Source organism: Myotis yumanensis, unplaced genomic scaffold (assembly GCF_028538775.1).
Source record: "Myotis yumanensis isolate MYYU_CA2020_CCGP unplaced genomic scaffold, mMyoYum1.0.hap1 SCAF_5, whole genome shotgun sequence".
Classification (NCBI taxonomy): domain Eukaryota; kingdom Metazoa; phylum Chordata; class Mammalia; order Chiroptera; family Vespertilionidae; genus Myotis; species Myotis yumanensis.
The window spans coordinates 103,590,678-103,732,425 of record NW_027223756.1 but is presented as its reverse complement, the minus strand read 5'-3'; the positions used below and the strand labels follow the sequence as shown (position 1 = coordinate 103,732,425).

Genomic DNA, 141,748 nt, shown 5'->3' with positions numbered 1-141,748 from the left:
CTCTGCTCCCCGAACGTTGGTTCCATCTGCTCCCCGAAAGGATGGCCTGGCGGGTTGGGTTTCGCTGTGAGCCCAGTCCCGAGGGGGCCGAACAGAGTCACGGAGCCACATCCGCGTCACACTAGGGACCCGTGGGCCCAAACATCGCGTCGCCTCCTCGGTCAACACCGTCCGGCCCAGCATCAGACAGAACACTGAGGGGACGGACAGATGCCTCTGAACCCCTGCAAACCCCGACGACACTCAACACAGAAAAGAGTTACACCAATTCCTTCCGGAAAAAGCGGGTGAGAGAGAGAGTCAAGCATCAGTCACGGACGAACTCTATCTCACGGCGACACTCAGCCAGCGCCTGCGGCCTAAGGTCTCCATCCACCAGAGGGAAGGCCTCACGGGGCCAGGGCAGGCGTGCGACCTGCAGGGAGCAGCTGGGACCTAAATGCATGGTGTCAGGTTCCTCAAGACGGGACGGTAATTCTTTTTTTCTTCTTGTTCTATTTTATATATTTTTTTATTGATCTCAGAGAGGAAGGGAGAGGGGGAGAGAGAGAGAAACATCAACGATGAGAGAGAATCGTGGATGGGCTGCCTCCTGCTCACTCCCTACTGGGATCGAGCCCACAACCTGGGCCTGTGCCCTGACCAGGAATCGAACCCGGGACCCTTCAGTCCACAGGCTGACGCTCTATCCACTGAGCCACACCACCTAGGGCCCCTCCTTTTTTTCTTTATTGTTGAAGGTGTTACCGATGTCCCCTTTGATTGTTTGTTTTTTCCCATTTACCCCCTTCCACCCTGCACCCCCCTCCCAGGCCTTTACCACTCGATTGTCAGTGTCCGTATCTATATATATGAAAAGCCAGCAGCCAGAACACCGTAAAGACCGATAACTATGACACCCACTGCAGCCAGCGAACCGGCCTGTTGGGGGTGGAGGGGGAGGGTGGCCAGCCAACCTCCTGCAGCCCCTCCCCCCAGCCAGCCCCGCCCTGATCGCCCCCCCACACCCCAATAGGGGGCGGGGCTGGCCGGCAACCTCCTGCAGCCCCTCCCCCTGGCCACCTGGCTCTGATCTGGCTCTAATCAGGGCGGACCGGCCGGGCCCCACCTGTGCAGGAATTCGACCATAACGACTGAACAGCAGAACAACTGTCCGGACGACCTTCCAGACAACGACGCTATGACATGCACGGGCGCCAGACCACCCAAGAGGGGTGTGATGCAATTGGTCAGGGCCCACCATCACCCCATGATCACCCCACAGAGGGAGGCCCAGGCCACCGGCCAGCGGGGCAATTGATGGGAGGTGGGTGCTCCGTGATCGCCCCAAAGAGGGAGGCCCAGAAAAAGGTATAATCTTTCCCTCCAACCTGTACCTTATAGCCGCTACCTCCACCGTACACACCTACCTGCCCCTCCCTCCACCGTACACACCTACCTGCCCCTCCCTCCACCGTACACACCTACCTGCCCTACCTCCACCGTACACACCTACCTGCCCCTCCCTCCACCGTACACACCTACCTGCCCTACCTCCACCTGACACAACTACCTGCCCTACCTCCACTGTACACACCTACCTGCCCCTACCTCCACCGTACACACCTACCTGCCCCTCCCTCCACCGTACACACCTACCTGCCCTACCTCCACCTGACACAACTACCTGCCCTACCTCCACCTGACACAACTACCTGCCCTACCTCCACTGTACACACCTACCTGCCCCTACCTCCACCGTATACACCTACCTGCCCTACCTCCACCGTACACACCTACCTGCCCCTACCTCCACCGTACACACCTACCTGCCCCTCCCTCCACCGTACACACCTACCTGCCCCTCCCTCCACCGTACACACCTACCTGCCCTACCTCCACCTGACACAACTACCTGCCCTACCTCCACCTGACACAACTACCTGCCCTACCTCCACTGTACACACCTACCTGCCCCTCCCTCCACCGGACACACCTACCTGCCCTACCTCCACCGGACACACCTACCTGCCCTACCTCCACTGTACACACCTACCTGACCTACCTCCACCGGACACACCTATCTGCCCCTCCCTCCACCGGACACACCTACCTGCCCCTACCTCCACCGTACACACCTACCTGCCCCTACCTCCACCATACACACCTACCTGCCCTACCTCCACCGGACACACCTACCTGCCCTACCTCCACTGTACACACCTACCTGACCTACCTCCACTGTACACACCTACCTGACCTACCTCCACCGGACACACCTACCTGCCCCTCCCTCCACCGTACACACCTACCTGCCCCTACCTCCACTGTACACACCTACCTGACCTACCTCCACCGGACACACCTACCTGCCCCTCCCTCCACCGTACACACCTACCTGCCCTACCTCCACCTGACACAACTACCTGCCCTACCTCCACCTGACACAACTACCTGCCCTACCTCCACTGTACACACCTACCTGCCCCTCCCTCCACCGGACACACCTACCTGCCCTACCTCCACCGGACACACCTACCTGCCCTACCTCCACTGTACACACCTACCTGACCTACCTCCACCGGACACACCTACCTGCCCCTCCCTCCACCATACACACCTACCTGCCCCTACCTCCACCGTACACACCTACCTGCCCCTACCTCCACCGTACACACCTACCTGCCCTACCTCCACCGGACACACCTACCTGCCCTACCTCCACTGTACACACCTACCTGACCTACCTCCACTGTACACACCTACCTGACCTACCTCCACCGGACACACCTACCTGCCCCTCCCTCCACCGTACACACCTACCTGCCCCTACCTCCACCGTACACACCTACCTGCCCTACCTCCACTGTACACACCTACCTGACCTACCTCCACCGGACACACCTACCTGCCCCTCCCTCCACCGTACACACCTACCTGCCCTACCTCCACTGTACACACCTACCTGCCCCTCCCTCCACCGGACACACCTACCTGCCCTACCTCCACTGTACACACCTACCTGCCCCTCCCTCCACCGGACACACCTACCTGCCCTACCTCCACTGTACACACCTACCTGCCCCTACCTCCACCGGACACACCTACCTGCCCTACCTCCACCGTACACACCTACCTGCCCCTCCCTCCACCGGACACACCTACCTGCCCTACCTCCACCGTACACACCTACCTGCCCCTACCTCCATCATACACACCTACCTGCCCCTCCCTCCACTGTACACACCTACCTGCCCCTACCTCCATCCTTCACACCTACCTGCCCCTAACACCACCGTACACACCTACCTGCCCCTACCTCCACCGTACACACCTACCTGCCCCTACCTCCACCGTACACACCTACCTGCCCCTACCTCCACTGAAGACACCTACCTGCCTCTACCTCCACCGTACACACCTACCTGCCCCTACCTCCACCCTACACACCTACCTGCCCCTACCTCCACCGTACACACCTACCTGCCCCTACCTCCACCGTACACACCTACCTGCCCTACCTCCACGTACACACCTACCTGCCCCTACGTCCACCCTACACACCTACCTGCCCCTACCTCCACTGTACACCCCTACCTGCCCCTACCTCCACTGTACACCCCTACCTGCCCCTCCCTCTACCCTACACACTTACCTGCCCCTACTTCCACTGTACACACCCACCTTCCCTTACCTCCACCGTACACACCTACCTGCCCTACCTCCACCGGACACACCTACCTGCCTCTACCTGCACCGTACACACCTACCTGCCCCTACCTCCACCGTACACACCTACCTGCCCTACCTCCACCGTACACACCTACCTGCCTCTACCTGCACCATACACACCCACCTGCCCCTACCTCCACCGTACACACCTACCTGCCCCTACCTCCACTGTACACCCCTACCTGCCCCTACCTCCACTGTACACCCCTACCTGCCCTACCTCCACTGTACACACCTACCTGCGCTACCTCCACCGTACACACCTACCTGCCCTACCTCCACTGTACACACCTACCTGCCCCTCCCTCTACCCTACACACTTACCTGCCCCTACTTCCACCGTACACACCCACCTGCCCCTACCTCCACCGTACACACCTACCTGCCCCTCCCTCTACCCTACACACTTACCTGCCCCTACTTCCACTGTACACACCCACCTTCCCTTACCTCCACCGTACACACCTACCTGCCCTACCTCCACCGTACACACCTACCTGCCTCTACCTGCACCATACACACCTACCTGCCCTACCTCCACCGTACACACCTACCTGCCCCTACCTCTACCGTACACACCTACCTGCCCTACCTCCACCGTACATACCTACCTGCCTCTACCTGCACCATACACACCTACCTGCCCCTACCTCCACCGTACACACCTACCTGCCCCTACTTCCACTGTACACCCCTACCTGCCCTTCCTTCACTGTACACACCCACCTTCCCTTACCTCCACCGTACACACCTACCTGCCCTACCTCCACCGTACACACCTACCTGCCTCTACCTGCACCGTACACACCTACCTGCCTCTACCTGCACCGTACACACCTACCTGCCCCTACCTCCACTGTACACACCTACCTGCCCTACCTCCACTGTAGACACCTACCTGCCTCTACCTCCACCGTACACACCTACCTGCCTCTACCTGCCATAACCTATGACTTTGCCCCTTTAATGCCAGGAACCAAGGTCACGGAGAAGGACACTGTACTTGCGACCTCACGGACGCAGCAATCCCCCTAATTAGCTAAAATCTGCAGGCGAGCGAGGCTGTGCAGGCCCCTGAGATCCCTGGTCCGACAGCTCGGGCTCCTAGAAAGGATCCCGGCGTCCAGCGCCAAACTGCAGCTCGACCCCATCTGGGAGGTTCAGGCCAATTCTTTTCCTGAGATGAACGTTCACCACACACAGATGTTTCTAGAGTTTCGCTCCATCTAATCCAGACTCCTGCCCCTTCCTTCCAGCTATGAGTCCCCAGGACAGGGACCTGCAGGCAACGGACTGCGTTACCCACTCCCGCCACGAGGGGGCGCCCACGCCCAGAGCAGGGGCGCAGGGACTCAGTTCCCACACTGCCCCCCTCCGTTTTGAGTTACTGAACAACACAGAGCACAGGTTGGCGTCAAACATCTAGCAAATCTCACTCGTGGCTTCATTTTATCCTTCTCCATCTGCATACGTTTATTTTTTTAAATATATTTTATTGATTTTTTTTTTACAGAGAGGAAGGGAGAGGGACAGAGAGTTAGAAACATCGATGAGAGAGAAACATCGATCAGCCGCCTCCTGCACACCCCCCACTGGGGATGTGCCCGCAACCCAGGTACATGCCCTTGACCGGAACCGAACCTGGGACCCTTCAGTCGCAGGCCGACGCTCTATCCACTGAGCCGCACCAGCCAGGGCATCTGTATACGTTTAAACTGCCTGTTAACAGTGCCGTGAGGTCACAGTTGACAGGAACGTCGGCCATGGGCTGGGGGACCTGGACCGGGTGGCCTTCCCCGTGGCACGCCCAGAGTCAGCCCCAGCTCTGCTCGCCCAGCGCCCGGCCTTTAAGTCCTCGGAATCTGGCGGCTCCGCCACCAGCTCGGACTCTGCTCACAGCCAGGGTGGCCCCGGCTCAGCCCTGAACTCGTTCACCGGCTGCAGGGCCCCGGACAGGAGCCTGCTGAGGCCGGAGGGGCTGCCAGCCGGTGGCTCGGAGCCTTCGCATTGGAGTTGAAACAGGAAGTGTTCTGTGGGCGGGGATGTCAGGGACACGGCGAGGGAGCCGGCTGGGGTCGGGTCCGAGGACAGGAGGCCGGGGAAGGGACCGTGAGGAGGGCCTAGCGCTGCAGCACCTACCTGCCCTACCTCCACCGTGTACAGTGGAGTAGGGGAGGTAGGTGTGTACAGTGGAGGTAGGGCAGGTAGGTGTGTACGGTGGAGGTAGGGCAGGTAGGTGTGTACGGTGGAGGTAGGGCAGGTAGGTGTGTACGGTGGAGGTAGGGCAGGTAGGTGTGTACGGTGGAGGTAGGGCAGGTAGGTGTGTACGGTGGAGATGCACCCTACACACACACACGCGAGCACCACCACACACACACACCTACCTGCCCCTCCTATTTCCACTGAAGCCTTTTAACCAGGGAACTGGGTGAGAGGTTTCACATGAAGCAGCCAGAAATCCCACCACAGGCACCACACCAACAACAGGGCCACACACGGACCCAACGCGGCCACGGCTGACGGCTCCCTCTGCTCCCAACCACAGAGGAGACGGCCCGGCGTGGGGAGGACACGGGCGCCCCAGGCCCGCCCTGCAGCTGCCGCCAGGGAAGGGACTCTGCGGACACCAGAGTCAGACACCCAGACACCGGGGGTCGGTCACCTGGAGTCGGTCAGATGCAGGCTGAGCAGTGACAGCCTGACCAGGGGACAGACAGGAAGCCAAGGATGCCTCGCTCTCGCTCTCGGACACCCGTCCCCACCCAGTGCCCAGGGTCAGCCCCAGCTCTGCTCGCCCTCCTGCGCGCCCACCTCCCCCAGCCCCCTACCCCCCACCCCCCCACCCCTGTCCCCAGGAGATGCCGCCAGGAGCCGGCCCGTGCCTGCAAGGACAGGACAGGAAGAGCTGTCGCATCCCGGATGCCAAACGCTAGGGCAGGCGGCCATACCCGGGGCCCAGTGCCCGGCCTTTAAATCCTCGGAATCTGGCGGCTCCGCCACCAGCTCAGGCTCTGCTCACAGCCAGGGCGGCCCCGGCTCAGCCGTGAACTCGTTCACCGGCTGCAGGGCCCCGGACAGGAGCCTGCTGAGGCCGGAGGGGCTGCCAGCCGGTGGCTCGGAGCCTTCGAATTGGAGTTGAAGCAGGAAGTGTTCTGTGGGCGGGAATGTCAGGGACACAGCGAGGGAGCCGGCTGGGGTCGGGTCCGAGGACAGGAGGCCGGGGAAGGGACCGTGAGGAGGGCCCAGCGCTGCAGCCCTGGGCAGCGGAGGGTTCCTCAGCCCCTCCTGGGGGCAGGGGGGCGTGTGCTCTGCGGGTTGACGATGGCTCTTTGAAATCCTTCCGGTGGGTCGATGGCCCCAAAGCCAAGGCTTCTCCTGCCCGCGCGGACCCCACACCCAGCACCTGCCCCCGTTATAGACGCAGAGATCCACGTGGGAGAAGCACCCCCTCGTTCACGCACCCGCCCACTGAGCTCCGTGTGGGCTCCGTCCTGTTCGATGGCTGGGGTCATCCTGCGTCTCACCCTCCGGGCGTGGGGTCCGCACGCTGCATGCGGGGTGGCCAGTGGGCACCAGCGCCGGGGAGACGGCCCGGGGGCAGCACAGCCTCGCCCCTCCTCTCAGCAGCGGGCATCTGTCCCACCCCTGCCTTCACATCTCCGGCGTGTCCTCGGTGACCTTGAACAAGCCGGTCCCCCACGGCCTCCCCCCCTTTTCCTGCAGCCCAGGCCCCTCCTCCTTCAGAGCAGGCGCGGCTCCAGGCCTCCCCTGGACTGAGCTCACCTGTGGGGTTTGCAGGGACCTGGGTGGTGCAGGCGGCGGAAAGGGCTTTAGAGAAATCTCCAGGCCCGAGGACGCGTGCACCACCACACACACACACTTACACATCACACTCACACTCTTGCACACACATGTACACACACAAACACACACACGGCAAAACCAGCACAGCACAAAGTGGACCTGCCCCCCGTGGGGAGCTGCCGTCTGGGGCTCCATCCTCTCTGAGAGACCACAGCACCTGGGATGAGGGGGCGGGGGGGTACCGAAGGCTTCGCGACCACTCACCCTCCTACGACTCTCCCCTCGCCTGGGGCTGCCCCCATGGCCGCCTCCCATAACAGAAGGCGTCCCTCCGGAGCGGCCAGCCCCTCCCACCTAGACATGCGCAGGTGCTCGCTCGCTCACTAATGACCTGTGGATCTTTCTCACGCGTGGTCACAGGTGATAAAAAAGCTCGGTTTTGGACACTATTTTTGAGTTCCTGAGTCAAAAACAATAGAAGGAAATAACATGTTGGGAGGTGCCTACCGTTGAATCACCCTGAAATGAACCCCTTTCAGAGGCCAGGGTGCATCTCCATGTCAAAACCTGCTCCCTGCCCGGGCCGGTGTGGCTCAGTGGACAGAGCATCGGCCTGTGGACTGAAGGGTCCCAGGTTGGATTCCCGGTCAGGGCACATGCTCAGGTTGCGGGCTCGATCCCTAGCGTGGGGCGCGCAGGAGACAGCTGATCGGTGATTGTCTCTCATCATTGATGTCTCTATCTCTCTCCCTCTCCCTTCCTCTCTCTGAAATCAATAAATATATATATATATTTTAAACCTGCTTCCTGTTCTGGCCAGTGTGCTCAGTGGATAGAGCATCGACCCGCAGACTGAAGGGCCCCGGGTTCGATTCCCGTCAAGGGCATGTACCTCAGTGGCAGGCTCGATCCCCGGCCCTGGTCGGGGCGTGTGCGGGAGGCAGCCAATCGACGAGTCTCTCTCACATCAATGCTTCTCTCTGTCTCTCCCCCTCCCTCCCACTCGCTCTAAAAATCAATGAAAAAAAATATCCTCGGGTGAAGATGAGCAACAACAACAAACCTCGCTTCCTTGTTCCCCGGCCCCCCGGGACCCCTCGGCGCATCCCCAGAAAGCACTGCTGCGGCCGCTTCTGATCCAGCGGCTATTGAGCAGCAGCCCGTCCGTTCCGGCTCCGCGGGCGGGGACAGCTGACCGGACGCCCGAGAGCACACAGCCCTGCTTTGCCCTACATTTTCTGAATGTAGCATTTTCTCCCCATTCCAAAGTTTATTTGGCCCATAAACAACTGCTTGCCATGAATATTCAAGGGTCTGGCCTGAGCCGGTGTGGCTCAGTGGATAGAGCGACAGCCTGTGGACTGAAGGGTCCCGGGTTCGATTCCCGGGTCAGGGCACAGGCCCAGGTTGTGGGCTCAATCCCCAGTAGGGGGCGTGCAGGAGGCAGCCGATCCTCGATTCTCTCTCATTATTGGTGTTTCTCTCTCCCTCTCCCTTCCTCTCTGAAATCAATAAAAATATATTTTAAAAAATATTTATGGATCTGTTTTGATCCCTACGTGCGAACTCACTCACTCAAGACTGCTTTTCCCACAGAAACTTGAGCTTCTCACCGGCACGTCACCGGGACATCGCAGGCGGCTTCGCACGGGGTGGCCCGCGAGCCGTGCACGGCCTTAAAGGGGGACTGAGGTCAGGCCTTGCTGATTTCCTTCCTGGATTTTCTTTTTTTGTATTTTTTTCCAGTTGCAGGTGACATGCAATTTTATACCAGTTTCAGGGGCACAACTCAGAGGTCAGACATATAGATGCCTCTGACACGATCACCCCGATATTCCCAGTGTCCGCCTGGCCCGGTCGGAGCGCCTGTAAGGACGCTGGCTGTGCTCCCGGCGCCTGCGAACATCCCATGACCGTTCTGTAACCGCCAACCTGTCCCCCTCCATTCTCCCTCCTTCCCACACCCCGCCCCCCACCACTCTGTTCTCCGTGTCTGTGAGTCCGTCCACGTACTTTGCCTTTTAGAGTCCACGGAAGCGGCGTCGTACGGAGAATGCCTTTATTTACTTATTTTTAATTTATTTATTTTTAAAATTTTTACTTTACTGATTTTTTACAGAGAGGAAGGGAGAGGGATAGAGAGTTAGAAACGTCGACCAGCTGCACACCCCCCACTGGGGATGTGCCCGCAACCCAGGTACGTGCCCTTGACCGGAATCGAACCTGGGACCCTTCAGTCCGCAGGCTGACGCTCTATCCACTGAGCCAAACCGGTTATGGCGAGGATGCCTTTATTTAAAGGCCTATCTGTACATGATGGGACTGCGAGGCGCTGAGCTGTCTGCGGTGCCTGCACCCAGTCAGCCCGCGCCTCTAGGAAGCCTGGCGCGGTTCAGAGAGTTCTCTAGCCTGGTCCTCCCAGCCGCTCTGCCTCAGGCCCTGCACCACCCACGGGCCACCCGTGGCCACCATCCTCAGGGCTCAGCCAGGCAAGTCCTGTGAGACACGGCCTTGCAGCCCCAGGTAGAGGAGAGGGCACAGGAGCCAGGGCTGAGCTGAGAGGACTCCCTCCTACGGGGGCTTCAGGCAGAGACAAAGCAGCCGGGACACACGGAGGCTCCGGGCCAGGAACCAGCGGCTGGGCTGGCCTCTGGGTCCGGGCGCTGGTCACTCGCATCCCTCAGGGGCCCCGCCTCCACGTCTGAACCTCCCAGGAAATAAAACACAACAAACAAAACCTCGCCTCCTGGTCCCCCGCAGCCGATCACAGAGCAACATCAGCCTGTCCGACGGTCCCACTTGAGATGTAACTTCTCGTTTGAAAATCAGCCCACTCCTCTGTGCGGCGCTTTCACTACAACCTGCTCCCCCTCCTCCCCCACCTTCATCCTCCCAACGAAAGGCCTTCTCGCAGCCAGGCCTGGGGCCTCAGAGATTATTTCTTTTTTAAAAATATGTTTTTATTGATTTCACAGAGGAAGGGCGAGGGAGAGAGAGAAACATCAGTGAGGAGAGAGAATCACGGATCAGCTGACCCCGGCACGCCCCACATGGGGGATCGAGCCCGCAACCCAGGCAGGTGCCCGACGGGGAATCGAACCCGGGACCCCTCAGTCCGCAGGCCGACGCTCTATCCACTGAGCCACACCGGCCGGGCTCCACGTCTACTTCTGCCTGGAGCACATTGGCTCTGTAAAACCCACTGTGACCCTGCCTGCTCCTCTCTAACAGCGATTACGTGGTGAAAGCTTCGTAAACAGGCCCCTTTGGTGGCGTCCGGCTGCTGAGTAAACACTGGTTGGGGCTGGGTGTCCCTTACCCACTGGGGCTGCCAGAGGGCACTCAATGTCCAGGCCACCCACCTCTAACCCCTACGAGCTCCGGGAGCAGCTGGAGGGGGCCTCTCCCAGAAGTGAGTGTGACAGCTCTCCCCACACCTGGCAGCCAACGCAGCCCCCGGGGTGCGGGGCCCTGGCCCCATCGGCGCTCAGTGCACACAAAGGAGCAAATGTCCAGATGACCCACCTGCAGGCCAGCCCTTCCCGAGGCAGAGGGGCTAACCCTGTGCTCGGATGGTCCCCCACACGGCCGCCCCGGCCTCAGAGCCCCCCTCACACAGAGCATCGCTCCTGCGGCTGCTCCGGGCGGCTGGCAGCCCCCACGGCTGCCCACGGCCCTCTGCCTCAATGCCTGTGTCACAAGGGCGGCTGCAAAGCCAGAAATTAGGGACCTGCCGTCGGCACCGACCACAGAGCAGATTCAGTCCGTCCAACGGTCAGCCCTCGACAGGTCACTTCTTGTTGGAAAAATCAGTCCACTCCCCCGTGTGCTGCTCCCCCCACCACCTGCTGCCCCCACCCTCCCCCACCTCCATCCTCCCAACAAAAGGCCTTCACGCGGCCAAACCGGCCATTTTCACATGCAAATACCCCGCTGTTTACCACCCTGCACGTGTGAATGTGGTTTTTACACTGAAAGTCGGGGGGGGGGGGGGGGGGGGCAGGCTTTAGCCCCCCTCACCCCCCACCCCCGCCTGGGGTCCCCGAGATTAAGATTTCGCTTCTAATTATCATTTCCTTTTGGTGCTAATGTGTTTGTTCCTAATTAGTGCCACTTGCTGGCCCGGTGTAAGCCGGATTAAAAGACATTCCTTTGATTCTCCTGGTTTCAAAGACACAAAGAATTTCTCGCTTTGAAAGTCCCCTGGGAGCTCTGGGTGAGGAATGCATGGCCTGGGGGCTGCAGCCCCCTGGGAGCCGCTCCTGGGGCTCCGGCGGAGGAGCTCTGGGGACTGCCTTCGGGGCATCCTCTGTGCTGAACCGCACACGCCCTGCCGCCCACGGAGGGTGATACACTGTGGACTGGGTCGTGGGCCCCGCCGCGGCTCACAGCCGGCTGCCTGAGGCATTTGCCGAGAAATAAAACGCAACCGCGTCCCTGAGCTGCACCAGGCCTTCACTGTGAGTGTGGGCACCATGTCAACAAAGGCGGCACTGAAAGCCACCGAGAGTTACAGGAATGAGTGCCTTCCCCTAGACACAGGGCCAGGCGCCTGTCCCATTTTGGCCCCTCTTCAGAGACACCATGGTATTCAGCCGTGGAGCCCCCGCGAGGTGGGAGCTCAGCCCGGTCTCTCCTACGGAAACCCCCGCCCTCACCCGGGAACTGAGCCGCAGGGAGGCCGGGACCCGCCGCCTGGCGTCCACTCAGCCTCCCCCACGACTCACATAATGTCCTTTTATCTGAATCACAGGCAAGAGCCAAAAAGCCAGTTTCAGCTGAAGTCAAACACAACAACGGGCTTTAGAAATATATTTGGAAAAACAAAAACAAAAACCCACAGATGTTGACCTGCGAAAGAGAGAGGGAAAGACAGAGAGAAACATGATGTGAGAGAAACACGTTGATGGGTTGCCTCCTGCACAAGCCCCCACGAAGGCCCAGGCCCGGGAGGAGCCTGCAACCGAGGTCCACATGCCCTTGACCGCAATCGAACCCGGGACCCTTTGGTCTGCAGGCCGGCGCTCTGCCCACTGAGCCACACCAGCCAGGGCTTGGTGCATTTTGTGGATCAACAAAAGCTGGCCACACAGGCCTCCTCACTGTTACCCCAAATGTGTGGCACCTTCCCCAAGAACTTCCGACGTCGCAGCCACTGCCAAATGAAAAGCCAGTGGATTCCTTTGAACAGCGGACGTGAGGAGTGGGGGCGGGGTAAGCGGACAGGGTTTATGCCGTCTGCAAACAGCAAATGTCTTCTCGCTTTCACAGAAGAATTCCTGTCTGACGCACGTGTGTCGTGACCCGCACGACAGGTGAATGTCGGTAAATTTTGTAAGAATCGGGGGGAGTCATGAAGGAGGGGAAAGGCAGGTCCCTTTGGCCACCGACTTACGAATAAAGTAAAACAATGAGCTCACCGGACCGTGGAGGTCCCACTCCAGCCCGGAGAAATGGTGTGGCCACGGGGGACACAGTGACCCCGCCCGTCGCCAGAGAGGGACGGACGGATGGACGCCCGCGCACGGAGCCCGAGCGGCCTCACAGACCAGGAGGGGGAAGCCCTCGAAGCGCATGGGTGACAAGGTCAGGGACACGTGTTCATCCCGTGACGTGTGTTTTGACCATCAGATCGTCCAAGAAAAAAACGAGTGAGTCCTGGCCGGTGTGGCTCAGTGGATGGAGCGCCGGCCTGCAGACCAAAGGGTCCCGGGTTCGATTCCAGTCAAGGGCACGGACCTCGTTGCAGGCTCCTCCCCGGCCCGGGCCCTGCTCAGGGCTCGTGCAGGAGGCGACCCATGGATGTGTCTCTCTCACGTCGATGCTTCTCTGTCGCGGGCTCTGCAGGCAGATGTGTGAGCTGTGCCCTGACTGTGGGGACAACAGTGCAACCCAGTCCCGTCCTGGCTCTCGTCCTGAGCATGAAAAAGTGGGAGCGAGGGAGACACCCCGAAAAGCAGAACGAGCCCCTAAAGGCCGCTCTCTGGAGCCGGTGAGCAGCTACTGTGTTTGTGCTGTTTTATCCCAGACGTTCCGTGGGAAACAGAAGACACTGAGCCACACGCCATGTGAGTGGCAGTCGTGTGACAGCCGAGCGCGCACGAAGGGGCCTGTCTCCGTGGGCAGAGCCGCGACGGCCCGCGCTTCCCTTTCCAGGCCGGTGGGGACCCGCTAGGAGGCCACACTGTGCTGACAGGAGCACTTCCCTCCGTAAACGCGTTTGCAGAGCTGACAGGCAGTGGGGAGACACAGTGTGTAACACACAACGCGGGCCCTGGGAGTCACTGCCCTTCCCAGTCCTGTCCCCGCGGCACCGCCAGGCCCCCTCCACCCAGACCCCCTCCACCCAGACCCCCTCCACCCAGACCCCCTCCAGCCAGACCCCCTCCACCCAGACCCCCTCCAGCCAGACCCCCTCCAGCCAGACCCCCTCCACCCAGGCCCCCTCCACCCAGACCCCCTCCACCCAGGCCCCCTCCACCCAGACCCCCTCCACCCAGGCCCCCTCCACCCAGACCCCCTCCACCCAGATCCCCTCCAGCCAGGCCCCCTCCACCCAGACCCCCTCCACCCAGAACCCCTCCAGCCAGACCCCCTCCAGCCAGACCCCCTCCACCCAGGCCCCCTCCACCCAGACCCCCTCCACCCAGATCCCCTCCAGCCAGGCCCCCTCCACCCAGGCCCCCTCCACCCAGACCCCCTCCACCCAGAACCCCTCCACCCAGGCCCCCTCCACCCAGACCCCCTCCACCCAGATCCCCTCCAGCCAGACCCCCTCCACCCAGACCCCCTCCACCCAGACCCCCTCCAGCCAGACCCCCTCCACCCAGACCCCCTCCAGCCAGACCCCCTCCACCCAGACCCCCTCCACCCAGACCCCCTCCAGCCAGACCCCCTCCAGCCAGACCCCCTCCACCCAGGCCCCCTCCACCCAGATCCCCTCCACCCAGACCCCCTCCACCCAGAACCCCTCCAGCCAGACCCCCTCCACCCAGACCCCCTCCACCCAGACCCCCTCCACCCAGATCCCCTCCAGCCAGACCCCCTCCACCCAGACCCCCTCCACCCAGACCCCCTCCAGCCAGACCCCCTCCACCCAGACCCCCTCCACCCAGACCCCCTCCAGCCAGACCCCCTCCACCCAGACCCCCTCCACCCAGATCCCCTCCAGCCAGGCCCCCTCCACCCAGGCCCCCTCCACCCAGATCCCCTCCACCCAGACCCCCTCCACCCAGACCCCCTCCAGCCAGACCCCCTCCACCCAGACCCCCTCCACCCAGACCCCCTCCAGCCAGACCCCCTCCACCCAGACCCCCTCCACCCAGATCCCCTCCAGCCAGGCCCCCTCCACCCAGGCCCCCTCCACCCAGATCCCCTCCACCCAGACCCCCTCCACCCAGAACCCCTCCAGCCAGACCCCCTCCACCCAGACCCCCTCCACCCAGACCCCCTCCACCCAGGCCCCCTCCAGCCAGACCCCCTCCACCCAGACCCCCTCCACCCAGACCCCCTCCAGCCAGACCCCCTCCACCCAGACCCCCTCCAGCCAGACCCCCTCCACCCAGGCCCCCTCCACCCAGATCCCCTCCAGCCAGATCCCCTCCAGCCAGACCCCCTCCACCCAGGCCCCCTCCACCCAGAACCCCTCCAGCCAGACCCCCTCCAGCCAGACCCCCTCCACCCAGGCCCCCTCCACCCAGAACCCCTCCAGCCAGACCCCCTCCAGCCAGACCCCCTCCACCCAGACCCCCTCCAGCCAGACCCCCTCCACCCAGGCCCCCTCCACCCAGACCCCCTCCACCCAGATCCCCTCCAGCCAGGCCCCCTCCACCCAGGCCCCCTCCACCCAGACCCCCTCCACCCAGATCCCCTCCAGCCAGGCCCCCTCCACCCAGGCCCCCTCCACCCAGACCCCCTCCACCCAGAACCCCTCCACCCAGATCCCCTCCAGCCAGGCCCCCTCCACCCAGATCCCCTCCACCCAGACCCCCTCCACCCAGAACCCCTCCAGCCAGACCCCCTCCACCCAGGCCCCCTCCACCCAGACCCCCTCCACCCAGACCCCCTCCACCCAGGCCCCCTCCACCCAGATCCCCTCCACCCAGACCCCCTCCAGCCAGACCCCCTCCAGCCAGACCCCCTCCAGCCAGACCCCCTCCAGCCAGACCCCCTCCAGCCAGGCCCCCTCCACCCAGATCCCCTCCACCCAGACCCCCTCCACCCAGACCCCCTCCACCCAGATCCCCTCCAGCCAGGCCCCCTCCACCCAGGCCCCCTCCACCCAGATCCCCTCCACCCAGATCCCCTCCAGCCAGGCCCCCTCCACCCAGATCCCCTCCACCCAGACCCCCTCCACCCAGAACCCCTCCAGCCAGACCCCCTCCACCCAGGCCCCCTCCACCCAGATCCCCTCCACCCAGATCCCCTCCAGCCAGGCCCCCTCCACCCAGATCCCCTCCACCCAGACCCCCTCCACCCAGAACCCCTCCAGCCAGACCCCCTCCACCCAGAACCCCTCCAGCCAGACCCCCTCCACCCAGGCCCCCTCCACCCAGATCCCCTCCAGCCAGACCCCCTCCACCCAGGCCCCCTCCACCCAGACCCCCTCCACCCAGACCCCCTCCAGCCAGACCCCCTCCAGCCAGACCCCCTCCACCCAGACCCCCTCCAGCCAGACCCCCTCCAGCCAGACCCCCTCCACCCAGATCCCCTCCACCCAGACCCCCTCCACCCAGACCCCCTCCACCCAGATCCCCTCCAGCCAGGCCCCCTCCACCCAGGCCCCCTCCACCCAGATCCCCTCCACCCAGACCCCCTCCACCCAGAACCCCTCCAGCCAGACCCCCTCCACCCAGGCCCCCTCCACCCAGACCCCCTCCACCCAGACCCCCTCCAGCCAGACCCCCTCCAGCCAGACCCCCTCCACCCAGACCCCCTCCAGCCAGACCCCCTCCACCCAGGCCCCCTCCACCCAGATCCCCTCCAGCCAGACCCCCTCCACCCAGACCCCCTCCACCCAGATCCCCTCCAGCCAGATCCCCTCCACCCAGACCCCCTCCACCCAGGCCCCCTCCACCCAGACCCCCTCCACCCAGACCCCCTCCACCCAGACCCCCTCCACCCAGGCCCCCTCCACCCAGACCCCCTCCAGCCAGACCCCCTCCAGCCAGACCCCCTCCACCCAGACCCCCTCACCCCAGGCCCCCTCGGGCCAGGCCCCCACTCGCTCTAGCCATGTCCCCTCCACCAGGTCCCCCTCCAGAGCTGCCGGCCCCGCCTCTCCGGACTCAGGGGATGGGGATCAGGACGGAAAGCCCCCAGATCTGCTATGGACTCCGTGGTGTGACTTTGGGGCATCTGGCATTTCGTTTGGGGGATTTTTACTCAACTTTAGTTTTACTTTGTTTTTCTTCAAACAAAGAAAATCTGGTTGTGTCGCCCGCTCCAGGCACACAGGTCACCACTGTCCACGGCGGGAGCCAGTCTTCCCATCACGGCAGACAGGCCTAGCCAGCCTCATCTGGGCCTCTGCTCAGCCTGCACCCCACACACACTCACACACACTCACTCACACTCACTCACACACACTCACACTCACTACCACACTCACTCACACTCACATTCACTCACACTCTCACACTCATTCACACACACTCACATATATGCACACACTCATACTCTCGCCCACACACACTCACACTTGGTGCAAAGTCCGCTGAGGCTGCAGGGCGCCCCCCCCCCCCCCCCCGCCTTCTCACGAGCCCTCCCCACACGTGTGCTGTTGTCCCACTGTCTTTGGCCTAAATGCTCATTCCCTGATAGGTTCCTCTGAGCAGTACCCTGTCAGCGAGGTGGCCAAGTGTTTACCGGGAACCCTGTTGTGTCACCACCACTCGTCTCGGTAAGGACAAGGCTTCGGGAGGGCTTTTCCCTCCGCTGACTGTCGCGGTGGTTAAGCCAGCATTTCCCAGCAAGAACAACGACATCCGAGTGGAATGAAACGAAAAGGTTTCATATAAAAGTGTTTCCAGAACAAACCCGACTCTGAGTCTCTGAGAACAGCTGTGGGGGCCCAGCCCTGCAAAGGGGCCGCTCCCCGGGGAGGCCGGGCAGCTGTCCGTGAGCGTGGGGCTAGGGAGGGCGGCCAGGCGCGGGAACAGGGCGCTTCTGGGAAGAGGGGGCTCCTGGTCAGAGGGGAGCTGACCACAGACAGGCCTGAGCTCGCCCTGGGGGAGGCAGCGCGGCCGGCCGGGGGCAGGGCAGGAGGGAGCGGGGATCAGCCGGACCCCGATGCCCGTTTGTTCGAGCTTTCCCTGCGTTATCCTCCCTCCTCTGAACCTGGACCACAAACCCTTTTAAAATAAACAAATAAAAACAAAAGGAGCAGGTTGGGGTGAATGTTTGGAAGAGTCGCGGGAAAGCCCAGCCTGAGGCCTGGGGTTTTATTTAAGGAGGTTTTCCCGGAGACCAGCGCCCTGGCCTTCTCTGAGCGAAGGGCTGGGCGTCCACCCTCGGTGTCACAGAGGACAAGGGAAGCCAAGGATGCCAGTGGGGGGCAGGGATGCCAGGGAGAGGGGGGGGGCGGGGACAGTGGGCCTTAAGTTGGGGATGAGACAAAGGCCTGATCCTGGCCTGGGGCCCTCGAGGGCTCAGCGGGTGCCTGGGGAGGGGCAGAGGCAGCCCCCCTCCCCTTTGGCCGGGAAGGGGAGGCTCAGATCCAAACAAAGGGACTTGGAAGAGAAGCCAGGACTGCTGCCGGGCCCTTCAGGGGCAGCGCAGGGGCCGGAGCCTGGTGAGGAATGTGGACTTTACCCCAAAGGCAGGACGCCTTTCAGACTCAGAGATAACAGAGGAGACAACAGGATCAAAGCTGAGACTCACAGAGACCGGCCGCTGAGCAAGGCCACTCCCCGCGGCCCAGGGAGGCAGAGGGGACGGATGAGCGGTGCCCTGACGCCCCCCCCTGCCCCCCCCAACACACACACACACAGCACACACACACACACACACACACACACGGGAGGAGGTCCTGAGGGGGCCTGGACGCTGAGGCCTCACTTCCTACAGGAACATCCTATTGAAAGGCTCACTCTCCGCTCTAAACAGCAACCTGCTCAGCAAAGCGGCCGAGCGTCCAGCGCCCGGGAGGGGAGGTTGTTGTCCCACAAACAGACCAGCAGAGACCTGCCTTTCCCTCCGTACGTCCCGTGGGGGACGCGCTAAGAGGACGTATGAGAGATAACAACGCAGTAAACAAACAAAGGGTACATCACCCCTGGGTCTCGGGGTGCCCCCCCGCACCCCCTCCCCAGCCCCAGGTCTGACCGCTTTCCCGACAGACCCAGTGTCCCCAGCATTCCCCGTCCCGCCGGCGCCTCGACGCTCCCTGGGCACTGGGTTCTAATTCAGGCGAACTGGGAGGCCCTGGGAGGAAGGAAACGCAGAAACCACTGAAGACAAAGCTCGGCCTGAAGCGCACCTGAGCTTCCGGGTCCGGAGAGAACCCCCCACGCTGTGTGGCGACCGTCAGGGGAGGTCGGAAGTGCCTGCCCGCCCGCCCGCCCCGCCCATCCGTCCCTCTGTCCGTCCCAAAGAAAACACACGGCCGCGCGAGCACACAGAACGGAGGGGGAGGCTGTCCTCCTGACGCACCTCACCCCGCACGTCCACATCATCCTTCACCGTGAACAGCATGTTAGGGGTCGGGTCACACGCGTGCACACAGATACTCGTGTGTCTGGTCACCAGGACCCATGTCGCTCCAGGGAGGGGCCTGGGCGTCGGCAGTGGGAGCTGAGGGCGGGGGTTGGGTACACAGGAAGCTGTGGGTCCCCCCGGTTTCTGGATGAAGACGGTGCACCTGACGCAGGCCCCTGACTTCCTGTCCCTCTGTCGGCGAAGCTGGACGAGCGCTCGGGGGCTCAGGTGGCTGTACCCTGGGCCCGCCTTTCCCCTTAAACGGCTGAGAACTCCAGTTACTATTTATTTTCAAATATATTTTATTGATTTCAGAGAGGAAGGGAGAGGGAGGAGAGAGAGAAACGTCAACGAGGAGAGGGAATCATGGATCGGCTGCCTCCTGCTCGCCCCACACTGGGGATCAAGCCCGCAACCCGGGCCTGTGCCCCAACGGGGAATCGAACCCAGGACCCTTCCGTCCGCAGGCCGATGCTCTATCCACTGAACCACACCGGCCAGGGCCCCGATTTCTTTCCCCCTCCGACATAGGTGACCTGTGCCCATCGTGTGAACCTTGCTGAGTGACCTGGATTGTTGAACAGGTTCGAAGAAAATGTCATGGATTCCTCCCACAGGAGCCTGATTTGAGCTGCAAGCCGGGTGCACCGGTGAGCAGACGGAGCAGGCGTCGCACTGGTAAAGTGGTTTGCACAGGCCCGTGAGCGGCTGGTCTCACGGCTCGCTGGGTCCTGGGGAGAACGGGACTCGGGGCTCCGTCCGGGGTGCGCTGCGGACGGGGGTGCTGGGCCCCAGGGCGCCAGCCTACGGGAGGCTCTCACGCCCGGACGGGGTGTTGGATACCAGCGAACCCACCCTCTTCCTTCCTCCCCGGTGAGGCGGGAGCCGCGGGTGCCCCTCAGATGCGGAGGGGCCAGTTCTCTGGGGCCCACACCGCGGCCCCCCTGTCTGCTGGGGGTGGAGACTGCGGGGTGAGCTCAAGGCTGGAGCTGGCCTTTGGGGTGTACATTCAAGCTGGTTCCTAAGAAGCAACAGACTCAGAAAGAACCTGGGACCCTCCCCCTTCCCGGCCCAGACTCAGGGGAACCGGAGCAGGAAGGAGGCGGAGGGGGCAGCCTGGGCCTCGGCCTCATTAGGACGCAGTGTGGCCACCAGATGGCTCAGGCGGAGAGGGCCTGGGGAGCTGGAGCCTGGGGGTTGGGGCCTGGGGCGGGGCCGGGAGTGGGGGGCCTGGGGCTGGGTGCCCCCTGGGTCCCAGAGGGGGGTTCCTGCTACACCCCGCTTCTTCAACCGCCTGTGAATCACCCGTTCTCACCTCTGCGATCTCCACCCCACCCCCTTCCTCTCTCCCTTTTGTCCCAAATGTCTCACATCGCCAGCCGTGTGGCCTCCTGTCTTGGGAATTTTCTTGGGTTTATCCTCCTGTGCGGCCGGCCGCCTGTGAAGGGCTGACTGAGGAGGTGGGAGGAGGAGGTCAATACCCTCTCGCCCCGCACTGTGCATGCCACCATCACACAGGCAGACGGCCTCTGGTTCTGGGACGCTCACAGACATTTTCAGAATAACTACCTGCATGACGGGGGGGGGGGGGGGGGGGGGGGGGGGGGCGGGCGGAGCACGTGCCCTCCCCGCCAAGCCCTCCCCCGGCCCCGTGAACATGCAGCCCATCGTCTGCCCGCTAACGCCGCTCCACCTCCGATTCTCTCGCCTCCGCCCGTCAGCCTCCCCGATCCTCCCGGGGAGAGTGGCCGCTGTGGCCGCACGGAGGCCTCCGAGGGGAGCGGGGTTCTTCAAGACAGCGATGTTCGATGTCATAGCCGCCGGCTGGGTGCACCCACCTGCTTCCCTGAGCGTCTCGGTCCCCGGCCGCCGACCTGGGGAGGTGATTTCCAGGGGAGACACGGGCTCGGAGGGGAATGAGATGACGTGGATGTGACCTGCTCTCTCCCCATCACACAGATGCCTGGCTGGGGGGGGGGTGGGGTTTCTTTCGATCCACGAACACGTGTGGGTGTGACAGCCTAGGACAGCATCCTCACAGCAAGCATCGGCTGCGCACACAGCTGCCGCACGTGACACTCCAGGCCCATCGTGAGCGGCAGCCGGGTCCGCACAGACTCTGGGAGCAGTGCTCTCGGCGAGCGGCCCCAGCAAAGCACAGACGTGCCCTCTCATTTCCCAGCCTCCTCACCTACTTCACAGAAGGGAGTTCGCAACGTCAGCTTCATTTCTGACTCTCAGGAGACAGACATACCGTTCATTGTGGGACTTGAAATTTGGGGGCAAATGTTCCTTAGGAGAAGGCGAGACGGGGAGACATGGGGGGGCCGTGCTGAGTCCAGCTAAGGGGCTGCCTGCACCCCCATCACCTACAGCGGGTCTGAGAGTGGGACCCCATTCCCTGCAGCGGGTCCGAGAGTGGTCACGTGTGGGACTCAGGTCGATGGAACCACCTGCTTCCGGACGATGGCCCCGCTGGCCTCATAGAGAATCTCAGTGCCCCGCGAATTCCGCCAGGAAACATGACCCGCCCGCCCCACGCTCAGCGCCCACGCTGCCTCCTGGCCTCCCCGGCGCGGAGCTCAGGGCGCCAGCCCCACTGTCTCCTCCTCCGTTCACTTGCCAGCGCAGCTCTTCCCCGGCCCCTGCTTCCCAGATGCCAGGCCTCTGCTGGCTGCCCCTCCCCGGAGAGGGCGTCTGGGCCGCAAGAGGGAAGCCAGCAAGCCACACACGCCCCCTCCATGCTCCCACCCCTGCCCTGGCCTAGCCTTCTCCTCGCCCTGATCACTCACTTATACTTTCAAACTGTGGAAAAACAAACAGAACAGCCGGCCAGTGTGGCTCCATGGTTGAGCGTCGACCTATGAACCAGGAGGTCGGGGTTCGATTCCCGGTCAGGGCACAGGCTCGGGTTGTGGGCTCCATCCCCAGTGTGGGGCGTGCAAGAGGCAGCCGATCAATGATTCTCTCTCATCACTGATGTTTCTCTCTCTCTCTCTCTCTCTCCCCCCCTTCCTCTCTGAAATCAATAATTTAAAAAATAATAAATAAATTCAATTTTTCTTAAATCGCCGTCTTCTGTGGCTCTTTAGCTGCCCGGCACCACCACTCACCCACCTACTGGAACATAAGCTCCGTGAAGCAAGGACTTCCTTCGTCACCTTTGTGTCCCCAAAATCCCGCCCCAGACAGGCGCCCAGCAGATACCGCGGGACAAGCTGCGGATGCCACCGCGTAGAGACTTCTCCGATCCCAGCAGAACGGTCATGCGAATGGGAACGATCAGAAGCCGTTACTGTAGGAATTATTACGCCAGCGACCTGCCAATTATTACACGCGACTCCCTTCGGACTCTGCGTGTACAACGTGACCCTGGTCTCCGTGGCGACATGTGAACCCGTTAACCCAGACGTGAGTTCCGTGCCGTGGTGCATACAGCACGTCAGCTGAGGAAGAACATCCTCCGCACGCAGTCTCAGCCTCTGTCCAGGCCTCGCATGCTGGTCCCGTGCTCACCGTCGAACCCGCGTCCTGAACACCCTGAGACCACACTGCGTTGGTCACCACGGCAACATCAGCCACCAAGCTTCCAGCCTTCACAGGGACACCTCAACACGAAAAACGACTGTCCCTGCGCTGAGCTGGGTAACGTGAAGGTCAGTTCAGTCTGACCTGGACGCTGAGTTCCAGCTCGAAGGGGTAGGAGGCAGTGCTGGCTGCCCGAGGCCTCTCCCAACCCCTCCCACCACCTTGGTTAGCGGACAACCACCAGGCCCAGCACACCCTGCTCTTCACCCCGGGTGGGGGAGGGGGGCTCTCCAGGAGGCACGTGACCCAGTTCTAACGACGACATGACAGGAGGCTTTTGCAATGGAGTCTCAGAAGAATTTTCCTCCTGAGGACAGAAGGGGCCACATGCTGACCTGACAAGCTCAGGGGAGGCCTGCATGGCCGTCTTGCAAACTCAGAGACCTGAAGTCACCACCAAGGATGGTCTGAAATTAAACTTTAACTAAAAGCAGTGATGGTGGGCAGTTACATCCTAGGCCAGTATCTTCCCTGACAAGGTCAACCTTTACCTTAACCGAGCCTGTCTGTCTTTTTGCATCTATGGTAACAGACCCTTGAAATGTCTGGGTAACTTGTGACTTCCCTTCTTCTGGAAATTGGGGCACAGCCTAATGTGCTGGGCGCCAGGACAGAGACCACAAATTCCTTCATTATCATGTTAATTGATCCTGCGCCCACCTAAGCATGTGTCCATCATTTTACTTTTCATCCAATCCCAGGGGTTCCCCTCCCCCTTTGCTTTCTCCCTCCTCTCTAGTCCATCACCAATGGATTTCATGTAACCCACCTACATCCCTTTCCTTTGATCACAATGTATAAATATAAATGTAGCCAACCAATCTCTGGAGCATTATCTCAGTTCGTTGAGGTTCTGCTTCCCGGCAGATGTCGACAGTTTGGCTCAAATAAACTCACAAAAATTCTTCACAGGTTTCCATGGCTTTTTACATTAACACTCCTGATAAAGAGGAAAGGCCTGCCCCCCCACCCCCGGCCACCCTCCCCCAACCTCGCTCTCTGCTCTGGACAACATTTCCATGAAGACGTGATGGTCAGGGCCATGGCAGCCACCTTGTGACCACGAGGGAGGACAGCAAAGCAGGAGGATCCTGGAAGCTTCAGTCCCTGAGCCATGGAGCCCACAGCCCTGGACCACTCCCTCTGGCCTCCGTGCTGGGTAAACATGTGTCTTTAAGACTCAAGCATTTGCCTGGCTGGTGTGGCTCCGTGGTTGAGCGTTGACCTGTGAACCAGGAGGTCACGGTTCAGTTCCAGGCAAGGGCACAGGCCCAGGTTGTGGGCTCCATCCTCAGTGTGGGGCGTGCAGGAGGCAGCCCATCCATGATCCTCTCTCACCATTGATGTTTCTGTCTCTCTCTCCCTCTCCCTTCCTCTCTGAAATCAATAAATAGATTTATATAAAGACTCAATCACTTGAAAAACAGCCTAAGTGGTGTGTGTGTGTGAGTGTGTGTGTGTGTGAGTGTGCATGCGTGTGTGCGAGTGTTGTGCAAGTGTGTGTGTGTGTGCGAGTGAGTGTGTGTATGAGTGTGTTTGAGTGTGAGTGTGTGTGTGTGTGTGTATGAGTGTGTGTGAGTGTGAATGTGTGTGTGTGTGCGCGAGTGTGTGTGAGTGTGAGTGCGTGTGCGTGTGTGCGAGTGTGTGTGCGCGCATGTGTGCGAGTGTGTGCATGTGTGCGAATGAGTGTGTGTGTGTGAGTGTGTGTGTATGAGTGTGTGTGTGAGTGTGAATGTGTGTGTGAGTGTGAGTGTGTGTCGGGGGGAGAGTTCCATTAAAGACAGTGATTCTGGGCCATACGTTCACCCTGTCGACAGAGATGAGAGCGAGCGAGCACTGTGACCCGTTGGGGGGCAGGAAGCTAGTGGAACCAGCCTGACCCGTGGAGTAAAGTAACCTGGTGACATTAAAGCCAAGACCGAGCTGGGGAGGGAGAGGCAGCGTCCGTGGAGCTGGGGGAGGGCTTCTGTCTGTTCCTTAAGCCCAGCGTGCAGCCCAGGCAGACAGGCCGGCCCAGCCAGTGCCTCCCGGCTCCTCGGGCGGAAGGCGTGGCCCTCCCACACTCACCACCAGGAGCGGAACCGCTAATGGGTTTGAAGGAGACTGCATTCCCAGGCCCGGCTTTTAGCGCCGGAGGCCGGCAGCTCGTCCATTACGGCCTGATGCATGGAGACTAACAGCGGCGCGGACGGGAGGAGCGTCTGAGAGCTGTGGCCGCTTCAGGGCCGTGAGCGAGGGCTCGGGAACACAGCTGTGGTCAGAGCCGTGTGGGGAACAAAGACTAATTCCACGAAAAGGGGAGACAGCCCCCGAGCAGCACTCGCTGGTGGGTCTGATCGAGTCACCGAATCGATATATACCCTCCCCTGGGGCTGACCTTCAGGCCACTTCACAACGGACATTCCCTTTCGCTTGGACCACATGCCACTCGCTAAGACCTTTAATCCACCCCCCGCCCCACCCCCCCACATCCCAGGATGGGACCCGCCCAGAGAACGCTTTGCCCAGAAAAAGCCGCCCGAGTCCTTTAAAATATCCGACTCCTGCCCGAGCCGCTGTGGCTCCGTGGATAGAGCGTCAGCCTACGGACTGAAGGGTCCTGGGTTTGTTTTTGTGTTTTTATTGATTTCAGAGCGAAAAGGAGAGGGGGAGAGAGATAGAAACATCAATGATGAGAGAGAATCACTGATTGGCTGCCTCCTGCATGCCAATCAAACCTGGGACCCTTCAGTCCGCAGGCTGACGCTCTAGCCACTGAGCCAAACCGGCTAGGGCAAGGGTCCAGGGTTCGATTCCGGGTCAGGACACAAGCCTGGGTTGCGGGCTTGACCCCCAGGAGGGGGCGTGCAGAAGGCAGCCAAGCAATGATTCTCTCTCATCATTGATGTTTCTCTCTCTCTCCCTCTCCCTTCCTCTCTGAAATCAATTATATATATATATTTAAAATAATTAATTGATTTAAAAAAAATAAAATCTCTGCCTCCCGTCCCTGGGTGCTGGTGCCATTCAGGGCTCAGCCCGTCTGGCCTCCGGATGACCTAACGCATTCCTCATCCCTCACCACGTCGGCCTCGTGCGTTTCCTCAGGGCTCTTGCCCTGCTAACCTCGCTGGGGGCAGGGGGGTGGGGAGCCCAGCCTCAGCCACAGGACAGCGCCCTGGTTCCTCCTGGGCTCCCACCCCAACGGGGCACCCCCAGAGCTCACGCCCGTCACCGTGACGCAGGAAGGACCGGCGATCTGTCTCCGGCCCAGAGGGTGAGTTCTCAGCCTGAATCTAATCAAGAAGGACCAGTGCATTGACCTGTGAAACGCCCCCCCTCACCCACAGCCCAGAGCTCGCCCAGGTGCCCGTGGCTGGACGCACACCTGGGTCAGGCGTGGTCAGGTCACGGAGGTGGAGGCTCGGAAATGATGGAAACCCCGCAAGTCAGACGATAAGACTCCCTACAGTCCATGGCACTTCCTCAACTTTACACTTAAGTGCATTTAAATCAGTGATTTTGCAATGAAATCACATGGGCACGACATCAGATCCACATGCCAATAAGCGGATGGCCCGGAACAGGAAGCCGTCCACCAGGCACAGCCGACGGGGAAGACGGGGATCAGACGGGACCGGCTGCCTCGGGGAGAAAGGAAAGACACGGGATTCACCCCCAAACCCCAGGGCAAGGCTATGCTGGAGTTATTGTATCTTTAATTTTTTTAAATTTGTTTTTATTGATTTCAGAGAGGGAGAGGGTGAAGGAGAGAGTGAGGGAGAGAGAGATAGAAACATCAATGATGAGAATCGTGGATCGGCTGCCTCCTTCCCGCCCCCCACTGGGGATGAAGCCCGAAACCCGGGCATGTGCCCTGACTGGGAATTGAACCTTGACCTCCTGCTTCATAGCTCAACACTCAACCACGGAGCCACGCCGGCCGGGCTGGAGTTACTGAACCTTGAAATGCATGCAACCGTCACCCTTTATTGCCTCCCATTATTCCCTCGTCGGGGGGGGGGGGGGGGGGGGCGCGTTTCACAGGTCAGCGCCCTGGTCCTTCTTGATTAGATTCAGGCCGAGAACGCCCACTCTGGACAGTAGACAGATCGCCGGTCCTTCCTCCGTCACGGTGCCGGGCGTGAGGCTGGGGGTGCCCGGCTGGGGGGGAGCCCGGGAGGAAGCCAGGGCGCTGTCCTGTGTGACCTTCACAACGTCCTGAAGGAGAGCTGCTCCCACGCGTTGTCGCAAGAAGAGACCTGGTCTAACCCCGGATATGAGTCCCGACTCGGGCGCCGAAGGAGCCAGGCCGCTGGGCCATCTCCATCCCAGCATCCCTTTGCTCTGCGGGCATTTGCTCAAAGGCTCTCAGTGAGCTGTCGTCTTAGACCGTTTCTTGCGCAGCCTCAGCAATAAATTATTCCTCAACTGAAATCCCTCCAGGCAGCCCGGCCCGGAATTTTTCTATGTGGAGGCCCCGGGGCACCCGCAGGGCACGGAAGGGTGTGTGTGCAGAGCAAACATGCCAGGTTTCTTAGATTTTACAAAGTTGATGGAAATAGTAGTGTTGCCTAAAGTTACTTTAAAAAAAATTATTATTATTATTTTTTTATTTCAGAGAGGAAAGGAGAGGGAGGAAGAGATAGAAACATCAATGACAATTGAGAGAATCATGGATCGGCTGCCTCCTGCACCCCGGGCACCTCCAGCCCAGGTCACCTCCAGCCCAGATCACCTCCAGCCCAGGTCACCTCCTGTCCAGATCACCTCCAGCCCAGGTCACCTCCAGCCCAGATCACCTCCAGCCCAGGTCACCTCCAGCCCAGATCACCTCCAGCCCAGATCACCTCCTGCCCAGATCACCTCCAGCCCAGGTCACCTCCAGCCCAGGTCACCTCCAGCCCAGATCACCTCCAGCCCAGGTCACCTCCTGCCCAGATCACCTCCAGCCCAGATCACCTCCAGCCCAGATCACCTCCAGCCCAGGTCACCTCCTGTCCAGATCACCTCCAGCCCAGGTCACCTCCAGCCCAGATCACCTCCAGCCCAGATCACCTCCTGCCCAGATCACCTCCTGCCCAGGTCACCTCCAGCCCAGGTCACCTCCAGCCCAGATCACCCCCAGCCCAGGTCACCCCCAGCCCAGGTCACCTCCAGCCCAGGTCACCTCCAGCCCAGATCACCTCCTGCCTGTATCACCCCCAGCCGGTCCCTTGCTGACCCCCAGTCCTCACCAGGCAAACTTACATTCACGAGCAAAGCACACGCCCATCGTTGGAGCTGCTGTCTGAGGTGATTGGGGTCATTGCAGCTCCTGGGACTGTCTGACACGTCCTTGCCACACCAGCCAGGTCTGACCGCTGAAAGCCAGGCCACAGGTGCCCCAGGCACAGGTCACTGCTCCCTCCGGGCTGCACCCCGCCCCCCCCGCACCCCTCGTGGGAGGAAGTGATGGAACAGGCCCTGCCGGTCCTCCGGAGCCGAGGGAAGGAGCTGAGGCCCCGTTTGCTCCCCCCTCATGCCCAGGCCCAGCGCAGCCGGCGAGAAACTGTGTTGAAAGCCGTGGCACCGGCGCGCGTGGGGCAGGGGCGCGTGGGGCACGATCCTGTCTCTCTCCACGTGTCTTCTTGGTTTCCTTGGACACATTCCACTTTCACAAACGGCTCCGACCCTGGACTGGAGGCCTCGCCTCCGCCTCTGCATGGTGTTTAGACTGGGAATTCGGTAAATATTTTTTAAGCAAAGCCAAAGGCATGTTACTATCATTAAAGCTGCCTTGAAACCTACATGACACACAGACTCTCCTAAAACCTGAAAAACCCCAAATCCCTCACTCCAGAGGACAGAGCCCAGAAGTGAACTCGTGCCAACATGCCCATTGGTCTTTCCCCATTGATCTCTGAATAAAGAGTCAAACACAGGTTAACCGGCCAAGCAGAGCGACTTCCAACAAAGCGTGTCTACACCACAAATACCGACTCAAAACGGGTGATTGGAACGTAAAATGTCAAAGCGACAAAACGTTTAAAAGAAAACACGGGAAGCAGTGGCTCTGGGCTCAGGGAAACCGCCGTGAATATAACAACAGCACGACCTATAACAGAAGCCAAACTGGTAACTGGCCTTGATCGAAAGGAACCCAGTCGGACACTGTAAGGAGACCGAACAAGAAGTGGACTAGAGAACGTATTTTCCAATCACACCTAACAAAGAGCCTGCCTCCGGACTGTACACACAACGCTCTGAACTCAACAACAGAGCACAGCAATCCGATTTAAACGGTGGCCAAAACAGCCCGGCCGGCGAGGCTCAGGTCGACCTATGAACCAGGAGGTCACGGTTCAACTCCTGGAGGTCAGGGTACGCGCCCAGGTTGCGGGCTCCATCCCCAGTGTGGGGTGCGCAGGAGGCAGCCGATCAGTGAGTCTCTCTCATCATGGGTGTTTCTATCTCCCTCTCCCTTCCTCTCTGAAATCAACAAAAACACATTTTTAAAAATAAATACATAAATAAAAGATGGACAAAATATTGGGGCACGTGAACAAGGAACATGTAAGGATGGCAAATCAGCCCACGAAACGTGTTTGCCGTCACTGTTTATGGGAGAAAAACAAATTGAAAACCCAGGGAGATACCTCTGCACACCTGTGAGCACTGAAACCATAGCAACCACCACAACAGCAAGAGCAGGCGAGGGACCGCTCAGGCGCTGCCGGGAGGGTGAGCATCTCGCGCACGCACCTGTGCCCGGCACCCCATGCCCAGGGACACTCCCCAGAGAAATGAAAGCCCCCGTCCACCCAAAACCTGCAGCAGGTGTTCAACAGCAGCCGTGGCCACATGGCCCCAGCCTGGGATCGCCCAGGCGGCCCTGGTCTGACCCGCTAAGCAGGGGTCTGTCCGCCCCGTGACCACACGGCTCACACAGGAGGGACGACACCCTGGCACGCAGGAATTAGAAGGACGCTGACGGCATTCTGCTGAGTGAAAACAGTCTACTTCCAAGGGTTGTATTCTGGCCCCGACGGGTGTGGCTCCGTGGACACAGAGTTGGCCTGCGAGCTGAAGGGTCCTGGGTTCGATTCCCGGTCAGAGCACATGCCCCGGGTTGCAGGAGGCAGCCCAGCAATGATTCCCCCCAATGCATTAGCCCTGGGTGTTTGGGGAGGGAGGGATGGGGTGAAGGGTGGTGTTTGGGGAGGGAGGGAGGGATGGGGTGAAGGGGGGTGTCTGGGGAGGGAGGGATGGGGTGAAGGGGGGTGTTTAGGGGGGAGGGAGGGATGGGGTGAAGGGGGGTGTCTGGGGAGGGAGGGATGGTGTGAAGGGGGGTGTTTGGGGAGGGAGGGATGGGGTGAAGGGGGGTGTCTGGGGAGGGAGGGATGGGGTGAAGGGGGGTATCTGGGGAGGGAGGGATGGGGTGAAGGGGGTGTCTGGGGAGAGAGGGATGGGTGAAGGGTGGTGTTTGGGGAGGGAGGGAGGGAGGGATGGGGTGAAGGGGGGTTTCTGGGGAGGGAGGGATGGGGTGAAGGGGGGTGTCTGGGGAGGGAGGGATGGGTAAAGGGGGGTGTTTGGGGAGGGACTGCTCAGTGCCCCGACTGTGGTGGCAGAAGCACAGGATTTGTCAGTGAATTTTACTGTCTGTAAACTAAACAACAATTTAAAAAATCTAAACCAACTATGCCGATGCACCGTTACATCCATTTATTGCCTTTTTCACCCATCCCTTTACTGTCTGAGTAAATTATCCTCTTTTTTTCTATTTCAAAGAGGGAGAGGGAGAGAGAGATAGAAACATCAGTGATGAGAGAGAGTCATGGATCGGCCGGCTCCTGCAGGCCCCCCACTGGGGATCGAGCCCACACCTGGGCCTGTGTCCTGACCAGGAACCGAACCATGACCTCCTGGTTCCTAGGTCGACGCTCAACCCCTGAGCCACGCTGGCCACACGCCGGCCACACGCCGGCCGGGCAGAACTGCCATTTCTTAACATTTCCTTTCACAAAGTCAGACAATGAAGAAGCACAGGCCAAAACCCTAAAAATTTGCCTTTCTACTTCGGGAACTGGTTTGACTTAAATGTTTAAAAATGTCAGCAAAACTTCTGGACCTTCATCATCTTTTTTTAGAAAACAAAGAAATACACCTTTTCTTAAAAAAGAGTTGGAGACCTCGGTGTCAGCCACACTGTGGGCCTGGACTATGTACGCATGTGAAGCTGTATTACCAGCATTTCCCAAAAGCTCACTAAAAAAAATCTCTGTCCAAAAGACCTAGCTGTGAAAATAATATGTGGAGTTTGTGATATGTATTCTAATAATATATTAGGTAATTAAAATGTTTCGGATATATCAGAAACATATCAAACAGACGCAACCATAAATTCAGTCACACCGTGACTTTAGGTCTGTGCAAACTTAGGCATTCTTTTCAGGCTCATTGTTAGAGGAATAATCAAAACACAATGCTGGAAAGTAAAGGCTGTGGGGAGAATAATGTGGAAAGGACCCTACAATTCAAACTTCAGATACTTTACTACTTGTCATCATTAAAAATACCTACCCTGCTCAGGGGTAAGATTTTTACCCACTTCCTTTCTTTGCTTTAGGGCATGAAACATTACTTTATGCTGAGTAAATGACTCTTCACACAGCGTCTTTTCATGAAAATTAGCAGTCAAATATACTAATTTACCAACTAATTATATTTATGGTACCCAAAAGCCTTTCTAATATTTTTATTCCCAAATTTCCATATATAGCCCTAGTGGTTTGGCTCAGTGGATAGAGCATCGGCCCTCGGACTGAAGGGTCGTGGGTTCAATCCTCGGTTGCAGGCTCGATCCCTGTCCTATCAGGACACGTGTGGGAGGCAACCAATCGATGTGACTCTCTCACATCAATGTCTCTCTCTCTCTCTCTCCCTCTCTCTCTCTCTCTGTCTCTTTCTCCTTACCTTCCACTCTGTCTAAAAATTAATGGAAAAAATATCCTCAGGTGAGGATTAACAAAAAAATAAAGAATTTCCACACAGAATTAAAATTATGACCAATAAACGTTTCTGTTGTTAAAAATCCATGCAATGTCTTTAGTTAAAATCTTCCCCTCCTCCGGACCTGCGCTTTTTCAATTATACTTTTTCTCTCGACCATTTTTTACCAAGAAAAGTAAACAACCAATTCTGGTTTTAATCCAATTCTGATTCAATCCAGAATTGACTTGAAAAGGTTATGAATAAAGAACCGGAGAAACACGTCCGGGAAACAGCGATCCCTTTAAAATACACAGTGACCGGGGCCTAAATATTTCACCACTTCACTCTTATCCCTTTTTTTTTTTTTTTCTTTCACTTCTGATTGACTCAAAATCACTTGCAGGCAAGGTGCGTTGTCAGTGCTCTGGGCCCCTGCCTGGATGAACGGGGCTGACCAGCGTGACCAGCGATCCCAGCAACCTCTCCCACATCCCATGCTAATCGATGCGCCAGGCCCTGCCCGGGAGGCCCTGGAAGGTCGCACACATCCCGTCTGAATCGCGGACACGGTCACGTTGGACGCTTCTATTTCTGCGGGCCTTTAAATAGCACCCACTCGGCACAGCAACATGACCTTCCCTGCAAACATTTTCTAGTAACTGATTTCACACCGCCTGCTGCTGAGATCAATGGACGCGTCTAAATATAGAATGAGGTGTCTCGGGTGTGTGTGTGAGTGCATGTATTCTATTTAAATCCGCATCGTTTCATTGACCTCTTCCACGCTCCTGTAAGTACACATACACACATACATAGCCAATTAGATAGAAAAATGATTTTTTTTTTGCACAGGATGTGATTTCTCTTATATTGTCAATAGCAATAATCTCACCTTCGTTCTCAGGTGCATAAATATCACAGACACAGACTGAATGGTGCCTCTACCACCCTGGTTCAGGGGGAAACAGCTCCGAGTGCAACAACTAAAAATGCATTGTCATGGAATCAGTCCCGGGTCTGATAAGGAATTAAAATCCTAACCCATTTCTTTGGGGCACAAAGTGCCATGATTTTTAGGTGCACACTCGTGTACAATCTGCATAAAAAACGCCAGTCGGCCGAGGCTGTCCCTGGAACAAGCGCGGCCTGTGCACATCGCAGCCCGTGTGTGGCAGAGACCTGGCTGCGCGTCCCCACACCCCCCGGTCCCGTGTTCACGAATCCCGAGCCCCTGGGATTCCCGCGCGCAGAGAGCGCGGCCACCCTGCCCGCCGCACTGTCCCCGCCCCAGGGTTCGCCCACCCGCGCCGGTGCCCGCGGGGAGCCCACGCTCCGAGGGCGCCGCCCCTCCGGCCGGTCCTGGCGCAGGGCCCCCTCCGCCACCCGCAGGGCCGCGAGCCTGCGCCCAGGGGGACCCTCCTCGCCACGGCGGCGGTTCCTCGCGGCGGCGGCCGGGTCGGACTCACCGAACCACAGCCCTGCGCGCGGGGTCTCCGCTGCGGTCACGTCACCCCGAGAAACAGGGCGGATCCCAGCCAAACCCCGCGCCTCGCAGCGCGCACGTCCCCGCAGAGGCGGCCGCGGTGGGCGCGGCTGGGTCCCGAGGTCCCCTCCCCCGCGGGTGGGGGGGTGATGCTGCCGGGGCCCTCCACGCCCTGGGGGGGGACTGGGTCTGGGGTGCGTGTCCCCCAGGACCCCCTGGGCTCCCGGGGACAGAGCCTCTCACGGTGTCACGTGACAGCGGGTGTGCACCTGGCGCGCCGCGAACGTGTGTCCCTGGGTGTGACCGCGCGCGCGCGGGCGCGCGTGTGTGTGTGTGTGTGAGTGTGAGTGTGTGTGTGTGTGTGTGAGTGTGAGTGTGTGCCTGAGCCTGTGTGCACGCGTGGGTCCGGTGAGCGTGAGCTCCCGCCTCAGGCTCGGCTCGGGTCTGTCCCCGCGGCCGCACTGCGCACCCACCTGACGCATCCGCGGGGGGCTCGGCGGGGTGCGGGCCGGGCCCGGGGGCGACGCCATCCCGCTGCGCCCCTCCTCCTGCGCCGCGGGGCGGGCGGCTGGGGTCCCGCGAAGCTCCCGGCGCCCCTCCTCCTGCGCGGAGCCTCCGAGGACCTCGGCGCTGTGGTCCGGACGCGAGCGGCGGGGAGGCAGCTCTCGGTGCTGCCCCGCCCGGGACGCCGCGCACCGACCGCTCCGGGCGCGCCCGCGGGGAGGGGCTCCGCGCACCCGCAACGCACTCGCTCCGCGCAGTCTCCTCCGTGCACACGCATCCCTCCGGTCACACTCACTCCTCCACCACACACAGTCCTGTGCACGCTCACCCCCATGCAGACTCGCTCTTGTGAACACTACTCCATCCATGCTCACTCCTCCATCTACACTCACTCCTGTGCACACTCACCCCTCCATGCACACTCTCTCCTCCATGCACACTCTCTCCTGTGCACACTCACTCCTCTATGCACACTCACCCCTGCACCTACGCTCACTCCTCCAGGCACACCCTTCAGCGGGCACCCTGGGAATCTGTTATTGGGTGAATGTGGGGTGAACTGCAGGGGGACCGAGGCCTGTCCAACTGGCCTGTCTGTGGCTTTGGTGCCTGGGGAGCCCCCTCCCACCCGCTGCTTGTGACACAGGGGAGAGGCCTGTCCTCCCTGGCGGTGTCCTCTGGCCCCCAGGAGCACTTCAGGGCGAGGAGTCAGGCCTTGCCACCCAGGTCTGTGTGAGGCGCCGCTAGGTCTCTGGGATGCAGGTAGAGAGACCGCGGCTGGGTGCAGAGAGGAAGGGAGAGGGAGAGAGAGAAATCAATGATGAGAGAGAATCATCGATCGGCTGCACCATCAGGGTTCCGGGCATGTGCCCTGACCGAGAATCGAACTGTGACCTCCTGGTTCATAGGTCGATGCTCAACCACTGAGCCACACCAGCCGGGCCTCGGGGATAGTCTTAATCTTGGCTTGTTCTCATAACTCACTTTTGATCCTAGAGCAAGTCCTGTTGGCTCCACCTTCCTCCAGAATCCAGCCACTTGGCGGTTCATTCCTGTTCCTCAGCCCAAGCCGCCCCCTCCATCCCCCCCGCCCCCCCACACCTGCCTGAGCGTGAGCCTTCCCCCTCCTGCTCCCGAGGAGGGTCAGGCCTTTCCCTGTGACCGAAGCCCATGTGGCCATGCAGGTCTCCTTGCAGGCCCTGGCACCGGGGCCCCCACTGCCCCCCACCCCACCCCGTGCACCTGACTGGGTCACCCCCTCACCTCCTCAGGCTTCTGTGCCCATCACCTTTTCAGGGAGGCCTCCCTGAGCACCTGTGTTATGGGGAGAACCGTGTCCCCCAAATTCCTACGTTGAGCCCTGTCCCCCAGCGCCTCAGAAGGGGACCTGATTGGAAACAGTGTCCATGTGACACTTTCTATGGAGGCCTTATCCCTGGAGGTTGGGATGGAGGGGGTGTGGCAGGGAGGTTGGGGGGGCAGGGTGGTGGCAGGGAGTTCGGATGGTGGCCATGGCCAGGGAGGTTGTGTTGGTGACGTCAGTGGCTGCCTGGCGAGCCATTCACCTTCTATGCCAGCGGTTCTCAACCTGTGGGTCGCGACCCCGTTGGCGGTCGAACGACCCTTTCACAGGGGTCGTCTAAGACCATCCTGCATATCAGAGATTTACATGACGATTCATAACAGCAGCAACATGACAGTTATGAAGTAGCAACGAAAATAATTTTGTGGTTGGGTCACAACATGAGGAGCTGCATTGAAAGGACCGGAAGGTTGAGAACCGCTGGTCTGTGCTTTTGTTCTCTGGTCCGTGGGATGGAAACCATGACAGCGGTTACTTCCCAGGGTCTGAGTGACCGTGAGGTGAGGTCAGGCCCAGCGCCCTGCACACACTCAGCCCGCGGCCAGGCTCCCGCATCTGCGAGGACAGCCACTGAGCAGCAGGAGGTGGACGGCTGCTCGGCCCTTGGTCTGAAGAGCCAGGGGAGCCGCTGCTCTGTGTCCACAGGAACCCAAACCGCAGGCTCCAGCTCCACGGCCTCTGAGCTCTTCATTCAAACAAACACCATGAACAGATGGATCAATCAATTAGGTTTTACGCTGACGGACAGGTCCTCCTGCCAGTGAGGCGCGACCACTCTCCACTCGCTTAAACCCTGGCGTCCTGGCCACGGGCCCAGCCGTGGAGGGGGCGCCGCGGGTGAGCGAAGGCTCCCCCCAGCGCCCAGGGAGGTGGTCCAGCCCCAGCACAGCCCTGTCTCCCTGTCCGTCCATCCATCACACAGGCGCTCACACCCTGGTCCCTCCTCCTCACTCACACGGGTGTGTCTGACCTCGCCACGCCCCCAGCCCTGGAACCGCTGCTATGGCAACGGCCACGCCTGCTTTTCCATCTCAGACGCCCTGGAGCTGCAGGTCCCTAGTGACCCCAGTGTGTCCCCCCGACCCCCGCCGGCCCCCCAGCTGCCTGCGGGTTCAGCCAGAGGCCCGCCCCGAAGAGGAGAGAACGGGTCCTTTCCGTGGCCCCAAGGCTCTCGCTGCCTGAGGACAAGAGCCGCACTCCTGTGCCTGCTAATATCCTACATATATTCTGACTTCAGAGAGGAAGGGAGAGGGCCAGAAACATCAGTGATGAGAGGGAATCATGGATCAGCTGCCTCCTGCACGCCCCGCACTGGGGATGGAGCCCACAACCCGGGCCTGTGCCCTGACCGGGAATCGAACCCGGGACCCTTCAGTCCGCAGGCCGGCACTCTGCCCACTGAGCCACACCGGCCAGGGCTTACTTCCTCCTTGTGCTGAGGAAAATGTTCTTCAGGCCGACGGCTATGAAAGGATAAACGAGGAAAAGGCCCATTGGTTGTTCTAAGTATAATTTTACATTAAAACCTCATTCTGTTATAATAGGGAGATGGAAATGTTATACACACGTGTGCGCGTGTTTACATTTGTGAGTGTTAACAGAAAATAATTGAAAGCTAAATGGCTCCCCGAGCTGGCCTGGCTCAGTGGTTGAGCATCGACCTAGGAACCAGGAGGTCACGGTTCGATTCCTGGTCGGGGCACGTGCCCGGGTTGCGGGCTCCATCCCCAGTGTGGGGCGTGCAGGAGGCAGCCGATCCATGATGTTTCTCTCCCATTGATTTTATCTCTCTATCCCTCTCCCTCCCTCTCTCTCTAAAAAATCAATAAAAACATATTTTTTTTTAAATGGCGAGGACCTGTGTGCACTTGGCCCAGGGCCCAGGTGACCTTCCCAAGCCGAAGGACCAATTCGGACACAACCCACCCCTTCAGCCGCCCGTGTGCACTGTGCTCTCCTGTGTGTCGTGCGTGAGGGCGTGCGTGTGTGTGTGTGATTGTTCTACACGCTCTCACCATGTGGGTCCCACCACCACAGGCAGGACAGGGCGCAGCCCCGACCCCAGGCCCTCCAGGCGGCCTGTGGTCACACCTCAGCGCCTGGGACCCCGGTCTGTCCCGTGTTGCTAAAAAGTGTCTGACCCGCCCCTGCGCAGAGCGGCCACAGGGCCTGCCCGAGAGGTGGACCAGTCACATGTCCTGTGAAAATTAAAATAAGGAAGAAGTTCTATAAAAGGGATCCTACGCAGGCCACCTTTAGGCTGACATTTTTGCTCCCAGAAACTCCTGGCGATTCGCCAAGTAGGGGCATGCTTCCTCCAAGCCTTTTGCTAGGGGTGTCAGGCGGAATCTTAAAGCCATAAACAGCCCGGCGGTGTCACCAGACACCATGGCACTCTGGGAGGTCAAATGCCACCTGCTCCGAAGGTCAAGGCTGTGAAGTGAGGGTGGCCCAGCCTTGGCTCCAGGAGTGTGAGCGTAACTTTAGGAAAACAGTGAGTGAGGCCCAGCAGCTTCCCAGAGAAAATGAATGAAGTTAGAAAACACCGCGACGTTGGTGCGTATTTTTAAATATATTTTTATTGATTTCAGAGAGGAAGGGAGAAGGAGAGAGAGAGAAACATCAATGATGAGAGAGAATCATGGATCGGCTGCCTCCTGCACGCCCCCTGCTGGGGATCGAGCTGGCAACCCGGGCCTGTACCCTGACCAGGAATTGAACCCTGACCTCCTGGTTCATAGGTCAACACTCAACCACGGAACCACGCCAGCCGGGCCAGATGTTTTCACATTAATAAAAATAGATAGTTCCAACCCAAAGAATTAAAATAATCATAATTATTGTTACATTTATTATGTCTTTTACTGCGAATTCATCTGTGAACAGAGACACCCACTGTGCCTGCCTTAGGGATGGTTTTAGAGATGAAAAAAGGTGACGTGTGCAAAGATCAGAACCATCGGCCAGTAGGGGCCAGTGGGTGTGAGCCATTGTAATCACAGCTTCAGGGAACACTGGCCGGTCAGCTCACGCGTCCTCGGGGCACCTGGAGGGACCTGTGAGGTCCAGAGAAGGAAAGCAACTTCCTGAGGTCACAGCTGATGGTGGCCGGACCACATACAGCACGGACACGGACCACACACAGCACGGACACGGACCACATACAGCACGGACACGGACCGCATACAGCACGGACACGGACCACATACAGCACGGACATGGACCGCATACAGCACGGACATGGACCGCATACAACACGGACACGGACCGCATACAGCACGGACACGGACCGCATACAGCACGGACACGGACCGCATACAGCACGGACATGGACCGCATACAACACGGACACGGACCACATACAACATGGACACGGACCACATATAGCACAGACACGGACTACACACAGCACGGACACGGGCCACATACAGCACAGACACGCACCACATACAGCATGGACACAGACCACATACAACACGGACACGGACCACATATAGCACAGACACGGACCACACACAGCACGGACATAGACCACATACAGCACGGACATGGACCGAGCCAGGGTCTCAGCTCTGGGCCTCTCCACTGTGCAGAGAACAGGATGGTCATAAAGGAACTGGAACCGATGAGCAAGGAGGAAAATTCAAATCCCCCATCAGCTGGCTCTGACCTGTGCACATCTAGGTTTAGTTTTCCAAGTATTTTTTAATTTTTAAAAAATATGCAATCAGCCCTGGCCGGTGTTGCTCAGTGGGTAGAGCATCGGCCCGCAGACTGAAGGGTCCCGGGTTCGATTCTGGTCAAGGGCACACACCTCGGTTGCAGGCTCGATCCTCGGCCCTGGTCCTGGCGTGTGCAGGAGGCAACCAAATCCATGTGTCTCTCTCACATCGGTGTTTCTCTCTGTGTGTATCTCTCTCTCCTTTCCACTCTCTCTATATATATAAAAAAAGTCAATGAAAAAATATCCTCGGGTGAGCATTAACAAAAAAACACATAAGAAAATAAAATCGCTGTACTATTTTTTTTAATTTAAAAATGCAGTCATCTGATTCATTTAACTTAATCACACACTACAAATATTTTTAGTAAACGTGCTTCCATGACATCTCTTTTGGCCGCATCTGGTAGAACCCTGTCGCACAAGTGGGTTATGATTTATTCGGTTGTTGGTTTTTGGCCCTTCGGATGGTTTCCGGTGTCTGAGTCACAGCAACCTGTGCTTCTTCAGAATGCGGACAGCGGACCCTGAAGAACACGGGTTCGCACTGCGTGGGTCCACTTCTATGTGGATTTTTTAAAATAAATTCTGTAGCCCTGGCCAGTTTGGCTCAGTGGATAGAGCATCGGCCTGTGGACTAAAGGGTCCTGGGTTCGATTCTGGTCACGGGCACGTACCTTGGTTGCAGGCTTCTCCCCAGCCTGGGCCCTGGTCGGGGCGCTTGCAGGAGGCAACCAAATCGATGTGTGTCTCTCACATCGATGTTTCTCTCTGTCTTTCCCTCTCTCTCCCACTCTCCCTAAAAATCAATGGAAAAATACCCTCATGAGGATTAAAAATAATTTTAAAAAAATAAATACTGTAAATGTGTTTTCTCTTCCTTGTGATTGTCCTTTCTCTAGCTTACTTTATTGTAAAAGTACGGTACGCAGTTCGTACAGAGTGCAAAGTATGAGTTCACGGGCTGCGTGTCATCCGTAGGGCTTTTGCTTAACAGGGGGCTCTTCGTACTTACGTTTTGGGGGAGTCACATGCATTTTTGTGTGTCGGGGGGAGGGAGTTCAGTGCTTCTAGCTCTGATGTTGTTCAAGAGTCAATTGTAGCCCGGCCGGTGTGGCTCAGTGGTTGAGCGTCGGCCTATGAACCAGGAGGTCACGGTTCAGTTCCCAGGTCAGGGCACAGGCTCGATCCCGAGTAGGGGGCGTGCAGAAGGCAGCCAATCCATGATTCCCTCTCATCATTGATGTTTCTCTCTCCCTCTCCCTTCCTCTCTGAAATCAATAAAAATATATTTTAAAATATTCCTCTTCTGGTCCAGACACAGGCTGCTTACCCGCCGGATGTCACAGTTCTCAGGGCACCCAGCTGGCGTTTACCTACAATGCGGGGACAGTGCCGAGCCCCCCGCTTTAGAACGAGTCCAAGAGGCAATGGATTGAAGGTGCCCTTCTCTTTAGTCATTGAGACAACTCGGAGGGGAGAGCATCGCATTAATCTTTTGAAAGAATGTCTTTAATTCCAGAACATCCCTTAGTGCCGGGGTGAACAGACCACACAGGCTGCTTTAATGGGGCTCACACTGCAGCCGGGAAGGGGAGGGGGGCCTTACACGTACGTGTGATCGCAGGGGCTCTGAGGAAAGACAAGTGGACAAACACGTGGAGAATGACAGGGCGACGGGTGGAGATGCTGCTATTTTTAACCCGAGGACCTGGGATGGCTCCTGGGCTGACAGGTGACAGGGACGGACGGAAGGACACGCAGGCCTGGCAGTCGCTGGGGAAGGGCGTCCAGCAGAGGGAGGGCACGTGACCCGCACGTGTGCCCGCGGGGCCAGCAAGGGCAGAGGAGGGAGGGTGCGGGAGGGGCCGGGCACCTCAGGCCACGGAAGGACTTCTGGGCGGAAGGGGCAGTGCTGAGTCACCGCTCTGCCCTGGGAGGGACTGGAGGGGCAGGAGAGGAAGTGGGGACCCGGGGGGCTGCTGTCCCTCGTGGAGCTCGGACTAGGGGAGTCCCAGGTCACACAGGTGGGGAGGGAGGAGGGGGGTCTGGGAGGGCCTGGGCTTGACAGTGGCCAGAGAGCCAGGTCTGGGTTTCTTTCTTTCTTTCTTTCTTTCTTTCTTTCTTTCTTTCTTTCTTTCTTTCTTTCTTTCTTTCTTTCTTTCTTTCTTCCTTCCTTCCTTCCTTCCTTCCTTCCTTCCTTCCTTCCTTCCTTCCTTCCTTTCTTTCTTTCTTTCTTTCTTCCTTCTTCTTCCTTTCTTTTTAAAATACCTTTTTATTGAATTTTTGGGAAGAGAGGAAGGGAGAGGGAGAGAGAGAGAAACATCAATGATGGGAGAGAGAATCATGGATTGGCTGCCTCTTGCACGCCCCACACTGGGGATCGAGCCCGCAACCCAGGCATGTGCTCTGACCGGGAATCGAACAGTGGGTGACCTCCTGGTTTTCAGGGAGCGGCAACAGTGTTTGGGCAGGTTCAAGCCTTGGACTGATGAGAGGGCATAGTCTTCTCATTGCCACGTGTAAGTCCCAGCTTGGAGGGCAGGGCCCTCCCAGCACAATTATAGCCACCAGCTGTAGTTGTAAGCTTGAACCTGTGGTCCGAACACGTGGCCCCACGTGCCTGAGTGATGTGGGCTTGATAGAGTTCAGGTGCATGTAGTTGAGTAGGGTTGAAACCCCCGAGAACGTTGTAAACATCTTGATCACACCCCTACTTTGCCTCGTGGCATCTGCTATAAAATAAAGACACGGCTTGTGGGTGCGGGCGCTGTCCATCAGAGGGGCAGTGTCCCACCGAGACCCAGCTGTCATTCTCTTGTCTGTCTTTTCTAAGCCTTTCACCGCACCCACTCAGGGTCACTGAACCAGGCTGAGCTGGCGTGGCACATAAGGCGCCCTGGGGCTGAGTATGCCATGGCCATGCCGGCTCGCCACAGTGGTTCAAGGTCGACGCTCAACCACTGAGCCACGCCGGCCGAGCTGGACTTGGTCTCTTCCCTCCATCCCTTCCCTGCGCGCCTCCCGGGCCGACAGAGACGGGGAGACAACCTTTCGTCTCACGGATGTCACAGCACCTGTCTCAGCAATGTGTTTTCTGATGACACAACTGATATGCATTTAATTTCTTTTGAGAGAATGAAGAAAATATGAAGAAAAAGCAGTGTCCCCACCAAGACATTAACGTCTGGGAACGTTTAACACGGTGACACAGCTTCCCTGCCTTTTCCCTGTGATTGACAGCTGGTCCCAGGGCCGGGGGCTCACCGGCCTCGTCACCGGCAGCTTTTCCGCCCCACACGGTCCCTCCCAGGTGGTGGGAAGTTCTCACCCTGACCTTTCATGGATCCGATTGCTTCATTTTATGAAAATCCCGCATTCCACGGACTCTTCCCTCATTCCTGATTATTTTCTTTGGAAGAAAAAAATTCTAGAAACAGAGCATCTAGGCCAGTGGTCGGCAAACCGTGGCTCGCGAGCCACACGTGGCTCTTTGGTCCCTTGAGTGTGGCTCTTCCACAAAATACCACGTGTGGGCGCGCACGTACGGTGCAAAGTTGACTTAAAACTTTAAGTAAAGTTTATTAAGTTGATTTTAGGTAGCATTGTGGAGTGAAAGAAGATGTAGTGTTGAGGATGGAGAAAGGTATGTTGAGATGGTTTGGACATACAGAGAGGATGAACGAAAGGAGATAGACGAAACAAGTATACAGGACGAGTGTGGATGGGAGAGTTGGAAGGGGTCGACCTCAGCGAACGTACCTCAATCAAATTGAGGGTGTTTTTAGCAAAGGCCAGCTTAGGAGCACCCTAATTAAGTTAATAACAATGTGCCTACCTATATAGTTTAAGTTAAAAAAACTTGGCTCTCAAAAGAAATTTCAATCGTTGTACTGTTGGTATTTGGCTCTGTTGACTAATGAGTTTGCCGACCACTGATCTAGGCCAAAGAATACAAATCTCTCGAAAGCTCTTCGAGAAATTACACATTTCTCTTGACAACTCAGCGATGTCCCGACCGGCAGCGCCTGACACTTTCTTCTCGCTGGGCCCCGTCTGCGCGGGGTGGTCACTTCCTTTAATCGCCAATTTCCCAAGCGAAAGAAACACGGATCCTTCATTATCGCTTCAGTGTGTGTCTTTGAACCCTTAGACATTCACATGCCAAGTCGCACCTACATCGTGGTTTACCTCCTCTAATTTCTGTGCTTGATCCCTCACCTAGGGGCCCGAGGGGGGTCCGAGGGGCAATTCCTAGCGAAGCTGACTGTGACCGAAAAGACGGGAGCCCTTGGTCGGGAGACTCGGTCGGATCTTTCCTCAGAGCCTCCCACCCGGGACCTGGATTCAATATCCAAGGACGGCTCGACCCCCAGTGCAGAGCATGCAGGATGCAGGCGATCCATGATTCTCTCTCATCATTGATGTTTCTAGCTCTCTCCCTCTCCTTTCCTCTCTGAAATCAATAAAAAAAATCTATATATTTAAAATAAGACAAACAACCTAATAAAATAGATGAGACATTTTCTCAGACCCCAAAGATTCCTGGCTGATGTGCCTGACCCAGCTCAGCAGTCTCAGAGGAGCCGCCCTGCAGGTGCGGGTTCCTGCCTGGCTGACCAAGGGAACGACTCCTCTCCACCTTCGGCGCCCAGAGCCTGGTCACTCCCAGGTGGCGGCTCCTCTTCTCCCTCAGAATCAAAATAAATTTCTCAGGGTGACCCCCAGGCCCTGCCCTCGGACCTACAGTGGCACCAGTGGCTCCCGTCCTGCCTCTCTCCCCCATGTTCACTGCACCCGAGCAGTGCGGCCTGTGTGCACCTCAATGTCCGAGGCAACCCCACCCCAGGGCCTTTGTACCTGCTGTTCCTGGGCTTGACGGCAGCATGGCTCCCCGCTCAGGTCCTACAGGTCACGGGCCATCTTCTCAGTGAGCCCAACCCAAGTGCCTGATTTAAAATATGTGCAGCCTTCTGGACAGCATAGCTCAGTGGGTGAGCATTGACCTATGAACCAGGAGGTCACAGTTCAGTTCCCGGTCAGGGCACAGGCCTGGGTTGCAGGCTCAATCCCCAGTGTGGGGCGTGCAGGAGGCAGCCGATCCATGATTCTCTCTCATCCTTGATGTTTCTCTCTCTCCCTCTCCCTTCCTCTCTGAAATAAATAAAAATACCTTATCTAATAAAAGAGAAACATGCAAATTGACTGTACCTCCGCTATACCCACCAGCCACACCCACCAGCCAATCAGGAGCGAGTATGCAAATAAACCCAACCAAGATGGCAGTGGCCACAGAGCTGGAACGAACAGGAGGCTTGGGTTGCCCCTGGTGATGGAGGAAGCCAAGCTTCCCGCCTGCCCTGGCCAGCTGTGGGCTCCGCTTAAGGCTACAAAGTTTCAATTATAGAAGATAAATAAATCTTAGTATAGACTAGTGGCCCAGTACACGAAATTTGTGCATGGGGAAGGGGATGTTCCTCAGCCTGGCCTGCACCCTCTCTAATCTTCGACCCCTCGAAGGATGTCCTACTGCCGGTTTATAGGGATCGGACCTAAACCAGCAGTCGGACATCCCTCTCGCAATCCGGGACTGCTGGCTCCTAACTGCTCACCTGCCTGCCTGCCTGTCTGATTGCCCCTAACCACTCTGATACCTGCTTCCAGCCCACCCTGGCCTCTGCTCAAGGACGGGCTGGGAGCCTGGGCTCCCCAGAGCTGTGGCCAGCCTGCAAACAGCCGTCAGCCCCTCACCCAGGCTGGCCATCCCCCCCAGTGGGGACCCCCACCCTGAAGGGGGTGTGGCCAGCTTGAAAACAGCCCTCAGCCCCTCACCCAGGCTGGCCACGCCCCCCCAGCGGGGACCCTCACCCCATGGGGGCGTGGCTGGACTGAAAACCACCACAGGCCCCTTGCCCAGGCTGGCCCACGCCCCAAGGGAACCCCCACCCTGATCCAGGACACCTTTCAGGGCAGACCAGCCGGCCCCCACCGGTGCACCAGGCCTCTATCTATACTAATAAAAGGGTAATATGCTAATTAGACTGGGAGACCTTCCAGGAGACCTTCCGGATGTTCTTCTGGACAAAGCCATGGTGGTGGGGCCGAGGTAGAGGCGGTTAGAGGCCAAGAGGGGAGGGCAGTTGTGGGTGATCAGGCGGGGACGATGGGGGTAAGCAGACCTTCAGGGGGGCCAGTTGGGGGCAAGCAGGCCATCAGTGGGGGTCAGTTGGAGGTGATCAGGCTGGAGAGGAGGCATTTGGGGACAAGCAGGCCAGCAGGCAGAGTGGTTAGGGGCAATCAGGCAGGCAGGCAGGCAGGTGAGCAGTTAGGAGCCAGCAGTCCCGGATTGCGAGAGGGATGTCCGACTGCTGGTTTAGGCCCGATCCCTATAACCGGCAGTAGGACATCCTTTGAGGGGTCCCAGATTGGAGAGGGTGCAGGCCAGGCTGAGGAACATCCCCTCCCCCGTGCACAAATTTCGTGTACCAGGCCACTAGTCTATACTAATAAAAGGGTAATATACTAATTAGACCGGGTCAACAGGACATCTTCCAGTCATCTGGTCCTCCTTCCGGACAAAGCCACGGTGTCAGGGGCCAAGGCAGAGGCGACTAGGGGCAATCAGGCAGGCAGGGGAGCAATGAGGGGTAATCATGCAGGCAGGGGAGGGTGGTTAGGGGCGATCACGCTGGCAAGCAGAGGGGTTGAGGTGATCAGGCAGGCAGGCAGGTGAGCAGTTAGGAGCCAGTGGTCCCAGATTGTGAGAGGGATGTCCCACTGCCGATTTAGGCCCAATCCCTGTGGGATCAGACATCCCCCAAGGGGTCCTAGATTGGAGAGGGTGCAGGCCAGGCTGAGGGCCGTCCCCCCCGCCCTGTGCATAAATTTCAGGCACCGAGCCTCTAATATTAAATAAAGTAAAAAATAAAATATGTGCACACACCCTACTCCCTCCAGCTCCTTCTCCCTTCTGGGCTCTATTTTTTTCCACAGACTGTATCCTGGCCCAACACGGTACATGTGTTCGCACACCTACACGGTACATGTGTTCACACACCTACATGGTACACATGTTCACACGCCCACACGGTACATGTGTTCACACATCTACATGGTACATGTGTTCACACACCTACACGGTACATGTGTTCACACACCTACATGGTACATGTGTTCACACGACTCCCTCACTAGGAGAGTGTGAGCTCAGCAAGGGCAGGCGTTGGCCATTGTTGCCGACACGCAGCCCTCAGAGCTGCCCAGGGAGCGCCCGCCGAACGCACCATCCCCGTTGCCATTGGTGATGGAGGACTCAGGGAAGCCTTTTTTAAAGATATTTTTACTGACTTCAGAGAGGAAGGGAGAGGGAGAGAGAGCGAAACATCAATGATGAGAGAGAATCAAGTATCAGCTGCCTCCTGCACGCCTCACACAGGGGATCGAGCCCACAACCCGGGCATATGTCCTGATTGGGAATCGAACCCTGACCTCCTGGTTCCTAGGTTGATGCCCAACCACTGAGCAGCCAGCTGGGCTCGGGAAGTATTTTAAGAAAGCACATGCCACCGCAGGGGCATCTGGACAGAGGCCTGGACCCAGACAGGCCAGGCCCGAGGGGGACCCGCATGGGACGCCGTCCGCAGGGGCAGAGCAGCTCCGTCCCCCACGTGGTCCGGCCGCCTCTGGGCCACTCGGGGTCTAAACAATCCGTGTCCACGGCGCCCTGCACCCTTCTGGGGCCTCTCCCCACTCATGTCACGGTCCGTCCTCTCAGGGCAGCAGGGAGAGAGAGGAAAAAACAGACTCGCAGGCGAGGGAGTGACTGACTAAATATAGCGCCCGCTCCGTGAGGGTCAGACTGCGGCCGCCGGCAGGTGTCCCGGGACCTGGGCGGAGGAGAGCTTACAGCACGCAGACCTGCCGGCTCCACTGCCCAAGGAATGACCAGCATTTAAAGTGACCCGGACCCTGCTTCCCGAGTGCAGCCCGGTGTCACAGGCAGGGCCGAGTGACCGTGACCACAACCGTGACTGCGCCGTCCGGGCCGCGTGGACCCCAGCGGCTCGGGGACACGTGTCGGGTGCTGACGTGCTGTCCTCACAGGACACGGGGCGCCCACCCCAGGCCCTCCGCCTGGCCGGGCAGCTTCCCTCCCGACAGCCTTTCCGTTTCATCCCGAGTAAAGGCACTGCCCGGCCGGCGTGGCTCCGTGGTTGAGCGCCAACCTGTGAACCGGGAGCTCATGGTTCGAGTCCCAGGCAGGACACATGCCCGAGGCAGCGACGGGACGAGGACAGGAAACGTGGCGGATGTCCACTGAGCAGATTTAGGAGTGACACCCACGGTTTGTGCTGCTGCCGTCGAAGCCACATAGAGCAAGAGTGACTGTGAGTGAGAGCGTGGTGACCGCCGTGGCTAAGTCCTTCTCCTGTGTGGACCCTAATGTGCTTAACAGCTATGAGCCCACTGCTTTCCCGACCTCATAGCACGAAACCCTCTCACCTGTCTGTGCCGGGACAGAACCCGTGGCTGACGCAGCAGGTCCTCTCCCGCCCGGCGGTTCTGGCTTCCTGGGTTCTGCGGGCACCAGCTGTGGCCCCTCCTCGCTGAGCCCTCACCCCCAGCAGCCCCACATTCTCCCTCTGTCACTGAAGCAGCCCTTTTTTGTTTTTTTAAAATATATTTTTTATTGAGTTCAGAGAGGAAGGGAGAGAGAGAGAGAAACATCAACGATGAGAGAGAACCATGGATCGGCTGCCTCCTGCACGCCCCACACTGGGGATCGAGCCTATAAGCTGGGCATGGGCCCTGACCGGGAATCGAACCGTGACCTTCAGGTTCATAGGTCGATGCTCAACCACGGAGCCACGCCGGCCGGGCTCTCTTAAACATTTTAAATAAATTTCAAAAGTGCTATGTCATGGAAACATCACTCCCTCATAACCCTTCCTAAAAGACTGCTGTATTGTTTATATAAACACCAATTACTAGTCTTTATTAGTTTTTGGCAATTACAAAGTAAAACTAATACCTTTAAGGTAGATAAAATGTAATAAAAAAGATTAGGGCCCTAACCGGTTTGGCTCAGTGGATAGAGCGTCAGCCTGCAGACTCAAGGGTCCCAGGTTCGATTCCGGTCAAGGGCATGTACCTTGGTTGCGGGCACATCCCCAGTGGGGAGTGTGCAGGAGGCAGCTGGTCAATCTCTCTCATCGATGTTTCTGACTCTCTGTCCCTCTCCCTTCTTCTCTGTAAAAAATCAATAAAATATATTTTTTAAAAAAAGATTAGGGATTCGATATTGATTCTTAGAGTAACGAGCCTTTACAAAGCCCTGGCCGCACGGCAGGTACTGTACTGAGCCCAGCATCTCAGTAACTAAAGAATTCTCCCTCCCGAACCGGTGTGGCCCAGTGGATAGAGCGTTGGCCTGCGGACTGAAGGGTCCCAGGTTTGATTCCGGTCGGAGGCATGTGCCTTGGTTGCGGGCACATCCCCGCTGGGGGGTGTGCAGGAGGCAGCTGGTCAATCTCTCTCATCGATGTTTCTGAATCTCTGTCCCTCTCCCTTCTTCTCTGTAAAAAATCAATAAAATATATTTTAAAAAAAAGAATTCTCCCACACCATCTGAAAATGGGCATTTTTCTAATCTCCATGTTACCGTCCAGAAAACCAAGGCACAAAGACGCGGAGTAATTGATCAAAAACATTTATTTTTAAAAAATATATATTTTTATTGATTTCAGAGAGGAAGGGAGAGGGAGAGAGAGATAGAAACAGGAATGATGAGAGAGAATCATTGATCAGCTGCCTCCTGCACGTCCCTCACTGAGGATCGAGCCCACAACCCAGGCATGTGCCCTGACCAGGAATCGAACCCTGACCTCCTGGCTCATAGGGCGATGCTCAACCACTGAGCGACACCACCCAGTCTGACCAACAACATTTAGCTACCAAGTAGCAGGACATGGACTGGAGTTCAGAGTCATAAACCTCATGCAATGTCCCCTGATGAGTCTACCAAGCTCGCTGTCTAGGGGGAGAAATATCCAGAAGACCCAGCTCTACAGTCAACATGCCGGCATGTGACGGCACAGGGTTGTCCTCACCGATGAGATTAATGGGGAAAGGTGTTTGAGTTAGTTAGCATCTGACTCAAAGGTAGCGGAAAGAGCCCTGACCGGTGTGGCTCAGTGGATAGAGCGTCGGCCTGCGGACTCAAGGGTCCCAGGTGCGATTCCAGTCAAGGGCACGTACCTGGGTTGTGGGCACATCCCCAGTGGCGGGTGTGCGGGAGGCAGCTGATCGATGTTTCTCTCTCATCGATGTTTCTAACTATCCCTGTCCCCTCCTCTCTGTAAAAGATCAATAAAATATATTTTTTAAAAAAAAGATAGCAGAAAGAATGACAGCCTCTATTCCGGCATACGTTCAAGATATAGTGACAGTGTGAGAAGTTGTCACTAAGTAGGAATACTTTGAAATCAATATCATAATTGTATGTAAATGAATATTTCTTTTTTATTCTTGACATTACAGATGCCCCCTCAATTTCCCCCCTTCCCCACCTCTACCCAGCGCCCCCTCCCCCCGGGCCACTGTTCTCTGTGTCCGTGGGTTATGCATACATGTTCTTTGGCTAATCCTTTCACCTTCTTTCTTTCTTTTTTAAATATATTTTTTTATTGATTTCAGAGAGGAAGGAAGAGGGAGAGAGAGAGAGAAACATTCACGATGAGAGAGAATCATGGATCGGCTGCCTCCTGCAAGTCTGCCACTGGGGATCAAGCTCACAACCTGGGCATGTGCTCTCGACTGGAATCGAACCCGGGACCCTTCAGTTCGCAGGCCAACGCTCCATCCACTGAGCCAAACTGGCCAGGGCCCCTTCACTGTCTTTCATCCAGTCCCCCGACCCCTCCCCTCTGTCAGTCTGTCCCAGGTACCCATGCCTCTAGTTCTAGTTTGTTCCTCATTTTATTTTGTTCATTCGATTCCACATATGAGTGAGATCATGCGGCGTTTGTCTTTCTCTGACTGGCCTATTTCACTCATCTATACTAATAAAAGGGTAATATGCTAAAAAGGGCGGACGTCCATCTGAATAAAGCCACAGCGGCCGCGAGGCCGGGGCTCAGGCCTTACAGCCGCCACAGCTGGCAGTGGCAGCAGCAGCGGGGTGATGGGGGCGGCGCCTTCCCCTGATCAGCCAGATTGCCTCCTTCAGAGGGAGGCCAGACTGCTGTACGGGGAGCGGGCCTAAGCTGTCAGTAGGTCATCCCCTGAGGGCTCCCTGACTGTGAGAGGGGGCAGGCCAGGCTGAGGGACGCCCCCCACTCCAGTGCACGAATTTCATGCACTGAGCCTCTAATAGCATAATAATCTCCAAATGGATGTTTTTTAAGTAATCAAAACTAGTTTATTCCTGAGGTGATTAAAATAAGCTTCCTCTATCATCCTCTGCAAGGGTGCACAATGGACTTATCGTATGTGTACACTGTGAAGTGATAACCACCATCAAGTCAACAAACACACCCATCACCTCACCTATGTACCAATTTTTTATTTTTTTGTCGTGTAGTGAGAACACTGCAGACTCACTCATAGTCTATGTGCAGTAAACATATTAAAAACAAGACAAAGCACACACACATGGATAGTCACTAGCTGTTCTACAAACTTTAATGCAATAGATAAAGTCAAGCCCCGCCCCTCAGACACTCTCAACGTAGCGAGGACAAGGCGATGAGTGGCAGGCGGCCTGCACAGCCAGGGTGTCCGCTTGGGGAGGAGAGTGCAGTAGAGCCTGCGGCCCATAGTTGAGATGGTAAATCTCGTTATTCACCGAATTAATGGAGGCTGCTCTCTCATCATTGATGTCTCTCTCTCTCCGGTCCCCTCTCTCTGAAATCAATCAAAACAATAAAAAACAACAAAAACAAAATAAAACCGAGTGCCTTAGGAACGAGGCCTCGTTCCTTCCCCCGGTTTCTCCCGTTTCCCTTCGCAGGGGGACAGAGAGCCGCGCCAGGTGACCGCAGGGCGTGACAGAGGTCAGCCTGCCGGGAGCAGTGATGCCCACTGGGGCCCGGGTTCCCCCTCCCCAGGGACCGGTCCCCCTGGCCCAGCTCATGCAGGTCTGCCGGTGGCTCAGGTCTAGGCAGTCGTGGTCCTGAATGCAAGGGAGCCTCTCGACAAGCCTGGTGCCAACTAGAGCGACTTTACAGGAGACCAACAGTCACAGCACAACACAGCAAGCTCTCAGGCCATTTCGCAGGCCTCGCTCGGGAATGCGCAGGCCTGCCCCTGTGTCCTGCCAGGAGCATGCCTAGGAATTTATCCTAAGCACACACATACTTACAATGATCAAAAACAGGAAATGAGCCCTAACCGGTTTGGCTCAGTGGGTAGAGCGTCGGCCTGAGGACTCAAGGATCCCAGGTTCCATTCCGGTCAAGGGCATGTACCTCGGTTGCGGGCACATCCCCAGTGGGGAGTGTGCAGGAGGCGGCTGATTGATGTTTCTCTCTCATCGATGTTTCTAACTCTCTATCCCTCTCCCTTCCTCTCTGTAAAAAATCAATAAAATATATTTTTTAAAACATGAAAGCAATGGTGCTGTTTGGGAAGAGACGATTGGCGAGAGATTACAAACCCCACACACGTCCTCGGTGGTCAGCCAAGGCACTGCCGCTCTCGTGCACAGTGAACACCTGAGGGAAGATAACGATTATTGACAGAAAGACCTTTATAGCCTGCTGTCCAATAAACAGAGAAAGTTACGGAATAGCGGAAAATAGCGTAGAGATTTGCTGACTTCTTTTTTGTTCTTATGAATTTTCTAATTTTTCCCCCTTAAAAATCTGTTGTTTATGTAAAGAAATTGAAATTTTAGTCGTTTTTCAGTACTGGAGACCATTTAAAAATAGTTCTTCATTCCTTTATTTACTTCCTTCCTGACTTTTTATCAGACTTTTTGGCTTTTTAAACAAGTCTAGAGCCGGGGCAGACGGAGCTGGTTTCCGTGGTAACAGCAGCCGAAGCGCCCAATCATCCTCTCCTCTCTGCTCTGCGCATTGCTGCCCCGGAGCCGCCGGGTTTCCGGCTAAGAGGGGTGCATACCAACTAGCCGTCCGCTCCATTCGAGGAGCTTAACACGACAACGGGAAAAACAACCGGGTTCGAAGCTTACACCCACAATCTTATTTTATTCTCTTTTTTAAAAAAATATATTTTATTGAATTTTTACAGAGAGGAAGGGAGAGGGATAGAGTGTTAGAAACATCGATGAGAAACATCGATCAGCTGCCTCCTACACACTCCCTACTGGGGATGTGCCTGCAACCCAGGTACATGCCCTTGACCGGAATGGAACCTGGGACCCTTGAGTTCACAGGCTGATGCTCTATCCACTGAGTCACACCGGTTAGGGCTATTTTATTCTCTTTTAAATACATTTTTATTGATTTCAGAGAGGAAGGGAGAGGGAGAGAGAAATAGAAACATCAATGATGAGAGAGAATCATGGAGCAGCTGCCTCCTGCACGTCCCCTACTGGGGATCGAGTCCACAACCCGGACATGTGCCCTGACCCGGAATCGAACCCGGGACCCTTCAGCCCACAGGCTGATGCTCTATCCACTGAGCTAACCCAACAGTTTTAACAGCTTAAACCAACAAGTCTAAGTGGGTCATCGGTTCCTCCTGGAATGTTCAGAACTGTTCACAACTGAGATGTAAGCACAAGGGCCAACGTCGTTGCAAATGTCAGCCAGGGGCTCCCAGTCAACGTGAAGAGTGCATTTGAAGGATTCTTCAACTTCCCGCCCACATTTTAAAAATTAAATAGAGACGCACGTTCAGGAAAATACAGAAGCAGGACAGAAAGACACGGAAGTGTCCACCTTCACTCCGGCTCTTCAACAGCAGGGTCTTGTGATCAACTTCCTATGTGTTATCCTAACTCGTATTCAGTGTGATTGTGGTGCACACAGGACACATGCTCTTATTTACTTATTCATTTTTAATTATTTTTTAAAATATATTTTTATTGATTTCAGAAAGGAAGGGAGGAACAAGAAATAGAAACATCGATGATGAGTTATGACAGAGAATATCATGGATCGGCTGCCTCCTGCACGCCCCACACTGGGGATCGAGCCTGCAACCCGGGCCTGTGCCCTGACCTGGGAATTGAGCCGTGACCTCCTGGTTCACAGATCGACGCTCAACCGCAGAGCCACGCCGGCCGGGCAGGACACATGCTTTAAAAGGAGGTGGGTTCTGCCCTGGCCAGTTTTGCTCAGTGGATAGAGTGTCAGCCTGTGGACTGAAGGGTCCCGGGTTCGATTCCGGTCAAGGGCATTTGCTTGGGTCACAGGTTTGATCATGCAGGAGGCAGCTGATCCATGATTCTTTCTCATCTATGATGTTTCTATCTCACTCCCTCTCCCTTCCTCTCTGAAATCAATAAAAATATATTTAAAAAAATAAAAATAAAAGGAGGTGGTTTCTCTTTAATGTCTACCCAAAGGGCTCGTACCGTATCGCTGGCTCGCGACACCCTCTCTCCGATCCTAACTTCTGCCCGGTATCCACCTGGATAAAGGCACCGCAGTGCAATCGGCTGGTCTCTTCCGGAGGAGTTCGGGATTTCCTTTTAGAAGCAAGTCCCGGAGTGAGCAGAGCAATAACACGAAGGAACATCTGAACGTTTGGTTCCGTTTCTCTTAAAGCACAAAGTCAGGTGAGGGAAGTATTCTACGCTGTGACGGGTCCTCCCTCATGAGGGAGTTTCTGGTACTTACAATGTTGTGGTGAGAGAGAGAGAGAGAGAGAGAGAGAGAGACTGGTTAGTTGTTCCACTTACTTATGCTTCTTTGGTTGATTCTCATATGTGTCTTGACCAGGGATCGAACCCGAAATCTTGGTGTTTCGGGACGACGCTCTAGCCAGCGGAGCCACCCGCCAGGGCAGTCCTGTGCTGCTTGAGGGGGTGCTGGTACCCAACATGTGTTGCTTTTGTGAAATCTTCACGGAAACTCGGAAGCCCAGTTCTCCGTGCACGTGTGAGGATTAAATCCTGTTTGAGGATTTAAACCCTGAGCTTCACGCAGCTCAGCGATGAGCCGGGCTGGTTTGGCTGTGTGTTTGCACTTGAAGGACTGTACACACGTCACAGGAACAAGAGCATGACTGACATCCTCCTCCAGGCTTCCTAGGGCAGCTTTGGGGAACCCCGTGCCCTGTTTTTGGGGTCTGATCGTGGTTCCTAGTTAATGTCCCACAGTCTGCAGGACGTTCCCTTAGAGCTCCACCCCAAACCAGCCATTGACAAGCTTACACCCCCTTAACCCCCCACCCCCATCCCACAGCGCACCCGAGGATCAGCCCTCCTCCCCTCTCCGCACTGTGCTGCACCGGCACGAGGCTCAGGGGCCTGGCTCGTTGCTCCCATCACCACTGGTGCCCGCGTCTCCGAGGGCATCAGCCTTCCAACCAGGCCTCGCCCTCCTCTCCTTCCCTTTCTTGGACTCACTTCTCCTAAAGGTTTCTCACCTTCTCTCACTGACACCTTCTTCTCCTTAAATAGATGCTGTATCGGTGCTGGTTTCATTAAGCTGGTGCTTTCTACCTTTAAAATAATTTTTGGGCCCTGGCCAGTTTTGCTCAGTGGATAGAAGAGTGTTGGCCTGTGAACTGAAAGGTCCCGGGTTCAATTCCGGTCAAGGGCACAGGCCCGGGTTGTGGGCTTGATCCCCAGTGGGGGACTTGCAGGAGGCAGCTGATCCATGATTCTCTCTCATCGTGAATGTTTCTATCTCTCTCTCCCTCTTCCTTCCTCTCTGAAATCAATAAAAATATATTTTAAAAAAAACACCCCAAAACATGATTCTATAAAGACATAAAATATCTATTTAGTTATAACTATACTATAAAGCAAATTGAAAGGCAAGTTGTTGAATGGCAGAAAATATTGAGAAGTCAATAATTATGCAAAGTTCTCTTGCATATTAAAAATATCCATCCTAGCCCTAGCTGGTGTGGGTCAGTGGATAGAGCGTTGGCCTGGGGACTGAAGGGTCCCGGGTTCTATTCCGGTCAGGGCACATGCCTGGCTTGCAGGCTCCATCCCCAGTGTGGGGCTTGCAGGAGGCAGCCGATCCACGATTCTCTCATCATGGATGTTTCTATCTCTCTCTCTCTCCCTTCCTCCCTGAAACCAATAAAAATGTATTTAAAAAAAAAAACAAAAACTGATCAGACAGCGGTACGGATGAGTTTAGTACAAATAAGCCAGAGTGGACCCTGGACTCCGCTGCTGAGGGTGAGGGCCTGCACAGCCCAGCACGGTGCCAGACCCTGTCCACGGTGACCCTGCCCACAGCTCCTCCTCCAGGACGCACTGAGATAGGACGTGCTGCCGCAGAGGTCACCCACGTGACGGTACGTACGTGTCTCTACAAGGTGCACGCGGCTGGAGAGGAGGAAAGGAGGAGAGGAGGGAGGAGACAAGTAGAGGAGGCCTCCCGTCACTGAATGCTGGGTCCAGAGCAGGAGACACGGCGGTTACACCCTCACCAGCCTGCTGCTCCGACATTGGCAGGACCTTCAGCTTCTTCACTGGAAAGTGGCTATAGATGCGCCCACTCCACTGAGAGGACACAGCTCACCAGCAACCACCATGGCCAATAGGTTTTGTCTGGTGACAGTGACACGGAGGCCCTACGGGAGCTCAAATAAGCCTCGTTTTGCATTGAAGGAAGCACATCCCACTGAGATGCGCAGATACGGGGACACGGGAGGCACTTTAAAAAAAGTGTGGCCCGGCCGGCGTGGCTCCGTGGTTGAACCTGTGAGCCAGGAGGTCAGCGTTTGATTCCAGGTCAGGCACATGCCCGAACTGCAGGCTCAATCCCCTGTAGGGGACGTGCCGGAGGCAGCCGATCAGTGACTCTCTCTCATCACCGACGTTTGTCTCTCTCCCTCTCCCTTCCTCTCTGAAATCAATAAAAATATATGAAAAAAAGAATGCGCATGAGATTGGGCAGCTGAAAAGGAACTGGCCTCTGTGCACCTTCATCACAGCATTTGCCGCGACCCCTCCTCCCCCCCCAAGCACATCCCATTTAATGCGATTCAACAAGTATTCACTAAGCACTTCCTGTGTGAAGTCCTGGATCAACAAGGGCATGGCCTCACCGGGGACCACAGGTGGCGGGGGATGAGCAGGGGACCCGGCTCTCACGGGCAGGCTGGCCGCAGCTCCCCCGCTGTATGCTGACTGCCGTCCTCCCCGGGGCCCGGGCTCCCCCGGGCGGGAACCTCACCTTTCCCGGCATTTCTCACGCGTGGCATTTCTCATGTGTGCCGTGTCAGTGTCTGATTGCAGCAGGGCAAACTAAAGTCTCCCTCAATTAAATGAATTAAAGAAGAAATGAAAGCGCGAGTGTGGCTTCTCCCCCACTGTTTAGCTTGTCCCTGGGGCTGACCTAACAACTGGACTTTGCACTCATGTCTGTTTACTGCCTCTGCCTGGGGACACAAGCCCAGGAGAGGGACCGGAGCCCGGGCTGCCTCCCGTCTCCGGGGCCCGCAGACTTGTCCACGGAGACCTGTCTCGCCATGCACGGCCGGGAGAGGAGTTCTGAAGTCTTCCTTGATGAGCTCTCCAGTCTCCGTAGACTGCCCTGAGGGCAACTGAGCTCCTGAAACATACACTTACGAGGACTATTCTGGGTCAGCGGGCGCGTTTCGCCATCGTCTTCACACGTGCTCAGTGACTACTTTCGGTCTCTTTGCCTCCAGCGGAGTGTCTGCTGGCTTTCCTTCAGGGAGAGGCGAGTGGGTGAGCTGCCAGGACACCTCCCCGTGGTAGTAAAGCTCATGTCGCTCCACCAAGAGGTGCCCATGTCCTCAGAGCTCTGACCACAGGCTGCTGAGATGTGCGAAGAGGCAGCCGGGTGGAGGGCCACCGCTGGACGGAGCCGAAGGGACGGGGTTAGCAGCCTGAGGAGTGAGGCCGGCTGCACAGGGCACGCCCTGGCACCTGGAGGGAGACGGGGAGATGGAGAGGCAGGCGGCACAGGCCCGGGAGGGGCGCTCGCTCCAGCCTGGGAGTCCCTCGGCGAGGCCTCACGCAGGTTCGATGTTCTCCGTGAGTTCACAACCCTCTGAGCGCCACCAGCAATTACATTCAAAACATCATGGCATGTGGGGACGGCTACCATTTGGATGCGGGGAAGGTAACTGGTTAATTAACAGCGTTTGTACGTTTTATTTTTGTCTTCATTTATGGAGACAAACCCAGTACTTTTAAAATGTAATGTTTTAATTGGAAGCAGTTCACGTGGCCTGTTCAGTGGGAACGCGGAGGGGCAGAGCACAGCTCACAGAACAGAAAGGTCGCACGTCTGTCTGCACGCACCAGCCTGACACGACACCCAGGACATGGAGGTGGGAAAAGCTACAAAATGGCAAGTGCAGGGAGCGCCTGCACATTTCCCTAAACGGCATCTTAACGTCGCACTGATTTTTTCCGGCACGTTATTTAGTGATATAAACAAACAAAATTAATGATAATGTTCCAAGTATTTATTTACTAAATCAATGAGGTTGATTTATGTACGAGCATTTCAACAAATAAAATGTTTAACGAAAAAATCCTAGTATACAATGTACTTGTCTCTAGAAAAAAAATCTTATTTACAAGTTATTTTAGATAAATGTGGGTTTAAAAAAAACATTCATCAGGCATTACTAGCATAATAAAAATGGGTTTCTTCAGAACAGCTTCAGCATCCAGTGAAATCTTGAGGTGAATGAAAATTTTTTCAATTATATTGAGAAAATCTAATATGTTTACTTGCTTGTTGAGTCTTTTCGAGTCTAATCTTTTCAGCTTTGGCGATTAACTATGGAGAAAGAAATCAGAAATTAGAATGTATTGGATACCTAAAAACAAACAAAATATAATTATGTCTAGAAAAATTTCACAACTATCATCAGCTTGAATAAAATATTTCCAAAAGGGGGAGAGGAAGACAAGTGAGATCATCAGGCTTAGACCACATCAGTCACAGAAAGAACTATCAGGTATGGTCTATAGTGTGAGAGGTACTCAATCTTTCAATCACCCAACCCCCTCCCTTTAGTTCCAGATCACCGAACATTTTCCAGTTAAAAGGGCCACACTCCCTGCAGCCACGTTTGTTACCTGCGGGTCAGGACCCACCCTGTTAGCTGCCCCCCCCCCCCCCTCGGTGTCAGTCCTGACCGCTAAGTCACTCCTACAGGCCCTGTGGTCAGTCAGGACCCTGAGCTTGAGAATCAGGTGCTACTGGAATGAGGCGGCGTATTTCGGGCAGAGTGCCACACAAAGGTCTGCTTACAAATTTGAAAACTAAAATCTCAAACACAGCCCTGGCTGGGAGGCTCAGTTGGTTGGAGCGTCACCCCATAACCCTAAGGTTGCAGGTTCAATTCCCAGTGAGGCTGCGAGTTTGATCCCCGGTCAGGGCTGGGCAACCAATGGAAGTTTCTCTCTCACATTGTTGTCTCTCTTTCTCCCCACCGTTCTCTTAAAAACAAACAAACAAACAAAAAAACATATCCTCGGATGAGGAAATAAATAAACACATAAACAAACAAACAAATAAATGTCACAAGTACGGTCTACTACTGAAAATACTTACTACTCCAGAACACAAACACGTCAATATTTTCAAAGAAGGCATGAAATTATGTGGTATGAAGATAATTTAAAATAACTAAATATTCCACAAGCTTTCTTTTTTAACCCTCACCAGAGGATTTTTCTGTTGACTTTTCTTTTTTTAAAATATATTTTTGTTGCTTTCAGAGAGGAAAGGAGAGGGAGAGATAGAAACATCCATGATGAGAGAGAATCATGGATCGGCTGCCTCCTGCACGCTCCACACTGGGGATGTGCCCACAACCCAGGCATGTGCCCTGGACGGGAATCGAACCTGGGACCTTTCAGTTCACAGGCTGACGCTCTATCCACTGAGCCACACCGGCTAGGGCAGCCATTGACTTTTTGTAGAGAGTGGCAGGGAGGGAGGGAGGCAGAGGGGGAGAGACACATCACTGTGAGAGACACAACTGCCTGCCCCTCATGTGCCCGACCGGGGCAGGGATCGAGCCTGCAACCCAGTGCATGCCCTGGACCAGGAATCAAACCCCTGACCCTTTGGTGTGCGGTCGGACGCTCTAACCACTTAGCAACACTGGCCAGGGCCCAAAAGCTTTCTTTTTTTTTTAAAATATATTTTATTGATTCTTCCACAGAGAGGAAGGGAGAGAGATAGAGAGCTAGAAACACCGGCGATGAGAGAGAAACATCGATCAGCTGCCTCCTGCACACTCCCCCCTGGGGATGTGCCCGCAACCAAGGTACATGCCCTTGACCACAATCGAACCCGGGACCCTTCAGTCCTCAGGCCGACGCTCTATCCACTGAGCCAAACCAGCCAGGGCCCAAAAGCTTTCTTGATTAAAACATCTAAAATGTTTAGCTTTGGGAGAAATGAAAATCTTATTCTCATAAAAACACAGATTCTAATGAGCAATCGACCACCAACACAGTTTCTTTAAAGTGTGTGGTGACAGGAGGCCATTGGCAGGAAGTCGCTGTGGGTCACCCTGGAAGCCTGTTCCTCCCGAGGCGAGGCCAGAGGTGACAAATGCCACTCCAGCGTTCCTCCCCGACTCAGGAACTACGCTCTCCCCTGCTGAGCATCCGACACACCGGTCGTGTGTAGGAAAAAACCCGTTTTGATAAAAAGCAACACAAAATTAAAACAGGAAGGGTGAGTGGGTGGGAGGTAACCCACCACAGTCCTCTTATATGTGTGTCCATAACCCACGGGCACGGACAGTTAGGTGGGGAGGCCTGGGGTGGGGGTGGGGGCGGGCTGGCGGGGGTTAATGGGGGGAAAAGAGGGACAAATGTAATACTTCAACAATAAAGATGAAAAGTATTGCCATCTACTCTAAGAGCTAAAGGGAAAGGAGAGAGGCCTCATTCTGCATCATGTGCTCAAGGTGATGGCGCCCAGGCCCCTGGTCCGGCAGGAACGCGGAGGCCCTGTGGGCAGACCTCCAGCCCCTCACCGACCCGACCGGAGCGTCATCTCATTTCCCCGCACGAGACGCTGCCCGCAGGGGTGCAGGGCAGAACCTGACTGTCCTTCCCCTCTTCCCACCAGGACTGAGGAGACCGTCCCCACTGCCTACACCGTGACGTGGAAACGCAGACCCAGCGTTCACGGCAGCGCTTTCCCCTCCTGGGGACGACGGGTCTGTCTCACCGTCTGGCAAACCTTCTCGGACCCCTCAGCGCCCGCCCGAGAGGCCTGCTCCCACCCCCCAGCACGGTCCAGCCTCTCCTCCAAACTGCGACCTTGTGTGGCTCCCGTGTTCCACTTGGGACAGGAGCCCACGGGCGGCTCCCCGACGGGGGCTGGATGTGGCTGAAGGGGCAGCAGGTGAGGGGGTCGGAAAAGAGCCCGCGCTCCCCACCAGCCCTCGCTGGGCTCCATTCACAAAGCACCCGAGCCAATCCGCGCCCCCCCACCCCCCAAACTTAGGAAAATGGGATCTTTCTGAAAAACAAAATTACTAATTCCTAGTTCTACAAACACACAATTTAAATAAAGCGACACACCAATTGGAAGATAAACATCATTTAACAAAGTGGTTTCATTTCAGGGCCGAGTTCTGGATTAGTGACTTTAACATTTAAATAGCCTCACGCAGGCTTTCAAATTAACACCTCCCAGCGCCCAGCGCCCCCAGGAAGGAGGCCGGGGAGCAGCATCCGCCTGCAGAGGCAGATTTCACACAGACTGGGGCACCTCCCCCAACCGAGGCCGAGGAAAAACACCCGGTTTTTAAGGTGGAGGAGGAGGGAAGAATTTTATAAATACGAACGCAAGCCGTCAATCCTGGAATACAGAAAGCATGACTTTTCAAGTGCTAACCAATGACAAAAGAATGTACATCTTTGTAGGTTTTTCTGACTTTTACAATATACATTTTAAAATTTTGATAATAGTAATTTAGTTATTATGTGCCCTGTTCTGTTCTAAGCACTTTAAGATGCACTAACCTTTACATGTATAATAATGTTTTAAAATAATAAGCTTGACATCTCACTAGAAACAGTAATAATTTACTTACTCAGTGTAACTTAAAATAAAATTATTGAACAAGAAACTTGCTTTAAATTACTTACTGTATTGAAAGTTGTTTACATCACTGACTATCCAGAGAAAAAGCAACAGGGCTTATCACTGCTTAGGGAACCACACTCCTAAAGGCTCTCACCCTTATCTCTGGAGGCTCCTGTCCTTAAAGACCACACTCTACATACACTGTGTTTTTACCTTAAGACAACGTTTAAATAATCACTTACCACCCAGCTGAAAACCCAGCAGCCAGAAAGCAGGACTGCTTTAAGTCAGCACACAAGTTAAAAAAAAAAAAGGCCAAAGGGAAAACTCTAAATTAAAACCATGCACCCTCCTGAGGAAAATAATTCTAATTTTGTGTATTTCAAAATCTAGAAAGTAAGTGTTCCCTCTCAACCTGCAGCTCAGTGCACGCCACCTACTGCAAACCAAGGCTACTGTGCGCCTGCACATGACTTCCAGAGGCGAGTCAGCCTTCGGAAAAGCTTAGGCTGCCCCCAGCCCCCCCAAACCACGCAAATAGCGAAGCTAAATAAAATTCCCGCTACCTTCTCGGTGCCTCTTTTCTTCTCGCGGGGCTGGTTCAGCTTGGCCTGCCTGTCTACCAGGATCTTCTGCCAGTACCTCTGTTCATGGTCACCTGAAAACACACAACACGGGGCTCTGCGTACAAGGGCACACGGGACAAACACGTTCAGAGCTCAGGGCTCTACGCTCTCAGCAGAGCTGAGGTTCACTGCTATGGTGCGCGTGTGAGAGCTCAGAGGAGACCGGACTCATCAGCCAGACTCAGAGAGCATCACGGTCCCCACAACAGGCAGCTGAGAGGGAAGGTCCGCGGCTTTACCAGCGAGAACCTCGAGTTTCCAGCAGTGCTGCTTCTGCAGGTCCGCGCTCGCGCTCAGGGCGGCTTGAGCGTCCTCGGGAGACTTAAACCGCACGTGGCACTCGGTGTCTCCGTCCAGCAGGTCCACGTACACCACTTCCGAGATGGTGGCCAGCGTGTCCTGCGCACAGGGGAGAGGGAGTATGAACAAAGCGTCTCACACCGCGGCTAACGTGTTCCCCGTGGATATGTCAGAGCGTGCTATGCCGTCTGAAGCTTCAATGAGAACCACCCCACATTAAGCATTTCCTCTGAAATACATACGCATGCTCTTAGAAGCCTCACAGGGACACACCTGAGAACCCATCCAACATCGCCTCTAGTCGTAACTTCCTTTACTCCACCACACCTTTCACATCGCCCCCAGAGGGGAGACCTGTCTGGGGGGCATAGACGTGCAGCAGATCGCACCACACCCACCCGCCTGGCAACAAGAGGGCGCCCCATCCGGGAGCCGACAGAATAAGGGCTGGAATTAAAAACAAAATAGAAAGAGCCTCCATGGATTGGGGGAGAGGAGTGTTCCCCCTCACCCGTACACTTGTGACTTCTGACTTAAAATATACATGAAAATATGCAACTTCTTGTAACAACTCATGCAAAAGAAAGGTTCAGTGAACCTCCACAAATCCTAGGTTCCTGAGCGGGTCTTTGAAAATACAGCTCAAAGCTCTTCCTCTTTGATGAGATACCTGAACAACCTCTGCTGCACAAGCCTGTCACCCAGACCCAGGAGAAGTTTCCCCACCTCGCCTGCTGGGAGGGCAGATTAACAGGATTCCTGCATTCGCAGCAGGCTCCTCAGCAAACGCAGGCGATTATGCAGGAATGTTACACCAGGTCTTCATTTATCAGTCTCCATTCAGGAAGCTAAACAAATAGCTAAGGGTTCCTAGCCAAAAACAGGCCCTTATCCATCTCGTCCCCTGCGGTTTTGACCCAAAAATTCAAGCCACAAGTAATTTAGGTTACTTTGAGATGTTGGATTTTTTTTTAAATTAAATCTTTATTGTTCAGATTATTACATTTGTTCCTCATTTGAGATGTTGGATTTTTAAAGTCTGATTTACACAGAACTGAGAAACACCTGGAAATACTACTGCATCATAGACCAAGAGAAAAGTTTATTAGTTAAGAATGAATCTTTCATATATAAAAACCTGTGAGTCTGTGGAAACAGGAACTAAGTCTTAACTCATCCCATTCCTGTCACCCTGCCTATCACACAAGAGGCACTTAATGTTTACTAATTCAATAAAAAAAGAGACTATACTTGTCAATTCTTCCCATTTCTGTATCTAGTTAATAGTACTAATTTAGAGACTAAGCAAGAAACACAATCAGTTTCAAGTTGAAAAAGTTCGACTCTGCAATGGAAGTACAGCCACGTGACTGATTTATGTGACTGGTTTATAGTAGGCCCTTTCAAAAAGACATTTACGGAAAGCCATCGTCATGTTGGGGTGCCCTCGGAATGACAATCAGCCTGGCAATCCCTCGGCAAACACAAACCGCCGCCACCTCCTCCCAACCGGTTTTGTTCCAGCAAAATGCAAGTGACCACAAACTTGATTCATAGTTACTTTATGATTTCAATGATCATGAATGAAGAATTTGTCATCGACATAAATTTATGCTATTCATTCCAAATGACAAACCGAATGATTTTTCTATTAAATCTTAATAGAAAAATCAACCAACTCAAGCACAGCAGCACTTCCAAGATCGGTCTTGCCACAATGCTCTGCAAGCTGGGAGTGTCCGCGTGGGCCTGCCCACACACCCTCGCCCACAGCCTAGGAGCACCTCACCCAGGTGTCAGCGAGAGCTGCGGACTTTCAGGAAAGTGTTCACACCTGATCACAGTGAGCAACCTCAAAGGTTACGCAGGTAAAATGTGACTGGTATGAGGATGCAAAACCAAAACAACTTAACATGATGCTGAAAGTCAGTATAAAAACGTAAATACATTTGCTCTGTTACAGAAGGCTTTACGTGGTTTGAAAAGACAGTGTCTCACCTAACTGGGTGGCAGGCCTCTCAAAAGAACATATGAACAAGAAAGAAATATTGCTGCATTGGTGGACAAAAGGCTGTGAGATAAATCGTATAAAGTGAAAAAAGGAGACTGTCAAACAGTATTTGCAATGTAAAGTATGTAGAACTCTGGGTATATTTGCCCATGCATGCAAAACTTGTAGTTTTTCAAAATACTTAACACTTTTCTGTAATTGTTTCAATTTCTTTAAACAAACAGCATGGATTGAAAATATTAAAAAAAATTAAACATAAAATTAAGAAAAGGCTTTTTTTCCCCCAAATACCCTACATTTCTTTCAGGAAAAAATTTTCAATTTCAACTCATTAACAGACAAAAATAAACTAAATTCATGCAAAGAAAAAAATATACATATTCTCTCTTTTATTCCAAACAGTTCTGACTTTAGGCAAAAGAAAATTTAGGAGTCTGTTCAAAGCTAAGAACACCAATGAAAACAAATCACAAATTATTTCGTTTGTTCCAAAATCTGACAGCAGATGTTAGGATTTTAAAGTAATTTCAGACCAACTCCACTGCTGATTGAACCTTCGGCGCGTTTTGGCACCACCCTTCTAACACCATTTCTCTGAAAACAAAAAGCCCCGGAAGAGGAGCACCAGGGAGGCGCTCTGCTGCACCCGCCCTCAGCCCACAGGCCCCGGCCAGGGCACCACGGACAGACCGAAGGAACTCAGTCTTTGGATTCTGCTCTGGTCACGTTTCAGAGCGGCTCTGGAATAAACCCTGCAACGACTCTCCCAGAGGAACGGGCCCTAATCTGATTGGCTGTGTTTTCCAAATGCCCCCATTTCCACAGGGAGCCCTGAGGAGGAAGGAGGGACGAGCAGCCAGGGCTGCGGCTCACCCTGACGAGCTTCCTGCCGGGCAGGGGCTCCGGGCTGACGATCTTCACAATCACGCCGGCCATGAACTGCGGCCCCGCCGCCTGCGCCTTCTCGGGGGGACGGCCCTCCTCACTGCCCGCTGCTGCTGGAGCAGAAAAAGACCAGGAAGAACTATTACCCTTCGTCATTTAACACCTCGGCCTCTTTACACCACCATCGTTAGTTCTTAGGCTATTTTAAAAAATTAGTTTACTTAATTTAAAACTTAATTGTAACATAATTTATGTAATTAAGAAAGTTACACATTGTAAATCATTGGGGCTCATAATAGGCCTCCCTGACGAAAACCACACTGCTAAATGCAGATTACCATGAAATAAAATACAAAAGCTGTAATTACTGTAAATGCAAACTGTTACTTTTAGAACACTTGTAACATCTTCCCCCCAAAATGCCCATCTTCCCTGAACCAAGAAAACAAAAAGTACCTAATAAAAGTAGATAGATAAACAGGCATGGAATAATAAAGAATACTCTATATAATAATTCAGATGTGAAAATTTATTTTCATTATAGAAACTTAACATATATCCTAATACTATAAATTTCATAGGAATCTTGTTTGGTGTTGTTTCTGCTTATGGTTAACACTATGAAATAAATTTACAAGTGCCAAAGTACAATCTTTGTTTACACAAACTTAATTCATAAAGTAGGCACTCATTACTAAATCTGACTAACAATGAGAACAAGAGAAAACTTAAATAACAGATTAGGAAACATACTGTTTAAATGAGCCCTTCAAATGTTCTTATATCAAGAATGTCACACATCTGAATAACTTGCCAAATCAGTAATTTCTGTAATGATTACTGTATAATTAAGTTTCTAAAAATTAAAGTTCAGCCTATAACTCCAAAATGGCATTTTAGTGTGTAATACAATATAATGTTACAAAAACGATCATTTTACTTTTTTCATTTTTCAGTCCAGACTTATCAGTTACTCCATGGTCTATTTCCATTTCTGACTCCAATTTCATTTGGGATATTGTTTTTTTTAAAGCAGCCATACTGGCTTTTTGCAGGGCTAAATACTCTTTTTTCAAATCCATCCATTCACTCCTGTAAGAAAAGAAAAGTACGTTAGAAATAGCAGATGACCAAGAACGTCCCCTCACAATGATTCACATCGCCCCGCCAGCAGGCAGAGGGAGGGTCCAGACTGGCACGCAGGTGGACCGGCTTCAATTTGCCAGGTCAGTTCCTACGTCTACTTCAATGATTTGAACTTTTGGAAATGAAGGCTTTGAATTAATTAACTGCTAACATTTACTACAACAGTCATCTCTGGGGGGAAAAGGACCTACTGAAATTGAAAGACGACTTAGATTACTCGTTAAACTGCTCCCAATTTCAGAGATAACATTCCTTAGTGTTTACTAGAATGAAAAGGAATTTCTAAGAGGGAAAAAACACCCCCTGGAAGCAACTTATTTACATGCATTTAACATGTAGATGCTTCTTCAAACAGCTTGAGCCCCTCCAGGGAGGAACACAATGGCCCTGTGGGCTCCTGGGAGCCTCATTGTTAGCCCTAATCGACGCCATCAAACACACAGATAGCAGAGTTTTAAGGAGGAGGAGATCTGCTGGTGATGGTTTAGCTGTAACACTGACATCTGTATACTTCAAAAAAAAAAAAAAAAATCCCGACCCACCCAGGATCCGACCTTCCTGGGCTGAGGCATTAGAATAACAAAAGGCCCTTAATGATTCCCTAAGATAAAGGCAGTTAAGGAATTCAGAGCTAAGGATCCTATAAATACAGGAGCCCCAAGTCCTTGCCCTTTACCCTTCCCAGGAGGACAGGACGTTAAGAACAAGAACTTTCTTCTGAAAGGTATGCCGCTTGCTTTTCCCTCCGTGGCTCCCACCCCGGTGCCCGTGGGCTCCCCTCCACTTTAACATGGAAATGCTCTCTGTGACCTAAGCAGTAAGTGCTTCCATGTTTTAGTAGAGGTGAGTCCAGCTGTCCCTCGGCTGCCGCACAGCAACTAGCCTGTTCCCAGAGGCGCGGGGGCTCCTCTGCTTTAACCTGGGGGCACCTGCTGTGTAAAGCAAAAGTAAGTGCTTCCATGTTTCAGTGGAGGTGTCCCCACACCCACACCGTGTTTAGGGCCCAAATCTGTTTTCTACTCACTTTCAGGTTAAAGCCAGTCGGGATCGCAAGGCTCCCCAGGACTGGGCTCCCCACCACTTAAACGTGGATGTACTTGCTTTGGAACCAGAGAAGTAAGTGCTTCCATGTTTCAGTGATGGTGAGTCTTGCTGTGCCTGTTCCCAAGCGCACAAGCCCGGCCTGCAGTCGGGGCATTTCAGCGGAACCCTTAGGTCTCTAAGAACACCCACCACTTTAACATGGAGGCATTTGCTCGACAGACGGAAATAAGTGCTTCCATGTTTTAGTGTGGTTGCTGCTTGGTAACCGTCATCCTGCCGCGCAGACCTGGCTGCAGGCCGTCACTGTTGCTAATGTGCAACTCTGTACACGACCTGGAATTGCACTTTAGCAATGGTGACGGCCTGGCTGCCCCCGACCGGCGCCCACTCACTTGGACAGCACGCGCAGGGGGATCACCTCCTCGCCCATCTTGTGCCTCTCCTTGTGCTTCTTCTTGTGCTTCCTCTTGGCTTTCAGGAGCGACCCGTCTTTTATGTCTCCTGCTTCCTTTTCCTCTTCAGTGGAGACTTCCAGATCTTCAAGAAAAAGACAGAAATCAGGTGATAAATCAACTGTATTTGTCGAGCCCCGACCGTGAGCGAAGTCAGAAATACCTTTGTTTTCTTTGGACACTTGGGAGGCTTTTTCCGGGTTGTCCTTCTTGGCCGTCTTCCTGACTTTGGACCTGGGAGCCAGACACCCCGCGTCCTCGGAGCTGCTTCGCTTCCTCTTCTCTGCTCGACCCGAAGGCAAACCGGCCGCTTCAGCTCTAACCCGCTTTTTCTTCTTCTTTGAGGGTGGCTTTTGGGGTTCGGCACCCTCCCCTTCAGAGCCTTCCGACGCGGCCCTGGGCCCCTTCACCTCGCAGGCTCCGCTCTCCTTGCCTGTGTCCACGGTCACCTCTTTGGCCGGGACACCGTCTTCCTTCTTTACCCGGACTTTCTTCTTCTTCTTCTTTTTCTTTTCTTCTGTAACAATGCTCCCATCAGTTCTCACTTTCCTGCAACTCCATCCACGTACAATATTTTTATTTAAATACTCACCAGCGACTCCCAGGGCAGGAATGGGCTTATTTTTCACTGTTTTAGGAAATATCCCAGGTTTCCTTGGTGCTTCCTCTGGTGGGTTGTTAAGAAACTGAAATGAAATCAGCAAAAATTTCTTCTAATTAAAATGCGTGATTAATTTTATTTTGCTCATTTTTGTTCTTTTTAGGTTCCGGACCCACCTCAATAGCTTTTGCTGCCTGTTCTTTTGTCTCAAATTCCACAAAGGCGAATCCCTTCGGGTCCCCCGTAGACTTGTAGTGTGGGATGCTCACGTACACGACGTTGCCACATTTCCCAAACACCCTCTCGATCCAGCTGTGATTGACGTTTTTGGGAAGTAGCTCCTGCAATGAATTAGTTACATTGTTAATGATGCTCTCCCTTTTCTCACTCCAGGGCGATCCGTCTTCACTTGTCTCCCAGGACAGGCTTACCACGTACACGGTCCGCTCGTCCTCGTCCGGGGGCTTCTCGCCCAGGGGCTGCTTCCTCCTGATCCGGGTGCCTTCCAAGTCCAGCTGCGAAGCACACACAGCTAGTGAGCGGCTGAGTTTTTATGTAATTGTGGTAATTTATGTGATATAAACAACTGTTCTTACCTCGACAACAGCTGAACTTTTCAGTGCTCTGGCTATTAACTTTTTGTCAGTGGTCAATTTTTTCATTTTGTTAAAAGACACCAGAAGCGATATATCCACATCTAATAAAAATGTAAAAGTGAACAAAAATAAACTTTCAATCTGTTCCTGTTACCATCATGGTTGAAACCCTGTCCCATTTGAATTCTTAATGCAAGAAAGGACATGCCTCTAGTGCAGTGGTTCTCAACCTTCCTAATGCTGTGACCCTTTAATACAGTTCCTCATGTTGTGGTGACCCGCCAATTTCATTGTTACAAATTGAACATAATTAAAGCATAGTAATTAATCACAAAAACAATATGTAATTATATATGTGTTTTCCGATGGTCTTAGGTGACCCCTGTGAAAGGGTGGTTCAACCCCCAAAGGGGTCGCAACCCACAGGTTGAGAACCGCTGCTCTAGTGCCTGTCCATTTTCTTAAAAGTCCTTATAGGTGCATAATTCTACAAATCGGCACAACCCCAAGTCACTCACTGTCCATCATCATGTATATATCACCCTTACACTCTCTGTACCTCCCCCATCTCCACTCACTATGCTGTTATCTGTGTCCATGAGTTTTCTCAATCAAGTCTAGTGTGCACAACATGTTTAAAATATATAATATAGTGTGTACAGCACAGTATATACACCCCATATAATACAGTGATACTGAAGAACTGTAAGTAAGACAGTACACACCAATTCATACAATGACATGCTATTTCAGAAGTAAGCAAGCTGGTACATCAAAGGCAGTGCAGCTGGAAACCGGTTCCATTTACACTGAAGTGAACTTACATCCATCTCTGGACTTCTCTATCTGCTCGCGGAGAAACCTGTCCTTGTGGAGATTTGCGTCTCCAAACCAGAAGTCCACTTGCTTGGCGATGTCTGCAAGCACCTGTTTCACCCGAGACCGCTTCTTCTTCTCAACCTCTTTTTTGTTTTCAGTCCTTTCCTCTTCCATCGCCTTTTCTTGTTTTCCTCTTTCAGTTTCCATCCCTGTGGATTACAGAGGTAAAAATATAAGTCTGCTAACACAGAGTTCATCCGTGGAATAAACTTTCATTGGCTGGCAGTTCATTTAAAAATTTTTAGCTTTTCCCATTGGCCTTTAAGATTTAAACTTTCAGAATATCCTGCCTCAGGCATAGGTCAAATAGCCCTTTTAAACTTCAGGACTAGATTATCCTACTATGTAAAATGTCACTTCGCTACACTTTAAGTCAGTGAGTCAAAGTGTAAGATTGAGGAACTCGGACATTTCATCTCAACAGACCTCAGAAATTTATTTACATTTTTCAATACAACCGCCAGTGAAATAGTGGGTTCCTGACTTGAGTTTTTGAAGTGTTTCTGTCTCCTCACTAACAGAGCTTCACAGGAAAGCTGCAGAATGGCCCTTTTCGGGTGACGACCATCCCAGGACTCACTTCCTGGGCACCAGTTCCCAACCCCCTCCCTTCAAGTTCTCCTGGCGCCTCCCTTGCCCCTGGGCTCCGGCCTCAGTCCTGGGCTGCTCTTGCTCTGAAAGGCCCCCAGGTGCCTGGCTGCTCCCGCACTTGCTGAACCAAGTCTTGTTCAAACGCCTCTTCAGTGAGGTCTCCTTCCACAACTGTATTTAAAACCGCACATTTCTGGACAGTTCCTGTCCCCGCACCCTGACGGCCCATCGCATCCAGCTCACTCGTTTGTTCTGTACCTCCCTAGAGTGTGGCTGGAGGAAATTGTGCTTTCTGTATTAGTTACTGATGCATCCACCCCCAGTCCCTGGCACATAGGAGCCACTCAAACGTTCGTGGAATGAATTTTGTCATCTTAATGCCGTCACTAGAGGTACATGCACACACATGTGCGCCCAGGCTGACCACTGGGTCGGATGATGCCGGCCTGCCTGAGGGTAACCAGTCTCACTGAAGACGGTTTTCTTGGAAACAGGAGAGTTAGGACATGTCTCTCAGCCCCTCGTGGCTGGCATGCAGGCCCCGGGCCCACGTGACCAGAATGACATGACAGATGGGAGGGTGAAGGGGGCTAAAGCTTTCACGCACCAGAGGAGCCTCCACACTGGCCTTTACTGTGGAAGCCACAGGCTGGACTGGGGTGTGCGGGGCGGGCAGGCCTCCGAGAGGAAACGCTGCCCCTCTCCCTGCTGCCTCTGCTGTGCAGAGCTCAGTCAACGGGGCAGGAGACGGAAGCCCATCTGCGTCTCAGTCTCAGCAAGGCCCTGTCCCCGAGGGCAGCAGATGCAGTGACGGAGCGGGCAGAGCCCCCGTCACCCTCCAAGGTCAACCCGAGAGAACTCGGCACTTAGAACAGGCATCCTCGGTCAGCCAGGTGCGGACTTTCACGCAGACATGTAAGGAAGCATTAATTTACATGATGCCAGCATCACACAAAATGCAGCTCCAGGTCAGAACCAGTCATCAGAAACCACAGGTGTCCGGGTGCTGCAGCGAGTCCCCACCTGGTCCCTCACCTGAGCCCATGCAGGTGACACTGAACACACATCAGCTGCACCATCTGACCTGGCGGTTCTCAACCTGTGGGTCGCGACCCCTTTGGCGGTCGAACGACCCTTTCACAGGGGTCGCCTAAGACCATCCTGCATCTCAGATATTTACATGACGATTCATAACAGCAGCAACATTACAGTTATGAAGTAGCAGGGAAAAGAATTGTATGGTTGGGTCACAACATGAGGAGCTGTAGTTAAAGGGCCAGAAGGTTGAGAACCACTGGTCTGACCCTTAGCAGCTTGAGGTGAACTCCCCTGAGGCCACTTTCCGCAGCTTCCAGGGGGGTTTCCCCTTCAGCTTCCCTTTCTGGACCCTCCCACCCGCCCCCCTGGTTCAGCTGGGCTCCCTCTGACCCACACGGATCCTTCCAGAGGGTCCCAGCTCTTAGCTGCCTGACTCGATGCTGACAGTTTACCATCTAAATTCTCCAGCCCTGACTTCTCCCGAGCTCCCCACTCTAATATTCAACTGTCTGCGCGATGTCTCTACTTGTTTATCCGAACTACATCTCAAGTTTAAAATGAGAAAAATTAAACTCAAGTTTTAACAAACTTAGGTTTTGTCTAGTTTTCCACATCTCAGAACCCAAGTAGGAACTGCAAGCGGGCAAAGCCCCTGAGTCGTCCTGATCCTTTCCTCACACCAGACAGCGCCTCGGCGCCAGGACCCCAGGGCCCAGCTGGCGTGTGCCCAGCCCGGACTACGCAGGGCGCCCAAGGCCTGCTCCCGCCTCCCCCACCAGCAACAGCCAGAAAAGCACCGAGGCCCGTAAAGCAGGGCATGTCCGCCTCCTGCACCAAGTCCTCGACTTGTGATCACACTCAGAATGAACCCAAAGCCCTTGCGGGGGCCTATAGGCCCGCGTCCTTCTGCCTGGGGGGGGGGGGGGGGGGGGGTGTCCCCCTAACTTCAGCTCTGACACCTGCTGTGGCTCACGGCCACCAGGACACGGGGCTTCCCGCGAGGGCCACGCCCACCTCGAGGCCTGCACAGCACAAGGATCACTTCCTGGGTCACTCAGGTCCCTGCAAAGGTCACCAGCTCAGAGGCCTTCTCTTGGACCAAATCTAACCTATCCCCTCCCGCTAACCTCAACCCTAGCACAACCCGCCACCACTGTCCATCCTGTCTCCTCTGATCACCGCCTGGAAGTACAGTTGTGTCTCCCCCAGAATGCAAACTGTCAGGGCAGGGACTTGAGCTTGGCCACAACCTATGGGTCTGCTAAATAATTAAATAAGGTATTTTAAAGGATTTTACAAACTGTCAAGTGTAAGCATTGCAAATTCTTTTTGTACGGGGGTTTGGGGGTGGGGTAGGATTGTAAATAAAATTCAAGTGAAGCCTGTGCTGATCCTACAGCAGGACCCAGGGCTGGCGTCCCTTCTGAACCAGCTCTCCAAGTCCTCCGCTGTCAGAGCCGCCACTCGAGGAAGTAGCAACAGAAAGTCACAATTCTCCCAGAAACCAGACGTTCCCCATCCTCGCATCTCAGCCCAGAGAATCTCCTGCCTTCCTCCTCCTAAGGATTCATTTTGGGGCTTGAATCAAGTCGGAGACTCTTGCCGGGTATGTAACACACGCCTGCACGTCTGCTCTGTAGATAAACAGACAGGCCTTCACTTTAGAGCAGCGGTTCTCAACCTGTGGGTCGCGACCCTTTGGGGGTCGAACGACCCTTTCACAGGGGTCGCCTAAGACCATCGGAAAACACATATATAAATACATATTGTTTTTGTGATTAATCACTATGCTTTATGTTCAATTTGTAACAATGAAATGGGGGGTCACCACAACATGAGGAACTGTGTTAAAGGGCCGCGGCATTAGGAAGGTTGAGAACTGCTGCTTTAGAGGAAGCCATGGACTAAACAGAAGGCAAAAACCTGGTACAACTGACGGTCCCTACACAGCAGCTGGGAAAGACCAGCAGTCACAGTCAGACCTGCTTGATCCCGAGCCTCCTCCTCACCATCCTGGGGGAGCAAGCGGGTGCGCTGTCACCTCCATCCGTTCCAAGGCATTATCTTTCCTCCTCAGGCTTGCGCTTCTCATTCAGGACCCAGAGTCCACGGGGTTAATCAGCCAAACTATCTACTAGCTGTGTGGGTTCTGAGCAAGTGACCTCTTCTCTCTCGGAGCTCTATGAGATGTGGGTAAAACCCACACCCATGTAATAGGGTTTTACGAAGATTAATCGAAACAGTGTACATACGCCCTAGCGGGTTTGGCTCAGTGCTTAGGGCGACGGTCCAATTCCGGTCAAGGCCACATGCCTGGGTTTCCGACTCCATCCCCAGTGGGGGGTGTGCAGGAGGCAGCGGATCCAGGATCCCCTCTCATCACTGATGTTTCTCTCTCGCTTCCTCTCTGAAGTCAATAAAAATGTACTTACGAAAGGTGTACATACAGCACTTCCAACCGCTGCTACGCACACACCCTCAGTAACACGGAACCATCACCGCTGATCACTTAGCAACCTGTCCCCACGTCCCAGCCACGCGCCCCGGGGGTCGGCTCTCACGTCCACCCAGTGTTCTCCGCGACCGCGGTCACCGTAGCCCGGGAACATCCGTCCGCTCCACACAGGAGCCGTGTGACCTGGACGTTAAGACGATCACTAGGAATCCCTTAGCTTGGCCACAACCTACGCGTCTGCTGAATAATTAAATAATGTATTTTAAAGGGTTTTACCAACTGCCAAGTGCTAAGAATTACAAGTTCTTTTCGTATGGGCGGGGGGTAGGATTATAAATAAGTGCTTTATGCGCCATCTCGCAGCAGAACACGTCTTTTCCAGGAACTGTGAAGTGAAGCAGTGACAGCGAACGGGCTTTAAACAAGGAATAAGCCTTATTGTGTGACCTCGCCCGCCCGTCCACAGGTCAATCTAACTCCTCGCAACCCACAAGCTCCTCCAACTTCTTGTGACAGAGGCTCTGAGGCTGCGAGGGGACACAGCCCAGGAAGCTGGGGGACCCCCCATTCCCAACACACACACACACCGCCTCCGGCCCCCAGGCTTCCAGGCCGAGTTCTGGCTGGAATCAGAGCGAGTTTCAGGGATTCCCGGGAATCCCATGAACATCTTCCATGGTACATTTTATCTTTTTTATATTTTATTGATTTTTTACAGAGAGGAAGGGAGAGGGATAGAGTTAGAAACATCGATCAGCCGCCTCCTCCACACCTCCTACTGGGGATGTGCCCGCAACCCAGGTACATGCCCTTGACCGGAACCGAACCCGGGACCCTTCAGTCCGCAGGCCGGCGCTCTATACACTGAACCACACCGGCCAGGGCTCTTCCATGGCGCATTTCAATGGGAAGGTGGTCACTGGTCTTGTACGCAAAGTGAACACGTGTCCACGATCTTTAAGCAACGAGCCAGGGAACTAGTTACGTGTTAAAACCAGTTCAAAGGAAAATTTAAAAACCGGATACACGAATATGCTAGTAAGCAGTGTCTCTGAAGGCGGAAATAGGCTTGTTCGCCGATGCAAAACGGGTCAGGGCAAGAGCCGCAGAACTAGCGGCAAAGGGCCCCGGGAGAGCGAGGCGCCCCGGCCGGGAGGGGCCCTGGGCAGACACCCGGCGTCTCTCTCGGGAACATCCCACAGGCGCACACAGTGCACTGCGTTCAGACACCGGCAGGCACTTCCCCGGGGAGCCCCCCTGGCCTGGAGGGCTCGTCAGGGCGACGGGGCGCTCCAAGGCCGAGAGCCCCGGCCCTTCGCGCGCGATCCGCCTCCTCACCGCGGCTCAAGCTCCAAGGCCCGGCCCCGCCCCGCCCCCGGCCCCGCCTCGGCCCCCCAAACACCTGCGCGAGGACCCCCGGCCCCGCACGCCGCGCTCACGGGAACAAGGGCCCGGGCCCCGGAAAAAAAAAGGACTTGGTTAGAAGACACCGGACCTCCCTCCCGTTATCCTAGCGCCCCAGGCTCCAGTCCGTGACGCAGCGTCACTTCCGCGTACCCCGCCCCTCCGCGCCGACTCCGCGCGTGCGCACTGACGGGCTCGCCGGGAGGGGGAAGGGGGAGGGGAAGGGGGCGGGGCACGAGGGAGACAGTAGGGCGCACGGACCTCCGCGCCCCTCGGCGGCCCCAGAGTCCCCTCGGGACTTACTCTGTTCAGTCTCCAAAATGCAGGCTAGCGCCTGCGACCTGCAGCGCTTTCCGTCTCCCGAGTCTCACAGTCGTGGTTGCGACGCGTCATAGGACGCGCGACACGGCTCTCCGGGCGCCTCCTAGACGCTCCGAGGCGCAGCACGTCGCTACGTCTCCGGCGTGCAGCTCGCGGGGCGGGGCCGCGGGGCACGCGGCCAATGAGGAGTTTGATTGGCGGGCGGAGTCGGCGGCGCGAGCGGAGCGCTGGGCCAGCGCTATGGGTGTCCCGGGGTGGTGACGTCACGGCGCTTGGCGGGAGAATTGGAAGCGGGTTTTGCGTCGCGTTTGGGGAAGGCGAGCGGTGCCCGGCTTTCCGGGACTGAGGGCGCGGAGCCCAGGCGGCGTCCGTGACCAGGGGAAGGGACGAGACAGCCGCCCCCCGAGCGGACGGCGAGGACGCCCTGCGGCCGGTGGCCCCGGGTCTGCAGCCCCCGGATGTGTGAGGTGGGAGGGCCCGTCTTCGCCGTCACCGGTTACCCAGGGTCTCGGCCAAGGAAATGGGTCTTCTCCTTATTGTGATGTGGTGTTTTTTTTAATTGTAGTTTTTGGGTTTTTAAAAAATATATTGGTTTCAGAGACAGGGAGAGAGAGAAACATCAGTGATGAGAGAGTCACGGATCGGCTGCCTCCTGCACGCCCCCGGGTGGGAATGGAGCCCGCAACCCCCGCCTGTGCCCCGACCGGAACCCAACCGTGACCTCCAGGTTCAGAGGTCGAAGTTCAACCCCGAGCCACCCTGGCGGGGCGGGACAGGACAGGACGTTGGGTTCTGTGGGCCGTTGATGGGTCGGGGAACAGTGGCCGCCATGTCCCGAGCGCACAGCCACGTGGGCGTGCAGGGCGCTCACTTGTGTGGTCCCCCGGGAACGTGGGGGTCCCCACCCCTTTGGGAACCTCTTGGCGGTGGGGCGGCCCGGAATCGCCCGGCGGCAGGTGCGGGTGGACCGGGCCTCCCGGCGCCCCCTCCCCCCCACCCCGCATAGTGCGCAGGGCGCGGGGGTCGCGTTTCCCAAAGGCCTGCGTCCTGCCCCGGGAGCCGGGCGGCAGGAGCCAGTTTGGGTCCCGCTCGCCCGCCCCGAGCAGCTGTGACCCCCGAGTCAGACGGACCGCCGTCTCCCGAAAGCCGTGGGGCGCCCCCTGCTGTCCTCGGGGGGAAGTGCGGCCGCGCGGCCCGGCAGCCGGGCCCCTGCCATTCCTCGCTTTCTCCGCCTCCTCTCGCCTCCCGTCTCACCCCGGACCCGGTCCCCGCACCCCCATCCCGCCTGCGGGCCTCGCGGGTGGGTTCCTGTTCGGAGGCTCCGCCCGCATCCGCCCCGGCCGGTGGGGATGCCGCCTGCAGCTCGGCCGCGCGTTCCGGGAGCCTTGTTTGGCGCCCAGGCCCCCGCGCTCATCCCTGTCACGTTTATTTATTTATTTATCTCTATGTTTTTGATTTCAGAGAGAGGGAGAGGGAGAGTTAGAAAGATCAATGATGAGACTCGTGGATCGGCTGCCTCCTGCACGCCCCGCCGTGGGGACCGTGCCCTTCACTGGGAATCGAACCGGGGACCTCCCACTCCGCAGGCCGGCGCTCTATCCACTGAACCACACCGGCCAGGGCCACTTAAAAAATTAAAGAAAATATATTTCTTTAATGATTTCAGAAAGGAAGGGAGAAGGAGAGATAGGAACACCAATGATGAGAGAGAATCATGGATTGGCTGCCTCCTGCCCTCTCCCCACTGGGGATGGAGCCCGCATCCCGGGCACGTGCCCTTGGCCGGAATCGAACTGGGGACCTCCCACTCCGTAGGCCGACGCTCTATCCATTGATCCACACTGGCAAGGGCTAATTTTTTTTTAACAAAAGCAAAGTTTTATTACAGAAAAGCTCACTGCAGCAGGGAGGGGGCCCAAGAGGGTTGCCCTCCTGTCACATTTAAAGAAATGTTTGCATTTTTATTGATGTCAGACAGGAAGGGAGAGAGAGAGAGAAACATCAGTGAGGAGGGGAGAATCATTCATTGGCTGCCTCCTGCACGGCCCACAGCGGGGATCGAGCCCGCAACCCGGGCTCGTGCCTGACCACGGAGCCACGCTGGCTGGGCTAGGCCTGTTACATTTTATTGTAATTACTGCTTATCACTCCACGGCACTGAAAGTTTCTTGAGGTTAGGGATGGTGTTTTGTGCGTTTGAGTCTGGCACCTGGGAAGAGCTAAGTAAATGCATCTAATGTATAAGTAACATGCAGGTGGTCTGTGTCACACGTGTAAACGAGAAATGGGACCCGGAATCGCAGATCGCAGCCTTATTGAGACCTCCCAGGGCTTCTCGGGCCCGCGCTCACACTCAAGCAGGTGCTCAGACTCAAGCGTGCATCACTAGCACCCGCAGGGCTTGAAACACTGCGGGGCCCTGAACCCACACTGTGTAGTAAGTCCGGGTGGAACCAAGAATTTTAATTTCTAACTAGTTTCCAGCTGATGCTGATGCTGTTGGCCCAGGGTCATGGCTTGCAACCAAGGCTTTAGGGAAAATATAATTTTCTTTTACCATCTCTGTTTACTTCTTCGCCAGCAATGGCTTTAGGTTTCCAAATTTGCCTGCAATAACACTTTTATCCAACGGCCTGGGATAATTACAGAACTCGTTGCTACGACATTGAAAAGATCTTTTCCTTGCAGAGGAATTATGTAGTTCCCGTCCTAGGTGCTGTGGGATGTTGACTGTACGATGTCAAAGGAAAAATGTAAAAAACAAGGGGGCCCTCTTGTGGTGACCATCGCAATTCAGAAACCAAGAATCCAAGCTCCTTCCATCAGGGACCCAGCCTGGGGACAGGCATCATTTTTTTTTTCCTTTTTTTTTTTATTGCTTAAAGTATTACAAAGGGTATTACATATGTGTCCTTTTTTTCCCCCCTGCCCTTGACAATCCTCTGGCCTCCCCTACTCCCCAGTGTCTTATGTCCATTGGTTATGCTTATATGCATGCATACAAGTCCTTCGGTTGATCTCTTATCCCCCTCCCTCCTGCCCCCCAACCCTCCCCGGCCTTCCCGCTGCAGTTTGACAATCTGTTTGAGGCAGCTCTGCCTCTGTATCTATTATTGTTCATAAGTTTATAATGGTCTCTATTATCCATGAATGAGTGAGATCATGTGGTATTTTTCCTTCACTGACTGGCTTATTTCACTTAGCATAATGCTCTCCAGCTCCATCCAAGGCATCATTTCTGATCGATGGTGCAGCACTGGGAGAGCTGGTGCCGCCTGCTAATCATCACGTATCCTGCTTCCTTCCTCTTACCTGACACCTCCCTTCCCCGCGGTGTGGCATCGCTTACCGGGTCGCAGTGCTGGGTAATTTGGCCACACCTGTGTTTCCCTTGGTAGTTACGTCGTCTCAGAACTCTGATTCCTCTCTGGGGTCAAGAGTTTGTGAGAAGATTGTATTTGATACTTATTCATTTCGTCAGGGTTGAATATTCTTTGTCATTTTTCAATTTAGGTGTTATAAATGGTTGAATAACCACGGATTATTTCTGGACCTGACTGGTTTATAACTTCAGAAGAAACAATGGGAAGCCAAGAATTTATTGTGAGTCTTTGTTCTTCCTTCCACAGTTTACAAATGTTGCTAGAGTTGCCAGATTGAGAAAAACAAAATAAAACAGAAAACCCCCAAACAAACAACCCCCCCCCCCCCAAAAAAACCCGAAACCTAAAAGCAGGACGTTGCGTTACATTTGGATTTTAGAAAAACAGTGAAAGTTTTTAGTATAAGTGTGTGTGTCTCAAGTGTTGCCCTGTATTTTAACCGGCAGCCCTATCTCTTGTCGCCTATTCACATTATTATACAAAGTCCTTTGGAACAAAATCTCAGGAAGCTTGGGACCAGGGAATAGTCTCTTTCTTGAAGAACTGACGTGCCTCCTAAGTGCATCCGTGGTCTCAAATTGTTTGGTCTCAGGATCCTTTCCTACTCTTGAAAATTATTGAGGACCCTACGAATTTCTGACTATGGGGCTTATAGCGATGTCTTTCATATTAGAAATTATAACAACATTTTAAAAATACTTATTTACTAAAAATAATAAACTCATTACGTTTAACGTAAGTTACATTTTTGAAGAAAATAGCTACATTTTCCAGAAACAATAACAAAGAAACATTGACAAGAGTAGCATTGATGTACATTTTCTGCATGTCCCTTTAACATTGGATTCAATTCTCAGCTCTGCTGCTGCATGCAATCGGAAATGGAATCTTACACTGTTGCACATAAATAACCGGCACTTAACTCCACTGTGCTTCCCGGAAGGAATGAGAGGAAGGAGGCAAGTGGCAAGTAGCTTCATGAGGATAGTCCTGACCTCACAGACCCCTGGGAAGTCTTGGGGACCTCCAGGCGTCCCTGCACAGATCATGCGTGCTGTGTAACCAGCACATTTTCCTGTTCCCGATGATGACGAAGAAGCTAAAAATTATGCTTGTTACCAGTTGACTTCAGTTTTTATTTAGAATTTACTTCTCCTTTCTCCACCCTCTTGCCTTTTGCTGCCTAGTTTCTTTTTTTTAATGGATTTATTTTGTTATTGTTATGCTATCTGTGCTATTATATTGGTAAAAGATGTCCTAAGTCTATTTTTTGGTAGAAGGGTATGAAATATGTAACGTTTAACATCCATATATAGAAATCATTTCTTCACTTTGTGCTTTTGGAAATAGGTACTGTATACTCATCAAAAGGCGAAGAAGTCAAAAGTGTGGCAAGATGGAATTTTGAAGATGGCTCACCTAGGAAACAAAGTAAGTGCAAAGCAGCCAGGCAGAATCCGAAGCTGTTTAGTTTCAGGAACTGCAGTCTGTACGAGGCCATGCCCCATGGAGAGGGCCAGTCCCACAGTGGGCATCTCCATGTTCAAGTCATGTTATTGTCCTTTTTTTAATTGAACTTATTGGGGTAACATTGGTTAATTCTTCTCATTTAAATAGATGAATGTTTAGCCTTCCCCCTCCTACATTTTTTATTCATTTGTCTTAAACTAATAAATTCATTCACTGTCTGATGCTATTCTGTGTACTTTTTTCTTTATATTGTTCCTATTTGGTTAGGGTCAAGTCTTCAAAATCTTACAGATTTAGTCTTATATTAAAACTAGTGGCTCGGTGCACAGATTCGTGCACATTGAAAGGAAATTAATTAGAAGAAATATTTTAATATCACTTTTTGCTCTTTCTCTATAATAGAAGTGTTAACCAAATTCACGATCGACAATGACAGATCGAAGCACACGCGTGCGATTGGCGCCAGCGAGAGCTTTAATGTATCACACGTGCGCGAGTCAACGTTTATTTTTAAATTGCCAGTGCGTGTCATATGTACCGGTCGGGCGGTCACTTAGCCTTTTATATATGTAGAAGGCATCTAATTGGATTCTGAATATCCATCATGCTTCTTGTGATACAAAATCATACTATTGAGGTCAGGCTAGTGGTGTCCACTTTATCTTCAGTTGTCACGTGTTTATTGTATGCATTGTACACCTTACACTGGAAGGTGATAGGAAAACAAGATGCATGCAAGGTAGCCCCAGAGATTGTCTGGCCCAGGAAAGGTAACGATGTGAGTCTCTCCTCAGCCGCTGCTTCCCCTGCTTCTCTTGCACTCGTAATGCCTTTTCTCCGTCTGTCCAGATCTTACCGTCTCCCATTAATGGCGTCATCACCCAACAAGCATATTGCTGGTGGGCGGTGGGGACAGTGAGGTCAGCCGTGGAGTCGGCGTGAAGAGCTGTCATGCCAGGCAGGCCTCGCTGGCGGCCCGGCTCTCCGCCTGGTGGGTGTGTAACCTGGGCAGGTTATTCAGCCTCTGGGCCTCTAGTGTCTTTCTAAATGGGACAGTGACACTTTGTGACCTTGTCCTGAGGGTTAAACGAGGAACATGTAAACCTCTAGCAAGCTGCCTGGCTCTTTGTCGGCAGGCGTCTCTGTCAGCAAGCGTCTCTGTCGGCAGGCGTCTCTGTCAGCAGGCATCGGATGGTAACTGTTACCGCAGTTTCTGTTGTTAGGGGACTTCTATCTACGAGCATGAGGATCGTACTCTGTACAGGTATATGTTCAGGGCTCTGATTACAGAGGATGGACATCAAACTCTCACTCTGGTTTAGGAATCTTTCCAGATGAAGGGTTTGCCTTGAACACAGAATTGGTAGGTTGTGGGAAGAGGGGCCGTAGATGGTGCCATAGCTGCAACACGGAGGTACAGAACAGTAGGCAGTATGAGGGGAGCTACAGGCACAGGCTGTGGCCGGAGCGAGGCCCGTGTTGGGCAGTGGCAGCAGGAGAGCGTGATGGACGGAGAGCGCAGCTCGAGGAGCAGGGAGAACTGAGCAGAAGAGTGACGACCATGTTCCATGTTAGGACATTATTTTGGCAACAGTGTCAAACAGAACCTTTAAGTTCTGAAGGATGAAAGTCAGACTGGACTGAGGGAGACAGTTGTAGTGAAGGGACAGCAGTAATATGGGCACAAAGTGATGGGGTCTAAGTGAGAGGGGTGACTAGTGAGACCTTAGGAAAAGATCATAGAATCTTAAGGTCTCGATACGGAAGGTAAGGAGGCTCCAAAATCAGCTTCCGGTTTCTGTATGGTTAACGTACTAGTCAGGGTATCTCCAAAAAGAACGCCAGAATGGAGGGAACTCAGATGTTGAGCTCCGTTTTGAACGCACTGAATTTCAGGTCATGGAAACAGTCAGGTGACCGGCGTGGGGACCTGGGACTCAGGAGCATCCGGGCCGCTGAAGGGAGTGTGTGGCTTTTGGGTGATGCTTGCAGCTCTGGAGTGGATTCATTGGTTCATTTATTCCACAGTTTTTGAGCTTCTGTTCTGAGTTACACACTGTTCTGAGGGATGCCGCAGGGAGCAAAGATAAACCCCTGACCGTGGCGGTCACATGAGGAGACGGACCAGCATGTCCAGTGGGTTAGGCAAACCACCGGGAGGAGGGGAGCAAGGGTGAGGTGGACACAGAAGGGCCTCTGGGGCCTTCCTGGTCACTGTGAGGACTTTTGCTCTCATTCTGTGGGGCTGTGGCGACCGAGGAAGGATTGAGCAGAGATGTGACACCGTGTGATTTGTGTGGAGGATGATGTTCAGGGTGGGGTACAGGCTGTAACTGGGAGAGGAGAGAGCCCTTGCAAACACCCGTTTTTTAACAGCTTTACTGACATATAATTCACACACTTTTTTAAAAAAAATTTATTGATTTCAGAACAGAAGGAGAGGTAGAGAGCGAGATAGAAAGAATGAGAGAGAGGATCATTGACCGGCTGCCTCCTGCACGCCCCACACCGGGGATCGAGCCCACAACCTGGGCATGTGCCCCGACCGGGAATCAAACTGTGACCTCCTGGTTCATAGGTTGACAACCATTGAGCCACACTGGCCAGGCCACACACTTTCAATTCACCCATTTAGAGTACACAGTTCAGTGGGTCTTAGTCTATTCACAGAGCTTTGCAATCACCAGGATATAACTTTAGGGCATTTTTGTCACCCCCCCCCAAAAATCTCATACCCATGGGGAGTCACCACTCAGTACGTGACCCAGCCCTAAGCAGCCACTGATCTACTCGCTGCTGGGAGCTGTGCCTGTTCTGCCTGACATGTGACTACAGTCCCAGCCCATGCCGACCTCTGCCAGCTTCTTGTGATGTCATGCTTCAGTGTCCACCCATGTTGACTGTATCAATGCTGAGTCATGTTCTGTTGGATGGATTTCCCACATTTTCCTTATCCATTCGTCAGCTGACATACATTCGAGTTGTTTCCTCTTTTGGGCTGTTAGGGATAACGCTGGTGTGAACGTCTGTGTGCAAGCTTTTTGAAAACATGTTTTTCATTTCTCTGCTACCCAGGTGTGGGATTGCTGGGTGTGGTCACTCTGTGTTGAATTGTTTGAGGAACGGCCAGACTCCCCAAGTGATGGGAACAGCAGTATTGAAAGGGCTGGTGGCGGAACTGCTGCGAATGGCTAGAGACACAAGGAGAGATCTCCTTGGCTCCCTTTTCCCTGTCCCCCTGCACAAGCTCTGTGAGGACCTCACACACAGTGACGTCCTGCACGCCCTTGTCCTCGTCCTGATCCCCCCCGACTGCAGCAGTCTTCACACGCCCCGTCTGTGTGCTGCCCAGCTCCACCCCAAGATCAGGGTGGGGACTAACTTTAGTTTCTCGTGTGCCTTCGAAGCTCTCTTCACAGAGTGAGTGACGTTGGAGACAGACACACTTCGTCATCCACGTTAACAAAGTGGGTGGTCCTTTCCTGCCGCTTCCCGCACGCCCCACACTGGGGTTGGAGCCCACAACCCGGGCATGTGCCCTGACCGGGAATCGAACGGTGACTTGGGTCACATGTCGACAACCACTGAGCCACACTGGCTGGGCGATCCTTTCCTTACATGGTTTGCTTACAGAACAGTCTTAGATTTTCTATTGAAGATGTTTAAGAAAAGCAGAATTATGTTGTGCTCCATTTTAACATTTATTTTGTTTTAATATAGGCGATTTTATATGATGACAAAGGAGAACGCTTGGAGAGTTTATTTCTGACGCGCCTTGAGGTATTTTAATGTGTCTGTCTTATTTTTTTAAATTGTTACTTGTTGATTTTAGAGAGGAAGGAGTGAGAGAGGGAGAGAGAATATTGATCTGTTGTTCCACCATTCATGCATTCTTTGGTTGATTGTTAAATGTGCCCTGACGGGGGATCGCCCCCGAAGCCGTGGTGGATCAGGACAATCTCTAACCGCCTGAGCTGCCTGGCCAGGGGGTGTCTACCGCATTTTTAAGTATTGTTTTAAGGTATCTCTTTAAGAATTTTAAAAATATATATATTTTATTGATTTTTTTACAGAGAGGAAGGGAGAGGGATAGAGTTAGAAACATTGATGAGAGAGAAACATCGATCAGCTGCCTCCTGCACACCCCCTACTGGGGATGTGCCCACAACCAAGACACATGCCCTTGACCAGACTCGAACCTGGGACCTTTCAGTCCGCAGGCCGACGCTCTATCCACTGAGCCAAACCGGTCAGGGCTCTTTAAGTATTTTTTTACAAATGTTAAAAAGTATAGTCAAGACACTAATACTAATAATTGTAGTGAGTGTTTCCTGAGCACTTATTATTAGCCAGATTCTGTGCTAAAAGCTCTTAGGTGTTGTCTGATTTGATGTTTATGTAGCCCTGTGGTTGCAGGTTAGGCGTGCTGCACTGAAGCTTAGGTAGCCTGCCCACATTTGCGTGGCCGTGGTGGGGCTGGGGTGAGCCCAGGCGTGACTCTAGTCCGGCTCTATTATGTGGTTTTGGTAGGCAGAGAACCACAGTGGGAACTGTTTTGTGGAATTATTCCTACTTAAAATCTTGTCTCATGCGTTGTTCCTGTGTTTTTCCCTGTTGGAGGAGAAGGGAGGGGAACTAAAGGCATTTTTAGTGTAATGAGTAAGGATAACGGGTTGTGCATTCCAGGTCATTTCCCACTTTCAGACACACCTGCAGCTCAGCCGTGTGTCTGACTCTGCTGTGGCACCAGGCGTGGGCAGACGCTGGGCGGGGATGGGCTGCGCCCTGGGAAGATGCCCAGCCGTTAGTGCAGTGACTGAAGTGTTAGGGTGCATCTTGTCATTGTGCTGGTTTGGACCATGGTATTAAATCTACTTTTAAATTTTACATGACACTAATAGTGCTTGTGCTATTTCTATCTTTATCAAAAGAGGGTCTAAAAGCACTGTTTTAATAGGTGATTCATTGGTGGTAACTGTTATTATTTCATTTAGAATAATTTAATTAAGCACATTCTCTGTGATAATACACAGATTTTTATCAACTAGGTTGATTTTTTTTTTATGCTGCAGTCCGAGCTGGTGGCAAGCACTATACTTAGCTGATTAAGATGCTTTTTTTTGAATATAATTGTTTAAGCAACTACTAATTTATAATAGTATTTAATTTGTGATATTTAAAGATATATAATTGACATTTAATAGCTCTGATTTTTAAAAATTACATTTAGTTGTATGGATTCTAAAAGAGGTCCTTGCTTCTGTCTGAATCCTCAGCAAATAACAAAGGACCTCACCTAGGTCCCCAGTGTGTTTGTTGAGTAAATGAGTTAATGAAACTTTTGTTGTATTATTCTTTTTTGTGCGTGTTGGTACTTAACTAGTACACAATAATACATAAAGGAGTTGTTATTGATTGATTCACTCAATAACTATTGAATATCCATTGTGAGTTACTAGTGCTATAAGCTCACAAGAACACATAGGCCATCCAGGAATTGGGTGTGTGTGATTTTGACTTTCATTCTTTAACGTCTAGGTAAAACCTGGAGACAGCTTAGAAAGTGAGCGATACTTAATCACAGTGGAGGAGGCTAGAGCTGCTGGAAGCACAGCTGTTAGCCAGGAGGACATTCAGGAAGCACGAGGGTCCCGTCCACCGCGGTCCATGCCCTGCAGCCGGTCCCTCGGGTGTCAGCCTGCCGGTTTGAAAAGGAAGTTTACTGTAAGTGTCTCTGTGAAAATAATGAATCAACATATACCTATGTTTCATTTCAAGAAGTCGTGAATTTTGAAGTTGTAATCTCATTAATATGGTACTTTATAGTATATGCTTAGGTAGAAAGTAAACCCTAATTAGGAAAAATCTTAATAAAAATCAGTTTACATTTCAACTTTGTGAATTTTATATATTAATTATTACTTTACCTTACAAAACATACACATTCATTTTTCTTTCCTTCTTTTTTTCCCAGCCAGTACATTTCACATTTTCTTTATAGGCAATAGAACAGCTAATAGTTGTTTTATTATTTTTAGGGTTTTCAAGGACCACGGCAAGTGCCAAAGAAAATGGTTATTATGGAAAATGGCGAATCAGCCGCGTCACTTGAGGCTGCAGCCCCTGGCCCTGCTCTACTCTCTCTGTTCTCGAGCCCTCCTCCTCTGTTTGCTGCTGCTGGCAGGAAAGAAGTAAGCAGCGTGCCAGCAGACCTCAGGAACATTGTCGTCCGCAAGGACGGGAGGAGTGGCCCACCGATTTCTCCCGTCGGCTCTGGCCCCTTCTCCAGGAGTAACCCCGAGAGGCTGAGGGAGGAGGGTCATCTTTGCTCTCCTGTCAGTTCTGCTGTCAAGGCCGCCGTTTCTTTACTGCCTGACGAGCCCACGAGAGGACACCGCTGGGCACCTCGCTGTTTAGGAGTCACACAAAACCTCAGGAGCAAAGCACAGATCCTGGCTCTGCTGAAGTCCGCGCCAGCCATTGTGTCTGAGGAAGTGGACACTGAGATGTCAGCACATGTCCCTCGAGCACAACCACAAGGAAGCTTACACATTCCTACTGAACCAAAGTGCTTTGTTGAACAGGGAGCGTGTGCTGTGGGGAGAACAGAGAGCTTGCAGTGCCAGCGACCACCAGAGAGCACTGGGAGCAGGGGCAGCCGGTGGGCTGTGTACTTACCCTCACAGCCTCCGCCTGCTCATTCTTCTGCTGTAGCTGGAGATGAGCTGGACAGGGAGCCCCAGGCTCAGGGAGATGACCTCAGTTTAAATCTGAGAGACTTTTTGGGACAAAAAAGGATCCAGTTGTTCGAAACAGATGTGGAAAAGTTTAATGGAGACAAGCTGGTAGACAATGCTGATTCATCCTGGGATCGGGAAGTAAAATTAGAAATTCCTTCATTCGGTGAAAGCTTATCCGTTACCCGTGGCAATTTGGGAAAGGATGGCTTAGTGTCAGGGTCTGACATGCAAGGAACTGTTCAAATGCCTGTTAATCAGGATGACCAGGTGTGCGTAAAAAGATCCGCTCTTCCTAAAGAAAATGCTCCGGAGATAGATGCCTGTGGGACGCCAGAAAGGGCGTGTGAACAAGCAGTGTCTCACCTGCCAGCATCTGAACGTCCACAGTTTGAACCTTCACTGAGTGACAACTCTCAGATCTCTGAAGCCGTCACTGACTCGTTTTCTAGGACGAATACGGACCCTGAAAGTCTTAGTATTCATGGACCCGTGAGTCATGTAACACAGCCAGTTTTGGAGGTAAATTTTAATCTGAACAATTTTGAAACCAGTGACACGGAAGAGGAACCCCAGGAAAGCAACAGAATGTCCCAGGACCCAGAGGATTGGGAAAGGGAGGCCTTGGCTGATGGCTGCAGTTCAGGGGTTCAGAGACGATGTGAGGGTGTGCGCTGTGAGGAGGGTGGCGGTGCACCCTTGCCTCTCTTAACGCCTATTGGGGGTAAACCTACAGAGCCGTTTCCTCCCCCAGAGGCCCTGCGGCCACAGCTTTGTGGGACAGCTGCACTTACTGGGTATGAAGCCGCGGGGTGCAGTGCCTGCACTGTAGGGTGGACCGATGATGTGGATGCAGGTAAGGAAGCTGCTAATAGCCCTACCCACAAAGTCATAAGTGACTGTGATTTTGCTTCACTCCCGGATAATTCTAAAGGCATAAATTCAAATTTATATATTCCTCATTTTTTAAACATAGACACTAATCAGACTCCTGAAAGCAACCTATTTTCAGGACAGACTCCACCTTGGCCTTTTTTTATGGGATGTGACTTAGATACAAATGATGAACAGGTTTTACCGTCAACCTCTGGCAGTGACGACAGTATCCAACGATTACATGCCAGTCAGAGTCACTTTGACGAATGTATTGCTCTTGATAAATCAACCCCCCAAGTTTCCAATTCTTTGTTTTACCCTCTGGGAGGAAAGCGTCCTATTTCCAAAGACACAGGAACACATATTGCTGAATCTGAAGATTTGGGAGGGATTCCGAGTTTACCGCATGACCATGTTGAAGTAGATACTGCTGGAGCAAGCAGACAGTCCTGGGATCGTCCTAGGAATTCTTCAGAACTCTCTGGATTAGTAAGCAGTATTTCCCTTTTAAAGTCACTGTCTGAACACAGTACAGCTTTAGAAGGCTTGGAAATGCTGAAAAAGAAAAATCCTGCCTTTAAACAACAAGCAACCCTGGAGACGCAGCCCGAGAGCAGCCCTGAAGGTTAGGATGGCCTGTCTGTTTTGGATTGTTCTCTAGAGCTTCAAGGATGAGGAGACCCTTGCTCTGGAGGCTACGTTAGGGAATTACATAGCATTCAGATGGGTAATACATGTCCTTGGTAAGCCGTTCCGATAGAGCAGCGGTTCTCAACCTGTGGGTCGCGACCCCTTTGGGGGTCGAACAACCCTTTCACAGGGGTCGCCTAAGACCATCGGAAAAACACATGTAATTACATATTGTTTTTGTGATTAATCACTATGCTTTAATTATGTTCAATGTGTAACAATGAAAATCCATCCTGCTTATCAGATATTTACATGACGATTTATAACAGTAGCAGAATTACAGTTATGAAGTAGCAACGAAAATAATTTTATGGTTGGGGGTCACCACAACATGAGGAACTGTATTAAGGGGTCGCGACATGAGGAAGGTTGAGAACCATTGCAATAGTCTTCCTTTCACACTCCCGCAGCCCACTCAGCGCGGTTTCCCCAGAGTGCCCTCCGCACGTCTGAAGACACATGTAAGCAAACGTGTTTTATGGGCCATTCCTGACATACATTTTTGGACATGTGCTGAGAGCTGCTATTTTTTAAAAAGTCGTGAGGTTACAGTGATCATCTCTAGTTCCACTTCCACTCCTTAGGGCTCTCTTTCCTCCATCCCACAATGTGTTCCTTTGTTCCCACCGTGAGAAAAGGCCAGGTTCCCAATCACATCAGTCCATTTCCTTCCACAGTCTGCACCACACGGTTCCAGATTGCACACCAGTGTCACTGCAGCACAAAATCCTTTGCAGTTTTTTGTTTTTAGACTATCTCCTCCTGTGAGTATAGAGCTGAGTATTACGTTCAGTAGTTACCTGGGCTACTTTTTTCTCCTCCAGGTGATTATATTATTCAGTATAAATATAGTTCATTAGGTTTTTTTGGCCATCCTTGTTGGTTTGTTTTTATTTCTATGAAAAATACTGACCTGGTTCAAAAGTCAAAGCCATATGCAGGCGTGTGCTCCTGCCTTAGGCCTTCCCCCTGCCCGTCCTGCTGCTGTAGTAGCCGCTGTGTCACACCCGTGCTTCCTTTCGCAAACAAACAGCTCCTCAAGGATCTCCTGTCCCTTGTTCAGCAGACCGCGCCACGCTCTGTACTCGTTAGCACCTTGCTTCTCACCTGGCAGTGCCTCCTGGAGGTCACGAATGCAGAGGCCTCGTTCTGTTTACAGCTCTGAGGCTCCTGTGGACGGGCCATCGCTGATGCACCCTGTCTCTGGTGTTTCCTGTCACAAATAACGTGACAGTAAGTCACCTACTGTGTCCATATAAGTATGTGGGCTTTCTGCATATTGTTGGAAGTATGCGAATAGGTAGCAGTGTGGCTGCGGGTGGAAATGTCTGTAAATACTGCACAGTCATCACTTCTCACCCCACCGGCATGGACGGCAGCCTGTTTCCCCACGGCCCGGCCAGCCTCGTGGGCGAGAAGTGGCATTTCACTGCATTTACCTTTGTATTGCTATTACGACAAGGGAAATGGATCCACTTTTCATATGTTTAAGCAGCATTTGTATATATATATATTTTCATGTCTTACCCCTTGTCAGATTTTTAATAGTGGTTTTTATTCTTGTTGATTTATACATGTTCATGATATATTATGTATTAGCCCATTACCTGTGATATATGTTGTAAATATTTTCTTTCAGTATATCATCGCTCTTTTTACTTTGCTTATGGTATGTTGCCAACAGTATTTTTAAAAAGAAATAATACAGAACATTAGTAAATACAGTAAACATTATGTACACCTGAATGTGAATGAATAATGTACAATACTCAAAGAAAAGTTAAAATTAAATTCTTAGTTGGCTAGTTCAAGGAATTCCTGAGAAAAATAGGAATAAGTTATTATAAATGCTAAATGTTTCTTTAAAATGTAGTTAAATTTGATGATGATCATTACAATTTATTTTCTAAAAAATTAAAGAAAAAGTCTGAAAAATAAATATGGGTAGTTACAATTATACAATACCATAAGGATACAAATTCCTACTATGAAGATTTAAGAATTTTAGAATTTAATTTTGGGAAATCTCTTTTTTCCTCATCAAGGTGGAAAACAAAGTCCCATACATTCTCTTTATTTGCAGTAGTTATGTTACATAAAGTCACCGCAAACATGATGAGCCATAGCTTTCAGGGGAAATACAGGATTAGGTTCCTTCAGACCTCAAGTCAGAACATTGTCATGAACCCATAAATACAAAGTCCTGTGTTAGTGTGTTAAAGACCCTGTAATTTATGTAGTTGATTCATTAACATCGAAGTCATAGCCAACAGCTTTATGACAAAAATTGGAAAATGTGGCACTAAATAGACCAGGAGAAGACACTGTTTACAGTAGAAACACTGAAACAAGAAGTCAAATGCTAATTTAGAATTTGTTCCCTGGGTGGAAGTGGTAAAGGAAAACCAGCTTTTATCCAGTGCCTTTTTAAAAATCCTCACCTGAGGACATGCTGAGAGAGAGAGACGTGGATGGGGGAGAGACACATTCATCGGTTGCCTTTCTGTATGAGCCCTGACCAGGGATCAAACCCAAAACCCAGGCCTGTGCCCTGACTGGGAGTGGAACTGGCAGCCTTTTGGTGCACAGGACGACACTCAACCTGCTGAGCCACACCAGCCGGGTGTCCAGTTCCTTGTTAAAGCTCTTTAAATAAATAGCTTCAAGTTCTAAAATCCACTTGTTTTTGCTTCATTTATTGTTTTCAACAGGAAGATAATGAAACAAATGGCTAAAAATGAAGTTATAGCTATGAGTTGTTGTTTTTTACAGTGATAAGCACTTTAAAATGATAGTCTTCTTGGTGCATTTCGTAGAAATTGAGGTGGTTGAGTATGGACGTTTTTAGAAGAAAAATCTATTTTTAAGCAGATACCCATCTGCACCGCTCGTGTTTTCTTGTCTTCGGTCTCAGCTGCAGTGTTACTCCTCATGAGGGGTCTTCCCATCGTCCTGTCTACACCGCTCTCATTCTTCATGGATGGGAACCTTTGTGTCTCAGTCTGGCTTTGCCTGGTTTGTTTATTTCCTGTGTCCCTCCCTTTTTGAGGGACCTTATTTGTTTGTCACACTGTTTGTCCAATGCCTGGCCCACTGGGCATAGGAAATCATTGAAGATTTTTTTAACAGTTATCAAGACTTTGCCACATCTTAAAACTTAAATTTTATTCCTTGTTTCATTCAGTTTTAGAAAAAAGTTTTAAGAAAATGTCAGAGCACTGCTGCGTGTACGTTGAATAAAATCACTAGGCTTTGTCTGTTACAGCTGGGAAGCCATTGACTATAGCAGTTTCGCCAGCCGGTCCCCAGTTTCCTCATCTGGACCAGGATTCTCAACCGGTACGTTACTTTTTCTATCACCATATTTTATTTTATTTTTTAAAATACATTTTATTGATTTTTTACAGAGAGGAAGGGAGAGGGATAGAGAGTTAGAAACATCGATCAGCTGCCTCCTGCACACCTCCCATTGGGGATGTGCCCGCAACCAAGGTACATGCCCTTGACCAGAATCGAACCTGGGACCCTTCAGTTCACAGGCCGACACTCTATACACTAAGTCAAACCGGTCAGGGCACCATATTTTATTTTGATATGGAATGCTCTGTAGTTCATAATGAGGTTAGAATATACAGAGAATCCCAAGCTAATCTAGGTTCATGACCTTCCCTTGTATCTTAGTAATAATGTCTTCATCCCTCGGCCAAAAGAAATACCCAGCAGTTCCCATGTACTGTGTAGTTGGTGTCCTAGTAACTCGATAGGCGTTTTCTTTTTCCCAGTTTTACTGAGATATGATTGACAGGCACCATGGCATGAGGTGGAGGAATGCAAGGTAATGCATTGTGAACGATCGCCACAAGCATTTTACTTTTGAATAAACACAGTTTCTAATGGGTTGTGTGCATCGGGCACTGCACAGCTGCTCGGACCTGGGCCCAGGTTAGATTTCTTGCTCCACATTGATTCCCGCATGGGAGCTGATTTTATCACAGCAATTTCCTAAAACCCAGCTTCACAAGGACATGGTGGTGTTGAAAGAAATGATGGGAGATGTGACCTTGAGTTAGTTTGCTCAGTGTCTGACATGTCGAGTGACACTGTACTTCGCTCAAATGTAAAACATCTGCAGAAGCCAAAGTACTGCCATGGGAACCGTGGCGGGAACATAGAAACACCAGCACAGCCAGGATGGGTGGGAGTTCTGGAGCTAGTCCTCCAGGTCAGCGCTCAGGGCGGACCCTCGGCACTCCCGGAGGACAGTTCCTTCATTACAGGGCACTGCTCTTCCAGCAGGCAGTGAGGACAAAGGTGAAATGTTCCACTTGCCCCATTTTGTATTTCACTCCAGTTTCCATGTTGGTTTTTTTCTTTTCATCTTGATTTTCCTCCCTTTTTTAAATACAGAGATAATTATTAACATTTCCAGCTTTTGGGGGGCCTGTTTTTAAAAATATGGTTAGATTGATGTGTACAAATAGCTTTATATCCTTTTCATCCTCACATTATTAAAGACTTTAAAAACATCTTCCTTTAAACAGAATTTTTATTTTATTTTTAATTGATTGATTTTGGAGAGAGAGAAATGATTTGTTGTTCCACTTATCCATGTATGTGTCCTGACCTGAGATTGAACCCAAAACCTGGCGTATCGGGACAGTGCTCTAACCAACTGAGCTACCTGGCCAGGGCCATAAATGTCTTTCACAGGTTATTTATATAAGAAATGTTTTAATAAAAGTTTCCTAACTTAATTTTTACAATACATAACAGGCCTGGTGCACAAAATTCGTGCACTTGGGGGGGAATCCCTCAGCCCAGCCTGTGCCCTCTTGCAGTCTGGGAGCCCTCGGGGGATGTCCGACTGACTCGGGGAGTGGGCCTAAGCTGGCAGTCAGACATCTTAGTGCTGCTGCGGAGGCAGGAGAGGCTCCCACCACTGCCGTTGTGCTCTGCCAGCCTTGATTCTGGCTGAGTGGCGCTACCTATGGGAGTGCACTGACCACCAGGGGGCAGCTCCTGCATTGAGCGTCTGTCCCCGGTAGTCAGTGCGCATCATAGCAACCAGTTGTTCTGCTGTTTGGTCAATTTGCATATTAGCCTTTTATTATGTAGGACTAGAGGCCTGGTGCGTGAATTTGTGCACTAGTGGGGTCCCTCGACCTAGCCTTTGAGCAGCCTTTGCATATCATTAGCATATTACACTTCGATTGGTTGAACAGACTACCGGGCACTTAGCATATTAGGCTTTTATTATATAGGATTATTAATAACAAACTATGACGGCCGAACTGGTTTGGCTCAGTGGATGGAGCGTCAGCCTGCGGACTGGAGGGTCCCAGGTTCGATTCCGGTCAAGGGCATGTGCCTGGGTTGCGGGCACATCCCCAGTGGGAGATGTGCAGGAGGCAGCTGATCAATGTTTCTCTCTATCGATGTTTCTGACTCTCTGTCTCTCTTCCTTCCTCTCTGTAAAAAAAAATCAATAAAATATATTTAAAAAAAAAAATAACCAACTATGACGTTCGCTAATGACTGATTACTATAAACAGGCTGCATTCATTTCCCTTATGCGCAGGCGCACCATTTCTCTCCACTAATACTGGCAGCGAATATTTTAGCAGCCGGTTGCCACGTCATTAGTCTTGTACTGACTTGTTTGGTGTGCACAACAGCGAATATTTTGCTTTCGGAGAACAAGAAAAGTAGGTTTATTTGTGTTACGCTTATTAATTTGTGCAATTATTCAGTATCTGGTAAGTTAATGTTCAAGAAAAAAACATTTTTATTAAAATGTTCTTTTATTTTCAGTTAACGATGACTCATTTATTTCAGCCCTTTGTATTCAGCATTCTCTATCGAAATAAACCTACATTTCTATGAAAATTGAAGCTTTTTTTTTTGTGGCCACACAAACTTAAACCTTGTTTATTTGGCCCATGTTAGCCTTTGAGTTTGACATACTTGATGTACAGCATTACTTTAGTAAAGGTTTTTACCTACAAATCATTGTTTACATTTAAGTTATTTTCTGAGACTGGATTCCCAGAAGTGTAACTAACCTGAAAGGCTATGAACAACTTTCCTAGGTTCTTGATATAAATTGTCAAATCTAAAAATCTTACTGTTTACAATATGAATATTTAACTTCATGTTCATCGTACTGTTGAAGTCTTTTAAAATTCTTGCAATGTGAAAGTAGTCTTTAATCAAATTTAGTTTTTATTCATTTGATTGTCGTGGTGTCCTCACATTTATGTCTAAAGTTTGCATGCTGTTTGTAACTTGCTGTTGCCTTTGCTTTCTCTTACGTTAGTGTTCTGCTCCCAGGATGATGAGAGAAAATGACCAAGTGGACCCAGGTGGACCAGCGCAGTCTCTGCCGGTGAGTTAACTTATAAAACGTCACGTTGCCGAAGTTACATTTGTGCATGTGGATGTGGCGTATAATTTTATGTTTGTGTTTTACACTGTCAGTTTCAAACTTACTTGTAACTAGTTACCGGTCATACTCACTTAGCTGAACCTGCTATCTTTTGTGTAAATGCCCCGTGTTGTCTGTAGGATTAGGTAAATAGCCAGTCTTTTTCATTAAGCTAGTTTTGCAAACACACAAGCATCACCTGATCCATACATCGTCGTTGGCGGTCACAGCTGCACTCACAGCTCTGCTGCCTAAAACCGAGCAGGACAAACAAATCCATGCTGTGGTGACTCGGTCACTTATCTTTTTTTTTTTTTTTAATTTCTTTATTGATTAAGTTACTGCATATGTGTGCTTATCCCCATACTACCCCTCCACCCCCCCCACTCATGCCCTCACCCCGCTGCTGTCTGTGTCCATTGGTTAGGCCTATATACATGTATGTAATCAGTCACTTATCACCGTATATGATAAAATCATAGGCAGTCAGCAATTGCATCATATAACTACAAGTGACCACGTTTTTGTTGGTTTTTTCCCACTGGAAAAAAATAGAGTTTAAACTTTTTCAAGGACAGTTATTACCAAGTATAAACTGCAAATAAACACCATCACTGTATTTTCCTCCAGAATACGTTGCCATTTAAGATATATATATTTGGTTTTAGAGAGAGAGGAAAGGAGAGAAACATTAATTGGCTGCCTCCTACACGCCCCCTACTGGAGACCGAGCTAGGAACCTGGGCATGTGCCCTGACTGGGAATCAAACCGTGGCCTTTTGGTGGACTGACCACGCTCAGCCACTGAGCCACATCCGCTGGGCGTCACGTATTGTTTTAGAAATCTGTTGTAATCTCACAGTCATGGGAAAGGTCTTACAGTCTTTCAAAGTAAAATTTTAATCTTTATTTCTGTAATTACTTTCTTACTACACTTACTACAGCTGTCTTGAAATTAAAATGTTGCCAATATCTTGTGTTTTTTGGTTGCTAGATGATTCATTCTTTAAATAAACTGTTACACTGTTTATAGTTTTTCCTCCTTTAATTTCATACTAATCTTTGAATTAAATAATTCTCATTAACATCAGCTTTAGGTTTGATGACTGATTTATAATGAACCCAGTAATTTTTTCTAGTGTTAAAGGTTCAATGACAGTTTTAGAATCAGGATTTTCCCAGGCGTTTTGAGGTTAATTAGCATGGCACCTCCTCTGTAGAGCAGCCCTGTGCCGGGGTCGCTTGTTACATGTCTAGAGAGACAGAAGCAAGATAGAAATGACAAGTGTGTTTCAAAGGCAAACCTAGCTTCCAGTTTGGAGCATTTTCCCATCAGACTCCTGAACACACTCACTGGTCTTTTATTCTAGTTCTTTCCCTTGGGAAGTGAAGAAGAGACTGTTTTTCCAGCTGTTACTCCTACACAAATAGAGAGAACAACCTGGGACCCTCAGGTAAAACTTGTGAAGAACATTGGTTTTCTAACTGAATGTGTTTTCCTGCGGTTTTTCACACAATCATCAGAGCTTTCATAGGCAGGGGGTGGTGAGCGTAACAGTACCCCTGATTTTAAGAATAAGAGACGAGAGGGTTCTGACCCGCGTTAGGTCTTGAGTCCTCGCTGTGTTACTAGTGACCTAACCAGTGCGTGTGCCTAGGAGGCCCGAGGGGCTGGCCATAGGGCTGTGAAGTGCAGTTGATGACAGTTCCTCACAGCCGTGACCTGTAGCGCCCACACGCTGACGTGGCGCACAGGTGCCCATAGCCCAGCCCTAGGGGGCGCTGGAGAGGCAGCATCCCCGCCTGGCCTCGAGCTGACTCTACTCCTGCACCCAGCGACTCGGGAGGGAGCCACGGGCACCGTGGAGCCAGGCATCCGTGTGTGTGGAACGTGCATTCGCCAGCACAGCAGACGCTGTACAGTGGAATGCGTATTTTTAAAATTCAGAGTAATGTTTTCAACAGAAGTCCTGGGGCATTTTAGATTTGATTTTCCTTTCAAATGTGTGACCTAGAATATTTATTTTTAACTAGGAGAATATTCCTATTATGCCTTATGGTCATTTTTTTCATTTATCAGTTAGAAATAAATTCATCCTCTAGGTACATTCCTTTGGCTCGATTAGCCTTCTTACTTTTCCAGTTCTGGGTAGGCTCGGTCCCCCGTGTGCTGTGAAAACGCCAGCGCTCTCCCGGGAGTGGGGAGCAGCAGAGAAGGCTGCAGCCTGAGAGCTGGCCGCCCGGGCAGCGCCCCCTGCTGCCTCTGTTGGGGTCACGCTCAGGCTCTCCCAGCAGGGGATCAAATCTTCTGGGAGGCAGACCCTCAGAGGGAAGCCTGATACTTACAAACTTCAGGAAAAGGCTCCCTGTGCTCCTCCCCTTCCTGCTGTCCTGTTTCTTGCTGGCGCCTCTGCCAAGCTTGGTGTGAGGACTTCCTTGGCGCCGGTGGAGCAGAGGGCTCTGTCCTCAGTGCTGCCAGCAGGGCTGGTTCCGGTAGCAGGAACGCCGCAGTGACCGGCGGGTCTGCAGGGGTCCATCCTGCAGTGGGCGGGGAGGGCAGAGTGGGCAGTGTGTGCCCCTGGCTCAGGTAGCTCGTTACCCGTGCAGTTCTGTGCTCATAGTAAATTCACACTGATTGCTGTTGAACGGGAGCCCAGGTAAATTAGGGCAGTTCCGTCCCCTCCAGTGAGTCGCCGGGAAAGAGCATTAGTCCCCTCGTCACTATTTACATTAGTGATATTAACAATATGAACAGAGCCGAAACCGGTTTGGCTCAGTGGATAGAGCGTCGGCCTGCGGACTGAGGGGTCCCAGGTTCGATTCCGGTCAAGGGCATGTGCCTGGGTTGTGGGCACATCCCCAGTGGGAGATGTGCAGGAGGCAGCTGATCGATGTTTCTCTCTCATCGATGTTTCTAGCTCTCTGTCTCTCTCCCTTCCTCTCTGTGGAAAATCAATGGAATGTATTTTAAAAAACAAACAACAAAAAAAACCCAAACAAACAAAAAAAACCAATATGAACAGAAAGCTGACATGTGTATTGTTTTCTCTGTCTAATTACATTGTGAACACGTGTCCATTGTTCCTCACTTCCCTGTAGCCTGTTGAGTTCCAAGGGCACCAAGTGCAGGGGTCGGCGACCAGCGCTGTGATGGTCCGAGGGCACTGCCCGCCGCTGGGCTGTAGCCAGCTCCCGGGTCACTCCGCGCACAACAGCCCCACGGCCGACACCTGTGCTTGGGCGGCCCAGCTGCCTCGCGCTTGTGTGCAAGTTGACTTCTTGCAGGTAAAAAGGTTTTTGTTTTTATAATTTTTTATTGTTGAAAGTATTACATATGTTCTCCTTTCCCCCATTGACTCCCTCTAGTCCCCCCACCCCCCTGCCCCAGTAAAAAAGTTTTTAGTTGCATCTCCCAAAATCATTTCCCATGTGTCAGTGGTACATTTTATGAAGGGAGTATGTTTAAATCTTTGTACAGTTGTAACTTGAAAAAGAATTCAGTAAATTGACAAGAAACATAACATCTCAAATCAAACTAAATAGGGCAAAAATATTTTATTTGGAAGATTTACTTCTTTTGTAGGATCAGGACTTTAAAGGATCACTTTTCCCTTCAGAGAAGACTGGGAATTTATGACAATAGTGTACAGGCAGGTTACATTTGTTTAGCAGCTAGTAGATTTTTTTCTTCTATTTTCCCCCCAAGTATGACACCAAGTACCTCGCATTGCTACCCGCTAGAAGCCATGCCTGGGTGTCTTTGAGCAGTATCTGTTAGAGAGATGTTTAAATTTCCCTTTCATTAACCATCGTACACGTTCAGAATAAGCACACAGCTCAGGAATGACCTCAGAGCAGATCCACCCTCAGGAACAGCATGACCAGCCTCCCAGCAGCCCCCTCTCCCAGTCTTGCTTGTAAAGTTGCATGTGAGTAGCGGGCAGTCCTGACATCCATCCCTGCTGGTGCCGGTGGCTGTAGTCACGCGTTCCCGGGGCCGGTGGGTGTGCCATTGTGTGAACGCCCCAGCTCTCCATACCTCAGGGGCTCACGCCACAGCCAACACCCATGTGCTGTGAACACCTGCCCACATGGCATCTTCTGTTAGTCACATGGTCCAGAGGCGGGATTTCCTGTCTTCCTTGTAGGGGACAAGGCTCTGCTTTCCTGAGATTGCAGAACTGGTGGGTGGGCGCCCCCAGCTGGACGGTGAGTGAGAGGGGAGGAGACTGGGCACAGGAGCAGGCCAGACACCGAGTCCTGCCTGTGAGGGTAACAGTGTGAAGTTGTCCCTGAAGGGGTGTCAGCAGAAAGCCCTGCGACTTGATTGACATGCTGTGGGGGGTCTGACGGGTGAGCAGTGGGAGCAGAGAGCCCGGGTGACGGTGACTTGGTGTGGGGTTGTGTCAGGAAGCGTGCAGAGGACTTGACAGGGACACAGGTGTCATTTGGAGGAGACGTGTGGCTGCTGCTGGATTGGATGTGGAGGGTGGGGGGAGACAGGGAGAGAGACGCCTACCTCTGGAGGGGGGACCGAGTGGTTCCCAGGTGAGTCAGGGGAGGGATGTCGGTCAGCTCCGGCCGCCGCACAGAGGGTGCAGCTCGCGTGTTTACACACATTTATTGCTCATATTTCTGAGGCTGGAAGTCCAAGCTCCAGGTTCTGGCTGCTTTGGTTTTCTCTCGAGGACTCCTCCTGGCTCATAAGTGGCTGCTCACTGTGCGCTCACACGGCCGTTCCTGTGTGTGCACGTGTGTGTGTGCATGTGTGTGCGCACGTGTGTGTGTGCACGTGTGTGTGCATGTGTGCGCGCACGTGTGTGTGTGCACGTGTGTGCATGTGTGTGTGCATGTGTGTGCGCACGTGTGTGTGCACGTGTGTGTGCATGTGTGTGTGTGCACGTGTGTGTGTGCATGTGTGTGTGTGGGGGGGCACTCATTCTCTCCCATCAGGCCCCTCACGTAGCCTGTGAGTTCCTTTAGCTTTCACCTCTTACAGGCCCTTTTTCCAAGTACAGGCACATGCATTTGGCTTTCACATGAATTTGGGGGCCATCTGTCAGCCATGTTAGATTTTTAAGGTGATCGATTTCTGGAAGCGACAACAAAATTAAAGGCATCTAAAGAGTAACAGTGAAGAAGATGACTGTTGCGGTCTGGGACAGATCCAAAAAGGTCACTCATTTGGGAGCAGTACCTTGACGTTTAGGTCAACGATAGGTCTGCTCTAGGCCTGAGGACGTCATGGGCGCTGCTCAGTCCTTGGTCTTCCTGCTCCGGATGGACGTCTCGGCCTGAGCCCCTCAGAACCAAACCCGTAACCCAGTCAGTGCAGGTCAGAGTCTGTCGTGTTTCAAGGAAACCCAACAGGCTTTCCGTTCTGTAGTTCACTTTCTAGTTTGCTTTTTTGAGTAGCAAATGGTGTATTAGTAAGTACTCAGTACGTGGTCTTAGTGGCCTCATTTCACTTGAACAGGAGACAGGAAAGAAATGAAAAGAGTAAATGCGTGCTGCTCTTCAGAAACTGGGGCCTGTGCCCGGCTGGCGTGGCTCAGTGGTTGAACGTCAGCCTATGAACCAAGAGGTCATGGTTTGATTCCCAATCAGGGCACATGCCCAGGTTGCGGGCTCAGCCCCATTGGGGTGGGGAATGTGCAGGAGGCAGCCAATCCATGATTCCCTCTCAATCGATGTTTCTATCTTCCTCCCTCCCTCTTCCTCTCTGAAATCAATAAAAATATATTAAAAAACAAATAAATAAAGTGTTTCCTCAGGGCCATCAGGAAGAAATGCCAAATCACTCTTAGGTCAAATCTTCCTCTAGGTCAGTGATGGCGAACCTATGATACGAATGTCAGAGGTGACACGCGAACTCATTTTTTTGGTTGATTTTTCTTTGTTAAATGGCATTTAAATATATAAAATAAATATCAAAAATATAAATCTTTGTTTTACTATGGTTGCAAAGATCAAAAAATTTCTATATGTGACACGGCACCAGAGTTAAGTTAGGGTTTTTCAAAACGCTGACACGCCGAGCTCACAAGGTTCACCGTCACTGCTCTAGGTCGTGTGGGACAGGCCATAGCCCCTGGGCCTGGGGAGCTGTGCAGCTCAGCACCTTCTGACTTGTCTCCTTCCAAACCAATGACTCCTACAAATTCTTGGTTTTGGATCACTTGGGCTTTTTGCGATCACAGTGTCACCTGTGTGGACACCATAAAAACGGCAACTAAGATTTTCTGCAGAGAGTATTGAACTGTAGGCTCCACTGAGGGCCCAGAGCCATGACAGCACGCACGTGTTAGAAGCAGTGAGCGCCGGCTGTGCTTGTTCAGAAGCCCAGCGGTAACCCAGAGCCCTCCCTCGCGGCCCCTTGGGAATGAGTGGGTGCCAGCAAGCCGGGCTGTCCCCGCCACCGCAAAGCGTACTGTGTCGGCTCTGCCACCACGGGCCTGGGGTCTGCTTACAGCGTGTTCCTTCTTGGGGTAGTTGCAGAGCTTCCAGAAAAACCATGTAGTAAAGCATGTCTCAGAGCAGAATGGGTGACCCATGGTTTCAGGATTCCCAGCCCTCGCGGCCTTTCTCACTGGGCCCTGGGGTCCCCACTGTCGGTTGGTTTGGGTGAGTCTATTCTGCCCTGTCCCGCGGGGGAGTCTGCCCACTGCGCTCCGCATGGTGTGGCCGAGGCGGCGTCTCACAGTGTGGATCACCGGCTCGCTCAGCCCGGGAGTGCAGTCCAGGCCTGCGGTCTGCAGCCTTGTTTCTCTCTGGACAGGTGCCCCCGCCCGCACAGGAGGGCTCAGCACCCAGCCCCACGGCCGCTTTCTCTCTGGGCTCACACGACGAGGCCTTCCTGCTAGAAGTCCCCGAGGGGGCCCTGCAAGCAAGACCGTCACCAGGTGGCCTTCCCTTCCTCCGCTTGCAGCTGTTCCGGGAGCTCTGCTGTCTGTCTGCCATGTCAGGGGAGCTTTCTATCTGAGAGGTTGTTACCAACTGAGAACACGTTGGACCAGACCCCAGTCATCCTGAAGCCTGCCCCGCCTGCCTGCCTGCCTCGGGGCTCTCCTGTGGCAGGTGGCTCTCCCCTCCCCTGGCTCTGGTTCCTCTCAGCGCTGGGCACCCGGGAGCCCAGCGTAACCCAGAGCCCTCCCTCTGCGGCCCCTTGGGAATGTCTGGTCTACACCATCGGTTACCCTGGCATGACCGGCTTCCCTTTTCTGCTCGGGGTCCTGGCAGTCTCCGCCAGCGCTCCAGCTGCTGCTGCCCGGGTGCAGGCCCGGTTCCCACATCCCGACCCCTGTGCGTGACCCGCTTCTCGATAGCCCGCTTCTCGATAGCCCTGCTTTCGGCAGGACCCTTCCTCCCCCGTCCTCTCCCGTGACCTCGTGCGTCTCCCCGGGTTCTGAGTTCTGCCGGGTGAGGCGTGCAGTCATGGGCTGTGGTTTGTTCTGGGTGGATGATACGAAAAAGCTTTGCAGTGTGCCTGGGTGTTGGGGAGCAGGTTTCATGGGTGTGGCTAGAGCAAACAGTACGATAGAGCCATTGTCTGAGACAGGTGAGTGACAGGTGCCTCCATAGTCACACCAGGAGCCTCTGCATTTTCCCTGGTCTCACCTCTGTCACTGTTGCTTGATGGCTTGTTGGCTCAACTACTGCTTTTCTAGCTTCCCAAGTGAACTCCAGTTTATTTCCTAAAAACAGACACTGCCAAGGAGGCACATTATTATCAAATAGGAAACAGCCCTGTCTGGCAAGACGTCAGGCCTGTATAGTCTCACGCAGCATTATTCATTTGCTTACTTATTCAACACATTATTGCTTTTTGCATTTTCAGGGCTATATCTATTACTGACACTCAGCCCAAACACGAACTCTTATCACATACAATAGATCAAACTAAAGCTAAAAATCTTTTCCCTTATGGTCAACATGTTAATTAGTGAGTGTAATAAATCTGTAAAGGAAGTTACATGGATACACAAACCTCAAACTTCAGTCTCTGGAGAAGAAATGTAAAGTGGAGGACAGTCTAGTCCGGGGTCTCATCCTGAGTGCCAGTTGGTCGTGTCACCTCTGGGCCTCGATGACCTCATTTGTGAAATGGATGACGATTCCCCTCTTGAGTGAAAGTTCCCTGAAAACTTCAGTGCCATGTAAACAGAATGTACTAATTGGGGGGAAATTGTCAGCTGAAGGGAAAAAGAAAAAGACAGTTTCAAGTTCATCACCTTAAAAAAGTTTTAGTATTTTCTTAAAATGTTTTTAAGATATATTTTTATTGATTTCAGAGAGGAAGGGAGAGGGAGAGACAGAAACACCAATGATGAGAGAAAATCATAGGTCATCTGCCTCCTACTTGCCCACACCGGGGATCGAGCCCGCAACCCAGGCATATGCCATGACTGGGAATAGAACCGTGACCTCCTGGTTCATAGCTCAACCACTGAGCCATACCAGCCAAGCTCAAGAGTCTTGTAATTTATCTTTGAAATTTTCCTTTTCTTGAGACTAAAACCATAAAAATTATATTTTATTTTAAAAAGAGCCCTAACTGGTTTGGCTCAGTGGATAGAGCGTCGGCCTGCAGACTCAAGGGTCCCGGGTTTGATTCCGGTCAAGGGCATGTACCTTGGTTGCGGGCACATCCCCAGTAGGGGGTGTGCAAGAGGCAGCTGATCGATGTTTCTCATCAATGTTTTTAACTCTCTGTCTCTCTCCCTTCCTCTCTGTAAAAAAAATCAATAAAAATATATTTTAAAAAAATAAAATTAAATGTGATTTTTTAAAGGCAAGTTAGTATTTTTGCTGTTTTGTGTAGATACCCACAGTTTTTCAGAGCCTAGGCAATGACTTAATACACTTTTATTTAATTGGCTTTTCCCCCAGGAATGGAAAGGTTCAGTTCCCTGGAGAACCAGCACCTTCCAAGGCTTCCTTCATTCAGTAGAGCCCGAGCTGCACTCGTGACTGCGCCCCCAGCGGATGCGCCCCCTGACGGAGACCCTGGGCCCTGGGCCGCCGCCTGGGGCTGGCAGCCGTCTCCCGGCTCTCCCGGTTCTCCCCTGTTCAGCCTGTGTGAGGAGCCAGCCGTTCTGCCTCCCAGCTCTGGGCCTGAGGACCAGAGTGAAACCCTTTTGTGTCAAGTGTCCATGGAGGCGACCCCAGGGGGTGTTTCACTTCATGGAATGTCTGCCCAAAGCAAGTGGCTGAAATACCAAAACACACCCCCGTGCGCCTTGCCGACTCCAAGCCAACCTGAGGCAGGTGTCACCGACGACGGCTTCCCTGCCTCGGCCGTGGGGCTGTGTGGTGGTGACACAGGTGAGAGACGCAGTGATGCCAGGGACAGCTCCACAGGCCCCACGCCTCTGCAGAGGGTGAGAGGCCAGCTCCTGCGGCAGCAGCAGGGCATTGGCACGTGGGACTTTGTTTGTGGAAGGAAAGCGCTGTCTTTGAGGCTGGAGTCTGCATCCAAGGCTGAGGACGCTCGGGATGTGTGGGAAGAGTCTGCGTGTGCGACAGGCGTGCAGGTGAGGACGTGTCCCGGTGCTCCCAGTAGGTGTCGTCTGAATTTCCACAGCCAGGATTTACTCCTGGAGCCGTGGCTTTGTGTGTTTGAGTTTCCGTAACATCTGCTTTGGCTGACGGTCTTGCCTAGCAGTTTGGGCGTTAAGTGAAGTTCCACATTGGGAAGCGTCTGGTGCAGCATTTAGCCCAGTGGGTTAACCATAGCTCCGACGGCTCCACGCCCCCCGTACTGCCGCACTGCGACTTTATTTTACTCAGCTCCGATTGCTGATCAGATCATCACTGAGGTAAAAGTACATCTCACACACGCTGAATGTGAGCAATTCTTTTTTTAAAGATATCTTTATCAATGGAAGAGAGAGGGAGAGGGAGATAGACACATAAATGATAATAGACAGACATCTGTCAGCTGCCTGTCTGGGAATCAAACCATGACCTCCTGATTCATGGGTGGAAGCTCAACCCCTGAGCCACACCAGCCAGGCAGCAATTCTTATTACAATTGTAGCAAAGATGGAGATACACAGTGATCCATTCGCATCTGCTAACTTTTTCCTCGCAAAGGGGCCGACAAGAAAAGGTAGTCCTATTTATTAACAGTGCTCGCGTGGCCATTCTTGCCACACTGGTTTTTCATTTAAACTTAGGAAGTTATTTTCAAGGTTTCTGGAAAAGTTTTTAAAATTGCTTCTTTTCTTGAACATATCTATAGGAAATAATTTACTTGTTGGTAATTAGCATTTTTTATTTTTTTTTTTATTTTTATTTTTAAAAAAATATGTTTTATTGATTTTTCACAGAGAGGAAGGGAGAGAGACAGAGAGTTAGAAACATCATTGAGAGAGAAACATCGATCAGCCGCCTCCTGCACATCTCCCACTGGGGATGTGCCTGCAACCCAGGTACATGCCCTTGACCGGAATCGAACCTGGGACCTTTCAGTCCGCAGGCCGATGCTCTATCCACTGAGCCACACCGGTTTCGGCAGTAATTAGCAGTTTTTAGTTGTTATATTAACCTGAGTTACTCCATTTCAGGAGATAAACGTCTCTGAGCTGTGCTTCCCCAGTGGACGGGAGAGAACATCTGCTCCTCTTCCCCGAAGGCAGACTCGCGTGCCCGCCGCCTTCCAGTCTCCCACTCACTACAAGCAGGTCTTCACCTCCTGTCTCGTAGGTATGGCTGCTGCCTTTCTGTTTCCTGTGCTGGTTGTGTGGCTGCGAGTGATGCAGTGTCCTACGGTGTGAGCCGTGTGGCTGTGAGCCGTGTGGCTGTGAGCGATGCAGTGTCGTACGGTGTGAGCTTTCGTGGTGTGAGCTTTCGTGGTGAGCTCTCCCCTTGGAGTGTGTTATCGCCCATGTTTACTCCAGAGTTTGACAGTAGCTTAATATCAGATCCACATTGTTTTAGCGATGGGAAATGACAGTATTCTCTTTCTCAAGTTATAGTTTTTTTATTTTCTTTTAAACTCGAAGTGTTACAAGTGGTTTTATTAGGAGGAAGTTTTAAGCATGATGCCTATCTTGACGGCTCGTTTTGCTGTCCAAGGGCAAGCCTTGCCTCTGAAGCTCAGTGTTGGGTTATGGTTCACCCTGTTCACAGGCTCTTCTCCAGTTTAACAAGCAGCACGTGTGACGCACACATGCAGTTATTGTGGCTGATTCCCACCTTCTCTCTGTAGAGCATCTGAATATCCTGCTGTGCGGGCTGGCACAGAGGCTGCGCAACGCTCTCTCTGCAGTCGACGTATCATTTTACACATCGTCACTCGGAGAGGGAGGGAGCGCTGCGGGAAACAGGGTGCCGTCCTGCCGCCACCAGCGGCCCGCGAAGCTCGTCATGGTGAAGAAGGAGGGGCCCAACAAGGTCTCGCTCCCCCTTCCCTCCTGTTGTCCACGAACATTGTCTCCTTAAAGGTGCAGGCACCTGTTGCTCTCACAGGCTCAGCAGAGTGTCAGTCTTGACCAGGAGCCTCTACCTGAGCTTTAGTCACTAACAAATGCTTAGGAACTGAGAGCTGAGTGGTGGGTGGAGAGGATGGAAGGAAGGTTACACCGCGGCCGGCAGGTAAGGCAGGAGGAGCACGGCCAGCCCCAGGGAGAGCCTGCAGGTCGGGAGGAAGGGACTCGGCTGCCACGGGCAGGGGGACAGAATGCACCCGACTTGTTTATTTCCTAAATGCGCACAGTGATGGGAGACGGCGTGCGGTGTCTGTGTCGGTGGGCTGTGTGTTCTCGTGAGACCAGGCTCGCACAGCAACACAGGTTTCCTCCGTTGTCTGCATGCTGAGCACGTAAGCCTGGTTTAAATATAGTTGTCAAACCAGGTCCATAAACCATATTAGAACCATGGGGTAGAGTGTTGTATGTTATCTGATGACATCGTTGTCATACGAGTAGTATGTTGTTGGTAGCAGGGGTCCTCAAACTACGGCCCGCGGGCCACATGCAAATACAAATATTGTATTTGTTCCCGTTTTGTTTTTTTTACTTCAAAATAAGATATGTGCAGTGTGCATAGGAATTTGTTCATAGTTTTTTTTAAACTATAGTCCGGCCCTCCAACGGTCTGTGGGACAGTGAACTGGCGCCCTGTTTAAAAAGTTTGAGGACCCCTGGAAGGGTTAGGTCTGAGTTTTACTTTAAAGAGCAGAGCAGTCTACACGCGTGTATCGTGTGCGCACATGCAGGTCAGTGAGCGGGAAAGGCTGTGAGAAGTGCGCCCGGTGCTCCCACACCTGCAGCTGCTCGGGCAGCTCGCAGGCTGGCTGGCTGTCGGCAGTGATCACTTTAAATCAGAAAAACAGCGCATTTTATTTTCCAAGTAAGCTTACTTTCTCAGAATAATGTAACATGTAACTTTTTGATAAGGAAAAAACAAGTGGAAAACTAGCTGGTTTTAAATTTTAATTTATTATTTCAATCAATGAAAAGATTGAGTTGTATAATGACGAACTTATTGGAGTGCATTAATGCCACGCAACCTTTGTGAAAGCCTCAGCACACATCATACAAGCGCTGGCCGGAGCTCATTGGTTAGAGCGCCATCCCGCTTTGCCAAGGCTGCGAGTTCCACCCCGGGTCAGGGCACACACAGGAGGCAGCCAGTGAGTGGAAGACAAATAGACCTTCCTCTCCCCCCCCCCCCCCCTCTCTCTCTCTCAAATCAATGAATTTTTAAAAAAGGACTTTCCTTTTAAAAAACCAGTATAAAGTAGAAACACTTTTTCTCGCTGAATTGTATGATCTCCTCAGGGCCGTCTCTTCTACGCCTGTGACGCACCCAGAGCGGACAGGTGTAACTTCTTTAAGTGGCTTGAAGAGGTGGCCCCGGGACACGTCACACAGGAGGACTCTCCGCCCGCCCTGGTGTTCAGTGATGTGAAGAGCATTGGCTTGTACCTGAGAAGCCAGAACGTCCCCGTCTACGAGGAATGCCAGCTCTCGGTGAGGTGAGTGCTGATAACACACAGTGTCCTGATCAGTCAGAAGGCAGTCGCCGAAGTCCTGGGAGAGACCGAGGAGATCCGGGACCTGGAAGCACACCTGGGTGTGTCCTGCTGAGATGGGAGCAGGTCCAAAAGCCGTGTGGGCCCCTCTCTGCACCAAGCAGTGTCAGCACTGCCAGGCAGCTGCAGGAACGCCATTTTCTAATCATTGTTATACACAATCCCAATCCCAAGGGCAACCCTACCGAAGCGCCACAGGCACGGCTTTGGTGAGGGCAGGGTCATGGTGGTGGCCTGCCACAGCCCGGACTGAGGTAACAAGTGCTGCGTTTGGAAACACATTTCATAGCAGTAGGACTGCCCAAAAGGGAGCTGTACTGAGCACGTGCATGAGAACTTAACAGCGTGCACCGGGAGCTCCCAGGTGCCGGCACTTAGCTGAGCACTGTGCGTGTCTATTCAGTCGTCGAATCACCTCTAAGAGGTGGAGATTACAGTTACAGCATCTCCTTAGGTGCTGAGACACTGTTTCTATCTCAGTCTCTTAAAACAATGATAATTCCCTGAGGGCTGCTGGTTCCTTCCTTGGACGCGGTATGTTTTTATTTTGTGTGTGTGTGAAAGCATGCGCACACACATCCTGGTCCTTACCTGCTGTATTTTAAAACAGTTGTGCCTTCAGACTTGCAGCTATGAAATAAGTTAGTCCTGGGGGTGTCACGTACAGCATGGTGACGATGGTTAGCAATACTGTATATAGTCTGTTTAAAAGTTGCTAAGGATAAATCTTAAAAGTTCTCATCACAAGAAAAAAATTTGTAACTACGTATGTTAACTAGACTTACCATAGTTGTCATTTCACTGTCTATTAGAATTACTGCGATGTACACCTGAAGCTAATATAAAGTATGTGCCAATTATATTTCAATTAACAAAAAATTTGTACCTTAATATTCAAATTCATTTTTGTTTTTTACTCATTTTGCAGAAAAGGATTTGATTTTCAAAGAAAACAGTATGGCAAAATAAAGAAGTTTACGACCGTACACCCTGAATTGTATCCTGAGCCTAAAAGCAAACTGTATCTCAAGCTGAGTCGGAAGGAGAGTTCTTCGGCTTATAGCAAAGGTAGGTTGGCCTGATCGTGTCGATGCCTCAGGCTCTGTGAACTCTCTCTATATTTATCTTTCAAATGTTGTTACTTTTACTTAATTGACCAAGAACCTTTACTTTCCCGCAGAGCAGCGGGGGTGACTGTGGAAGGGACTGAAGTCCTGTTTCCTTTCATGAGCAGGACTAGGATGCGTAGCGCAGTCCCTGCCTCAGTGAGCCACCTCGGCTGTCCGTGGGCATATTCCCCCCGCCCCCGACACACACACAGTTTGTTCACCTGAATCCCAACCTACGGTTCCTCAAAATGTCTCTAAGCGCACGTAGCCGCGTAATTAGATGTACATTCTGGCTTAACAGAAATATTTATATGCAGTGAAATATAAAACCAATTTTTGGTTGTGTTGCTACATTTAAACAATGTATGTTGCCTAAATAATTGGAATACAACTCAGAAATCCAAAATTGTCCTGGAAAACTAAAACAGTCAAAAAGTACAAATATTTAAAACTATAATAAAAATTAATATTTAGTTGTGTAATTTATTATCTGTATACTCATAATAAACATTACTATCCTAATCTTAGTTTTGCTCACAATTTTTAGCAAAGATGATCTATTTTAAACAGCTACAATTTCCTCGTATTCCATTATTATTTTAAATGTATCTCAACATTTATTTTCAAGGCAAAGAAACACAGACCTAATTCACTTCATGATAAGTACAAATGAGGAAATCTGAGAATTATAACCTCATAATTCTTTTATAAAGGGAACAGTCTGGGCATATTTTTAAAAATCAATTTATGCAACCAATGCTACTCCCAATAAATTTAATGAAAAGGGAAATGGAAAAAATCAGTTTATGAAGTTGGCTTATGGGAAAGTTATGTAACCGTAACTTGAACAAACTTAAAAAGGAAACAGCCAGGTGGCTCAGTTGGTTGAGCGCCGACCCATGCACTGCCTCGCTGCCAAGTCAGGGCACCCGCCCAGGTTGCGGGTTCGATCCCCAGTGCCCAGTGGTTGTGTGCAGAAGGCAAAACCGGTAGGTGTTTCTCTCTCACATGGATGTTTCTCTCTCCTCCCTCTCTGAAATTAATTAAGTATATATATTTTTAAGACATGAGTAGCTTTAAAGAGTAAAATATTTCTATCCTCAAAAGAGATTTATTCAAATACGAGTTTAAATCATGGGCTGGTTAAAAAAAAAAACAAAAGAAGGCAGAACAAGAATTCTTCGATGGTAAAGCTCAGTCATCATGTGGCTTTTCCCTGGGAACCGCGTCCGAATGCCGTCCCTCGCGCCTCCTGCCGGTCCCAGGAGGCAGAGCGGCCGTGTCTGTTCTGAGGGCCCGGGCCTCTCTGCTCTCGGTGACTGGCGCTTGGGTTGAGGTTCCTTCCCCTGAAAACCTGGGCTTTGCTTTCGGAGCCTGTTCTCCGGTTTCTTCATGAGCTTTTAGATCGTGTGAGTGGACAGGCTCTGAGCCAACTCCCTCGCCTCTTCGCTGGCTTGTTTGGTCATTTCTTATACCTGACGGGTTTCAAGTGTGTCTCCTTCAGGGAACACTTTTTAGGGGGATTTTTGTTCCAAAACAGAAGACTGGCAACTGCTTTCCTTTCTCATGTCTGTCTGCCGTTCCCAGCGAAGATGTCGTCACCACGGTCACTGTCCTCAGACAGGGAGGCCTGTTGGCCTTTCCGCGGTGCTGTCACCAGCACCCTCCCCTCCCGGCCCTCCTCCGTCTCACCCACGTGAGCTGTCGGACTCTCCTTTGTGTGATGCCACTCTTCCCTTTCTGGGTCAGCGGTGCCTTCTGGGCTTCAGAGGGAACTCAGTCCTGCCCAAGGCTTAGGTGGGGGGTTGGGAACGGCCACGGCTTCGGGTCCAGGCTCCATCGTGGCTGTTTTTCTTTTGAATGATTTCCTGGTTTCTGTGCCAGTATCTTGGCTCCCGTGTCTTTTTTCTCACGGAGTCACTTCGTGCTGCGCCTTCATGGCATCATCATTGAACCTGAAGTGCGGGGGAGGCCCGGTGTGCCTGCACCTATTGGGAAACGTTGTGTTTTTAGTTCTGGGAAATGGATCTCCATTGTTTCTGCAGGTAATTTCCCTCTTGTTTTTATTTATTTCACTAGGACTTTTATTATTCAGATGTCAGCACTTCTGAATGTCATCTCTAAATCGCTTCACATTTCTCTTATATTGTCTGGGTTTTCTGTCTTCCTTCTGAATTGCTTATTTTCTAACGTATCCATTCTCTATGTATCCCATTGATTATTACTTTAACTGCCACATTGTCCCAAACGAACACTGTTCACGTCCTCTTCAGTGTTTCTTGCTCCATTTGAACTGCTGCTCCCCGTACGTCTTCCCTCTTTCCCAGGCTCACCACCTTCTTTGTCCATCTGTCCGGTGCCTCCTTTCTGAAGGGCTCTGAGGCCCAGTGTTTTCTATGCAAGTCTTTGTGTCCCTTCAGTGGGTCATTGTTTCGGCCTGAGACCCGCTTCCCCTGGGATTTCAGCTGTTCTCTGGCAGCATCGATGCTCCCGCGGCTCAGGGAGTCGGCTCAGTCCCCGGCCTCCGTGATGGCCTCTGTCTGCGGATAATTTACTTAACGTCTCTGTTCAGAGAACAATAGTAATAATACCTACCTGACGTTTGCATTGTCTGTTGGCCCAGAATGTAACATAGCTATTGTGTCTTCCTAACAACAAACCCCTGTCGATCGAGACCTGCGATGACTGACTGCTCCCCGGTCACGGTGCCCAGGACTCATGCCCGTGGCCACCCTGCTCACTCAGAGCCTCCTGGTCCCGGCCCTCGGAGTCGCCCTGAGCCTCTGTGTTGAGGGTCACATGCCCAGTTTCAGTCTCAGGAGTGATGCCCCACCCCTTCCTGCACCCACAGCCACGGCTTCCTGTGGCTGCCAAGCTTGGGGGTTTCCTGAAGTCCCCCGAGAAAATTCTGTCTTTTCTTTTTCCACCTAGAATTCCTGTCATCTGCAGGGATTAGTAGTTCCCAAGCTTCGTAGATCTTACCATTCCATCAGAACCTCCCTTCTCGGAAGGGCTGGCCTTCGCGCGGCCCTGTTCTGTACGGTCAGTGCAGTGGGTCGAGGAGAACGGAGCGGGAGCACACTCCTGCCAGCTATCATGACTTAGACATCTTCCTGCAAATTGTGGCAAATGTTGAAGAAAGTAAACATTAGCAAATGGGAGTAAGTTGTTTAGATGTGTTACCTCAATTGGTAAACGCTTTTAAATAAATTAGGTATAAAATAATCCTGTGGTGTAGCTCAGCTTTTTCTAAAATAGTTCCCTACACATATTTACTAAAATGATAGTTCTCGGGGCATTGGTAAGAGTGAAGGTAAAGAAAAGGAGGCCAGTGGCTGGATAGGCTTGGAAAGCGCCCGGCTGAACAGTCCCAGCCCAGGACTGCGAGCCCTGCGTGCTGCTGAGGCCGGTGAGACTTGTCTGGGCCAGTTAGTTGTACAGGTTGTTTAGAGTCAGGATTATAAAAAACGCCTATGAGCCGTTAGCATTTTATCCTAAAATATATGGACAGTTTTATTTAATGAGCTTTTGACAGAGTCCAGGCTTTTGTTCAGAATGTGGGTTTTGATTGGAGATCCGTTCATCGTCCTCGTATGAGCCATCCCCACAGGGCGCCGCCCAGGAACGTGCCATCTGACCTGGGCAAGGACGCGGGCACCTCGGAGAGTCTGAGTGGAGAGCGATTTACATTTGTTCGCTCTCTTCTCTCATGCTTTACACTGAGCTCCTCTGTACTTGAGTCAGAAGCAGTTTTTGTGTTTTGGGTTCCTTTCTTTAGCAAATCCTTTAAATTAAGTTTTCTAAATTGTTCCCTTAGGTTTTCTTAAAACAGCTTTTTTCTTCTTATTCATGATGGTTGAAATAATACATGATTAAGTTATATGATTATAACAACAGATACAACTGGTATAAATAAGTTTTAGAACAAAAGCAGTTTAAAAAAAGACAAATACAGTTGACTCTCTTTTTTAACTTTCTTTAAAAAATATGTTTTTATTGATTTAGAATAGAGAGCAAGGGAAAAAAACATGGATGTGAGAGAGAAACATTCATCGGTTGCCTCCCATGCACACGCCGATGGGGATCGAACCCGCCACCTGGGTGTGTGCCCTGACCAGGAATAGAATAGGTGCCTTTTCAGGGCACAGGGTGACGTTCAGCCACCTGAGCCACGGCCAGGGCTACAGTCCACTCTGCAGGCATCGACTCTGCTGGTGGTAGACATTGTGCTCAGGTGGCGTGCGGGGTCCTGCTGGCCTCGGGCCGCAGTGTGCGCTGGGGATGGGGAGCAGGCTCTACATGGAGAAGGCACACTGTTCATCTCCGCAGCCTCAGGCCAGCGGAGGTCTGGGGAGGGACTGCCTTCCGTCCATGGACTGCCAGCCTTTTCTGAGCATGGACACCACTGTACGGCAGAACATCTCTCTAGACCAGCGATTTTCAACCGGTGTGTTGCAAGAATGTTCAAACATGCAGTTCCTGCCTATTGAGTCAGGGGCCCTGACCTCTCCCTCAGATTGTCAGATAAAAATTGACAACAGCCAACCAACAATAGCCATCCAGTGTGAATGATTTAAAATTGTAACCTATTTTTTTGTGTGAGATCAGCAAAAAATATATTTTGTGTGTGCCACATAGAATCTTAGTAACTAGTTTGTGTGCGCCATGAGATGAAGAAGGTTGGAAATCGCTGCTCTAGACTTATAGTCTACCCGGGGAAAGTCTGATGTAGCTATAAGGCTGTTCTAGAAGAGATGAGTTAGATGTTGTCTGCTTTATTTACGCTTTTTTATAATGATAAAATAACTTTAAAACCATGGAAGTAATCTAGTTAAAAACATGGAGATGTTCAGGTCCTCATTTGGGTGGAATCTTGCAGATGACAATAACCAGTTTTGTTTTTTGGGAAATAATGTAGGGCTAGGCACCTAGGAAGTCCGAGTAGCTCTGGATTGAGCATAGTCCCGAGCCCTCGCCATGTCTGTTTTCAGACGACCTGTGGGTGGTCTCCAAAACCCTGGACTTCGAGCTGGACACGTTCATCGCCTGCAGCGCCTTCTTCGGGCCGTCGTCCACCAACGAGGTGGAGCTTCTCCCTCTGAACGGCTACTTCCCCTCCCGGTGGCCCACGGACAGTGAGTGTCGCCAGGCCCCCTGTTATCAGAGAGAGGACAGCGTGAGGCGCGCTGCGAGCAGGAGTGCTGGCGTGGGCGGGTTCTTCGATGAAAGCCGAGAAAAAGCACCCACTTCTCCCTGGGCTGTGTCCCTGGAAACGTGTGTGCCCCTGGCGATGGGAATGTTTCTGCAGTTCAATCCCAGCGGGCTGTCGACCCACAACATCCTGGCCCTCACTTCGGTGCTTTGTAGGGGTGGAATTTACACGCATGTACCTGATTTCTAAATAGGAATTTTGTCACATAATTTCTTGTATTAGTCCTGTTCTCGTGGTTCACTGAGTTCCCTTGGTTTCTCACGCTAGTAGGGCACGTGGTAAACACATCATTTACTTTCACACCGAGAAGTTCTCAGATTTGCAGGGATTTGAGAGCAGCCGAGCGGAGGGTGTTTCATGTGGAGGGATGTTGTCGTCGGCCTGGGAAGCTCCTGGTGAGGCCGGGCCGCCAGCCTCCTTCACTGAAGGGCCAGTGCACCTGTTCGTGAACCTGGGCGCCTCCCGCTCGGCAGCTCTGGGATAATTTCCGATGTCCGGGATTCGGCCCTGACTAATTAAAGACAACATTTAATGACTCATTCAAGTGTTTCATACACGTTTTAGCGTGTGTGTGTGAATCCTCACCTGAGGATATTTTTCTATTGATTTATAGAGAGAGCGCAAGAGGGGGATGGAAAGAGAGAGAGAAACATCAACGTGAGGGACACATGGATTGGTTGCCGCCCGCACCCACCCCACGGGGGCGGGATGGAACCTGCAGCCCAGGTACGTGCCCGTGACGGGAAGGGAACCCAAGGCGCTCTGGTGCGCAGGCCGACACTCTCAGCACTCAGCTGCCGGCCAGGCCAACTCCCTGTTTTCTGCGGGAACTGAGTAGACAGCTGGAGTCCGGTTGTCTAGTGGAGTGAACACTGGTCACTTCAGAGTCCTCAGCAATATCAGTGTCCAATCTCCTGCTTCCCATATAGTTCTGTGAAGTAACTGAAGAAATGCAACAAAGTGCTCAGAAATGACACAGATGCTGCAGGTACAGGGCGGGGTGCTGACTGGTGGCTGTGAATGTCACCCGCGTGACTCCACAGTGTCTGTCCGTCTGTCCACGCCCCTCCGGGCACAGTCACGGACCCACACTCAGTGTGCCTGTGCAGACAGCAGGACGGAGGCGCGTGTGCCGGGGGCTTGCTGCGGCCTAGGGCTGGTCCACCGCTGGCTCTGAGCTGCGTGGACACTCCCTAAGGTGCTCACGGGCTTGGTCTTGGGCACTGACGCTCCTCTCCACGCCCTCTCCGCAGCGGTCGTCCACGCGCTGTGGGTCTGCAATGCCAGCACGGAGCTGACCACCCTGAAAAACATGCAGGAGCACTTCAACCCCGCGACCCTGCCTCTGACGCAGCACCTGTTGGCCATGTAAGTCCTTCCCCTGCGGGTGGGGCGGGCCAGGGATACCCAGCAAAAGTACATCCCATTTTGCAGCAAAATTGTAACTGTCTTTCAGAGACTAGGAGATGGAAGGGGGGAGAGAAAGAGGGAAACATCAGTGATGAGAGAGAAACATGGATCGGCTGCCTCCTGCACGCCCTACACTGGGGATGAGCCCACAACCCAGGCCTGTGCCCTAACCCGGAATCGACTCAACCACTGAGCTACACCAGCTGGGCCAAACTTTTAAGTACAGTGGGACCTTGACTTACGAGTTTAATTCGTTCTGAGACCGAGCTCGTTAAGGAGCTGTTAACTCAAATTACTCTATCAACTCAATGCAAAAAATCGGCCGAGAGACAGCTGGTATCTCAAAAAACTCGTTAGTTGGGACACTTGTAAGTCAAGGCCCCACTGTAATTATTGTACAGTTTGAATCCAGTATGTATATTGCTACTAGTTTTATTTTTGACATAATCTTTATCTCATTTTTAATTTCACAAGTACTATAACTCCTTTAAAAAAATTGGAAGTGATATTTTATTAAATTAAAATGACAAAACTAGTTTCAAATTTGGAATGTTATGGTCTGTTTGGTTTCATTCTTTTTACCACAATGAAGTCTTGGGTTAAAAAAAGTCTATGTACTTTCAATATGTTATTTTTCTACTTTGAAATGAACTCAGTCTTTATATACTAAAGCCAACTTATCTCTGACAGTTTTACTTGACGTAGAGGCTCTAGTAATTTCCCGAGCCAGTTTGCATAGTAAGGCCTGGGCTCTGTGTCCAACACCACCTAGTAGCTGGGTACTTATGGGAGAAACATTTAATATTTTTGTGTCTCTGTTTGGGTAGATTAACTGCTTCCTAGTGTTGTGAAGATCCCAATAAAGAAGATGTGCAGGACTCAGCACAGTGTCTGCACATAGTAGGTGTTCAACAAATGTTAGTTCTTTTCTCACTGGTGCTCACAAAAGAACGTTCTCTGAGGTGCTCGTAAGTGAAGGTTAAGTTACAAACAGGTCGACTCCCCTGTTTCAGAAGCCCCTCATTTTTCTTTGATTGTATTGCTTCTTTTCACTAGGCCTTCGTCAGCTACAGTCAGCAGTAAGAGTGTGGACAGGAGAAAATTCGTCCCGCCCGCCTTCTCCAATGCCCACACGCACTGTGAGCTGCCTGGCCCAGGAGCAGCCCTGCAGTTGGCCAGAGCCTTCATCCAGGCCCACCAGCTGAATGAGGACCAGGCTTCCGCTCTCAACCAGATAGCGCACATGGTGGCGTCGCGCGGGCCTGCCGAGGAGGGGAAGGGGCTGCCCCCCTGCCCCCTCCCCATCACCATCGTCCACGGTGAGGGTCGGGGGGTGCCGGGCAACACCTGGTTGTGGGGAACCCCCTGCAGCCCAGCACCTGGCCGTATACGAGTCTCTGTGACTTGGTCTGCTCCTCGGCCCCTTCTAGTCAGTGCGGTCCCAGGAGGACTCTGAGATGTTGGGACCCACGTTAGAGGCTGTGAGAGCAGCATGGGCACCAGTGGCCTGTGCCCATCACTGGTGTATTCGGGTTTGACCCAGCATCGGCCCGGAGCCGTTAGCGATGCCAGCGGGCGGCTGTCATGGTGGGCGTCGGTTTTGATGAGCAAAGCCGTTGTGAACTGTCAGCTCACTCCCCATCCTCCCAGCAGCTGTCCCAAACCTTCCTCCTTCCCTGCCGTGCGGGTCCCGCCCCCGCCCTGAACCAGGACAGCAGACGCCTCCGCACCTACCTTTGCCCTGTTCCTGCCTCCGGGCTCCACCCCATGAGGAGCTGGACTCTCTGCCTCAGAGCTAATGCTCCACCTGCACCCTCACCCCTTAACCCCTTCCCTCTCAGACTGTACCCCAAAGTGATCGACTTCCTGTCCTGTTCTGAAGGTTTGTATCATGTTCACCCTGTTGACCAAGGTGACCCCTGGGGTTCACCCTAAGGGAGTCTTTCTCGCTGATGAAGTGACTTTCTCGCAACCCTCCTTCCTGTGCATCCCGCCCATCAGGCAAGTGGCTGGGATGTGTGGTTTCTGTCTCTATGGCGATTCCCACCAGGTCACGTGCACCCCTCCATCTAAGCCTCCACCTCCTTCACGTTCTAGGGGTGAGACGGGCCCTGGAGCTGGAATCCTGGACTCCGACCCAGCTCCGTCACGTCTTAGCGCTGCGACTGGGCAGGTTACTCCCTCGCAGCTTTGCCTCCTACTCCACACAGGCCAGTACGAGCCTCTGCCTCATGGGTTGGAGGATTGACCTGTTGACTTAGGTAAAGGCTTGGCCCGTCCTGGCAGGTAGGAGGCGCCTGGTAAAGACGGCATGTCATTGCCATGGTCGCCTCACGCTGCTCGAATCGGTTCGCTGTGAGTTTCACCCTCTGTCAACCCATGGTCGTCGGCGCCAATTCAGTGCCGACAGGAATCCCCACTTTGGGGTGCGAGGGAGAAGGAGACTTTCTTCAGAGAAAACAGCTCAACGGTGATACCGCTCGGCTGTGAGGACAGTGACCCTGAGGCAGCCCTGGGCCCGGCCCGCGGGCGCGGCTGCTCTACTCCCTGTGACATCCTCTGGTTCGGCTCAGCCGGGGCCACTGGTCAGCGCTGGGTGGAAAGGGAAAGAGGCTCCCAGAGCCAGAGGGGAAGTGACTTCCTGGACAGAACCCCCACCCCTGGCCCCTGATTGATTCGTTCTTATGCAAATGAGGACTCCAAGTCCTCAAAGTGTGATTGGTCCAAGAGGCACTGTCCTGATGGGTCAGGGTAGAGCCACACTGGTTGGTCAGAGCTGCTCAGCTCTGATTGGATGGGGAGAGCCTCAGTCCTATTGGTTGAAATGGACGCCAGGAAGAACTTCCTAAGGGCTGGCTCAGATGCAGGGCCAGGCAGGCAGGTGGGCAGTGCAGGCCGGTGGTCCCGGGCGGCTGCTCCCCGAAGGGCAGGTTGCATGTGAGGCCCCTTTAGAAATGGCTGCCAGGCTCTTTTCATTTTCTGAGCCAGTTGGCCGCTAGGAGCACTTCTTAGTAGCTGTTTTCTTTCTCAGGATTCACACTTCATAGTTCTGCTCAACTAGTTTTACCAAAACACTCTGAGTAAGTCAGTTTCCTGCTTAAGATCCGTCAGGGACTTGCCCGTCTCCAGGACAAAATTCATTTCCCTGACAGTGAGCAGAGCTCTGGGACTTGCCCTCGCCTCCCTCCCAGCCTCGCCTCTGGCCTGTGAGCTTCTCCAGCCTCTGCTGGAGGGACCTTGTCTTCCTCTGGACGCCTTCGTTCCGCTTGTTTGTCGGAAGCCTTCCCACCTCCACCCAATCCGAGCGGGGCTCCTTCTTGGACGCAGTCCCGGCGCCCTCACCACGTTCACTGTTTACTGACTGTATTGGGGCAACAGGAACAGCACGACAGTTTCAGGTGCACAGATGGTGACGCCATCTGTGCTGAGGCCAGTTTCCTCCCCTCACACTGTCTGACCCCTTCGGCCACTTCCCCCCACGTGTCCTGTTCTTACTGTGCCTTCCCTGCTGCCTTCCTGAGCCACTAAGACAGCGGTTCTCAACCTGTGGGTCGCGACCTCTTTGGGGGTCGAATGACCCTTTCACAGGGGTCACCTAAGACCATCAGAAAACACATATATAATTACATCTGTTTTTGTGATTGATCACTATGCTTTAATTATGTTCAGTTTGTAACAATGAGACTATATCTGCATATCAGATATTTACATTATGATTCATAACAGTAGCAAAATTACAGTTATGAAGTAGCCACAAAACTAATTTTATGGTTGGGGGGTCACCACAACATGAGGAACTGTATTAAAGGGCCGCAGCGTTAGGAAGGCTGAGAACCACTGCACTAAGAGGCCTTGCTTGGTCATCTATTTATCTTGGTGCTGAGCACATACTGGGCGCTCTGTTCATGGTCTTGTAATGACTTAGTTAAATGAAGGAGAGGGAGATGGTGACATTGTTTCTTGTGCTTTCAGAAATGTACTTACGATGCCGCCTTTGTTTTTCCCTTCCTTCCAAACCAGGAGTTTTTGGAGCAGGAAAGAGCTACTTGCTGGCAGTGGTGATTCTGTTTCTGGTGCAGCTGTTTGAAAAGGGCGAGGCTCCCGCAGCGGGACGTGCACGGCCGTGGAAAGTGCTGGTTTCTTCGTCCACTAACGTGGCTGTGGACAGAGTCCTCCTCGGGTGGGTGTGACACGTGAGCGTCAGGAGCTGGTGGTGCAGGTCCTGGCTCGTGGTTCAATGAGTTCCCTTGTTGAGAGGGGCCATCTTCTTGGGCCCAGGTGTGAGGCCTCTGTCTCTGACTCAAGCCATATCCATGAGACAGTAACCGGCTACCTTCCTCGCTTGTAAGTCGTAGGAAATCAGATTTCAAACCTGACAGCCTTGGCACAAGGACAGGATAGCCGCTTGTGTGGAAACGAGTACAGCAGGAGGCACATGCCTGAGAGGGGGGCTCGGGGCCCTGACCTCCCTCACCCCAGGCAGGCCTCGGCTCAGGGTCGTGCCAGCCGCCTGCACCCTGACTGAGGAGCCGGGGCCTCCCTCCAGGACAGAGAGCCTGCCCACTGCTTGTCATGTCGTAAACTCGTGGGTCCCCACGCTCCTGTTCCTCCCACAGCCCGGGCTGTTGCCTGTGCGGGCTCCCTCGGGACACCCCTGCCCCTCCATAGGACTCGGGGCCCCGCGGGAACCAGCGCAGACGCGATGCCTGTGCTGGCTCCGGTGCCGGGAGTGAAAGCCCTCCGCTCCGGGTCTGTGACCGGAGGAGCTGCAGTGCAGGTGTGTGAGCTGACGGTGCAGAGCTGAGCAGCTCGAGTTACGCCTCTGGTCCCGTGAGAGGCTCTGAGGAAGCAGGAGCAGGGCCTGTGCTGCAGGTGCTTGGGGTTGTTTACGGTGCTGCTGGAACCGAACAAGAGATCACGTGAGGGTCACCAGTGTTTAATGATCTAATGTCAGCATCAGTAAAAAGTTCGATTAGGAGAAGTAATTCTTATGTATAAATGTAGACTTAAAAAACTTAACTTTATGGTAAAAATGTACAGTCTGTACAGATAATATATTTCCTTACAGATGTTTTATACATACACTCACTTTGTTTTCCAGACTGGGTATGATCAGTATGTATGTGTGTCTTGCTTTTAAACCTTAGAAAACATACTTTTGATGGGTCTGCTACATGCAGTGACTTGCTTAGATCATCCTTTAAGCAATAGTCAGTTCACCAAGCGTCCCCATTATAAGTAACATGGTGGCCGGGACCCTCTTTGTCTCCGATTCTGATTTTCTCTGAGGAAAACGTCCTCGGCCTGGAGTCACAGACAGGAATAAACTGCGAGCTTGCCCTTCCGAAGGCTCTCTGAGACACGGTCATGAGCTCCCGGCGTGAGAGTGCATGTGAAAGGCCTCTAGCAAATGCGTTCTATTAAAACTCTCAGCCACATTGCATTTACATTGGATGTAAGCATTTCACATTGAATTACAAAACTAAAAGATGCTGTTACACAAAAGTAATGTTAATAACGTAAATGTTACATGAAACTGTCTTATGCTGTTTTGTTTAAAGGCTCCTCAGTCTTGGATTTGACAAGTTTGTCCGAGTTGGGAGCGTTAGGAAGATCGCGAAGCCGGTCTTACCTTACAGGTAAGAAATCGTGATTCCAGAGCCAGAGAGTGCTCTCAGAACACAGCAGCCTTACAGACCTCCTCCCTCAGGTGTTTTCTGAGGAAGAATAGAGAAAGCTTTGTCCCTTTCTGGTTAACTTAGGAAATCTGTTTTTAACTTTTTTGTAATGTTTTGGAAGTGGAGTGAAGAAGGTATTTTATGTCGTTCTTTCTTAGCTTGCATGCTGGCTCAGAAAATGCCAGCGAGCAATTGAAAGAACTCCAGGCGCTGATGAAAGAAGACCTGACTCCCATGGAAAGAGTCTATGTGAGGAGAAGCATCGAGCAGCATAAACTGGGGACCAACAGGACCCTCCTGGGGCAGGTGAGGGACCTGCTGGGCGGGGGAGGGACCTGCTGGGGCAGGTGAGGGACCTGCTGGGCGGGGGAGGGACCTGCTGGGAGCGGGAGGGACCAGCCTGACCTTGGTCTGAGTTTACAGAAACCTCAGGTTCCTCTTATTCCTGCTGATGGAGGCCAGTGACCACATCCAATTAGAAAATGTATTGACTTTCCTCTTTGTTATATTTAGACCCAGAGATTAAATACTAGCTTTGATCAGGCTTTTTGCCTGGGGAATAATGGTATTCTGGTGTAATATCTAAGTCTGTGAGGTTGACATAAACTCACGACTAGCAGTGCATGGGCTATACTGCTGTTGGCATGAGTCAGCGACTTTTCCTTCTTGGCGCGTCAAGTTGGGCGTGTGCTTGACGGTGAGCGGGTCCGTTCGCTAGCGTGCCCAGGGCATCCGTTTACTCAGCCTCAGCGAGAGGATAAAACGTGCGTGTGACCTCTGACATTTAAGATCCTGGCACCATGGCTTCCTGTGGGTGTCCGAGTGAGCCTTCACTGCAATAGGCTGTCTTCCGTCGCTGTGCCCGTGGCTCCCACTTCTCGGGGGACAGTGGCAACTGGACACAGTGGCCTGTGGGCTCTGATTGCAGGGCTCCCGCCTTCAGTGCTGATCCCACCTGCAGGCTCTTGTTTTCTAAGTAGCTGACGACTCACATCCCTGTGCCCAGGTCCGCGTGGTGGGCGCCACCTGCGCAGCCTGCCCGTTCCCCTGCATGGCCGGCCTGCGGTTCCCCGTGGTGGTGCTGGATGAGAGCAGCCAGATGACCGAGCCCGCCTCCCTCCTCCCCATCGCGAGGTAACTGCAGGGCACAGCTCGTCACTCCTCCCAGCCTCCGGTGGAAACCTTGGCAATTCCAGTGCTCCACTGATACTTTCAAGAACGTGGCGGGGGCGGGGGGGGGGGGGGGCTTGGGGGGCTCGGGGGGCTCATGTGCCAGCGCTTTGTTCGGGGGCATGTAGGCCCCCGGAGGATGGCTCTCGAGTGGGTGCCCCTAGCTCCCCCGCTGCTCACTGTGGAAGGTGCCTCTAGCCACCATCTGGGAACCCGGCTCTAGGCTCTGCTTCAGTTGCCTCCTTCATCTCATTCCCATGTTTAGTTTCTGAAGATAGTTTTTAGATTATGGAAGGATATCAAGTAGATAAAAATAAATAAAAAATGACAATTTGTCTTAAAATGTAGAAGATGAAATACTCTCAACTGTCTCAGCCACTGAAACATGGTGCTTTTAAAGCATCTCTCGCTCACGAATCCCGAGGTGGCGGGAAGAGGCCAGGACTTGGACTCAGCATCCTGTCCCCAAGTGAGGGGGGCGTTGGTCCCAGTTGTCGCCATTGGCCAGGGTTGGCAGGTTCCTGCATCCCGATTGGCTGGGATGAGTTAGGTTCCTGCATCCCGATTGGCTGGGATGGGCAGGTTCCTGCATCACGATTGACCGGGATGGGCAGGTTCCTGCATCACGATTAGCTGGGATGAATTAGGTTCCTGCATCACGGTTGGCTGGGATGAGTTAGGTTCCTGCATCACGATTGGCTGGGATGAGTTAGGTTCCTGCATCCCGATTGGCTGGGATGAGTTAGGTTCCTGCATCACGATTGGCCGGGATGAGTTAGGTTCCTGCATCACGATTGGCCGGGATGGGCAGGTTCCTGCATCACAATTGGCTGGGATGGGCAGGTTCCTGCATCACGATTGGCTGGGATGAGTTAGGTTCCTGCATCACGATTGGCTGGGATGAGTTAGGTTCCTGCATCATGATTGGCTGGGATGAGTTAGGTTCCTGTATCCCAGGCTCTCACTGTTACACTGGACTGTCCTGAGCAAAGGAGGATGAGTCAGTCTCCCCACCCAGGAGCCAGGGCAGAGGAGCGCTAAGGCCGTGCACAGAGGGTGGAGGACTCACACTGGATACTAACACATCACCCATGTGCTTTCTTAACGTCCTCGCCACAGCCAGGCATGGTCACGTCCGGGTCGCTGATGAGCGCTGACGCTCAGATTAGATAATCTGCCGTGTGCATACATAGGGGGTCATAGAGCTGGGATGTGAATGTAGGTTTTGAAATAGGGGTTCCCAGACCAGTTCCTACACGGTGCGGGGTTCCCCACCCCTCCAGCAAGCCGTTCTCCCACACCAGCTGGGGGAACAAAAGCTCCCCTCAGTTCTGACACGCTCACCCGCAGGCAGCGTCAGAGCCGCAGGGAAGGGCTGTCCTGCAAGACCCACTTTCGATGCCAGGGCAAGGCCTGGGCTGCTGACCCACTGCGTGCAGACAGAGGTTCCCGTGACCCTCCCATTCAGTGCCAGTCCCAGGCCTGGGCTGGTACCTGGTCTTCTGACCGACTGGCCATAACCAGAGGTTCCCTTCATCTCCTTGGGTTCCACTAACTTGCCAGAGCATTTGCAGACTCAGAGGAACATGTTTCCTGACCCCCTATCACTGTGAGAGGCCGACACTAGGAACAGCCAGAGGCATTGATGCCAGGACAAGGTGTGGGGGAGGGCAGGAGCTTCCAAGCCCTCTCTCCCAACTCCTCACACCTCCACGCGCTCACCACCCCCCAGCTCTGAACCCTCGTGTTTCCATGGAGGTTTGTCACCTGCACGTGACTGATGAGCTTGCTGACCACTGGGGACCCAGTCAACTCCCTGGGGGTGGGCGGCGGGGTGGGGACTAGAAGCTCCATCCCTCCAACCCCAGTTCCCCTGGCAACCAGCCCCGCCTCAGGTGCTCGGCGAAGGTCCCTTAGACACAACCGAGGACCTTGATCCCTGCCACCACTTGGGAAACTCCCAGGGTTTCCAGGGCGTGAGCAGGAATTGTGGGCGGGACCAAATATGTGCGACAGACAGACTGGTCATCTGAGTGACCACATACCTGGTTCTGATACCTTACAGACTGCAGGTTTCTGTTTGGAAAGACATTAAGCCCAAGCCTACTTCCTTGCAGGAGTTTAAACCAAATTATTCCCAAGGAAAGCTCCTAAGTCTACAGTTACAGGTTCTAAAATCACTGTTCCCAAAGCGCGTTCCGTGAAATGCTGATTCTGTGCAGAGGAGGGGACACTAAGAAGAGCTTATGTGGAAAAATAAAGTTATATCAAGGGTTTCTTCACTCATAGCCTCGGGGCCTTTGAATACACTTACTAACACCGTGAAGCCTTGTTTCTTGGAGCTTGGAGCGGCGTGGTCCTCAGGTTCTTTGAAATGCATTTTAGAAAACAGTCAGCGTACGTCAGCGCTTCCTGTCGCTCCTCTAACTTCTGGATCTGTGTTTAGGTTTGAGTGTGAAAAGCTGGTTCTCGTTGGGGATCCCAAGCAGCTTCCCCCCACAATCCAGGGATCGGATGCGGCTCATGAAAACGGGTTGGAGCAAACTCTGTTCGATCGACTCTGCTTAATGGTAGGCACTGTGGCCAGACTCAGGATGACCACGTCCCGGACTACTGTGTGGCTGATGGGAAATGACACTGTTAGGAGACCGAGCCTGCCCTAAAGGAGCTGTGATTGGACTTGTTTAGAAAGCACTCACCTCGCCCACCTATGAACCAGGAGGTCACAGGTCCATTCCCCGTCAGGGCACAGGCCAGGGTTTCAGGCTTGATCCCCAGTGGGGGGCGTGCAGGAGGCAGCCGATCCATGATTCTCTCTTATCATAGATGCTTCTATCTCTCCCTCTCCCTTCCTCTCTGAAATCAATAAAAATATATTTAACAATAAAGAAATAAAAATAAAGAGAGCACTCATCTTAAAGATAAGTAGAACCCCATGATTTAAGTGTTCCTTTATAAAATGAGCCTTTTCCCTGTGTATTTAGTAGAAAGAAAGTATAAAGCTTTTGTTCTAAAATAAAAATAAACACCTATGATCTATCATCCATGCCCTGTTTTAGAGCTCTACTTCACATTAAAAATGTAAAAAGTTCATCATTAATCTGTTTGTAACTGAGGTGATGTTCACCTAACAGAATTAGCCTCCTCAACCTAAGTGGCCATCACAACACTCCAGTCCTGTCTGGTCCCAAACACATTCGCTCCTCCCGCCTCCCTCCTGCCCGGCCCCCACGTCTGCTCTGTCTGTGGACACACTCACTACCCTCACACCATCAGCTTCAGCCATACACGTGTGCCTCCTGGGTCTGGCTTCTGCTCAGCACGTCCTTGAGGCCCCTCCACATTGTCGCATGTGTCCGTACTGTTCCACGATGGTCGCCCTTACCCGAGGGGTACGCCCAGACCCCAGGGAGGCCTGCAGCTGCGACAGGAGCCCTACGTACACTGTCCCTGCACACGCACGCGCTTTATGGCTCCTCTGGCATCTCCAGGTGGCCAGCATCTTGTGCTTTGGGGCCATGGTTAGGAAAACGGGGTGATGTGAACACAAGCCCCGTGACACTGACAGCCCATCGGGTACCAGGCTGACTGACTGGTGGGCGGGCGGTGTCCGCAGGGGGACCCGCTGGGCGAGGGGATGGGTCATGGCGGGCGGGGAGGTCCAGGTGAAGGTTTCCTCACCCTGCTTGTTAGATCATGAGTTAAGGTTTGACAGTTTTATATTTTATGATTTTGTGGTGTGGTGGTCATTTACCAGGAGAATAGTTTTAGTAATTAAACAATTTACTATCGTGTTTCTAATTCATGTAGTCAGAGCACAATACGGCAATACTTCCAACTTTTAAAATAGCTTTTTTTCCCTTAAGAAAAAAGTGCTGTTTCAAGTTCTTACTTTTCCTCATTTAAACTTCTTAGGGTCACAAGCCAGTTCTGCTGAGAACCCAGTACCGCTGTCACCCGGCCATCGCCGCTGTGGCTAACGACCTGTTTTACGGAGGCGGCCTGAGGAACGGCGTCTCGGAGGCCGAGAGGGGCCCGCTGCTCGCCTGGCTGCCCACCCTGTGCTTCTACAACGTCCCGGGGCAGGAGCAGGTGAGTGCCGTCCGTCCGGCGGGCCACACGGCCCATCCTGTTCTCTGGTGTGGTGGTGCGATGTTCTCGTCTTCCTCGCCTTTCTGGGAAATGTAATTTTGGGTCTGTTTTTCGTTCCAGATGGAAGGAGGTAACAGCTTTCATAATGAGGCGGAAGCCGCTTTCACCCTGACGCTGATTCGATCTCTGGTTGCAGGTGGAATCCCAGGCACCATGATCGGGGTGATAACGCTGTACAAGTCCCAGCTGGGCAAGGTTTGTGTCCCACCGCGTACACATGCTATCATTTCCTCTCACAGCGCTTGATGTTATATTTGTAAGGGTTTGACTGGGTGCTTTAAAACCTTTTGGGACCATAATGAATGCATTCAGAAAGCAGCATTCTGAGTTTTGTCTGTCTGGCTTTTTTTCTGTATAATTAAATGTAAACCTAACAAGGTTTAATGAAATTCCGTTTACAGCTGTTGGGGCAAAAATGCAAATAAACAAATTAGAGGGAAGGAAATGTGGTGTGTGCTTTGTGTTTTGGGACAGATGGGATTGGATCTCTGTTTTCCAAACTGTTCTCTCATTATTACCTTTTATCAGTAAATAAGATAGACACCAGATATTCATGTACATATAAGTCCATTACTTACAACATTTTTGTTAATTTTTAACTTTTTAGTACTTTTCATTTAGTTTATCAACCCTAAATTAGCATATTCAAATGAGCTTCCGCAATAGATGAACCGTTATTCATTGTTTCACGATGGATGTTGTCATCTAGTTGCGCACGTGCTGTAGAACCAGGCAGAGCCGTGCGCGTCACAGAGGACAGTGGCCTTTCCACTCCGGTGAAGACGCGCTGGGAGGGCTCGGCCGAGTCTCCGCGGTCCCTGCAGGCGTGACCCGTCTCTCCCCACAGCTGTGCCACCTGCTCGGGGCCATGGACCTGGACCGCCCGCAGCTCGCGGCCGTGCAGGTGTCTACCGTGGACGCCTTCCAGGGGGCCGAGAAGGAGGTGGTCGTGCTGTCCTGCGTGCGCACCAGGCAGGTGGGCTTCATCGACTCAGAGCAGCGCGTGAACGTGGCCCTGACCCGTGGGAGGCGGCACCTGCTGATCGTGGGGCACCTGGCCTGTCTGAGGAGGAGCCGGCTGTGGGGCCGTGTGATCCAGCACTGCCGAGGTAGGGGCTGCCAAGGTGGGCGCTGCCAAGGTGGGCGCTGCCGAGGTGGGCGTTGCCGAGGTGGGCACTGCGCTGCCAAGGCGGGCGCTGCCAAGGTAGGCGCTGCGCCTCGAAGGTGCCGGGTTGGGGGTCACCTGAGCCCTTGGAATGAGACCCGGCCTCGGGGTTGGTGCTCGGCGGGTTGTGGGGAGCAGAGCACCTGCCATGCGGGGGCGGCTGCGGCTGGGGCTGCTGTAACCTGCCTCACGTGCCCTTGTAGGCAGGGAGGACGGGCTGCAGCAGGCCAGCCAGTGCGAGCCGCGGCTGCGGCGGCTCCTGGAGGAGCACGCGGAGAAACTCGCGGGAGAAAAGCAGAAGAAAGCCAGTGGGAGAGGCGGATGTGAAGAAGCATCTCCTTGGCCAGGGAACGGGCCTGTGTAGGGCCTCAGTGTCAGGGGCGCCGCCCGCCTCGCGCTCACGCGCCTTGTTTTTACTCCCCCTGAGTCACAGAAGACTCAGGCTATTGAAGTCACATTAGACAGATGCACATAAATACTCTTCAAAAGTATACGTTACTTATGCTAAGATAAGATGCTGAAGGTGATAGAAAAGCTTATAATAAAAATTTTTCTAAGAATTTGCTTAAAAAATAAGTGTTACACGGGGCAGGGTAAGCCTTCAGGGCTTTTCGATGTTGCTTCAGAAGTGAGCGAATCTCTCAGGCTCACCTGTTAGAACACGTACCTGGTTCTGCCAGGGCCTTCCCGGGTGACGCTCCGCCAGCCTGACCCGTCGCCTGCCACACGGTCAGCAAGCAGGGCTCTTGACGAAGCTTGTCTGTCCCCGAGGAGAAGCGCCCAGGCCGGGCCATGCGTCCTTGGGGTGGACAGGAAGGAGGAGCGAATGGCTGCCTTGAGTGTACTTCCTTCTAGCCCAGGGGTGGGCAAACTTTTTGACTCGAGGGCCACAATGGGTTCTTAAACTGGACCGGAGGGCCGGGACAAAAGCATGGATGGAGTGTTTGTGTGAACTAATATAAATTCAAAGTAAACATCATTACATAAAAGGGTACGGTCTTTTTTTTTTTTAGTTTTATTCATTTCAAACGGGCTGGATCCGGCCCTCGGGCCGTAGTTTGCCCACGGCTGTTCTAGCCTTTCCCTCTGCATTTATTTGCCCAATAGTTATTGGTATAGATGGTATATAATGGATTTTAAAAATATTTATTATAGAAATTCACCTGCTTGTAGAAAACCATTGCTAACTTGGTGCCGCCACCCTTTTCTATGTTTATGTTCTATATATATGTGTGTGTGTGTGTGTGTGTGTGTGAGTAAATGACACAGTTTGCCATGGTTTTTAGACACTATTACAAGGGAACAGTGACTGGTCCTACATGGAAAATGGCGAGGGCTGGATGGTACTTATGTCAGTGATGTCCGTGCCCATTTAAAGACATCTGTGGCCCAAGTCGCTCAGAGTTCATTTTATTTACTTATTTATTTGTTTACTTGCTTATGTTAATCCTCACCAGAGTATCAATTGCTCCATTGACTTTTAGAGAAAGGGGAAGGGAGACGGAGTGAGAGGAACATGGATGTGAGAGAGACATCAGTTGGTTGCCTCCTGTATGCGCCCTGACCAGGGCCAGGGATTGAGCCTGCAACTGAGGTCCGTGCCGTTGACGGAATCGAACCCAGTCCACAGGCCAACGCTCTATCCATGGAGCCACACCGGCGAGGGCTATTTTTTTTCTTTTTTGTTAATCCTCACCCAAGAATATGTTTTCCATTGATTTTTAGGGGAGTGGGAGGGAGGGGGAGAGACGAGAGAGAGAAACATGGATGTGAGAGAGACACATCGATTGGTTGCTGCATGCACCCCAAGGGCCGGGGATAGCGCCTGCAACCCAGTTGCGTGCCCTTGAACCTGTGACCCTTCAGTCTGTGCGCCAACACGAACCACTGAGCCAGTGTTGGGGCTCAATGTTGATTTTAAAGATGCAGAAATTGCTTACTTGGATTACTTTGCAATAAAAGCGACCAGTCGACCTCTATAAAACTCTTCTTTTATGTTTGGGGAAAACTAAATCCGGCAAACAAGACTTGTTTCATAGCCCCTCCTTGTCCGAGCAGATTGGTGACTGCACAGCCCCTGTCCCATGAGCTGGCGTCCAGAGGACTCGTGTATCCCGGGTCCGAGCTCTGCTGCCCAGACCCCTCCCCGTTAAGGTTTATTTCTTAACTTGGAGTCCGTTCTCCGCCGGCCGGAGCACCTGGTCTCAAGTAGTTTTTTTCCAAGCGAAGTCTGGACAGTTCAGATTTGAGGCTGCATGTGTGTGTGTGTGGCGGGGGGGGGGGGGGGGGGGGGTTCTGTGGCATCACAGGAAGCAGCCCAAGGGCCCCGCCCCAGGAACGCCTGGCCACACCTGCATCTGATGACACGGAGCCCCTTCTCAGGGGCAGCTGGACGGCCCAGTCCGTCTGATGACACTGGCGGTGCCGCCCGCAGTTCACCCCGCGCCTCCCACCGCCCGTTTCCAAGAAGAGGGGAGGCGTGAGCGGGTGGAGGGGTGCTGTGTCCTGCCCGACGCCGGGGGAGAGCTCTGGCGGCCGCCCTGGGCCTCGGGAGGCGTCGCAGCACCTCTGCCTCTGCCACTAGGTGCCGGTTGTCCTTGCCCACGTTGTGACACCTGGAAATGCCCCCGAGTAGCCGGGCCCCGCCTCCCTCCTGGTTCCAGAGAGGCAGCTGCACCCAGAGGGATCGCCGCCCGCTTTCTGGTCGGCATCAGGCTGAGGTTTGGCCCCCACACGGCGGGGGCAGGGGCTCCCCGTCATCGTCCTCAGTTCCTGACCCTCCGCCTTCCCAGGCGTCAGCTCTGAGCGTCAGACACTCGCAGTCCCTGCGTAGACGACGCCTTTGTGTAGGAACACGCTGACGCCTGTAAAGGACTCCCATCCCTTCAGTGACGTTCTTGCCGAGAACACAGTGGGTACAGGTGTCACGTACAGAAGGGGCTCGGAGGCGGGCAGGGCTGTTCCTGCCTGGGCGAGGCTCTGTCTTACAATGACCTACTTTGCTTTCTATTTACCGCCCTGGCCGTCGTAACCGACTGGTATATACACACTTTCCTTGAAAGCCAAACCTTTTTTCTTTTTTGATAAGTTGACAGTTGGCGTTCGGGTGTTGTTTTACTTTTTTTACCCTTTGGCCCCTTCCCTTCCCTTCCCCCATTTCTACCCCAGCCCTGGCCACCACCAGCCTATTCTTTGTGTCCTTGTTTTTGTTTGTTTGTTTGTTTTCGGTTCCACAAATAAGTGAGGTCAGACGGGTTTGTCTTTCTCTGACTGTTTTCACTTCGTATGATGCCCTCACGGTCCATCCCTGTCGCAAATGGCAAGATTTCATTCTGTTCTGTGGCCGAGTGATGGTCCGTTGTGTGTGTGTACAGATATGATGGAGATGCGCGTCTTTATTCACTCACCCGTCGGTGGGTGCCTGGAGTCTCGTGTCCTGGCCATCGGAACCGACGCCGCGGTGACGTGGGGCGTTACCTGTGTAATTGCTGGTGAGTGAGCGCTTGTGTAACCACGTGTTCTCAAGCCCAATCGACAGAACAGCGCTGTTGGCGCAGGGTCGCTTCTGGGCTGAGCGTTTGTTGGCCATGTCAGGGCTGCAGAGAAGAGGCCAAGGTGAGCGTGTGGGTGAGCGGGCAAGACAGAGAGGGTGTGGGGGCCAGGCCTTCTCCCCGAGGGCGAGGACAGCACTTTCCCTTTGTAACCGCTGAGGCCAAGGGTCAGAGACATCGAAGCGGGAGCCGCCTGCCCTGCCAGGAGAGCAGCGCGGGGCTGGGGCCCAGACCAGCTGACAGCTCGCATGCCGCCTGCACCTGAAGGTGAGCATGCAGCCCCACGCCTGGGCCTCCGAGCAGCCAACACTCCACAGCTCCCCTCACAACCGGCCCCTGTCTGTCTACTGGCACCGCTGCATTCCTTCCTGGGAAGTGCTTCACTGGAGAAATGGCAGGACTGACTTCCCCATGGAGGCGTGTGGCGGTCTGCATTTTCTGTTAGAAGACCCGGTTTGCTAGTTCGTGCCGGAAAAACTGGTTGTTAACAGAAATGTGTTAATAGCGAAGCTGGTGATTCCTTCACGTCAATAGTTGGTTAGAAAATACGTTTCTCGGCTCTCAGCCGACCTCTCCTCATGAACAGACATTTCAGCCTTGGAGTCGCTTGTGAAAAATCCGCTTAAACTCTGCGATGGAACCTAAACTCATGAGGAAGCGCCAGCTCTGGCCTTCACTGTTTGGACAGAAGAGCGAGCTGGAGACGCACAGCCCGTGCCCTGTCCTGCCCCAGTGTAAAGGCAGCTGGGAATAGCTGGGCGCTAACTCAATCTTCCACATTAAACAAGAATTAAACGGAAATTGGTGATTTACTTGACAGATATTGGATCCTGAAAATTAAATAATTGTTCTAAAAACGTTAGCTCAACGCTGATTTGAAATGCCTGCTTTATAACTAGTCACAAGTGAAGTGTATTTTCGTTCCAGTTGTGTTTTTGGTTTATGTCAGCACGACTTCATTATAAAGTAAAGGAAACAACCAACGGCCTCTGCCACCTCTGAGCTCTTATCCTGAAACGCTAGTGAGGTTGGCATTTTTAAGCTCTTCTGTTAGTCTTAATTATTGATTTTCCTTTCTAATCAGGCAAATCTGGTCCAGTTTCCCAGTAAATGAAGGTGTGTGTAGGTGAGTGTGTGTGTGTGTGTGTGTGTGTGTGTAGGCTGTGTATGTGTAGGTAAGTGTATGTGAGTGTAAGAGAGTATGTGTATGTGACTGAGTGTATGTGTAGGTGAGTATGTGTGTATATAGATGTGTGTGTGTGTTGGCTGTGTATGTGTAGGTGAGTGTATATGTGAGTGTAGGTGAGTATCTGACTGTGAGTGTATGTGTAGGTGTGAGTGTATGTGTAGGTGAGTGTTGTGTGTGTGTAGGTGAGTGTGTGTGTGTAGGGGTGTGTGAGTGTAGATGAGTATGTGAGTGTGAGTATATGTAGGTGAGTGTGTGTGTGTAGGTGAGTGAGTGTGTGTGAGTGTAGGTGAGTGTGTATGAGTGTATGTGTAGATGAGTGTGTGTAGGTCAGTGTGAGTACAGATGAGTGTATGTGTAGGTGAGTGTGTGTATGTGTGTGAGTGTAGGTGAGTGTGTAGATGAGTGTTGTGTGTAGGTGAGTGTGTGTAGGTGAGTGTGTGTGTTGGTGAGCGTGTGTGTAGGTGAGTGTGTGTGTGTGTAGGTGAGTGTGTGTAGGTGAGTGTGTGTGTAGGTGTGTGTGTGTAGGTGAGTGTGTGTGTAGGTAGGTGAGTGTGTGTGTGTGTAGGTGAGTGTGTGTGTAGGTGAGTGTTGTGTGGGTGTGTAGGTGAGTGTGTGTGTAGGTGAGTGTATGTGTAGGTGAGTGTTGTGTGGGTGTGTAGGTGAGTGTGTGTGTAGGTGAGTGTATGTGTAGGTGAGTGTTGTGTGGGTGTGTAGGTGAGTGTGTGTGTAGGTGAGTGTATGTGTAGGTGAGTGTTGTGTGGGTGTGTAGGTGAGTGTGTGTGTAGGTGAGTGTTGTGTGGGTGTGTAGGTGAGTGTGTGTGTAGGTGAGTGTGTGTGTAGGTGAGTGTGGTGTGGGTGTGTAGGTGAGTGTGTGTGTAGGTGAGTGTGTGTAGGTGAGTGTGTGTGTAGGTGAGTGTGTGTGTAGGTGAGTGTATGTGTAGGTGAGTGTTGTGTGTGTGTGTAGGTGAGTGTGTGTGTAGGTGAGTGTTGTGTGGGGTGTGTAGTGAGTGTGTGTGTAGGTGAGTGTATGTGTAGGTGGTGTTGTGTGTGTGTGTAGGTGAGTGTGTGTGTAGGTGAGTGTTGTGTGGGTGTGTAGGTGAGTGTGTGTGTGTGTAGGTGAGTGTGTGTAGGTGAGTGTGTGTGTAGGTGTGTGTGTAGGTGAGTGTGTGTGTGGTAGGGGAGTGTGTGTGTGTGTAGGTGGTGTGTGTGTAGGTGAGTGTTGTGTGGGTGTGTAGGTGAGTGTGTGTGTAGGTGGTGTATGTGTAGGTGGTGTTGTGTGGGTGTGTAGGTGAGTGTGTGTGTAGGTAGGTGGTGTGTGTGTGTGTGTAGGTGAGTGTTGTGTGGGTGTGTAGGTGAGTGTGTGTGTAGGTGAGTGTGTGTGTAGGTAGGTGAGTGTGTGTTTGTGTGTAGGTGAGTGTATGTGTAGGTGAGTGTTGTGTGGGTGTGTAGGTGAGTGTGTGTGTAGGTGGTGTATGTGTAGGTGAGTGTTGTGTGGGTGTGTAGGTGAGTGTGTGTGTAGGTGAGTGTATGTGTAGGTGAGTGTTGTGTGGGTGTGTAGGTGAGTGTGTGTGTAGGTGGTGTATGTGTAGGTGGTGTTGTGTGGGTGTGTAGGTGGTGTGTGTGTAGGTGGTGTTGTGTGGGTGTGTAGGTGGTGTGTGTGTAGGTGAGTGTGTGTGTAGGTGAGTGTGTGTGTAGGTGAGTGTTGTGTGGGTGTGTAGGTGGTGTGTGTGTAGGTGAGTGTGTGTAGGTGAGTGTGTGTGTAGGTGGAGTGTGTGTGTAGGTGAGTGTATGTGTAGGTGAGTGTTGTGTGTGTGTGTAGGTGAGTGTGTGTGTGGTGAGTGTATGTGTAGGTGGTGTTGTGTGTGTGTGTAGGTGAGTGTGTGTGTAGGTGAGTGTTGTGTGGGTGTGTAGGTGAGTGTGTGTGTAGGTGAGTGTATGTGTAGGTGAGTGTTGTGTGGGTGTGTAGGTGAGTGTGTGTGTAGGTGAGTGTTGTGTGGGTGTGTAGGGAGTGTGTGTGTAGGTGGTGTGTGTGTAGGTGAGTGTGTGTGTAGGTGAGTGTGTGTGTAGGTGAGTGTTGTGTGTGTGTGTAGGTGAGTGTGTGTGTAGGTGAGTGTTGTGTGGGTGTGTAGGTGAGTGTGTGTGTAGGTGGTGTATGTGTAGGTGAGTGTTGTGTGGGTGTGTAGGTGAGTGTTGTGTGGGTGTGTAGGTGAGTGTGTGTGTAGGTGAGTGTATGTGTAGGTGAGTGTGTGTAGGTGAGTGTGTGTGTAGGTGTGTGTGTGTAGGTGGTGTGTGTGTAGGTGGTGGTGTGTGTTGTGTAGGTAGGTGAGTGTGTGTGTAGGTGAGTGTATGTGTAGGTGAGTGTTGTGTGGGTGTGTAGGTGAGTGTGTGTGTAGGTGAGTGTATGTGTAGGTGAGTGTTGTGTGGGTGTGTAGGTGAGTGTGTGTGTAGGTGAGTGTGTGTGTAGGTGAGTGTGTGTGTAGGTGAGTGTGTGTGTAGGTGAGTGTGTGTGTGTGTGTGTAGGTGAGTGTGTGTGTAGGTGAGTGTGTGTGTAGGTAGGTGAGTGTGTGTTTGTGTGTAGGTGAGTGTGTGTGTAGGTGAGTGTGTGTGTAGGTGAGTGTATGTGTAGGTAGGTGAGTGTGTGTGTAGGTGAGTGTTGTGTGGGTGTGTAGGTGAGTGTGTGTGTAGGTGAGTGTGTGTGTAGGTAGGTGAGTGTTGTGTGTGTGTAGGTGAGTGTGTGTGTAGGTGAGTGTGTGTGTAGGTGAGTGTGTGTGTAGGTAGGTGAGTGTGTGTGGGTGTGTAGGTGAGTGTGTGTGTAGGTGAGTGTGTGTGTAGGTGAGTGTGTGTGTAGGTGAGTGTGTGTGGGTGTGTAGGTGAGTGTGTGTGTAGGTGAGTGTGTGTGTGTGTGTGTAGGTGAGTGTATGTGTAGGTGAGTGTGTGTGGGTGTGTAGGTGAGTGTGTGTGTAGGTGAGTGTATGTGTAGGTGAGTGTGTGTAGGTGAGTGTGTGTGTAGGTGAGTGTGTGTGTAGGTGAGTGTGTGTGTAGGTGAGTGTATGTGTAGGTGAGTGTGTGTGTAGGTGAGTGTATGTGTAGGTGTTGGGTGTAGGTGAGTGTGTGAGTGTGTAGGTGAGTGTTGTGTGGGTGTGTAGGTGAGTGAGTGTGTCGGTGAGTGTGTGTGTGTGTAGGTGAGTGTGTAGTGGGTGTGTAGGTGAGTGTGTGTGTAGGTGAGTGTGTGTGGTGTGTGGAGGTGAGTGTGTAGGTGAGTGTGGTGTGTAGGTGAGTGTGTGTGTAGGTGAGTGTGTGAGTGAGTAGGTGAGTGTGTGTGTGTGTAGGTGAGTGTGTGTGGGTGTGTAGGTGAGTGTGTGTGTAGGTGAGTGTGTGGTGTAGGTGAGTGTGTGTGTAGGTGAGTGGTGTGGGTGTGTAGGTGAGTGTGTGTGTGTAGGAGAGTGTGTGTAGGTGAGTGTGTGTGTAGGTGAGTGTGTGTGTAGGTGTGTGTGTGGGTGTGTAGGTGAGTGTGTGTGTAGGTGAGTGTGTGTGTAGGTGTGTGTGTGTGTAGGTTGAGTGTGTGTGAGGTGTGTGTGTGTGTAGGTGAGTGTGTGAGTAGGTAGAGTGTGTGTAGGTGATTGTGTGTGTCGTAGTGTGTGTGTGTGAGTGGTGTGTAGAGTGAGTGTTGTGATGGTGTGTAGGTGAGTGTGTGTGGGTGTGAGTGTGTGTGTAGGTGAGTGTTGTGTAGGGTGAGTTTTTGAGTGTGGGTGTGTAGGTGAGTGTGTGTGTAGGTGTGTGTGTGTAGGTGAGTGTGTGTAGGTGAGTGTTGTGTGGGTGTGTAGGTGAGTGTGTGTGTAGGTGAGTGTGTGTGTAGGTGAGTGTGTGTGTAGGTGAGTGTGTGTGGGTGTGTAGGTGAGTGTGTGTGTAGGTGAGTGTGTGTGTAGGTGAGTGTGTGTGTAGGTGAGTGTGTGTGTAGGTGAGTGTGTGTGTAGGTGAGTGTGTGTGGGTGTGTAGGTGAGTGTGTGTGTAGGTGAGTGTGTGTGTAGGTGAGTGTGTGTGTAGGTGTGTGTGTGTGTAGGTGAGTGTGTGTGTAGGTGAGTGTGTGTGGGTGTGTAGGTGAGTGTGTGTGTAGGTGAGTGTGTGTGGGTGTGTAGGTGAGTGTGTGTGTAGGTGAGTGTGTGTGTAGGCCCCTCAGAGGGGCCCCCTTCAGTCCTGTCAGGAGAAACCCATTTCCTTGAATGTCTTGGACTCGGGTGAGGTATTTCCATCATTTCAGGGTGCTCCCAGCCTGTGTGCAGCCGTGGGTCCGAGCACAGGTGTCTGCGAGGACACCGGGTCTCCACGGCCACTGGTCACGTGAGATATTCGTGCGCTGTTTGCACTTAACGTTTCTGATCACGACTGAAAGTAGTGACTTAAAAGCCAATAAGAAGGAAACAAAGGCAACTTAATATCACGTCATTTGTTGGCACTTGATGGCAGCCAGTGACACTGTCGATTTCTCAGCCTCTGACAGCACAGCGCTGGCCGTCGTCACACCGTCCCCAGTGACCGAAGAGACATCCGCAGTGGCAGGTCCCGTGGACTTGTGTGGTGAGCGTCTCCGGGAGTTTAGAATAGATGTGCCTGTGTGCACACGTGACTTACCGCCAAGTCAATACCAGTGTGGATGGAATCGCCGTTACACGTAGCTGTGTTGGTGTTCGTGGTTGCATGAGAGAAACACAGGCGCTTCCACCGGCTGATGGCTACGTCTCGGGGAACAATCGTGGCCTCTGCGTAGAGGGGCCTCTCCACGGAGTTTTCAGAAGGGCGGACGCGCTGCTCAAGGGAAGGGCCGGGCTTGGGCAGGAATGCCAGCAGGATCCCGACCTCGGCCAGCACTGACCTGGCAGTGGTTTCCTCATCTGTGACACCAGCTGTCCTCGGGGATCGTGTGAGGACTGAACTAACTGGACGGCTGCCCGCGGGCCCAGCCCTGTCTCAGCGCCTGCCCCGCGTCTGCTTCCCTCCACACCAAGCGGTCCCTGCTTCCTGTTTTCATCAGGAATCGAGCAAGTCGCCTTGGAGAGAGCGCTCCAGGCACCGCCGCCGGCCATCCCTGCAGCCTAAACCTCTGGAGAAAAACTGCGAAAGGAATCACTCCTTCAAGGACGGGCTTGTCAGGGCACGTGGCACAGGTGTGAGCGGCCCGGCCACGTGACCTGAGTGCTGACTGTGCTCCTGGGACGAGGCCATCGTGTCCCGCGTTCCGGATTCACTTCCTCTCAAGCACCGAGTTAGAGAGTCCCGATGACCAGCGAGCTGATGGGACCGGAGGATTCTCCCTCGCCAAGGTCTGGAACCGGGACGTGACTGACTTCCTCTCAGACTGTGTGTGGTTATTATTGGCTGAGGATTCTTTGTGGCGAGTTTTCCTTCATCCTATTTTCTGGGGAGGGGAAAGCACGGAGCTTTTGGGATGCAGGAGGCTGTGGTTTTAATTAGATGCTACTCCTCACTGAGCTTACGTGGGACAATGACTGTCTCCAAGCATCCGAATGCGGAAAGTAAGCATTGTCGATGCCATTTCATGAGGCTGCGGCCAAAGGAAGATTCGGACAAGAAAGTAAAATACAGTGCGGCCTGGCTGGTGTGGCTCAGTGGATAGAGCTCCGGCCTGTAGACTGAAGGGTCCCGGGTTCGATTCTGGTCAGAGCACATGCCCAGGTTGTGGGCTTAATCCCCAGTAGGGGGCGTGCAGGAGGCAGCTGGTCCACGATTCTCTCATTTATGTCTATCGCTCTCTCCCTCTCCCACTCAGAAATCAATATAAATATATTTAAAAAAACATACAGTGTGATTCTTCAGGAGCAGCCCACAATCTAACAAAAGGAACTTAGCCCCCAAGTGACTCCCCGAGGCCTCCAGTGACTCACGTCCTGAGAAACAGGTTGGTCTCAGTCCGTGTCATTCATAATCTGTAGCTGCAGGCGACCTGACGGTGGGAATCGAGACGCGGCATCTTCTCCGCTCGTGGGGCACGTGGGACTCCGCCCCTGGGGAGTGTTTTTAAGGGCAGAGGAAGGCTTCGTTCCACTTAGGACAGTAGCAGGCGTTCAGGTTGAGTTAATATTGACATGGAGGTTTGTTTCTTTCCTTACCCCATTTTGTTTTCCCAGAATTTACCATGAAAACATGTCTTGATTTATCTGCACAATATTACATTGTGAGATGACTCCATTTCTTTCAAGAGAGAATGAACTCTCGGGTCTTCAAAAATGAAAACCCCAGGCCCTAGTCGGTGTGGCTCAGTGGGTAGAGCATCGGCCTACGGACCCAGGGTTCTGGGTTCGATTCCGGTCAAGGGCAGGACTTCTGGTGCAGGCGCCTCCCCAGCCCAGGTCCTGGTCGATGTGTTTCTATCTTTCCCTCTCTCTTCCACTCTCTCTAGAAATCGATGGAAAAATACCCTCCGGTGAGGATTAAAAAACACACAAACCCTGGGGACAGGAGGAGGGAAGCATGCGTTGCCCCACCTCCTCCCCTTGAGCGAGGCCTCTCGAAGGCACAGGAAACGCACACCAGGTTCCCCTCCCGCTGGGAAGTGCGCAGCTCAGAGCCTCACCGGCCACGTGCTGCCATCAAGCCTCAAGTTACCTCTGACTCGGAAAAGCACAATTTTGCGCTGGCCGGTGGCTCAGTGGATAGCGCGCCGGCCTGTGGACCAAGGGTGCCGGTTGGATGCCGGTCAAGGGCACACACCCGGGATGCAGGCTCCATCCCCAGTGCGGGGCGTGCAGGAGGCACAGACCCTGATTCTCTCTCATCACTGATGTTTCTCTCTCTCCCTCTCCTTCCCTCTCTGACATCAGTAAAAAAAGAAAAAGAAAGAAAAACACAGTTTGCCTGAGAATGCGGGGACAGTAAATTTCGGGGGAAAGCGATGGAAACAGGGGGTGGGGTGGGGGGGGGTGGGGGTGGCGTCTGGGTTCAGGGGGCGGCGCCCTGCAGGCCCTGCATCTGACACGCATGACGTCACGCAGAGATGGGCGTTGCCTGCATGACGTCACTCGGAGGCGCACGTTTCCTGCCACTTCTGAGAACAGAAATGCCAGGCCGGCGGCAGACACCCCAGCCCGCGTCTGCGCCCCTGCCCGCTGGTGCGTGGGCACCTTCCTGGGCCAAGGGCAACCCCTCAGGGCAAAGGTCTGGGCTGGTCCGCCTTGTCATAGACCCACCAGGGCTGGGGGTCCGGGCAGCCCGGGTGTGGGCTGCGGGCACTCGCCACAGGCGTCCTGGTGTGCGGAGCCCAGGGGAAGGCCCACCTGGAGGCCACTCGGGCGACACAGGAGGGAGTGGCCGCCTCCAGACAAAGCCTCCAGGCCTCCCGTGGGCTCGGCCGCCTTCGCCTCCAAGGCCAGCTCTGGGCACGCGAGAGCGTGACATCAGCCCTGTTGTCAGCGATTGCGTCATCACTAACAAGTGTGACGTCAGCGATGGCATCATCTCGCCGATGGAGCGTGGCGGCTGCTCTTGCACCCCCACTGCCTAGGCCTCCCCCGCACAGGCGCTGGCATTTGGGGGCGACAGGACGACGCGATCAGCTGCCAGGCGCCCCAATGTCCAGGACCCAGTCACCAGGTTGGACCGCGCAAGGGAAGCGCGCCCGCCCTGTCGGGACTCACGCTGCCCTGTCTCCGCCTCTGCCCGTGTCACCGTCACCGTCTCTCGGCGCTCGGTTCTCTGCCACCATCTCGCGTGGGCTCCCGGGTGGGTGGCGGCCGCTGCGCCCATCCCGGTGGGGGGTGCCCATCGGAGCCGCGGGTCAGGCCTAGTGACTGGCATCCTGTCCCCGAGGGCGGGTCACACAGCCTCCTCCGTGGACAGTCCCGGGTGTCCACCGCGATGTCACCTGTGGGGATGCGGGACCTCACTGGGCAGGCCACTCCGAAGGGCCTCTCCCCTCGGACCACGCTGTCACCGGGTCGCCTCGAGCACAGAAGGAAGGTCCTGGGAGGAGGCGCCGGAGGGGCCCCGGGCGGGGACACGAGGGGCGGCTGTCCTGTTGGGGCGCGAAGGGGACGGTGCCCACGGGGCTTCTGACTCGGGGAGATCCCCCCTCCCCCGCCGGGTGCCGGGTGAACCGCAGAGGCCAGTGTGCGGTCCCTACGGCCAGAGGGATTACTCGGGATTAAGGTCCCCAAATCCTCGGCTTTGTCGCTGGGCCGGGCGCTAATCGTGTTTGTCTCCGGGCCCTGGTCTGTCCCTCCCGGTCCCTGGGGCGGTGTCCTCCGCGGGCAGAGGGGGCTCCTGTCCCAGCGCCCCTGTCACCTGAGGACCAGGTCGCCACGTGGGGGGGGGGGGGCACCAGCGGGCCCAGCTCGAGGGCAGGCTACTCGCCCAGCCCAGCCACCGCCTCCGCCTCCGTCTCTGTGCCTCCCCGGCGCCCCCTCCCCTCTGCGCCCCCTCCCTTCTCTCTGCGCCCCCTCCCTCCCCTTTGCGCCCCTCCCTCCCCTCTGCGCCCCTCCCTCACCTCTGCGCCCCCTCCCTCGCCTCTGCGCCCCCTCCCTTCCCTCTGCGCCCCCTCCCTCCCCTCTGCGCCCCTCCCTCACCTCTGCGCCCCCTCCCTCGCCTCTGCGCCCCCTCCCTTCCCTCTGCGCCCCCTCCCTCCCCTCTGCGCCCCCTCCCTTTCCTCTGCACCCCACCTCCCCTCTTCGCCCGGCCTTTCCCTCTGCCTCCCTCCCTCCCTCCGAGGGGCCAGAACTCAGGCCCGAAGCCCCGGGAGGGCGCTTCCTGCAGGTTTGGGGCTGGGGACCACAGGACTTTCTGGGTAACCCCCGCCCCCTCCCCCTGCACCAGCCAGCCTGTGGCGGGGACGATTCCTTGGCCATTTGTGAGGTGAAGTGGGGCGCGATGTCCCGGTGGCCCCGCGGCAACACCCACCCGCGGGCCCGGTCGCCCGTGGAGTCCGGCTCCTCAGAGCAACAAAGACTTTGCCGCCCCGCACGCCCCTCCCGGAGCCCCGGGTGTAAATCAGTGCGTCCAGGTCGCCCGCCCCAGCCTTTGTTCCCTTAAAGGGGGAGCGCGGCGTGCGAGGGGCTGGGGATGAGCAGTTTGACCCCTCGGGACAGGTCACGCGGTGGACAGCGCGCCCTGGTCAC

The 141,748-nt window shown here is 53.0% G+C and overlaps 3 protein-coding genes across 10 annotated transcripts in view; 2 read left to right on the top strand and 1 right to left on the bottom strand.

Annotated features, from left to right (window-relative positions):
* Window positions 1-57,402: 57,402 nt before the first annotated feature.
* LARP7 (La ribonucleoprotein 7, transcriptional regulator) lies at window positions 57,403-75,480 on the bottom strand. Of its 8 annotated transcripts, none has more exons than XM_070416829.1 (13): window positions 75,351-75,480; window positions 69,505-69,708; window positions 68,681-68,781; window positions 68,516-68,599; window positions 68,261-68,425; window positions 68,076-68,169; window positions 67,647-68,000; window positions 67,424-67,568; window positions 65,782-65,933; window positions 64,830-64,954; window positions 61,885-62,044; window positions 61,586-61,677; window positions 57,403-57,737 (listed from the first exon to the last, which is right to left on the bottom strand). In XM_070416829.1, the coding sequence occupies exons 2-13, from the start codon at window positions 69,704-69,706 to the stop codon at window positions 57,657-57,659; spliced, it is 1,755 nt and encodes a 584-aa protein (XP_070272930.1). In that variant the 5' UTR covers window positions 69,707-69,708; window positions 75,351-75,480; the 3' UTR covers window positions 57,403-57,656. The 8 variants fall into 8 exon arrangements, with proteins under 8 accessions (XP_070272930.1, XP_070272931.1, XP_070272932.1 ...); XM_070416830.1 differs by having other exon boundaries at window positions 64,830-64,951; XM_070416831.1 differs by having other exon boundaries at window positions 64,830-64,951; window positions 67,647-67,997.
* A 3,441-nt stretch (window positions 75,481-78,921) lies between these two features.
* Window positions 78,922-128,831, top strand: ZGRF1 (zinc finger GRF-type containing 1). The gene is made up of 29 exons (XM_070417041.1): window positions 78,922-78,971; window positions 80,102-80,182; window positions 83,942-84,001; window positions 85,760-85,945; window positions 86,260-88,459; window positions 91,790-91,867; window positions 92,591-92,593; window positions 94,866-94,909; window positions 96,319-96,402; window positions 98,048-98,233; window positions 101,727-101,875; window positions 103,836-104,462; window positions 104,536-104,552; window positions 105,503-105,655; window positions 106,161-106,345; window positions 107,734-107,930; window positions 108,916-109,055; window positions 114,088-114,231; window positions 115,562-115,676; window positions 116,775-117,037; window positions 119,739-119,898; window positions 121,280-121,357; window positions 121,555-121,702; window positions 122,403-122,530; window positions 125,013-125,136; window positions 126,482-126,658; window positions 126,779-126,913; window positions 127,566-127,827; window positions 128,087-128,831. The coding sequence occupies exons 1-29, from the start codon at window positions 78,951-78,953 to the stop codon at window positions 128,245-128,247; spliced, it is 6,306 nt and encodes a 2,101-aa protein (XP_070273142.1). The 5' UTR covers window positions 78,922-78,950; the 3' UTR covers window positions 128,248-128,831.
* Window positions 128,832-139,616: 10,785 nt separating this feature from the next.
* The window catches only part of NEUROG2 (neurogenin 2), a 6,584-nt gene continuing 4,452 nt past the window's right edge, over window positions 139,617-141,748 (top strand). The window contains exon 1 of the mRNA XM_070417040.1: window positions 139,617-139,747. Coding sequence (XP_070273141.1) covers window positions 139,617-139,747 — 131 coding nt within the window. The remainder of the gene's footprint in view (window positions 139,748-141,748) is intronic.

Excerpts from the sequence above, each read along its gene's own strand:
- LARP7 (XM_070416824.1), bottom strand. The coding sequence starts at position 69,706 with ATGGAAACTGAAAGAGGAAAACAAGAAAAGGCGATGGAAGAGGAAAGG. Across the intron at positions 68,782-69,504 it reads AGAGAAGTCCAGAGATGGAT|ATGTGGATATATCGCTTCTG; the intron begins GTAAGTTCACTT and ends CATTTTTATTAG. Across the intron at positions 65,934-67,423 it reads CCCCTGCGCGTGCTGTCCAA|GAGTGAATGGATGGATTTGA; the intron begins GTGAGTGGGCGC and ends CTTTTCTTACAG.
- ZGRF1 (XM_070417041.1), top strand. The coding sequence starts at position 78,951 with ATGGGAAGCCAAGAATTTATT. Across the intron at positions 107,931-108,915 it reads GAATGCCAGCTCTCGGTGAG|AAAAGGATTTGATTTTCAAA; the intron begins GTGAGTGCTGAT and ends CTCATTTTGCAG. Across the intron at positions 114,232-115,561 it reads CTCCCGGTGGCCCACGGACA|CGGTCGTCCACGCGCTGTGG; the intron begins GTGAGTGTCGCC and ends CCCTCTCCGCAG.